General features: G+C 45.4%; 1 long non-coding RNA gene across 10 annotated transcripts; it reads left to right on the top strand.

The window, feature by feature from the left end:
• The first annotated feature begins 76,025 nt into the window (after positions 1-76,025).
• LOC145656964 (uncharacterized) lies at positions 76,026-127,561 on the top strand. 10 transcript variants are annotated; one of them, XR_014122684.1, is made up of 5 exons: positions 76,032-76,088; positions 82,070-82,172; positions 121,947-122,089; positions 122,183-122,438; positions 127,094-127,561. It is a non-coding gene; the product is annotated as an uncharacterized LOC145656964 (long non-coding RNA). The 10 variants fall into 10 exon arrangements; XR_014122692.1 differs by lacking the exon at positions 76,032-76,088 and adding an exon at positions 76,098-77,391; XR_014122689.1 differs by lacking the exon at positions 76,032-76,088 and adding an exon at positions 76,098-77,391 and having other exon boundaries at positions 80,404-82,172.
• Positions 127,562-144,179: the final 16,618 nt, after the last annotated feature.

The raw sequence follows: 144,179 nt of genomic DNA, 5'->3' as shown, positions 1-144,179 counted from the left end.
TTTGAAAACTCTTTCTCTGTCCTATTGATTTAAGGCTTTTAGTTATTCTAATTTCATTAAAAAGCATCATGTGACTTGAAAAACAAATCCTAGAAACGTGTGGTTTCTAAAGCATTTCCTTCCCTTAGTAATTAGCAGCCTATTTATTCAGATTAAAGATGTCCTTTCATCAGACACATAGGTGTCTGAAGCGTTGTCCACCGGTTGGAGCTGTAGATTAGAGGTAGCAAGTGTGCTGTGTACCTTTGTCAAGGAAGCTGAGTGCTTATTAGCCTTCTGAGGTGTGAGGGAGGGAGCATATTCTGAAAGGGAAATAAAATGGAGACCTCATCTTTCACCAGTTCAGCCCGCACCACTGTGATGCAAAATCTGCCATTTCCCGAAAAAGCTCGGGTGCATTTTGCTAGTGATAGTTATGCATCGGCTACAACATGGCCCAGTCACATCACTGAGCACTGTTTGAACCTAGTCCTGTACTCATATTTGAGAAAATGTTCCAATAACCTCAAAGTAACAACCCCTGTATTACGATGTATTTCTACACAGTGGCAATTTTCTACCATTCATATAACCATCATGTAACATTTTTCATTCCGCACCTCCAGGGCTGTCACTCATGTCACCGCTGCGGTCAGTTCACTTGTCAGAGTGCTGGGTGAGGTGGGAGTAAGCCTCCTGACAGATATGAGGCAGGCTGTGTGCTCCGTGCACCACAGAGGTGAAACTCTTGAAACCTGATGGAATGATTGTGAGAGAAGAGAAGAGAAGAGAAGAGAAGAGAAGAGAAGAGAAGAGAAGAGAAGAGAAGAGAAGAGAAGAGAAGGGATCAAAACTGCACTGTGGATTAAAATAAAAATTAGAATGCATATTTAAAGGAGAAGGGATTGATTGACTAATGGAGTATGGTTTTGTAGTATGGTCATGGAGTATGGTGTTGTATATGCTTGAGTGATTACTGGATCTTGGGCCATTGCACCATCATACACATAGTAAGTCAAAAGGTGAATACCATATGTATTAGATGTGTAATGACCACGTGTGTAAATATGTACTAGATGCATAATTACCACGTGTCCATATGTACTACATGAATAATGACATCTTGCATCCATATGTACTAGATGTGTAATGACCACGTGTGTGTCCATTTGTTCCAGATGCATGATGATCATGTGTGTCCATATGTACTAGGTGTGTAATGACCATTCTTGGCACATACATGTATGTGAATATTCAAAGCCCAGATGGCAAGTGCAGGCTTTGTTAAATCCAGATTAAGTGCTAATACCACGCATTCGTTATCACTGTCCACCACAGGCAAAACGTTATCTCTGCAGAGCTGGCCAGCCTACCATGCCCAGTCTGGTTCATATCCTGATGGGGAAGTAGCACTGGATTTAAAAGGCAGTTATAGTGATAGAGGTAGGGGCTTGAGTTTAAAACATGACTGAATTTTTGTGATAAGATTGCCAGGTTCTGCCACAGTTTACCTATTCAAGTGGATTTAATTTAATGATCTGTTATTTTAGCTGTAATCTGAGGGTTAGCCAAGTGCTCCACCAACTGATTAGGAGGTGGTTGGCTCTCATCTCAGAGGATGAGATTTTTCCCCACAGCAGTCCATGTTCATTAATGATCTAATGATATAGCTGTAACATTAAAACACTACAGCATGTGACTAGACTTTGTTTTCTAAATCATACAGGATAAGTGAAGGGGAAAATGGAATCTAAGGAGGGTGCAATAATCTAAAATCATTTTATTTATTACAGGCAGCCCTGTTCATCAGACCATAATCTGATCTGTGTTAAAAAAAGGTCATTAAAGAACATTGTGAAGACACAAACAAAAAACAAGTGAGTGAACGAATAAACAAAGATGTTGCTCCACAAACCACTGTCAAACAGAATAGCTCCAGCATTTTCAGATTTAAAATACAAAGTAACTGAATCAGATGGATTTACTGAATTAGTAAATGAATCAGAAAAGTTTCTGGTTGGCTGTAATGTGTCAGAGGTATAAATAACTCTTTCAATGCAGATATGTGGATATAAAATGGCCAGTGACTTTCCAGTATGGTACACTTCCAAGTCAGTGGCTAATGACTTATTATTGATTTCCAAATGTATTGTTTTACAGAAGAAAATTGCTTTCCTATTTGGGAGTTTGATAACCAAACCATTTTATCACCTGTAGCCTTACAAGTTGGAAATGAAACAGACATAATCTGAAATGTTGACAGATTTGTGCTTTAACACTTAGGTGACTTTGCTTTCCCGCTTCCCTATTTATGGGTGGAAAAATAAACCTGTACAAGGTTATGACAGTAATTAGTCAAATTATTAAACTAATCCAAACTGTATGCAAGGTATGGCTTTGCCTGTAGATCAGACCGGAAGGTTCTGAAGATGTCTCTGCTCAACTGGATTAGCAACTGTCTGTTGTGTCTATTGTAGTCTGTTCTAAATATGAGATTATAAGGCTCAGGCAAATGTACTTCTCCTGCAGCACATACCTTCACACAAAGGGTAAGGAAAGAAGCACCCATGCACTTTTTCCATGGACAACCGGATGGAGATGGTGCATAGATTGTGTCCACTGCACAAGTGCTCATAGATCAGATTATCAGACGTGCACCTATCATTTGCATTTTATGACTGAACCCACTCTAATGAGAACTGACAGCATGACTGAAGTCAATCTGCAGGTCAAAAGTGATAAGATATGCTAATTAATTACCATCTGTGCTGATCTGCAAATGTGAAGCGGAGCGAAAATCTGCTCATTCCGAAGCTAAGTTTGATGTGTCTTCATGGTTGTTTGCTACTTCCCAGAATCTTCTCTACTTTTAGACTGTATGCACTACCAGAAATATTTCTAGTCACTGACCAATCGGTTGTGAATAAGAACTAACTAATGCTGCTATATTAGTGGCACCTCTCCTTTGATAACCTTTCACAGTCCAAAACCATGATCTCCAACAGTCTGACTGCAACTTTGCTTTTGAGACTGTGAAACACATATTCAATATTCATGAGCCAGCTGGGAAGGTGGAGGTACAACTGTTCTATTTAATGGTTCCTTCCAATGCAATCAGTTATCATTTGGTTAAATTACATCCTTTGAGTATCTCTGTGCAGTTCTGACAGGGATGCCAGGAATATTACTAGTCATGGTCTACAGACCTCAAAAGTACAATGCATATTTTATTCATGAATTTACAGATATGCTATCTCTCATTTCCACTGATTTAGACTATTTTGTAATTGCTGGGGATTTTAACATGCACAATCACCACTTTAACAATACAAGAACGATTATGCCAAGGGTCTCTGTGCCATATTGGACTCTTTTGTGGCTGAGTGTACACACTGTCTTGATCACACTGTGTGTTTGGTCTCAAAAGGTCTCAACAACATTTGTCAGATCAGTACAGTGCGTTTTTTGATATGTGAACTCCAGTTAAAACTAAAACCACGAAAGGCACAGACTAGCTGTCTACTTGTACCCAAACCTCTAAATTCTAAAGAGCTAGCTTGGTACACTAATAGACTCTAATCTCAGTTTAAACAGTCACATCAAATCAGTTACTAAGTCAGAATTGTATCATCTTAAGAATATAAACAACATCAGAGAGTTCTTGAGTAAACCAGATTCAGAGAAACTCATCTGTTTTTATTTTTAGCAGGGTTGATTTGAAGGCATTATTACTGGTCTATAAATCACTTAATGGTGTAGGACCAGTGTATCTATCTGATATGCTGCAGAGTTATTGGCCAGGCAGAACTTTTATGTCATTAGATAGTGATCAGTTAGTCCTGTCTAAGATAAAAGTAAAGCATGGAGATGCAGCATTTAGCTACAATGCCTTTTCTAAATAGAACCATCTGTCAGAAGATATAAGAAGAGCTCACTAGATGTTTTTAAAAACATCTCTATTTGGCCAGGCTTTTGGACTCAGATTAGATATTGTTACTGCAGTTATGTGGCACTGCACATTTAAACACCACCAATTTTTTTTCTTTTATTCTTTCATTTTGTGAATATCCTTTTATGTTGTTCAATTTTGCCTTTTATATTTTTGCCTTAGTTCTCCTTTAGATTTTTATACTTTAACTATACTCTTGTAGTTTTATTTAAAGATTGATATCCTCTCAAGAAGAGAGGTAGAAGATTTATTTTCTCTCAGGCACGGAGAGAAGACTGTGTTCCAATAGCAGTTTGTACATGTTTGTGACCGGGTTATCCTCTCAGAGACTCAGAGAAGTTGGTGTTATCCTCTCATGGATTGAGAGAAGACTGGCATCCTCTCATGAATGAAGAGAACACTGTGTTATACTCTTAGTGATTGAAAGAAGACTGTGTTGCCCTCCCATGGATTGAGAGATGACTGGCTTTTACTAAGAGATTGAGAAAAGTCTGTTATCTTCTCAATGATAGACAGAAGACTGTGTTACCCTCTCAGAGAAAACTGAGAGAAAACTGTTTTCTTCCCATAGATTGAGAGAACACTGGCATCCTCTCAAGGACTGAGAGGAGACTGTGTTGATAGGACTGTGTCAGGGATTTAATTAATTTTCCTTGTTTTAATTTTATATCTTAATGCTTTTATTTTTATTTTTGTTTGAATTATTATTTTATTTCTATTCATTTTAACTGTATTTGTTTAATTTTTATTCTTCTACATCTGTTTCTATATATTTTTCTGTTCTCATGTAGAAGCACTTTGAATTGCCACTGTGTAGGAAAGGAACTATATGAATACACTGGCCTTGCCTTTCAGTGACAATAATTCTATTTAATAATTAAACAATTCTATTTCCTTATTAAACAAATTTCATTCATAACCCTTGAATTATAATCTTCTAAATTGCAGTATATTTATTAATGAACAATTTTAGACCAGGTACCAGAATGATCACTATATATGCATCTGATTTTGATAGAAACAATAATTCCTTTTGGACAATACTAGTAAAGATTGATTTCACTTTGCAAATAGGAAAAAAGAGCACCTGAGATGAACATGTTGTCTGTCCTCTGTAATGCGGCCATTGCTGCCAGACCACCAGTGCTTGGTGTGGCTCTGTGAGTATCACTCAGACAGCACTCAGACAGCCTCCAGACACTCCCACCTCAGGTACTCGGACCCATCCAGGAGACAGCCAAGAGCTTCCTGCAGCCCCCAACACCATCCACCCCAAGTGGGCAAAGCTGTTTGCTCTGACCTCTCCCTCTTAGTCTGTTTGCTCTGACCTCTCTGTGTCTGCATCCTACCACTGATATCTCCATTGGCTCCTCAGATGCAGGTGAGCGACTGGGCTCAGACCCTTCTCAGTGCTTCTGTTCATTTGGACAGAGCCGTCAACGTCAGAGGCGAAGGTGTACCCAAAGAAAGACAGAAGATCATTGTCAGTCTTTGATCATGTTGGAGAACCCCCACTCCCCATCTCCCTGGCTGCCGCAGGACAGGGATGGCGTGGCAGTAAAAGTGCTGTGCTCTCTTTGGAGAAGAAGGCTTTGATTTGCAATAATGACCAGCACTCACAGCTTCCAGCTACATGGAGAAAACTGTAATGCTCTTATGGGTTGACTCTGTTTATGCTGAACATACCCACATGGACCACCCAGCGACCCAGAGCCCCGAGCACTAGCTTTTGCCTGTGAAACACAATTCCCTTTTGATATGTCTGAATAGTAAATGTGTAAATAATAAGAAGAAGAAGAAGAAAAAGAAGAAGAAGAAGAAGAAGAAGAAGAAGAAGAAGAAGAAGAAGAAGAAGAAGAAGAAGAAGAAGAATATACATTTATATAGTGCCTTTAACAATCCCATGGTCACTTTACAAAACAAAGGCAAAAAAGAAAGACAGACTAAGGAGAAAAGGAGGACATTAAATGTTTTGAAAAAGAAAAAGTCTTTATGTCTGATTTGGAAGTAGGAAAAGAAGGGCTGTCATGGATTGTGGAAAATAATTCCATAGTTTGGGGGCCATAGCACTGAAGATTCCAGATGAGTGCATGATGTGTTCACTTTCACTGCCTCTGTACTCACTAGTGTCTTTTGCTGTGCTTTGCAGTGTTTTCTTTTTGTGATGGACTACCGCTACTGCCATTTATCAGTGTCTGGCTAAATGTGTAGCATAGCAGATCATGACTACTAAGGAAGACTTAATAAATACATACACAGATGAGAAGACCTTAGAAGTAAAGTCAGAGAAAAGACATCACAGATATCCCAGGAATAGTGAGGGAAGAGGATGAAGACAGTGAGTTTATATATAATACTTACAGCCTTTATTCTTGGATGAAGTGGATTGAAAAATCCATTGTCTGAGGCTATCAAAGGCATTTCCGCCCACCATGGTGCCTTTAAAATGAACAGGTGGTTTGCATGGCATGGCTCTCAGGAGTCTGACTAGTGTTGGTGCACTCTGTGTATTTGTGTTCTTAACACCACAGCTAGTTGTTTTCATGCATCTCCCTCCTAAAGCCACTTCAGATCCTCAACTGACCGTCATGCACTTAGATTAATTCTATTTAACAAGACAATAGACAAGAGGGATGTGTGAGAGATATTGGATAATAAATACGCTTGCATGACACTCACTCTTACTTCCAGTCCTTGGCTCCAAGGAGCTGGATGGAGATCAGCTGGACAGCTGTTTACCACCACTGCTGTCTGTGTCTGTGGAGAGGGATGGAAAGCCTTCTCTGCACTGCTGCTTCACTGTATTATGCACATGTTAAATGAGGTTCCTGTACACATGCTCCAGAAGACCCTTATGAAGCCCTTACCCTTCTTTAGAGTCTAGTTACAATTTAACACACCTGATCTTGCTAATCTTAACCGAAATGTAATTCTCAAGGATAGACTCCCACAGTGAAACTGGAGATACTTTATTTATAGAGAGAATGCAAACAGTGAAATGTAGTAGCAGCAGTTGCTCCTATGCTATATTTTCTACTGTGGTGTCATGATAATTCCTCCTGGAAGTGAAATGTCAAGCAGGTTTTATTCTGAACAATCCTTAGGATTATGGGTGAAAGGTCATCAATCCTACCGTAGTCTCAAAAGGTTTAGCAATGCTCCTGAAAAGCTTCTGTATCAGTCATCATGGCCTCAAGCTCCATGAAGCTCTGAAAAAAAACAAGCTATTCTGCCCAGTATTACAGACTACTGCAGCAATGAAATTGCATTGCGTTGACTTCTCCCTTCATTGACAATGCAGACATTGATGTCATCGCATACAAATTAGCAACAGCAAAAAAAAAAAAAAAAAATCACCAGACACTCCAGACGCTGCGAGCTGTCTGAGCGTCTGCAGCCATTGCAGGCTCTGTCTGAGCGCCATTAGCTTCTTCTGCTGCACACGCTCAGACTAGCACTCAACACAAGGGCTTTCGTGTTATGATTCACGCCCTGGCTGCCGCAGCCCTTGCCGCGCCTGCCGTTGCTTGGAAACCGGGGCCTGTGTGAACCAGGAGGAGAGGAAGAAATGCGTGATGAGCACTGTTTACCAGCCAGAGGCCCAGTTTGGCCTGCCTTTTTTTTAGAAAGCACAATGTAAACACACCTGTGTGTGTGCAACCTCTCCTGCTCCTGCTCAGGGGAGCAGGATCCTTTGCACCTTTTGGCAGCACACTGTGTGAGAGAACCGTGGTGGTTTTATTTCTTCTGCTGGCGGGCAGGATTTATTGAATATTTCTAAAACTAGAATGGGATAATAAATCTCTATTCGGAAGAAGCACAGCTTCTTCTTGTCCTAAATGTAACTTTTGTGTACACTTTCATTAAAAATTAGCAGGCTAAGATTTTTGATGGACGTTGGTACATTTAAAACATTTCAAAATACAAAGAGTACATATAATGAAAGACATGCTTTCTGTAGAGAGGTAGTGGTAGGCAATGTAATAATCTAATAGCATTCAAAAGGCACATCTGTCCCAGTGCAGGGTTAAATTAATTAGGCCTGTTTTAACACTGATTTGCAAGTGTGTACACAATAAACCTGTCAGAGATTATGACCACAGTGGGACGTCCTAGTGAGACTATTTGATCGATGCACAGTAAACCTGGTGATGCACTGTTACCAGGAGACCTCCACTGTTACCACTTAGAATTCCTCAGCTGTCTTAGTGCTGGGCTTAAGAACATATTGATTTTGGCTGTTATTCCATGACAAGGTATGTTTGAGTCAAATATTATCCTGAAAAGGCCAGGATTTGATATAATCCCTACTTCATCAGACAAGCTCCCATATTTGTCGTGCAATAATTTTCCCTTGTTGGGGAGCTACAATTCCAAGGAACCCATAGTAGATCCAGTCCATAAAGCTACTTCAGGATTGTTGATGCATGTTCCAGAGTGATTGTGGTAACTTATTCCAGAACCATGGAAACAGAGAGTCATGTCAATGGAAGTTCAAAGTTCTTGGAAGTCACATGATTCACATAAACCTCAAATAGTTCCAGGACGTTATTGGCAGGTGGTTCTAACCTGTAAACACAGAAAGACAACTATAGTTTCTAGTAGTTTGTGGACAAAAAGTGCATTGATTTGATGTGTATGTAGTGATATCCAATTTTTTTCTGTTTTTTGTAGGATCACCAAAACATTATCGAGAAAGTTCTTTAAATATACTTTGTTTTTATGTAGCCATGGACCTAGTTTTTTATTTGGGTTACCCTATTAGAGTATTTACTACTACTATTATTATTATTATTATTATTATTATTATTATTATTATTACATGCAGTCAATTCGATTGCTACCTCTAGTGGCCATATAGATAGCTGGATGGCTTTTCTGCCAGACATCTGGCCTTCTGTTTGTTCTTCAAACTTCATAATGGATTGTTCATGATTCCTTTGATTGCATTCATCCACTTCCTTTTCTTGTTTAAACTGTTTCATGTGTAACTTTCTTTTCCAATGAATGGGTTCCTTTCCTAATGTCCAAAATAACATTAGCTTGTAAATATACATTTCAAGATCAGGTGTAAAGCTGGCATCATTTTTTTTTCTTAGCTAACTACCTAGCATAGCTAGTTGAATCACTTTTTTTACCCACTGTTATGTACCCACAACCAGAGAGGACTAACTTGACTAGCTAGCTATTTAAAAAAAAAAAAAAAAAAAAAAAATTAAACAAAAATAAGCAAGTAGCAATCAATACCCTAAATAATATGTGCTTTTAGCTAGCTGAACTAAATCAATGAACTTCTAGCTAACCATGTATCTAACCAGCTTATATAAAGAAAGTCAGTCACAGTGGCTACTCTTATCCCTTAGTTGGTGATAAGCAACTAACATACCTTATTGCACATGCTTATTTGGTTCAGGTGTGTTACAATCTAATTCTTTAGATATTTTATCCTTCTGTTCTGTAGTAACTCCACTGTTCTACCAGTATTCGATGCTAACTTCCAGGCAGTGGCAATTCTAGAATCTGTTGGGGCAAAAATACACAGGGGCCCCTCTAAGCAGCATTCATAGCCATTATGTTATAAATAAAATGACACCAAAAAAATAAAAAATAGCAAAATATAAAATGTTATTTCAAAAATTAGCAGTACTATTATTTAAAAATATAAATAACATTTTAAACATTTGTGTACTACAGCTATGGAAAATACAATAAAATACACAAACAACATTGCAGATATACCACAATAATGCATACCAAAAGACTAGTAATTTATAGTACACTTTTCCAAATTTCTTTTAATCTAAATTTCGGAACTTACCATTCATAACTTGTTTCGACACAGCTGTCATCAGTTAGCTACAGAAAAACGAATGTGCAAGTTAGCTAAATTTCCTCTCCAAATCATTCCATGTGTCTTATAAAACAACGGATGCATACGGCTGTATTTGTTTCAACAATGCCCAAGATCAAGATGACTGATTATGAATTATTGTAACTGCTAACTTCTACGTTATGATGTCAGCCTGCTGGGCTAGCTACGCTAAACATGTTGACTGCAGGTCCTGACTGATTACGTCATGGCCAGCAAAACTGGGCACACTAGGATGCGTTGCTAGCTAGATTAACTAATGTGAAACATTAAAGTAAACAAAAGAAATAATGTAATTCTAGTGGAAGTTATTTTATAAAGATGTATCTCCCCCAGAAGCTAGACTAGCAGCACTTTCTTTAGCATTACATTTCTTTAGCATTACTAGCCCTGGACCCCAAGCAGTTGCCAGGTTTGCCTGGTGGCAAGCATCACCTCTTTCTCCACGCACTATTGAGATGCTGCACAATCAGCTCTTACTTTAAAAAAAAACAAAAAAACAAAAAAAAGGCCATTGGAGTGAAAGGAAAGGATACAGCTACCTATACATGCTGATTCTGTGAGGTACCATCACTGGTGTTTTTAGCAAATTCAACCTAGGATGACAAAGGGGTAGTGTGATGTTCCATTTGGGGGAGCAGAGATTAACAGACAAATTTACATTTCAGACTTAATTTCCTGCATTTTCCTGCTGATATTTATGCATGTGAATTACATGATGAGACAGCATAAAATTAATGTTTATGTTGAAAATGTAGTCCTATCGGAGGTAATATTCACACATTCAATAAAGACAATTTTTATTATTATTTATTTATTTGTCCAAATATTTTTTATTATGTCTTGCTATTGTCCCCAGGGTTCAACTTTTTTTCCCAACTTGCCTGTTTGGGCAAGCGACAGGAAAGTTCACTGTCTCAAACCAAATTTCTACTGTCCTGAACAAATCTTTCATTTTATAGTGTTATTCACATATAAATAAGCACACACGAACTAATATTCTTAAAATAAGTGCACATTCTCACAATATACTTTTATTATCTTCTTTTTGTTGTAAACAAACATTTTATAACAAAGTTTCACAAAGGTTTCATAACAAACGCAAAATTCTTTGGTAACATCACTGAACTATTTTTGCATTTTAATTAATCACTTTCATTAATTTGAAGGTCTAGCTCATGTGGTATCGGAATTGGCTTGGAATCGGCTTCACTGTTCATCCGTCAAATGCACATGTTCAGTGGTACAGACATGCTAGTGGCTTTTTTAGCTGCTATATACACTTAATTTGAAAGAGAGATTTGTCATGACACCCAAGGGAAATTTGTATTTCCGACAAAAAAGAGCCTTGTTAGGATATTCCCTAGAAACCTTGCAGAACATCTTGGGTACAGAGGGCTCAAAGTTGACCCATGGAAATAGAGTTTTCCATGATAGAATGTACTGCAGAGTCGCTTTTACATTCGTTGACATTTCTCTGCATGCCTCGCTCTGAAGTAGTTTGTCAACAGATAATATAATTGGTTTCTTTTGACTGGATGCGCGTATCCATTATTGAGCGGTTAAATATTCAAGTGAATTGAGTTTGGCCTCAAACACGTTGTTCTGTTAACACATTGTCACCGCCCCCCCCCCCCCCCCCACCTCAACATGACCAAGCCAGGATATTTTGTGCTGCGGTCCCAACGTCACATTTTACTTGCCCATGCATTTGGACAGTTGTTATTGTTGATTTGAAGTCTGTATAATCACAAGAAAATACAAAACTATACATCACAGTAAAAATAAACTATATAAGTCACAGATATACATATTCAATAATATGTACACAAGAAAAAGAAATGCATTGTATACAAGTATGTAGAACAATAACAATCCTCCCTCTCATCCCCTCTACATCTCACCACCCCTCCCATACATGCAAATAAAGCATTGAATTGCATATATTTCTAACATCATATTTACATTTTCACCACATGTACAAATACACAGCTTCCGTCCAATCTCTAAGCCAATTTAGTTGAGAGCCTGTATTCCCTTCATTATGTAACAACTGGACTTTGAGAATTTTTTCTCCATCTCACCAATCATGGAGTCTATGTTAGGAAGGAATGTTTTCAAGCTAAAAGCATCTTGTGTTCTCTGTCCAGGTTTTCAACTGCTTTGGACAGAGATCTCTTTTTGGTGATGAGCATGTCAGATAAACTTTGCAACCTAGGACATTTCTGAATACTGCAAGTAGCCCTTTGAAATTCAAATCAATTTGACATGGTAGCCTTCATGCCTCTAGAGCTCTGTTGGGAATGGACTCTTCTGAAATTTCTTACAGCACTCTTATTGCACCAGACAACCATAAGGTTTCGACATGTAATGGAGCAGCAGTGTCATCAAGTTTTTGTAGTTCCCACAGTGGACCACTGAACAATTCTCTTTGTATTTCAAGGTACCATTGGTAGACATTTGAGCATAACATAGATACATACAAATTTTTCAGCAAAGGGAAAAAGCATCCAGTTTCAGGGACCTTTTTCACACAGTCCACAACAACATTCACCCTGTGTGCATTGCAGTGGATATAGAATGCATATTTGGCCACTTGTTTTACTAAACTCATGACTGTAGTGCCATCGCATGCTTCATCCACTGAAATGCTTGTTGGATTTTACATCATTTAGAATTTCCTCCTGCACCATTTCTGCCAAAGAATCTAAGGTTTCAATTTGAATGCTTTTACACTTGTGACAATCTTTTTAAATGGATTGTTTGGGTTTGCCCACTAAACTTAAAGTCTCATGGAAATTCCTTCTGTTCTTTGATGTTTCAGTTTCCTGATTTCCACACTGTGCAATATTCTGAGAGCAGCAAAACCTCACAGCCAAGGTTTTGATGTCATTTTGATTTTCAATGACTTGTTAGTCATTTTCATCACGCAGGACAAATGTACTGTTTTGGACCATTCTTTTCACCCCATGAAATCATTGTATGTACATGCATCTCTGACTTGGCATGTACATTAAACCCACCATCTTTGCAGTGGCCTTTTCCCAATTTGAATGTCGACTTTCTGATACATAAACACAGCGGCATTTGAGAAGGCAAAGCGTCTTCATGCGAAGCAGTCTGCTACGTACTTGGACTGTGAATATTCTAGCCGTGGATGATCTTTATACCACTCACTGTAATGAGTTGGAAAATGCCTTTAGATGTGTTCGCACCAGTCTCTGAGTTTGTAATTTTGATATATCCAATAGCACCCTCATAGCACTAATAACCTAGTGTGATAGCTGTTGCATTAATTTCAACATAGTGTGCCTAATTCAAACACATTTCGCTGTACATGTATCAACTAAATAACATATAGCTTACTAGCCCATATATTGGAACATGAATGTCATATTGTTACATTGAAATTTGTAAAAACAGTGGTCTAACATACCATGAGGTACAGATGGATTTGTAATATGTATTTGAACCCCACTGCTTCTATTTGTCTGTCCATCAGTCTTCCTCTCTCCATTATTGTCTTGATCTGTCCCTCTTTCTGAAACTCTTTCTTCTCTCCCTCAATGGCTCCATCTCTCATGTTTTGATCTTCACACCCCTCACTAAACTCTTCATTACCCATTTCTACCTCCGCTTTCTCCCTCCTTCTCTCTTCTCTTCTGACAGCTCCTGTGCCCCAGGCTCTGGTCTTCACCTTTGTCCAACTCTACTTTGTTCTTTTTTTGCTTTTTTTAGGAAAAAGCCGCCTATGCCTACAGCTTTTCATTTTTTCCTCCAAAATATCTGCTGCTCTGAACTATAATATACAAGATGAAAAATAATTTATAGGTAAATCAGCAGTGAAACTATTTGTTCTAGGCCTTTAATTCAGGCTATAAACAAAAAAAAAAACAAAGCTTCACAGATCATATATGTAAACAAGAAAAATTGTACAATTTACAAATAAAGCACCGAATTGCATATATTTCTAACATCATATTTACATTTTCACCACATGTCCAAAGACACAGGGTCCCTCCAATCTCTAAGCCAATTTAAGGCAGCAGTTGTTATGCTGTCCAGCAAAGCATTTAACAAAATTGTCTAAGCCCAGTGACGCTTCCTCTCAGTGATGAGCACTGAGTGATTTTCAACATACTTCAAGGTTGAGAACAAAAATGAAAGCCATTTGTTCCATTTCCTTCAAAAATAAAAAAAGAGGCTGAACAGATGTATCAAACATCATCTACATTGTCATTCTACAACGCTACATGATCAGACTAAAAAAAAGCAAATTATGTCTTTTCTAACACTAACGTTTTTTAAATTGTTGTTTGCATGCAACATGTAAAAGGACTGAGTTGAGGAACATGTGGTCATTAACAAAATAGCCCTGCATGCATGCAAAAGTCAATGTATATTAAAAATGTTTAGCTTTTTTAAATTGTAAAATTAGAGCAGAGTGATGCATCTTTAAACAACAAGAGTTAGGCTAATTACATAAATTCCACAAATTATACAGCACTCACTCTATCAACATCAAGGACAATTCTATAAAAGCATTAGTCTAAAAAGCATTAAATCCTAACCAGAAATAAATAATTCTTTCATTTATATATAAAAACAATCAAAACAAATGAATGGTGTGTAAATGTAAATTCTTTATATGTAACTTTTCACTTAAAGCCCATCTTGAAAAAGCCAAAGCTTATATCTTTGTTATAATGTTTTGCATCTACAGCTGCTGCCATTTTGAATTCAGAAAACCTGTGAGCCTTAATAGCTACCTAATGTAGGCTGCTGCCGTGTTCGCAGTATGATATATCAGCCTTCCAGAAGGTATAATATTGTTCTTTTCTCTCTCAAAATTAATCATACCCACTGCATATTTAAATGTGATTGTTTGATTCCACTGTAACTTTATAGTTTTTGGTTACATGGACTGTTAAGACCTCAAACCAGAACTTGAAGGCCCTATCAAAATATTGTGATACATATCGTGGTATACTATTTTTGACATCTTGCTCACTTCTATTTAGCAATCAGTTGGTAGGAATGAAAATATATTTGAGTTTTTTAGGACCCCTTCTTGACCCAGCACTTTTGCCATCTGGAGCCCACTTACACCACAGCCACGAATTTGCAAGATCTTGTGCGGCTTATCTGACATGACCTTAGTGGACTCAAAATTTGGACCTGTTCCTCATGGTTGTTTTCTCCTATATCAGTGTCCACCAATAGTAACAGAAGAAATAAGTAAGTTTACTAATGCTTATTCCTACAGCTTCCTTTAAATGGCTATAAATTGGAACAACATTTCTACATTTTGTTCCAAATTATCATCATTTTATAATTTGGAGAGTTTATCAGTATCTAATTATTTGTCCAGTGTCATTGAGAAGAACACAAGGGGCCAGTCAGAGAGTACATTTTGGAAGCAGTTGTGTCAGCCATGATTGACCTCCAGCAGATCTGAGTAAGTATGTATTGTACAAGGGGGAGTCATTTAGTTCTAAAAGGGGTGACATCTGCCATGAAGAGGGGTATTGACCTTGAGTCAGAGATTTTGCAGCAGTATAATGACTTGTGTAGTCTAAATGTGACACCTTCTGGATTTGTTATTCAGCCTGGTTTATCCCACCTTGGTGCCAGAAGTATAGTGACTTGTGTAGTGTAAATGTGTCAGCTTATGAATTTGTTATACCGCTTGGTTCATCGTACTTTGGTGTCAGCAGTATAGTGACTTGTGTAACGTATAGTATAATAGATAGTAGATTTGTTATTCAGCCTGGTTTATCCCACCTTGGTGCCAGAAGTATAGTGACTTGTGTAATGTATAGTATAACATATTGTGGATTTGTTATACAGTCTGGTTCACCTTACCTTGGTGCCTGTCCTGATGCAAAGGTACATGATATGATCCTGTTGCCAATCCTTCATCTGGGATTGCTGAAGTCAAAAGGCTAAATATTGACAGCACAATGGATGCCACGTACATCACGTTCATTGATGGTCAGGTCAAACTGAAAAGGAGCCACAAATACCTTTGGCAGGTCCAAAGCCATTTGGCCATAAATGGTTTGTCCTGGAGTGATATTATTACATCTACCAAAAGTAACCTCAGAGTTGAGAGAGTTTGGCGAGATGACTTCGTGCTCAGGGAGATGCAGGGGAAGTTTGACCTGTTCTTCTTAAACACGTATATGACCCCCACTGATGTGGGGGGGGGGGCAATGTTCAAAGTTTGCAATGACAAAATGAGACCTGAATTCCTTAAGTGGGCCCCGTGAATTTTTGCCTAGGGATCCAAAAGACTTTCGAATCACCACTGTATGCAGTATACAATATGTAGTAGGTTATTTCCAACAGTGCCCTTGTAAAAACATGTATAACCATGCAGCCCTGCTTGTGATATCATCCTTTCTTCAACTAATTGTGGCATGGCCACAACTTAACAAGATCCTAACACATAGAAACAAATTAATAAGTCATGGGAATGAGATAAATAAGGCAATGGAATGACTTAGTAAATCATGGAAACAATCAAGGTGTTTGAAATAAGGTTTTTGTGATTATATGCAGCAAAGTTAACAGTTAGGTTTTTGTGGAAAATAAAGTGTGATTCTATTTTGCTATGTATTCATGGTATCATGGTGTGTGTGTGTGTGTATATATATATATATATATATATATATATATATATATATATATATATACAGCTCCAGAAAAAAATAAGAGACCACCACAAAATTATTTAGTTTTGTTTTATTCTATAAACTACTGGCAACATTTGTTCCAAATCCCAGATAAAAATATTGTATTTTAGAGCATGTTTTTACATGAAAATAACTAATGGTCAAAATAACAAAACAGTTACAGAAATTTCAGATGACATATAATGCAAAGAAAACAAGCTCATATTCATTTATAAACAACACAGTACTAATATTTCAACTTAAGATGAGTTGAGAAATCAATATTTGGTGGAATAACCCTGATTTTTAATCACATCTTTCATGCGTCTTGGCATGCTTTCCACCAGTCCTTCATATTGTTGTTGGGTAACTTTACGCCACTCCTGGCACAGAAATTCCAGCAACTCGGCTTTGTTTAATGGATGTGACCATTCATCTTCCTCTTAATCACATTGCAGAGGTTTTTAATGGAGTTCAGGTGTGGAAATTGGGCTGGCCATGATGGGGTCTTGATCTGGTGGTCCCTCATCCACAGTTTGATTGACCTGGCTGTGTGATACAGAGCATTGTCCTGTTGAAAAAAAAACATCAACGTTGGGGAACATTCTCAGAGCAGAAGGAAGCAAGTTTTCTTCCAGCACAGTTTTGTAAGTGGCTTGATTCATGTGTCCTTCACAAAGACAAATCTGCCCGATTCCAGCCTTGCCGAATTACCTCCAGATCATCACCTATCCTGTACCAAATTTCACAGTGGGTGCGAGACACTCTGGCTTGTAGGCCTCTCCAGTTCTCTGTCTAACCATTACATGACCAGGTGTTGGACAAAGCTGAAAATTGCACTCATCAGAGAAGATCCAGTCCTCTATGGTCCAGTCCTTATGGTCTTTTGCAAACTTCAGTCTGGCTCTTCATTGCTTCTCAGTGATGAAGGGCTTTTTTCTAGCTTTGCATGACTTCAACCCTGCCTCCAGAAGCCTGTTTCGAACTGTTCTCGCTGTGCAATTCACCCCAGCTGCTGCATGTAAACAGGTTTGGTAGAAGTAACTGGTTTCTTCATCCATTTAATGGAAGCGCACTAGGGGATAAATGTCAAGTTATCCAAGAACACTGGATAACCCAGGAAGTTACAGGAGTGACCCAGCATTACTACTACTATTACTACTACTACTACTATTAATTACACTGCAAATGGAAATTAATATTTAGGTATAGTTGTAATCTAGTGTTTTCCAATTATATAATAACACATTAAAAACACTGCTTGTTTCAGATTTTTTATTATTGATTATTGACTTTTTTATTATTGAGTTAGCCCACCACTCTGTTTATTGCTGTTTAGATTGTGTAGAATACAGACTCTGTGTCACGGTATGGCCCCTCCTCCCAAACGTCTCCCTGTGTGTGCATGTGTGTATGTTTGTGTGTGTGTTGGTTAATCCGTATGGCCACGCCTTCCCAGTGTTTCACACCTGCTCACATGGTCAATGTGCGTTGTGTTTCACACCTGCTCCTCATTTTGCATCGTCAGTGTGTGTGTATATAAGTCTCTCGTTTAATTGTGGATGTGTCGGTGTTTAACCTTGTGATAGCCTCAGTGCTGCGTTGTCATTGTGTTTATCAATAAACATGGTTGTGTGTCACATGGCTTTCCTGTGCATCCTGCCAAGCCTCCCAATGTTACACTCTGCAACTGCACTCGCATCTTATTCCCCCGCCGCCACCGTCAAAGCAATCTTTTGTTTTGAAGTAAAATTAGCATTATTCTTAGTAAAACCAATCTGTAGTACATAATCAGAGCTCTGTAATATCAACACATTTTAACACATTAAAAAAAATCAAAAATCCAATTAAACCTCAATATTGGAATAATTATGTAGTTCAAATGCCTCGATGATCCTGTTTCCACAAGTTCCACAATTCCTAGCCTTAGGTTGTTTCCTAGCCTTGCTCATCTCATTCCCACATCTTAATCTTTTTCCTACGCCTTAGGATCTCATTCTAACACCTTAATAAGTCGTGGCCATGCATTCATTTTATTAAGAAGGGATTTCACCAGCAGGGCTCTGCATTAAAACAGCATGACGATAAAGGAATAAAAACACCTTAACCATCACTTCTCAGAAGAAAATGTATCGCATACTAGAGGAATTACTCTGAGAACCAACATAGAATATTACCGGCACCTGCTTATAGGTTGATATTAGGTCCTTAAGAGCTGACACATTTGCACTCCACACCAGTTTTGTAGTTGACTTAGCTTTATTTACTGACTTAGCTTTATGTGAGATGTTTCTTGATGTCACACAGCCGAACTCCACTGACCACACATCAGACTAACACCTCCCAGCTTCCCATGCTTCGCTTCACAAGATCCTCATCACTGGACTGATACATTTGCTTCTCATCATCCTGGCTCTGTTTAACCATGCCGTTGTCAGTCTCTCTTTGCCATTAATTATTGCCATTCTCTCAGTGTGTGGAGAGAGGACGGAGGGAAGGACTACAGTTTAGTGGAATTAGTGGAGTAGTGGAGGGATAATAGTGGAATGATAGATGATAGAGGGATGGATAGAGAGATGATGGATGGATAGACAGATGAAAGAGGGATGGACTAGTTTCCGTGTGTTTGGTGTACAGCAGATTGTGAAGGTGTGTATTATTGTGAAGGTGAAAGAAAAACCTAAATATGGCTCAAAAGTAAGAGAGGGGTCATAGGTTATGTCAGGATTATACTGGCATCTGGCAGGATTTGACAACCTGTCCATCAACTGTACTGGAAGGGTCAGTGCACCTTGGAACAACTGAGTAAAACTTCAGTCTCATCAGTGTTAAGTCAAAGTCATGAGAAGAGAGTGAAAAAGACAACATGGAGTCTGCCTAATATAACTGCTAAGCATAACACACACACAAAATGAAGACAGGCAAGTGTCAAATAAGCTATTAAACATTTGCATGTTAAAAGAAAAAAAGAGCACAAAGACTTAAGAGGAAATATTCCAACAAATATAAGTGACTGAATACATCATTTTCAAATATGAGGTATTCTGGATACTATAATGTTTCATGTCTACTAATTCATAATGTCTAATAATGTCTGATGGCTAGACTTTCCCAGTCCGCAGTGCATTTAAGGACTAGTTGTTGAGGAGCACGTCTGTCCGTGTGTGTGTGTGTGTGTTGCATATAATGAAAGTTCAGAGGTTTAGCAGATTTAACATCTCTAATTAGATGGGCAGCAAATTGTTACCTCATGCCAGCAGCACTATGGCTGTGACATCTGATTTAGTTCGTTTACATTTTATTATCTCTGTGTTACAGTGATTACTCATCTGATTTCCTCCATTTACATTTTATTATCTCTGTGTTACAGTGATTTTAGCCAGGCATATCTGATTTCATTGTTCATTTTTCTTCTGCACAAATACCCATCCCTAATTAAGTCTTAATTCTTCGGCTTTGCACAGATCGGTTTGTTCTCACGTACAAATTAAGATGTTTTCAGCAGCACATGAGGATGCATCTGATGTTGTAGCATGGGACCAACCTATTGACAAGGGAGTATAAGTCTGTATTTGATATACAGATTCAACAGTTGAGCTTATTCTAATCAAACAATAAGATCTCAAGCTGACATGAAATCATTAATCCCATGCAAGACTGTGCCCTTCTCAAGGAGACAGAAGGTAGACGTAATGGGTATCGACTGGTTTGTTGCTCATTCACATTTTGGCTGACCCATACCATCAGCTGCTACATGCTGGATGATCAATGAGGAGAAAGCATACACAGAAAGGACTCCATTCCCTTCCTTTGTTATTCTGGGTCTATTATTCTGACTGTTCTTCAGTATTTGCAGAATATATACAACATAGTAATCAGCTCAGCTCAGCTCTGTAGGAGTAAAACAGGGTGCTTTTCTGTCGACAGTCAGATGTTATTCAGATGTTCAGATATTATTTTTGACTCTTGCCTACAGGCTGTTCTAGGATTCATTCTTTTTCCATATGATAGCCTGAAGCTTGACAGACCAGTTACTGCTAACAATCACACTAAATGACACACCACATAATAGAGTCCACGGTTGTGCTAATATATGTTATTTGATGATTTTGAATGCCTAGCCAACTTGTTCTGTACATGTAACTTCTCAGAAAACCTTGATTAAAATGATTTAGAGCAAGTGATTGCTTTGTATCTGTCAGTATCCTGTCAGCACAACCAAATGTATTATCTAAGAACACTAACATGAGACCCTAAAGATTACGAAAGGCTTCTCTAATTGTATTACATTTGACAGATGATAAAAAAAGGCCTGTGATTTGGCTTGTGTCCTTTAAATATTGGTATTTCTGATTTTCTCTTTTTAATCTTTTTTAATTTTCTGCCTCTTCTAATTAGTAATCTCTCTATATAAAAGGGCCCATTTTAATATTTTTTTTTCTTGCATTTGATTTTTTCCCAAATCACACAATGCTTGTTTCTTTTACTGTCAGAAATTATCTGGTGAAATATGACACACTACCCACAACAAACTTCGGTTGTGGGCTAGTCAGGGGAAGCATAGAGAGGCATAATGAGGACTCCCATAATACCTTGCACCTCTCTGGAGGTTGATTTGTGCGTACATGTTTTGGTTTAGTTTAGTTTTGCCTTCTTCAGTTTAGTGGTTAGGAGTATATCTTCCATCTTTGCGTTGTTTGTGTCTTTTGGTTATCCTCCAGAGAGCTAGTTATCTCATGACAGTTAAAAATTGCAATCAAATAAGGTTGACAGAGGCAAACATTAGAGATGCTAATCTGAAAGTGGTTCACCATTTGAAAAAGAATTTCTCACCTCTCAAAGAAACACGAATTGATCTATGTACCGTAAAATCTGTTATCACTGAGACCATAATGAGGCTTTTGTGTACTAGGCCCACCTGTGAAACGAGCTTCCTGTTCTTAAGAAAAATTTAAATGATTCTTTCTTTTGTTTTTTTTTAGTGTAATTTTATCCTTATTTCTTATTTCTCTTATGACTTATTATTTTTAATCTTTTTAATCTAATTGCATATTTATTGGGTTTAATCATCTCATTGTTCTTTTATTTTGCTTTATTTTCTCCTTGTATATCATTTTATTTTTTATTTGTTTTGTTTTCCCAATTAATTTGTACTTTATTTTTTTAACTATTAATGTGGCACTGTTAAAGCATGCTATATAAATGTATTAACGTTGCTTTGCTTTGTTGACCTAGGGTATGCGTGTGTGTGAATGATTGTGTCTGCATGCCCAGTGGTGGAGGGTGCTCTGTCCTGGCTGTTGTCATCTCGCCCCTCCCTGCACCTGATTCAGTCTCCCAGGCTGCTGAGGTTTCTGCTTGAGAGACGCTGTGCACAGCTGGCTGCTGCTTCTCACCGGCTTGTGATTGGATGTAAAAGCTGTGTGTGTTAATTTGTAAAGTGACCTTGGGTTCCTTGAAAAGCACTATATAAATATAACTTCATACATTCATTCATTGTTATCACTTCGGTATTAATACGCAGACTAATCTGCTGTAGGCTGTACTGTTATGGGTGTTGTGACGTCAGTGTTGTGGTGAACTGAAACTGGGCAGTGTTTGCATATTCCCCTATCTGGTTTTCCAGTTTCCACGACACAGTTTTCATTTCTTTCCTGTCTCCGCCCCACTTCATTTTATACTCTCTGCCCTTTTCACCTGTGCCTTGTTTGACTTATGTTAGCCAGTTGATTTTAACTTCAGGTTTCCATGTCTTTTGTTGGGTGTTGTTTTCAGTTTCTTAATTTTCCACTTCCTAGTCTGATCTTTTGTGATTCCCATTTAATCATGTTAATCACATTTATGATCTCCTGCTATGTTGATCCTGGTGTTTTGTCTGCATTGACCTCAACTATGTAATTGAACATATCTTAAGTTCCCCTACGCATTTGTGTGCTGGCTTGTCTAGCAGCTCACAGATCAGATGTTACTGCACTGTTGGATAGATTTGGGCTGCTGGTATATGAATAACACATTAAAAACAAGGTGTCCAGGTGAATATTTAATATATTCGTGGGGGGGGGGGTGTTTATGTGCAGACACTTGTTCATTTCCACACCATCTGCTACATTCTGCTGTTCATATAACATGAGATTCGAGCTCAGAAAGCAAAGACAAGGTAGATCTTTTGCAATATGCACAGGAAGCTCGCTGGAAACAGCACTGGGGACAGGCATACCACAAAGCAGTTTCTGCTCCTAAAACACTTAAAATGCCAGACTCATAGTACCTGTCTGATAAGCTCACCCTTCTAGGCTGAATCCCACCAAAGCCCTTGCTGTGTGCAGTTTCTTTATTGAAACTGCCCTCATTTAGTTTAGCACCCTTTTCTGCCTTGCTCATGTTCATTCTCCCTCAACCCTTTGTTTGTTTTTTTTGTTTGTTTGTTTTTTAGAAAAGTGGTTGATTTGTGCACCAGTTGAACCCTTTTTAGCCTATTTAGTATATGAGGTCGGCTAGGGGTGGGGGAATCAATTTCTTCACAAATGAGATGCTGTAAAAGTACTCCCAGCTGAACGCTCTGAATCCTCTGTGGCTCTGTGGCAGCCTGATTGCAGATTTTTTGCTTCTTTGTGGTATCTTCAGAAAAAAAAACCCTGAAACATCTCAGTAAATTTCTGTGCTGATGTTGTGATGTGCAGGTGTCATAATTGGCCACTCCCTAGCATCTCTGTCTCCATGGTTTCCCTGTCTGGCATCTCTGTTTTGCTTCAGTGTTTTCCCTGCCAGGTAATTGTAACATGTGTGTCTTGTTTAAAGCTCTTAGCCCATGTATTTAAGCCCTGTGTTAGTTAAGTCTTGTGACTGGTCATTGTGAGTCCATGTTGCTGTGGTGCTTGTTGTTCATATTTACCAGTGCAAACCTCTGTAAGTCTTTTCCTCCACTTGTGTAAGTTGTGTTCCTTTTTGTTGCCTGCTTTCTCTTTTTCTGTCATTGTGTGTGCTGTTTTCTTTTGGTTCACTATGTATTCCTGGACTCTACATGTTGACTCTATGACCCTGGCCTGTTCAAACAATTACGACTCTGGATTTGCCTATAATAAATCTCATTCTTCTGCACATGTATCCACCTCCTAACCTCTCACTGTTACAGCAAGGTTCTAATGGGTTGTGCTGATATGTGATGTGTACTGATATGTACAAGATTCTGCTGGTTTGTTCTGACACTTTGTGCAGGTTTCTGCTTAAAATGAATTCACTCTTTTGGCAAACAAGCAAAGTAATATGAACATGTTTTACCTCCGCACTGTTCCATGTTTGCCCTCTGCTCATTTTCGATACCACCACTCTCATGTCTCACATGATGTGTAGGGTCACATTTTGTGCCATCACATCCTGCGTTTGGGCTGTTTCATGCATTTTGTCTGTATTGTGTTCATACATCAAATGAACCAGCACCAGAGTTTGTTTGGAAGTGATTCAAGACCAACCTGCTCAGGTGGTCTCTGTCCACTTATCTGAGCTACAACAGAATTCAAAAGACTGCGTTCTTACTTGCTCAAACAAACCATACTAACAGAGTAATTTCATCAGGGTTTGTTTTAATCATACCAAAGCTAACATGTCTAAGCGCACACTTAATTAAGAATTGTAGATTTGTCTTAAACATACCTCAGCTTGAGTAAAGAAAGTTCAGAACAGCTATGTTTGAGTAAAGGGGTTGCACATGAGACAGAGATAGCATTAGCTAGCCAGCTTATAGGTAAATGTTTGACTTGTGCAACAAGCTCAATAGCTAGTAATATTTGCTAAAAGGCATGCATGCATTTGATTGGATATGTTAGGGTAAAAGAAGTGAAGACTATAAATGTAGATGTTGATACTGTACTGATATTTTCATGTAGTCCTTTTTTCTGAGGAAAATTAGAGAGACTGCAACAGCTTTCATTGTCAAGAAGCAACTCTTTAGGAAGCAGGAGTTTTTAAATTCCACAGGATATCTCAACACAACTGATGAGAAGAATTGCATGAAAATATCAGTGGGTCCATCTTAAGCCAGTGGTCTGTTCAATCACCTGGGGACTCCCTTCACAGAAGTGATTTGCTAGGAGACCACCCAATTTGCAAATATCTCAAATGTGTTACATGAAAAAATAATCACAAAATCTGTAACCCAAAATCACTGTTTGTAAATATGCTTCATGAGATTGCATCATGCATTGTTTACATATTTATATCTAGAGGATGTCGGAGCACAGAAAGAAAAGATAGAAGAGAAAATTAAAGAACATTTTCTTCGGGCTAAGAGTGCTGAAATAATCACCAGGCTGCATATAGCAAACACTAGATTAAACATTAGTTTAATATCTGATCATTTTCTTGATACCGGTTACATCCGAAACTGCCCATAGCCTGGGCATAACGATTGACCACCAGTTGTCGTTCTCAACCCATGTTTCAAATCTAACCCAGTCTTGCAGATTTCTCCTTTGTAACATATGAAGGATTTGGCCCTTCTCTCACAGGAAGCTGCCCAGGTGCTTGTGCAGTCTCTTGTAATCTCAAAGCTAGACTACTGCAAGTCGCTACTTGCTGGTCTTCCTCTAAGAGCCATCAAACCTCTACAACTTGTCCAGAATGCAGCAGCATGACTGGTCTTCAATCTTCTGTAGTTCACACATGACTCGGCTGCTGCGCTCCTACAAAGCCAAAAATGGACCAGCCCCTTTATACATAAGGTCAATGGTGAAAGCCTGATCCATACCTTGAGTACTTCAAACCTCAAATATGGCTCAGCTTGAAAATACTGTGCTTCAGGTCTCATGGAAGATGAGCATCGATACTATTTTCTGGTCTGGCTCCAAGATGGTGGAATGAACTCTCACTCGCTGTCCGGACAGCAGAGTCCCTTGGAGTCTTCAAACACAGACTGAAGACCCATCTATTCATGGAACATTTAAATCACAACTGACCCTGCTCCTATATTGACCGACTAATTTACTACTTATTTTAGGGTATTGTTTATTACACTGATGTTGTCTAACAAACTCTAGTACTTACTGTTTATTACACTTATCATTGTTTAAGATAGACCTTATGTATTTTCTGCTTCTAGGCATCAGCAGTGATCCCTGTATTTCTGCAGTATTCTAGATCACTGGTATATTGGACTCTAACCTGCTGTATTGGTTAGGATGTATTCTATGAGTAAATGACAAAACACTTTTGTAAGTCGCTCTGGATAAGAGCGTCTGCTAAACGCAATAAATGTAAATATAAATTGTTCCAGTTATCACACAGATGCATTTCCATTCCTCTCCAGATGGAGCAACCATAGTTTTGATTGTAGCTCTGTACTTACATTTGTGGTAGGCTAAATTTGTTTACTCAACCTCCAGCTTGCATATGAATCATGTTCCTGTCTCTGTGCTTAATAAATTACCTTTGAGACTGGCCATATGTGGCCAGCTTTTAGTTATTAAATAACCAAGCTTTTTTTTTTATTTGAATGAATGAATGAAGTTGCACTTATATAGCACCTGCACAATCAACACACACAACATTTGTTTTATTTTTCATAAAAGAGAGAATTTCCAAGAATATATCTATGGGCCTACAGGGCTACTGAAAGCCTTTTTCTTTTACACTGCTAACAGTACCCTTTCAGTAATCTTCAATAACAGCTTATTTTCATTCTTGCGCACCAGCCACTTGACCTAGGGACCCGTGTCCCGGCATGCATGGACTAGGCCCTAGGGAGATGGCTTTAAAGGATCAGTCTTTAGATCAAAAGACTGGCATGCCCCACCCCTTTAAATTTGCTAATATCCTTCTCATTTAGGTACCATTTTGCTAACAGTAATAATTTTTTTTAATTATGTTGAATGAGGTCTATATAATAGAAATGTCTAGAGTATTGACTAGGTTTCTTCAGTTTCAGTGTCTGCATCAGTGAGGTAGTCCCATTAGGCATGGAAAACCAAATGTTGATACCTATATATGTGTCTGTGACAATTACACCTATCATGACATATATTGGCTAAAATACAGCACAGAAGCACAGTGCTTTGGTGCTTGATGCTCTTCCAAATTCCAGAAATTGTCAACATGGCACATGTGGGTTTGGAGTATGTAGCATCCATAGTAACACATATAAATTAGTTTAGCAAATTAATACAATCTCAGTTTCAGTAGAACATATGGATAGGCAATCATAAGTCATGGAAATATTTTTGATTAGTCGTCATTCCAAAGTGAAAGAAATGTATTTTATTTCTTCCATTAAGCAATTGATATTATAGGTGTCCTTATTTGGCTAACCCTAACAAGAATAGTTTCTTTGTCACTTACAAGTATTCTGACCTGTCTACTGGACATTCATTCCCATTAAGACCAAGGTGAGATGACAAAGGACATTTCTCTATTCTTTATACATATTAGCTTGGCTAGTTCGGCAAAAGAAATTATCTTAATTTTCCAGAAAACAAGTAGACAAATGCTATTCAGGTGTGAAACGGTCACATAAAATGAGGAAATATTTTCGTATTACCGTCACATAACATGTGGAAAGCACTGTTACAGTGATATTTCCCAAAAGCAAAAACCCCCATAATACTGTTGTAAAGGTATGCGCTGGTGGCCTTGTCTCTGATGACTGTTCTCTTTGTCCCTGCTCCCTTACTGGTAACCCACCCACCCTCATCATCAAACACCTGCACCTTGTTACACATATCATTTGTGTATGTAGGCTATTTAAAGCCTGGATTCGTAGCGTCAGTTGTTGGTCATTGTTCACGTGTACATTCGTGTTCATTGTTCACTGATCTTGTTCGTCGATCCTGTTATTGCTCGTGCTTATATTTCTGGGTTTATCATTCACCGTTTATATCACACTGCACTGTTTGTTCTGTGTGAGTGCCGTTACATTCGTTTTTTTCTCTGTGTTTCATCTCGTGTAAATAAATGTCTGTCTACTTCGAAAGAAGCGTCTGCATCCTGTTCCTTGCGCTGCGACACTCGGGCCGTCAAATTGTCACATAATATAACAGAGATATAAAGCCTATATAATTTATATTTGCTACAAGAACAGACTGATGTTTGTGTGTATTTTAAAAACAACTGAAATAAAATAACTATAAAAGAGTAAATCAAAAACACTCCACATTCAGCAAACCAATACCAGATATTAAATACATTTGACTTAATCATTACGAATGGATTGTTGCCATGTTGCCATCAGCATCAAATCGGAACACATTATAATATAGCTGTGAGTCATAGGTCTGCCATGCATGTCGGAATCTGACACAAAAGGGCATGTATATACTGACACCAAAGGGTTCTGCTTCAAGCTTCAACATATGATGAGTTAGGAATGAGAATGAGGTATCAGTAATTAATGCCATTTCCATATGCCTTCATCAGCTGTCTTTTGCGGTCTGTGAATGTCCTAATTTTATTCGATTTTATTTCTGGGATTGTACATTTTTGCTAGGAGAAGCCATTATAGCTTCTGTGCCTCAGAGGTACTGTCAAAGTGAAGGTGTAGGCAATATATGTCACGGTACGGCCCCTCCCCCCTCAAATGTGTGCGTGTGCGTGCCTGTGCATGTGTGTGTATGTGTGTGCGTGTGCGTGCGTGTCTGTGTGTGTCCGTATTGCCACGCCCTCTTGTGTTGTGCACCCGATCCTTGTTGTGTGTAATTGTCATGAGTGTCGTAAGTGTCGTAAAGTCTCGTGTCGTATCATCAAGGTTGTCTGTGTTTGACCCATGTAGTGTGTTTGAGTGTGTTGAGTGCTTATGATTAAAACGTATGTTCTGTTTAACGTGCCTTGACCCCACATCCTCCTTAACCCGTTTAACGTCACAATAGCTTTAGAGCTCTCCATTCTGGACTGTGGTGTCTGTGCTATGGCAGATAAACAGTAAATTCGAAAGGAATTGAATAATATTAATTGAGTGCTTGCTGGCCAGGCAGTGAATGCATGCTCAGCACACTATGCCGTTATTGGCTACAGCTGTATTAAAAACGCCTTGAAGGTCTCTACTCACACATCACAAAATTCCTTATATATAACATGAGACATAGGCTATAGTAAGAACCTGCTGAGATCTTAAATCCATTGATAGCCAATCCAAACACTAGATTCAGCATAGACCACTAGAGTCAGCATAGACCAGTGTAGACCACTAGAATAAGCATAGACCATGTCCCTGTGACATGCTTGCAACAATTTGTCTGCTCTATCTCTAGATATGTACATGAACTAGAACACTACCTTCCCCATTTTTACTGTACCATATAGAAAGAGTTTGGCCGCATTCTTACTGTCATACCTCACTGTAACATAAACTTCCATGATTTATAACCCAAAACCTCTCTTATACTCTCTAAATCTCTGCGTATATATTATCTACAATCCTCAAACAAGAGAACAGTGTTGTTCTCATTAAAAGAGGGTGAACATATTACAATGTCTTCAAGTGTAGAGAAAGGAGGAATGTTTATGGGGCCTTGAGTTGTAACGGTTTATGCAGTGAGAGGTTGTTGCTAAGGGACTGATTAATGCTTCTACCCATCAGCCAACCAACACCCACATGTAAAGAAAGCAGTGGGTCATGTTGCTTTAACAACACTGTAGCACAGCAGGACATTACAGTACACAACAGGACACTACAGGACACAGCAGGACACTACTGCATGGCCACCACTTTGCACACTTTAGTTTTTCTCTCTTGAATGGTTTAATACTTAATGGTTTAGTAGAGTACGAGTCACTTAATTGTCTTTGCAGGCCAGCATTTTATAGGTCGATCTGATTTTTCATTTCAAGCGAATGTCACAAGGATCACTAAAATTGATCGAACTTGTTCAGTTCTTCTCATCTTCCTTAAAAGAATGGGGTAGTGTAGGCAGTCTTTCCTCAAATGCACCTGTGCAGGACCTTTTGAAACTAATGAGTGAATGCTTATTCAAAAGCTTTCTAAAATTCAAATTTCTAAATGCAAAGCAACAGAAAAAAGTGTCTTTTTAATCTTTTAAACTGTCTTTGGACACAAAACACCCATACATACACACTCAGTACCACCAGAAAAACTCATAGCACTTGTAGTCCCTGCTTATGTGATGCTTTTCATATAATTGCAATGGCATAGTTAATAGTCTCTTGTACATTAACGTGTCACATCTTCTGAATCAGATGCCATGGTTACATTCCATGAGGGCATCTCATACTCACATCTGACACAGAGCAGCACCATATGCTTCACGGCCCACTGATTTTTCCGAAACACTGGAAGAACTTGACGCCAAGTCTCTAGCTTCGATGACAAAGCGATAGAGACCTAGCTGATCTCTTAGTGTGCCAGTGGGTGGAATGAGCCAGAGTAGGTCATGAGGTGTGACCTAGAGGTTTTGTGTTTCACCAGCGGTCATCCGTTAATCAAGAAATGAAAGCATCGCTTGGTGTCTTGCTGACATGCGAATGTGGATGCAGAGACAAAAGGAACTAGTCAAGGTCCACAAACGCGATGTGGTTTTGATCTGGCGTACGCAACGTACATAAAAATGTCTTCAGGCACATACACCGGACAACCATACTGTTCTGCTAGAAGATTCACTTAGAGAGCAAGAGTTCTGTACAGAGAAGGGCGAGGCAGAGTGAGCCATCTGAGAAGGGAGATATGCGGCTCTCCTTTGAGCACGACACGCAGCGAAACTGTGGCTGGCGCTTTGGTGTTACAAACAGCATCTTGGGGAGATCCAGGGTGCTGGCAAACTCGAGCTTCATCTCTTCATATGAGAAAGCCCCAAGGGGAGATATGACAGGGGTACGGCAGCATGTGGACATGAGCCGATCTGAGACAGCTTAGGAGTGCAGGAGACAAAGAGATGAATGGATACTGATAAAGTTGAGTTGAGGCGAACACAATAAAATATGCCTTAAACTTTAGAGTGGATGGGAGTGTAAGTTTGAGCAGTTTAGAGGCGGACACGTGCCGAGAAGAGTGAGATTTACTATAGGCAAATCCAGAATCATAATTGTTTAAACAGTCCAGGATCAGAGAACCAATACGCAGAGTCCGAGAATACATGATTAACAAAGAGCAAACAAAACAAATCATGAAAAAGGGAAAGCAGGCTATAAAAATACCCAAAATCAATGATAAGAACAAATAACAGACTAGAGATAACAAACAGGCAGTGAAACTGCGAGGCTTGGAAATTAACAAAGGCTAGGAATCACAAAAATAGTGGCTAGGATTTAACACACAAGCTAGGATTAACACAGACAGTGGCTAGGACATAACACAATGACCAGCCAAAACACACAGGCAACAAGGCAGGGTTTAAATACATGTACTAAGAAGATTTAAATAGACAAACATGCAACTAATGAGGGGCGGAGAAAATGAAACTAAGGAACGGAACCACAACAGAGAAGTAAAACAAAATAAAGACACGAGACCGGGAAACCATAGAGACAAGGATGCTAGGAGAGGCCAACCATGACAGGGAGAACATGAGACACATAACGTAGACCGTGGAAGATTCTCCGCATGCATGCCAGCATAACATTTTTATTCATATAGTTTTGTTTTTGTTTTGTTTTTTACAACAGTCATCACAAAAATTACCCACATCGGGTTTCACAGCAAGAAGTACCATAGCTGTACTGTAATTTAGCTACACATAGTGAAGCTATTAGTTTAATTACATTTTCCAGATGGTAACACTGCTTTTTAAATCAAGTAGCTTGTAAGTAATTCACAATCACATTCACAGTCACATTTTTAATTCTTCAAGTATTGTGCAGGTTTGGTGTCAGCTGGGTAAAAATAGTATATGTGACAGCTACAAAATAAATTGCCTGGCAGCTTTCTGTTGACTACTGTTTGTTTTTAGCACAAGAGGTTCTGGCTTATATGGATCTGAGACTTTCAATCACCCAAGTCCCACAATGTGTATCAACCTACTGTGATGTTGATACGGCAAATTTATTTGTGTAGCACTTTTCATACACAGTGGCAGTTCAAAGTGCTTCACATGAGGCGAAGAATAATAAAGAATCATAATAAAGAAAAGGAGATCTATCATGTCAGGAAGGTTTTTGCCAAAATTAAAAATATTACAAATGAAATTTATTGAAATAAAGTTAAATGTAGCTGATTTAAATAGAAAACAAATTTTAAATAATTTAAAGAAATAAGATGAAAATGGATACAATAAAAAAAGATTATCAAAAGAAGTAATGAAATCATAATATTAATTATCAATGTGTATGTATAAAAAAGGATTAAAAGTGCATTGTAGTTCTTAAAAGTGTAGCACTACATGATCTGAGGGAATAGTGTTTAACCTGAGCTGTAAGGATGTTTTAAAAACATCTAGTGTCAGGACTCTTCTAAAATCCTATGACATCTGGTTCCATTTACTAATCAGTATGATAGCTAAATGTTGCCTCTCAGTACATAGTCTTTAGCTTATGCAGGAGCAACTGACTAGATCCTAATCATCTGAGGGTTCTGCCCAGCTCATAATGTTGCAGCAAATCAGACATTGGTGCTACACCATTGAGCAATTTATAGACCAGTAATAATAGATTAAAGTCAACTCTGTGGTATACTAGAAGCCACTTAAGGTTGGCTGTGATGTCGTCTCATCTTTCACTCCTAGTAAGAGTACAATTTTACTCTTATGGCAGCAGCATTTTGAATTAACTGAAGCTTTATTGTTTTTCCTTATTTGTTTGTTTTTTGGGGGGAGGGTCCCATTAAGAGTCCATTACCATAAATAACCTGCATGAACGACTTTCTCTATATCTGGATTGGTGAGGAAACCACAGATCTTGTTGGTGTTCTTAAGGTGATAAAATGCTGATTTAGTAACTAATTTGACATGACTGCTAAAGGTTACGAGCTAGCTCTTTAGATTTTAGGATATTTGAGTCCAAAAAGGCAAATCTGTGTCTCTCATTGCTGTTGCCAAACATAATAATCTCTGTTTTACTTTTATTCATTTGCAGAAAGTTTTGGCCCATTCAGTTAGTGATGTGCTCAAAGTCTTTTTTTAAAAAGAGTCAAGGGGAGAGGAGAGGGATAACTAAATATTTTTGTCTGCATAGCTGTGGTAAGATATCCCAAAAGATTTGGCCAAGAGGAAGCATATATATGTTAAAAAAGAGCAGCCCCAGAATGAAACCCTGGGGGACACCGCAGGATACCAACACTCTTTCAAAATCATTGTTGTTCCTGCATTGCAGGCATGAACTGAATCATTTTAGGACTGTTCCTGAGAGTCCAACCCACTTCTCAAATCATGCTGCATTGAGGTTCAACTGTACTAAAATTGATACCTTCTCGGAGACTGTAGTTAATCAAAAGTCATTAATTAGAGAAGTCTTATATTTATGAGTAGGCTGAAATCCTGATTGAAATTTGTCTAGACAGCTATTAAGGATAGAAAACTAGTAAGTTGTTTGAAAAAATTTTCTCATTGATTTTCCCAATAACCTCAAATAAGTTTCTTCCAGATTTTTATTTTTAATAGAGGCTTCACATCTGAAGTTTTTATTGGGTTCAGAAAAATGCACAATAAGTGTGAGGTGTTTACTATCTAAAGTATGTTGGTTGCTTGTGACATTTCAGAAAAATCCAGATGCTTGCAGATAGAGTGAGGCTTAGTTTTAATCAGAAAAGGATAATCCAGCACTGTAGTCAAAGCACAGGCAAGGGTCAGAGTCAGAATTATGAGATAAACAGAGCCAGGGAGCATCACAAACAGAGAGTAAATACAGCCCAGCTCGAAATCCAGAGAGACAATATCCGGGCAGACAAATCCAAATGGGTCAGGCAAGAACAGAAGTAAGCAATCTGAAAAAGTTCAGAATAACAGCAAGTCAATCAGAAATAACACTCAGTATGCACTGACAATACAAGTGGCAATACTTTGTGTCAGTGGTAATGGCAGGTAAAAATAGGCAGAATAAATGAGTAGCAGGTACAGTTAATAGTCCGGTGATGATGAACGTGTGAAGGTTTAATGATTGGTTGGATGTTCTTCTGAAATCAGAATGATGGGTATTGTATTTCTGTATTGTATTGTATTTGTGTTTTTCTGTATAAACGAATTGGGATTGTTAAATACTTAGTTATGTAACTGGTATGCAGTAGATGAATTACATAGGCGGCAATAAAATGTGACTGAAACAGATGAAAGGCCCTGTAATGCTCATGTGGGGTACTTTGAAAATAAATTTTTAACACAATAATATCATTTATCAGGATAATTCGGCAGATGATAATCGTTTGCCTAAATTTACATTATTGCCGAAGCCTATTGTCATTGCACTCTCCCCTTCCCATTGTTCACGTGGTACGGTCCGCCGCGTGTAGTGGGAGTTCCCAGACAGTCTTGTTTGTAACCATGCCTGTTAGCACACAGCTGCACCTGGTTTACTGTTGATATGCTTGTATGTATTTAAACCCCTGTTGGTGTGTTCCTCTTTGACGGTCTTTGGTTCTGTTTGTGACATTGGTCGTGTTCACCGTGTTTGTTCCAGTGTTTATCGTTTGTGTCTTGTTCAATAAATCTTCGCCGAGAGAGGTCTGTACGTCCTGCTCCTTGCCCTGCAGCACTCGGGCCGTTACACTATATACAGTTAATAGAGTTGCAGCACTGCATTCATTTAACCATGTTTCAATTAAATGCATAAAATCAAGCCCATAGGCTATAATAAAACCATTAATTAAATAAGATTTGTTTGTGAGTGATCTAATTTTGAGAAGAGCTAATTCAGTAACCTGTGAGCTTTGCTCCAAAAGCTGTGACTAACATTTTACACACCGTAGGTTTGATACATTTATAATATCTGATATATACTCCTGTAACGTGTGTGGCCCAACGCACAGGCTCCAGCGACGTGGAGGAACATTTTATTGTTACATGAAGACAGCGGCACTCTGCTATAACACAAGAAATTAACATGAACATGGAACAACGACGACGCTACATCACCAATGACCAACACATTGACACGGGTTTAAATACACAGACAAGACGGGGTGCAGGTGTGTGCCACAAAGATACTCCCACTGCGCTTGGTGGACCAAACCACGTGACTTGCGGGAGGCGCGCGTTCCGTGACAACTCCCTGTATTTTCTGTTTCTGATTAGCACCGGAATTGGAGAGATTACAGGCCCAAGCTTCTTTTGAAAACATGTACTGCCGACATCATCACTGTAGCAGCAGGGGAGATGAGGGTGGAGGAGGGTCTGGGCTGATTTTACGTTGTACCTGAGAGCTGGCTGCAGGGAAAGTAACAATTTTGTCCCAGCTAACACCAGCTTCTCCACTGTTTCAAGGAGGTTCCAGGCCACTGTTGATGGAATGGAGATGGAGGTTAGTGTAGAGTCCTCATGGGTTTGTGGTGTCCCCAGTAGCTAATAAGCTTGGTTATCATCACGGCAACACAGACACTCGATGATGATGATGATGATAATAATAATAATAATAATCAAATAGCACAAGCTATTCCTACATTTCATCACATTATCATATATAAACTGCACTGCCATTGTCATGCATAAGGAAAAAAAGAAAAACAAATCCCATGCCTAAAGATAAGAGAATTTCATTCCTTTAAAAAAAACTTATTAATGTTTGCAATAATGAGTACAATTGCAAAAGCTAGTTAGGGTCAGATTTCATTATGCAAATCAGATCTTGCAGATAAAAATAGATCTCCTCTAGCTCTATATACTGTTAGCCATGTTGTCATTTTGTGGTGCGAGCACTTGTCTGCATTCATTTCCACACCTAATTCCCTAGTATCCCTGGAGTCCACACATCCAATCCTCTTTTATTACACTGAACAGAATCTCCTCCCAGTATTGGTGTCCCCTTTCCATAAATACATGCATAATGACTTTGGTCCTGAATCAGTTTTAAGGAGAAGATCTCAGGTCAAAGAGAAGGTGTGTAGAAATGAAGAACAGGCAGGTGTTGAGTGTTCAGGGCAGGTTTGTGAGCATTATGCGATCTGATTCTCAATGCCCTAGATGAGAGCCATTGATTATAATCAGACTTTGATCCCCACATTAGCCTCGCTAGTGTGGACGCCACTCAAAAAGACTGCAGATCTTCTACCACCTTTCCATTAGACTGCCTAAGGTTACTCCCTAGCATACCTATACCAGGTAATCAGTTGATGAGACAATGTGACTAGATATTTAGGAAGCATGAAGGCATTGAGATGGTAGATTTATTATTTGTTTTTTCTTGCCTTTCACGTCCTAACAGGTATGGAGAGGGGTGCAGTCATCCAAGATTGGCACACCCAATGAAAGTTTCCCTCAACTTAGCTAATGAAATGAGAATCAGTGGGGATTTCAATAATAATGAAAAGGTCAATGACAAAGGAAGGATAATTATGGGGTGTGCTTATAGAAACGGAAGAATTTCACTATAACTGTTGGTATGTATACAGGGTGGTGGGTTTAATGTGAATTAATTGAAAATAAACTATAGCTTATAACAACTCTGAAGAACAAGAATAAGAAAAGGAGCATAGAAGCGTAAAGGTGCCCGTCTTGATGTCCAGATGAACACCACTTCTGTCATTATAAGAAAGCGGTTCAGTGATTCTACACCCGAGTACTGTAAGGTATAAGCAGTGTGTTTTGTTGCTATATAACATTTATATGGTGTCATTTCTAGTTTCAGCTTCTTGCTTGAGTAAAAATGTAACTACTTAGAAAGCAGGAAATACCACATAATGTTCTTCTGTATACATGGAGCCTACAAACATCCATTTCTCATGAACTGTAAAAAGTTTATCCTTCACAGTATTAATTATTTTATCAATAAAGCAAGTAGGTAGTAGCTGTGTTTGGCATACACAGCCTTTACTTTTCTGAATTGCTTTAGCATATCTAAAGTGGAGTCTGAGAGAACCTGTGCAATTTTCCTTTCCATTCCTTTATTAGTGTAGACTGTTCTGCCTGAGGTGTTGCATTAGACTTTTCTTTGCATTTAGATTCACATTCACATTTACATTCACATCCATATTTATATTTACATTCATATTCACATTCATATTTACATTTACATTTACATTTACATTCATTTTCATATTCAGATTCACGTTCATGTTCATGTTCATGTTCACATTCACATTTAGATTCATATTAAAATTCATATTCATATTTACATTCTTATTCACATTCATGTTCATATTTACATTTACATTTGCAGCATTTGAAAGTTGCTCCAATTAAGACTGACTTCTCTGTTCATTATTATGGAATTTTGTGTGCTGTCTTGGCCTTGCTCTTTCAGAGGAGCATGCATGCCAGAGCTAAAGTTTGCAATAGAATATGTACGTCTGCTGGCCTTTCTGAAATCTCAGACGATTGTGCTAATGTTAAATGTTCCAGCTTTATAAGAGGTCTATCTTATTTCCAAGCTTAATGAAATGTTAAAAAATGAAAGAGTACACAGTCTAGAGTTTTAGGGCAGTTTATCAATTGTGGTCAAGGAGAAGCATTAATCTAATATGTTTATCTAAACTTTTTCAGATGAAATCTGACCCTTTACAGATACAGTTCTAAACACAACTGTACTTGAGAATGTAATTGTATTAATTTGCTCTATTCTACTTATTTTTAAGACATTTCATAATAAGCAAACCATTTGTTCTTCTCACCACCGCTCCTCTGGCGTGATTAACTTGTTTGCTCAGAAGGTCAGACACATGGTGGGGCAGTTCAGAACAAAACACAAACCTCCAAACATACTGCACCCTCCTCAGCAGCGTCTGACCAGCAGTGAGGTATGAGGGTCAGCAGTGAGGTATGAGAGTGAGCAGTGAGGCATGAAGTCCAGCTATGAGGTATGAGGGTCAGGAGTGAGGTATGAGTGCCAGCAATGAGGACTGACAGCCAGTAGTGAGGTATGAGGGCCAGCAATGAGGACTGACAGCCAGTAGTGAGGTATGAGGGCCAGCAATGAGGACTGACAGCCAGTAGTGAGGTATGAGGGCCAGCAATGAGGACTGACAGCCAGTAGTGAGGTATGAGGGCCAGCAATGAGGACTGACAAACCAGTAGTGAGGTATGAGGGCCAGTAAGAACTGTTGGAAGCTTTGGCTACGCTGTCATGCCTTGAAAAGTCTGTTTGAGGAGAGGTTAACTGACACTCCTCCTTTAGTGACTACAAAGACACCAGGAAAGCATATTTATTTCCACTGAAGCATGAAGCCATATTGTTTAAATAGACAAGAAATGCTAATTTTCATCTATTGCTGCTTCCTGTTTATTAACCCTCCCTCCTTGCTTGTTGGACACCGTGCAAAGAACCTCCTACTGTTCTGAAAAAACATTAAAAGCTCTGAAGTTCTTTCTGAACAATTGTTATAAACATTTCTGACAAAGCATAAACCAGCCTTTAGGCAGAAGCTCCTAAACCACGGGGTACATGGAAAAAGTCTGCTGAGTGAAGTCATTCAATACAAGTGCCCTACAACCACTGTACCGCAATTCCAGTCGGAAACCATCATTGGACAAACTGCACAACCGCACAGATACGGAATAAAAAATGAGCGACCTGTGCCCGCACCTGAAGCACAAAATGACCACACAGTGTCTTTGAACGATAGCAGGCATGCATCCACTGACTGCAAAAAAAAAAAAAACACAACACACAGGAAAAAGGTAAGTCTCTTTCTTTATCGTTTTTTATTCCTGATGACATAATGCAGAATGGCGTATGTGTCAGTCCATGCCTGCAATTCATATTTCCAGGGTCCCTTAATAATAGTGTATTGTTGTACATATTTAATCAGGACCCAAAATACAATGAGGCTTCACCAAAAGAAACTAAAAAAAGGGGGGAAAAAAGCCAAAAGGGAAGATCCAGTGTAGCCAGTCATAGCAAATGACATTATGACAGTTAAGTTGGATTTCTTTCATTTTTGCTTTTCCACATTATTGGTTTTCCTTTGTTTTCATTAAACCTCTTCAGTCAGAAACGCACACTTGCTTCTCCCTTTTTTGCACGTTTTTTGTCCGTGAGGGACGTTACTTAAGAGTTATTCCCCGTTTTGCATGATCTGTTACACCTATATCTCCTCAGGTCCATCAGTGTCAATGAAGCATCTAATTACTATAGAAACCTTAAAGTCTCAAATGTCAGCCATAAAGGGGTGCTAAAAAGAAAAGGCTATTAAATATACAACACTAGCCATTAGTGTCAAATGCCAAACACTAAAACCCTTTAACCTCCCCGAGGCTTTAATCAAATCTGACTCGATAAGCGTCATCCAGCACCTTCCCCCCTCCTGTGGGGGAAATCAGAAAGTACTTTTCTGCTCACATGATCACATGACAGGCAAGAGGGGGAGCAGATACATAAAATACTTTTCTACTGACTGACAGCAGGAATATCAGAGAAATTAACATATAGAGACCATTAGGGGGTTAGTCCTTTTCAGTCCAATATAGTTAAAAATGCTAATGGTATTAACATATGCATCATCAATATTCACAACATTCATTAAAATATCCTACTTTTTTTCTTTTCCTCTTCATATTTGTACTTTGTACACACCTGAGCCTCACATAACCATTTCAATGTACAACTGTCTGACACTCTATGTACATGACAAATCAATTTGAAACTTGAGAAGCTGTGAATGTATAATGTATTTAATGGTGCAACGTTGAGTGGTTAGGAGGCGGACGCATGTGCTGAGAGGAGCGAGATTTAATAGGGGCAAATCCAAAATCAGGGTCATTAAGGCAGTCCAGGGTCACTAGCCGACACGCAGAGTACGAGGAAACAAAAACTAGAAACGAGGGACAGGTGTACATAATCAATGTGAGGACAAAACGAAACTATGGAATGGAACAAAACCCAAGACATGGAAAACACGGAACATGGAAGGGACTGATCGGGACAAATGGCTTTAATGTTTTTTTAAACTTGGAGGCAGACTAGCAGATTAAAAACATACTGTTTACTCTTTTGTGGTCTTGTCACTGAGGGTTTTTCATGGCCTCAGTTTTTCATGTTAATGGCCAACTGGGAAAGGGATGTGCACAATTTGAAAATTATTAATTCATAATTTAGCATAATGAATAATTTAGATATGAGGAAGTTGCTTAGGAATGGGGTTCACTGCCAGCTTTTATTTGGCGAAATAATGTTTTTATAAAATGATTTAGTTCTTGAGAGTCATCTCTTCAGCACACCTGCTGGGATTCTGTGGGTATGTGTCTGCTCTTTACTGATGACCACCAACACACGCTGAAAGCTTTTTTTTCTTTTAAACTGCTTCAGAGCACCCACATTACTTCAGAGACTGAACACACATTACTTAAGAGCATATAAATTATATAAATGTTAAGTATGCTAAGACCTTAAGGCTTTAGAAGAGTTTCGTCATACACACATACACAAAGAGTGGGATGGAGAGGGGTGGAACCAGGTGGAGATGGGTAGGTGCTATTAGATGTCGGTCTTCTCCAGCGTCACTCATTCAGATGGGTTCTTCAGCTCTTATTTGTTCTGCTCACTTTGTGTGTGGTTTAAATCCATGTTAGCAACGAGAGGGTTTAGACCTGCTGCTAGAGTCACTTGTGCCAAAGGACAACAAATGAGCATCTTGGTGCCAGATGCAGCATAACTCAGCATTTATCTCCTTTAACTCCAAACCCTGGGAATAGGTAGTCAGAAACCTTAGTCATCACTACATTCAGAAGATTATCATGTACTTCAGAGTCTTCCAATCCACCAGCATGCACTCTGATCCATCACTGGGAAGCAAAACATTTGGTTGAAAGGACAGACGGCCTGACCAGGCTTTGTGGCGTGAGTGTCCAGTGTGGGGAGGGGCTAGCGAATAACAGTGCAGACAGTGTCTCTCGGGGAGAGTGTCGCTAGCCCGAAAGCCCTCATGAGGCTACATGTGATGTGACATGATTTGAGCAGATTTGAGCAATTCTGTGCCATGTTGAAAGTGATGCCAGTTCTCGCAGGTATGAGGTATTTGTAATGACGAAGGACATTAGGGGAATGTGATGAATGACACTGCTCTCATGAGCACTATTCCGCTGAAATGACATGTAAGCTATTATTATGTATTATACATGTGTTATCACAGTAAAAACATTCTGTCAGTACACTATATCATAGATAGAGGATACTGTTTGTTCACCTTAATGAGTTTGTGTAAAGTGATTATTTATAATTTACTAATAAAATATCAGGCCACACCTATCATCTGTCCTAATTTGTATTTAATTGTATTTATTTATATACGTAAATGTATTTATATATTTACATTTTTACATTGAAAAAGGCCTTTACAAATGAGCCAACAGATCAGTCAGAGCATTCACCTTTGCGTGTAGACAGAGAAGTAGTGGACTCAGGTTGTCCCAGAACACCACAGCTAAGGTGTCGGCTTGGTTCTTGGTCTGGCTGGTTTCTTCTTCTTTTTCCTTTGACTTTCTAAAAGAGCAAGACATGTTATGCAACACCACTTTACAGTTCCCTTCAGGTCATGGGCGAGATCGAGTATACCCCAACAATGCAATCAGCAAAACTGAAAAGCAACCATTGCATAAGCATATAAATTGACTGATTCCTCACATGTCCTTTCAACTGTTTCCCAAATATCCCTCTCTTTCAGTCTGTGCAGATCCACTACCTTGTCTGTTTGTGTCTGAGCTCCACTACGTAGCCCTGATCTCTGACAGAGTTAAAGATTCTATTACACCCACATTCTGCCTTCAGGCTGCTGTCAGTTTGATCAATAGCAGAAACATTCCTTCATTGGCTAATTTTACGAAGTCATTAAACAGTAATGTGCCACGTGTCCACTGACCATTTCTCATGGACACACACACACACACACACACACACACACACACTCACCATGCAATTGTAGTGTGCACCCACAAGGTCACTTTCACTTCACCTCTGATGACCTTAAAAGAGAAATCAATGTCGCTCGACTCGCTGTGTTTCCACCATATGTAGCTCACAGTTGCTGAATTGGTTCAGTATTGATTTTACAGTAGTCGTAATATATTATCTGCTCAGAGAGGCCAGCCACTGACATATTCATGATCTTGCGGTGCAGTGTCACCCTCTTGCTTTAAGGACTCCCAAACCCCCACCTAGAATATAGAATAGAGCATTTGGAAATGATGGTGGTGGAGCTTTTGAGACCAGGTATTGAAGAGCTTAGCTTGTCATAAGACTGTAGGCTCCGGGTTTAGCCTGCCAAATGGCAAGTAATACCACACTATACCACTCTAATTATCCTCTATTAAAATAACCTATTGAACATCTGAAGCAGTAGCATGCCTTTAGACATAGAATGACATTAGAGCTCATATTTATTAGCCTTTTGGAATTTAACTGCTAGCTATATTTGAAGTTCTCCAATGAAATTTAAACCTAAACAGTTTAACGCGATCAATGATGAAACAGCCTGGAAAATTGCCATTGATTTAGATATTGGACCAGCTGGTCACTGTAGCAGTGATCCAAGATGAGTTTCAATTCAAAGACTTATACGGAATGATATTATCTGTCCACAACTATACCCTCCTGTCTATTGTGGTGAGTTCTTTGAAACCCTGATTGTTTTCTGGGATTCTCATACCATCACAGATGTAGTTGAATGTTCTTGACTCTAAATGCTGTAACTTTTAACATGACCTTGGACTTTCAGGTTATTCTGAAGTACTGTTGAACTTTCAGGTTATTATGAAGAGAAATAGGTAATTCAAAGGAAAGAGAAACCGTAGCTCTGTTGTGAAACCACCTCTTGCTCTCAGACCCATGTTTTCTTCCTGCGAGTCTTGAGTGCATGCTGGGCCCCTCTCCTCCTGTATCAGGCTGCCACCTGCTGGTAACCACCTGTAGTCACAAGCTTCCATTGTGGAAAAACAGAGGCACTGGATGTTTCATGGCTAGCTGTTGGTGTGCTTGATCCTACATTTATTCAGGTAAATGACTTCACTCTCAGTGCTGTTACACTTCATCTGCCAGTTTGACTTCATCTGTTTTCTCTGGTTCCTCTCATCTTCGTCCTATCCTCTCTCTGGTCTTTAAGTAATAAACACACACATACTTGTGCAAACACACACACACACACACACACACACACACACACACACACACACACACACACACACACAGAGCCCTCCATTGGTACAGTTTCCTTTGTGATACTGTAATGCTGGCTCTTTTGACACCTCATAAGTAGGCAGGACAAAGGCTAGCATTGTGCTCCTGTGATTTACTGCTCACACCTCTGGCTCTGCACACTCCCAATATGGCTGATAAGGGGACAATAACTCCAAATCACACACACACACACACACACACACACACACACACACACACACACACACACTCACTCACACACATATCAATTTCACTCAACTCTTTGCAGGTGCTACCTGTAGAAATGGCTGGAAATGGCTCTGGACTCTTCCCCTACACACAGAACACAGTGAACATGCCCCTTCCCTGCCATGTGTCACAGTCTCACCCCCCACAGATCACAACTGACCACCCCGCCAACCCGCCCCACCCCCCATCCAGACTTCAGTTAACCAGGAAAGTGTTGGTGGTATCATTCTCCGGATCTCACTTGTTATTCATAAATGAGTGTGTTGTTGTCATTTGTAATTTGAGTCAAAGTGAGGGCTTGGCTGGTTGCTGTTGCAGTGTCTCATTCAAAACAGAAGAACAAAGCCAGGAATGTATTGCTGTTTGTGTGTGTGTGTGTGTGTGTGTGCGTGTGTGTGTGCGCGTGTGTGTGTGTGTGTGTGTGCGTGTGTGTGTGTGTGTGTGTGTGTATCTGTGACAGTGTGTGCATGCATGTGTGTCTAGTTTTTGGGAAATGTGTGTGTGTGTGTGTGTGTGTGCGCATGTGCATATGTGTGTTTGTGTGCATGTGTCTGAGTGTGTGTTGCAGTGGGGGCAGAGTGGAGGGTGTCTGGAGCTGGAGAGGTGTGTAATGCCCCTGTAATGTAAGGATTACCTTGGCTTAGCTCAGTGTGGTGCCGCTCTCAGGACAAGATGGCCATTGTTGTGAGTTCTACCTGAACTCTGCTCAGGTGAGAATACGCTGGCACGGGGCAAAGCACTTCATGCCATGCTGCTTTCCAGAAAGTTCTGCTTTTATATCAACTAGGATGATGACTTGAATGTCTGGCACATGGTGACAAGCTGGCCGAACAACCCTTATCATGCTTTCTGGGTTCTGTGTACTTTGGAAAATGTGGAAAAATTTCTGGTGTTCAGAAATACGGCGGCCATAAACTTGGGGCTGGCCAGCAGTCTGTGTGGCACAGTGGTTGTCACGACAGAGCCATGGGGTTTCCGCAGATGCGCGGAAACCCCCCACGACCTGCCCCAATTTCCCCAGCAAGCGAGCCTTTCGTAAAATCTTCAAACGCCTCCCTTGGCAGGCCTGAGGTTTGCACTTGTTCTCCTCAGGTTAGCAAATAAAAAGAGAATCAGAGTGAGGATGAAGAATGTGGCTCATTCTTTTGTAGCGGGCCAGATGGGAGACATTAAAACAAGTGTGTGAGATCGAATAATGGCTGCCTCCACGCAGCTAAGGGAATCGGCGTGGCTAACGTGGCCAGCTGGTGGTTGGCACTCCTCTTGTGAACAGGACAGCTGAGGGATCCGGGACCTGCTGTTCCAGGGAAGGCAGTCCTTCTCTCGGCCTGCACATCTGTGAGGTGTGTGTCAGGGCCAGCTCTTCCGGGGTTTCGGTGAAATGAATAGGGCGATTGAGTGGGCCGGAAGCGTGCGGAATGTGCCGGAAACCACCCTCCAGATGTTGTCCTACCACCGGGGGAGGAGAAGGGAGGGGCGGCCCAGGGTCGTTGGAACAGTGAGATTGTCCACATATTCTGGCTTTGGCTAGTGCCTCCCCTGTCTCCCTCCATGGTTTGTTACTCTTTTGCTCTCCATTCTTCCTCCTCCTCCTCCTCCTCTTCTCTCTGGGTCTGTACGCTATGTGTGCACATCTTTCTGCCCCCCATAAGCCCCTTCCTCTGCACCCAGACTCTGGTACGCAGTCTGGACCCGCCGCCACAGCATCTGAAGTGCGTTAGCAGACGCTGGAGGCCCAGAAGTCCAGCAGGTGCAGACCTCCTCCCACAGGCGGCAACGCTTTTTGATGTGGGATGGCTGTCGAGGGGATGGGGGGGAGTAACCGGGGGCGAACTGAGGGTAGAAGCAGGGGAGGGCGTCTCCTCCTGCCTCCCCCAATACACACACACACATGAAAGAGCTCTGGGAGTTCTGGCGGCGTGAGCGAAACATTGTATCCTGAGAAGCAGGGCTAGAGGCTGAACTCATCCAGCTCTGTGACCGTACGATTCCCAATCTTCCCCCGGTCTTCCAACTGTTTCCACAGACTAGACTGACACCAACAGTTAAGTCTCACAGCCTCCCAGGTGCCCTGAGTCTCATTTCACAAAATGGAAGTGTATTAGGCTGAACTGTGGTCAAAACTTTATCCAAACTCCCTGCTAATGTACAATAAAAGCTACTTGAAATTTGGGGGAATCCATGCTCCCTACATATGTACTTCAGGAAAGACCAAACTTTTCTATTATACCAGTAAGGGCAAAAGAGGTCGAAATGGTCCTTTCATTCAATTTTGCGCACACTCTGTCTGAGCAGATTCAATTGAGTGTTTTCACAGCACTTCTATCAGTGGGAAAAAGAGCAAGCAAAAGACAAGCTGACAGTGAGCTTCTCTGCACAGTTAGCTGGCCAGTCAGGTGTCTAAGGCATCAGAGTGTGAAATGTTCTTTGCTAGGAAACAGTCTACCAGAAAGGATTCAAATGTCTTCTATCGAGGAGTGAAGGCGAACTGCCACATACGTGGGAGTTTGTGTTTGCACAACAAATGGGGTCTTGTGTGCGGCTCTGTATCGTATTGGAGTTATTAAAGTCAACAAGAAAGGAGTCTTTGTCACCGGGACCGTCTAAGATGGGTCACATGGTACCTCAAGTGCCAAAAAACCAAACTCGTTTTTTACCACAGCATTCCTGGGCTGTTTGGTACACCCAGAGGGGTCTGGGGCCCCTCCCACCCTGAAGTCCCCTCCTACCCTGGGGTCCCCTCCCATCGTTTCACTGGGTTTTCATTTTCAGATGGACCCTGGTGGGAACAGCTGTTTCCTTTAGCCTATCAACCCAGATTACTTCAAACAAGTGTGGACCCTGGCTGAGACAAACACACGCACGCACGCACACACACACACACACACACACACACACACACACACACACACACACACACACACACACACACACACACACACACTGTGGTCATGCTGAACAGGGCAGTTTGAGTGTCTCCCTCACTTTCTCATCTAGATAACAGATTCTGAGCTGGTAACATTTCCCAGGTGTGCTATCCCTGTCCACATCAAATAAACCAGTGTTTGGTTCGATGGGCGCCTCGGTCTCCGAGAAAACCGATCCGAGTGTTTAGACATTCCTCTGCTGCAAGAGCCCATTTATGGTTTGGCCTATGGTTTGTTTCTCTCTCTGTGTCCTGATGTAAGCAGATAAGGAGGAGGATGTTTGAACCCCCTATCCATGAAACAATGGTCTCTATTCACACGGCCGTTGTTAAGGCCAGGGAACTGGCTGATGGAGCCCATCCATCTGTCCATGACCAGAGACTGCTGGGCTTCCACACTGCTGTGCTGCAGTAGATGTGGTCACATATGGTCTCACCTTCCCAGGTCTCACTTTCACGGGTCGCACTTTCACAGGTCTCACCTTCGTGGGTCTCACCTTCATGGGTCTCACCTTCACAGGTCTCACATTCCTGGTCTCACCTTCCTGGGTCTCACCTTTCCAGGTCTCACTTTCATGGGTCTCCCCTTCACTGTGTGCTTTGTGGGGTTCTAAACCAGGCTACACACTAGAACTCTAACAGACTGTGATCTCCAAAAGCTTTTGCTCCTCATTTGTGTCTGAAATGCTTATTTCTTTCTCTTTCTTTCTTTCTTTCTTTCTTTCTTTCTTTCTTTCTGTTTGATTGGCAGTATCTAAACATCGGCTTGTCAATGACTCATGCCTCATCTGTCTATTTTTAGGCTCACACTCGGAGGTATTTGTCTGCTCTGACTGTGGTTTGAGCAGGTCTGGACAGGTACAGTTATTTCCCTGCCCTGCCCCCAGGAGTCACCCATCTGTTCTGCCTTCAGAAAGTCTATATAGAGAATTTAAGACCGAGAGGAAGAGATTGGACTGCTTTATTATGCTTCCCCTTTCTCTCTTTCTTGGTTCTCTCACTCTCACTCCTATCTTTCAGTTCTCTCTTTCTCGTTCAGTTCACATCAGATTTGTTTTATGGGCATTACAGGTAAAACCGATGTTGCTTGTTTTCTCTCCCTCTCTCGCTCTCTGTGTCTTTCTCTTGCACCATCTCTCCACATGGAGAAGGGTGGATCCAATTCAGTCTCTCACCGGTCTACCATTGTCTATTGCATGTGATTGTTAGACAGTGACACAAACCTGCCAATTTGATGCAGGGCTCCTCTGGCCCCTCTGACCCCCAACATGTCTGGCATTTCAGACATATCTCACCAGCCAAAGAACTAGCAGGTCTCTCCAGCCAAATAGCTAACAGGTCTCTCCAGCCAAAGGACTGGCATGTCTCTCCAGCCAAAGGACTGGCATGTCTCTCCGGCCAAATTGCTGCCATGTCTCTCCAGTCAAAGATCTGGCGTGTCTCTCCAGCCAAAGGGCTAGTGTGTCTCTCCAACCAAAAGGACTGGCATGTCTCTCCAGCCAAAGGACTGGCATGTCTCTCCAGCCAAAGGACTGGCATGTCTCTCCAGCCAAAGAACTGGCATGTCTCTCCGGCCAAATTGCTGCCATGTCTCTCCAGTCAAAGATCTGGCGTGTCTCTCCAGCCAAAGGGCTAGTGTGTCTCTCCAACCAAAAGGGCTAGTGTGTCTCTCCAGCCCTAGGACTGGCGTGTCTCTCCAGCTATAGGACTGGCGTGTCTTTCCAGCAAAAGTGCTGGCATAACTCTCCAGCTGTAGGACTGACACAGCTCCCTCACGGATGGCCACACTTCGAATTGCTCAGCAGAATCTAACACTTCTCTCAGATGTTTCCGAAATGTCTCGTTCAAATGAGAATGTGGCGGTTGGTGGCAGTGAGGTCAGGCCATTTTTTTTTTTCGGCAGCTGATCTTAGTTCATTTTTGTCCAGTGTGATCAACATGGGTTACTGCAGGTTGAGTGGAACTCTGTAGAGCACAGCTCTGTGCTGGCAGATCTCTGGAGTGCAGCGCTCTGTCAAGTTGCCTGTGCTGTCAGTGCTCTCTTTCAGCTTGTGGTTTCCGCTGATGCCTTCAGAGGCTTCAGCCTCTCTCTCACTCTCTCTCTCTTTCTCACTCTTTCCCCTGCTGCTCGTTTCTGGCTCACCAATCTCACCGTCCTAGCACGCCCTGTGTGGTCTTTCTTGAACCCTCTCCCACATGTCTCATGCTTTCATGTTGCCACATTAGCTTCCTCCAGCCATCTCTCACTTCCCTTTCTGACAGAGATGGCTGGGTAGTGCAGAAGGCCTGGCTATTTTGAGCGTCTGTCGAGGGGGGGGGGGGGGGGGGGGTTCTGTTCCAGTGCAGGTGCGTCATGAAAGGGACGTTGTAAAAGGGTTCCTGTACAACAGCGTGGAGGGACCAGTTTCCGGTTACAACTTTTATAGTGTGGGCTTCACCAGAGAAAGTGGTTTCGCCTGAAACATTTGGTGGAAATCTTTCCAGGATGTACAACTGGCATAGTCCCCAAATCTGGCAGAGAAAAAAAAATGTGGAAAAACTGCAGAATGGAAACTAGCTTGACCAAAAGTCAAAGCTGTTCAGGATTTTTTTTCATCCCGTACAGTAGTGGCCGTGGTGTAATAAAGGCCGCATTGTGCAGGACTTGGATACGGGACTGGTGCAGCACAGAGAGGCACAGTTCCTACAGGTGCTGCTAGCATGGCCCATAATGCACCTGTTTGTGAGGTTAGCGCAAAGCACTATAGTGTCATTCATACCGTGGCTAGTATGGGGGCCCTTTTTGGGACGTGTCCGGGCGCACACATACATCGTAAGCATTAGGATGCTCCAAAGGACATTGATAAGAGCAGAGCGGTCTGCATTGCGTACTTAGATACACAAGCCTGCTCAGAAGATCACTGGTAACTTTGTCCACCAAGCAGGGTGGTCCACTGATGGAGGCATCTCTAGCTCATGCGTCTGTGTTCCGTCCGAGTGCCCTCACAGTTCAGAGCAAGGCAGTGTTGGTGTGCAACTGTACCCACTGTCTCTGGATGAGAAAACATTCAATCTAAATGTTATTCTTCTGGGCTCTCAAAGGGGACATTGTGTGGAGAACCAGAAGGACATACCAGCCCAGTGAAAGAGACGCTTTCTCTGCCCGCTGGCCTCCTCCCAGTCTCCCCACACACGGCCGTCTCTCTCTCTCTGTCTCTCTCTCTCTCTCTCTCTCTCTCTCTCTCTCTCTCTGTCTCTCTCTCTCTCTCTCTCTTTCTCCCTCCATCTCTCTGCTTCTCTGCTCTTTCTCTTTCTCTCCATGCCTCTCCCTCTCTCCCCCTCCCTCTTTTTCTCTCACTCTTTCTCCCCCTCTCCCTCTCTCCTTTTCTCCCCTCTCTCCTCCTTCATCCTCTCTCTTTCTCCATCTCTTTCCCTCTCCCTCTCTGCCTCTCTCCCTTTACATTTCTCCCTCTCCCTTTCTCTCTTTTCCCCTCTGTCTCTCACTCACTCTCTCTCTCTCTCTCTGGGAACAGCTGCTCTTTGCCCGTGGAGGTCTGTTCAGAGCAGGCATCTGTAGGCCTTGTGGGTCTGCCTCCTGCCACTCCCTCACCGAAGCCTTCAGTCTGGGCTGCACAAAGGCTCCGATTCATGGCCCTTCTCCTCGCCCGACATGGCTAAGAGGTCGTCTCCAGTCCGCACTCCTTCTCTTAACCTCTCCCCTCCCCCAACACCGCGGCTGTCTTCTCGTCTCCCACCCTAACGGCACCGTGCAGGTGGGATGGCCCCGGCACTTGTTGTGCTGTGTGTGTAGGTGCACACGAGTGTGCCCAGTATCGGTGTGTTTGGACGCACTTAACTGTCCTTGGTTGTCTGCTTGGCATGTGAAAAAGACAGAAAGATCTATTGTGTTGTAAAGAGGCACCATATGTGCGTATGAATGCTCTGTTGTTCTCAGAGGCCGGCGTGGGTCCCTCCTGCTAAGGCCGAGGGGTTCACCGTATGCATTCCTGGCTGTGTGTGTCCATCTGCGCTTACACATATGCGTGCGAGTGTGTGTTTTGCCTCCTGGTCCTGAGAACATTCTGTGCACGCAGCATCCCTGTGAGGAGACTCTGCAGTTAACTTCACAAAGGGAGAGCATGATGTCAGTTCAGGCGAAGCCGCCATCCTTCTGTACTGACCTGAAAGTGGTCAGCAAGGGTTGACGAACATCACAAATTTGCCATCGATAACAAGGGTGGGGGGAGTAGGTGAAGAAAGAGAAGGAGAGAGGAAATGAGAGACAAAAGGAAAGAGCAAGAGAAAGCGTGAGAATGAGAGGGAGGAGAAGAAGCCAAGCTCCACTGGTGCAAAAGAGGGAGCTGAGGTTGTGGGTGTGAATGTAACTGTAGTGAGTGACCGTAACCGTAGAGACTGTACCCATAGTACAGAGTAGGAGTAGGAGTGAGAAAGGATGCTCTCTTGCTCTCTCTCTCTCTCTCTCTCTCTCTCTCTCTCTCTCTCTCTCTCTCTCTCTCATCTGCTAGCGTGAAAGGCTTACTAGATTCTCTCAGGACATTCCTCAGTCTCTTCAGGCATTATGCTTCATGCTATGATTATATTTAATGTAGGTCTGTATTTGGTGTGACTGATTTGGTCTGAGTGGTCTGGTGTGACTGATTTGGTCTGTGTGGTTTGGTGTTACTGGTCTGGTCTGATTTGTTTGGTGTTACTGGTCTAGTGTGAGTGGTTTGGTGTTGTTGTTACTGGTCTGGTGTGAGTGGTTTGGTGTTACTGGTCTGGTATGAGTGGTTTGGTGTTGGTGTTACTGGTCTGGTGTGAGTGGTTTGGTGTTACTGGTTTGGTGTGAGTGGTTTGGTGTTGGTGTTACTGGTCTGGTGTGAGTGGTTTGGTGTTACTGGTTTGGTGTTATTCTAGCTACCGCTTTGGCTCACTGAACTCAGACAATGCATTGGACTTACTGTGAGAATTTACAACACAGCTGTATTCCCGTTTTTGCTGTATTCAATTTAGATGATTCGTAGCCTGGAAACTGGATGCTGTTCTCAGTGAGACAAAGCACCCTAGAGTCTGTGCAAGCTCCCACCATTTCACTGAGTGACGGTGCAGTGCTGCAGCTGACCTGGGGGTGGCGCCACTGCTGAGGTTGCAGAGTCAGCGCTTAGCGTGCCTGGCTTCAGCCTGCATGCAAGGCAGCTCAACTGGAACTGTTTATATTGGATGACACCAGATCCCATAGCGTGAGAACATCTCTCTGTGGATCCAGGTGCTAGAGGCCCATATCTACACACACACACACACACACACACACACACACACTCATTCAGATGCGCAGTCATAAAACTGCTCAAGCATACGTGTTTTATAAACACAAATGATGCAGTCCTGTTCCTAAATGGATCTTGATCCATGAACCACAGTTCTTTCCCGCATGGTGTGTGGGACAAGGTGTTAATCTTATCTCACCACTAACAGGAAGACCAGAGCCTAAACTGGGCTCATCTGTATGAGAACCTTTTCTTTCTGCACGAGCATGTAAGCTCATCTGCTTCTGATTAAGCCCAAGCAGCTCGTGCCAAATGGCAGATATGTATCTGATTCCTGGGCAGACAAAGCCTCATTCATTAGCAGCAGTGCACCACATGGGATTACGATTCCCAAGGCTTGGCCCGGGTTGTTTCGGCTGGCCCAGCTCTCGGGCTGTCCTCGACCTGGGGGGGGGGGGGGGGGGGGGTGTTCTGTGCGCTTGGCTTGGCATAGCCTCAGGCGGAGTTTGGCCCTGCCATCCTTCCCTTGCCAAGTCAACTCAGGGGGTTGTTGGAAATGGAGTTCCCAGGTGAAAGGGGTGCTTCTAGGTGCAGGATAAGACTATGAAGTTGAGGAAACAAAGCATAATAAAGCCTTACATACCTCTCAAATTATGATGAAAAAATGCTTATAAGAAATATAGAACACATAGAAACATATCCATACAGGTTCACACAGTAACCCTGCAATGATGGCAGGTAAGGATGACTCAGCTGTAATGATGTGGAGAACTTTGACCTTTTGGCCACTATACACACTCAAAATCCACTCACGTGCAACCATGTGTGTGCAAGTGTGGACGAGAGCGGAACAGCTCACTCTTGGATCAAATTTATTACACGGCCCTTTTGTAACCAGTGTTGGAACAGAGCAGTATTACAGAAATCTGCTTTGCCAAGAATCACCATGTCCATGTCCCTAACAAACAGGCTAAAGGTATCAGTCTGCAAGGGAAAGCTCCAGAAAAGCTAGAGGAAGAAACCTTGAGAGGAATATCTCAGAATGAGAACCCATCTTCCCCTGACAATATTAGTTTGGATGGCAAAGTGATAGTCTGACTGATACTGACGATCTTAGGAATGCATGGCACATTCTTCTGGGTGAGAGAGGGTGGGCTAGCAAAGCTAATGAAGACCCCTCATTAGAGGCACTAACGGAGCTAATGAAGATAACAACAATCAACAATCATGTCAGCAAAGCAAAAGAAATGGAGATTAATCTGAAATACTGAAAAAGGCTTCTGCTTGGGTCAATGGAGGTGATGGGCCACTGGAGGTTCTTGAGGGGTCTCAATCTCTAATGATCTTGCTTGGATTAATCATGAAACTGACGCATATCCGCACCATTGTTTTCCCAAAGACATTTGGAATGCTCAAGTTCGTAACGCCTTAACGGAGCGTGCTTGGAATAGCAGAAGTCATTATCAGGAGGGACCTGCCAACAAGAGTAACAGAGCTCCAGAATGTGGTTTGGACGGAGCTCTGCACGTTCTTTCACAGAGGCCATGGGTAAAAGAATATCAGCAGGTCATAGCTCCCACGCTGCCTTTCCCATAATATCCCCACGGAGACAAAGGTCATGGGTGGATTTATGAGGAAAGGAGGGTACAAGAGGAGTGTGAATATGAGTGCGTGTGTGTGTGGGGGGGGTGACTGTGAGAATGTATGACAATTTGTGTGTATAGAAGTAGGACTGTGTGAGTATGAGTTAGAGTGTGATTGCCTGAGTGTGAGTATGAGCATGTGTGTGTGCATGTATGTGTGTGTATGTATATGTAGGAGTCTGTATATAGGAATGTGTGTGTGTGTGTGTGTGTGTGTGTGTTAAACCATGTCTCTCAACCATTCTCCTCTATACACACATCTACATGCACATTCCCACTGTCATCACTGGTAGCGGTGACACCCTAATCGACATGAACAAGCAAGCGCTGCAGGGCTGTTCTACCCGTCCCTGGCCCCGCCCACACCCACCGCCCCGCCCCCCTACCACACTGGGGCCGCCTTCATTTGAAAGGCGCTGCTTGTTAAGGCTTTAGCGGTTAGTAAGTGCTTCCTTTGTGTGAGGTTTTGCTTGTGGTGAAGGGGGGAGGGGGGGTTAATATCTCCTGGGGAGTGCACACAAAGAGAGCTTTCAGCTTCCCTGGCCGGAGAGGGCCGCCAGGGAGGAAGACAGGGGCAAAAGGTGCTTACACGGCCAGGAGATGGTGAAGGAGGCGGGGGCCCAGGACTGCGTGGCCCAGGGTGCGATGGAGCCCGGCCTGGAGAGATGATAGAGACGTAAGGGGAGAGTGGTGGGGAAGAGACTGGAGGAAAGAGAGATGCATTATGAACAAGCTGATGGTTGTGTTGATGGTGATGATGATGATGATGATGATGATGATGATGATGATGATGTGTAATTAGGTTAGTATAGATGTTATAGCAGGGATAACAAGGGAGCAATTAACTGTGCTAAAAGGCTTGGGTTTCCCAGATTAATAGGGTGGTTTTCTGCTTTTTGGCACAGAGGTGACAAGTATTGTACATCATTCCTTCTGTACATCATTCCTTCTGAATTCTGCTCGTGTGTGTGTGTATATGTGTATGAGTGTGTGTGTGTGTGTGTGTGTGTGTGTGTGTGAGAGACAGAGAGATTTCCCCCACCTGCACGCTGCTATGGGTGAAGCTGTGTGCTGGTTCCACAGTCAACCCCTTCACGACATGTGATAACAATCAAAACAGTGTTAGAGCCATTCACACCAAACCTGCCTGCACAGAGAGGGGCGGAGGGTGAGAACTGTACACTCTCTCTGTCTCTCTGACACACACACACACACACAAACACACTCACACACACACACACACACACACTCACACACACACACACACACACACACACACTCACACACACACACACACACACACACACACACACACTCACACACACACTCACACACACACACACACACACACACACACACACACTCACACACACACACACACACACACTCACACACACACACACTCACACACACACACACACACACTCACACACACACACACTCACACACACACACACACACACACACTCACACACTCACACACACACACACACACACACACACACACACACACACACACACACACACACTCACACACACACACACACACACACACACACACACACACACACTCACACACACACTCACACACACACACACACAGAAGGCCCGCTGTCTCCTTGCTCTTCTTTTCCCCTCTTCTTCCCTGTCCAGTTTCTGTCGTCCTTTTCACCCTCCCTTCTGTAGTCTCTCTCTCTCTTTTCCCATCTCATCGCTCGATCACGCTCTCCCACACACGCTCTCTGTGGGAGTCAGAGGAGTCCCTCTCACTAGTTCCCACATGAGTGCTGTGTGTGTGGGGTGTGTGTGTGTGTGTTTGGAGTGAACAAACTTTCCCAGCACAGTGGGCTGGTACTGCAAGACAAGGAACAATGGGATATTTGTACTAAATCTGGACCAGATCTCTGCTTTTACTTTGGCAGATTTCGTCTGGGTGAGTGTGTGTGGTAGGTGATCTGCTGTACATGACTGCTAAGAAGACAGAAAGACTTAATTCTCAAGAGATGCTTAACCTCTGCAACGGAAGTGATTGTTTACTAAGTGCTGGTGGGTTTCAGACAGAACTGGCAGAGATGTGACTGGGCTGTGATGCGTTCGGAAAACAGCAGAGCTTGATTCAGACTGCTCCGCTTTCCCACACCCTAGACACACTACTCAATACAGAATACTCATCCCACACTACCCACACAATAATCAGCACGGTACTCATCCCATAATATACACATGATACTCCATACAGCACTCACCCCATTATAAACCTTCATTAAATTCTCAGCACAGAACTCATTATGCACTAGCCACACAATATTCAGCACAGTGTTCATCCCAGAACCTCAAAATAATAATAATAATAATATTCACAGTACACATTCCACAACTCCCAGACAATACTCAACACAGTACTCATCCCACCTCCTAAACACAGCACTCAATGTAATACTCCACACAGTACATTTACCACAGCCTTCAGACAATACTGGTGCCAGCGACAGGGAGATGCAGGGAGTAGCAAACTGCTGCTTCTACAAATCCTGCTGAAACAAGTCCTGTATGTGATGACCATTACAGTTTATTGAGTCTGCGTCATTACAAAGTCCCGTATGTGATGACCATTACAGGTTATTGAATCTGAGTCATTACAAAGTCCCGTATGTGATGACCATTACAGGCTATTGAGTCTGAGTCATTACAAAGTCCTGTATGTGATGACCATTACAGTTTATTGAGTCTGAGTCATTACAAAGTCCCATATGTGATGACCGTTACAGGCTATTGAGTCTGAGTCATTACAAAGTCCCGTATGTGATGACCGTTACAGGCTATTGAGTCTGAGTCATTACAAAGTCCCGTATGTGATGACCATTACAGTTTATTGAGTCTGAGTCATTACAAAGTCCCGTATGTGATGACCATTACAGGCTATTGAGTCTGAGTCATTACAAAGTCCTGTATGTGATGACCATTACAGTTTATTGAGTCTGAGTCATTACAAAGTCCCATATGTGATGACCGTTACAGGCTATTGAGTCTGAGTCATTACAAAGTCCCGTATGTGATGACCATTAGAGTTTATTGAGTCTGAGTCATTACAAAGTCCTGTATGTGATGACCATTACAGGTTATTGAGTCTGAGTCATTACAAAGTGGATTTCATAATAGTGTCATTCAACAGTCACTTGAACAGTACTTGTATCTGTGTCCTTCAGCCTGGAAGTTGTTACTCAGTTCTGAGTAACAGACTTTTGTAGAGAAGAAGGCTTTAGGCATAGGACTAATTAGAAATATATCAATAACACAATCCCTACCAAAACACACTTAGGAATGAGAGATTCTCATTTTATTTGCAAATCATGGATGGTGTTGTTGAAAAAGCAATGTTCCATCTATCGTCCAGTGCAACTGTAAGTTAATGACGCAGAAAGCTTCACAACTAGGCTTTCTCCAGGATCTCGTTGCTGAGCCCTTTCTGTGTCACGTGACGTGGGGATTTGGCAGCTCACGGGCAGCTGAGCAGTGGTAGTCTGACGAGGGCTCAATCAACATGGGATTAACACACCCCATGATGTTTAGACAACCAGAGATTAATAATTGATACATCAGTGCCGAGAGTGAGCGCTCAACCAGAACATGGAGGTTTTAGCCACAGTCTGTATCTGTGCTATTGTTTCTCTTCTCTTCTCTTCTTTTCTCTTCTCTTCTCTATTGAATGTTGTATTGTGATGCTGCTCCTTGCGCAACTCTCTCTCAAACGTATGCCACACATGCATGATACTCTTCTTTGGGCACCTGCACTGCTGGCTGGTGATCAAATATTTTCTTTCTCTATTCTCTTCCCTCTCCCCCTCTGTCTGTCTGTCTCTCTCACTCCGTGTCTCATTCCTGGATGTCCTCAGGGTGTCTGACGTGCTCGGGCGTGGACAAGTAAGTGGTCATAAATTCTTGGGTGAGGTTTAGCCACTCTGAACACCATTCGTCATCGTGGGTGATGTAATTGGCACTTCACTGTCTGTGAATATTTGCACCAGGCTTTAACAAACACTGTAGATAACTAATTCACTTAAATGGAAGGTGATTCATTAATATTTTGGTGACAGCAACTTTTTGGCCATCGTGCGTTATCAAATATTTATCATCCAAATGCAATTTTCCCCCAGTTCAGTGCAGAAAGGCAACACAAGGCAACGCAAGCTTCTTATAACGTTCATGAAATCTGACCCTAAGTGTAATACGTCTGACCTAGATAGCTGATGACATCACCCACCTGTTCTGAGGCGCTTCACTTTGATGCCGTATGTGAAAGCTCACATGGGGGTGGATAGGGAAAATAGTAACTCTCACATTGGGAAGAAAAACTCTAAATTTTTAAATGCTAAATGTTAAATTCCACTGAATCTGCCAATTCGGTCATCTGATCTGTAAGCCAAGAGGTCTATTGTTTATTTCATTGTGCCAGAAATGCCTGAGGCCAAAATGGTTCTGTTGGGCAACAAATGAGTGGGATGTATGCTAGCTGTAGGCTATCTAGATGGATTTGCCATGAGTCTCAGCATGCTGTGTGGGGGTGAGCTAGTAGAACCATTCCAGGTAGAACTGTACTTGGGTTCTTCAGTTTGGCTTTACTGGAAGCCCATGATTCAGCCCCCTGTTCTCCCACTTATTGACGTAATCAATTGGTGTAGGTCTTGAGAAAGGCCCCCAGTACACTGCCATGGACTGGCTCAAGGAGGAGTCAAGTGATCCAAAACATGTGATTGGTTAGAAGACACCAAACCTGTCAAGGAAAAACCAAAGTATCAGATACTCCCATAACATATGTGTGTTTCTTTTGACACCGTGTGTAAAGCTATGTGTGACACCGGGGCCCTTCACACCCATCGTCATTGCCTCTGAAACCCAAACCTCTGGCTGCAGGCAGTTGGCAGCTGCGGTGACACACGGAGAGTCTCTCAGCATGAGTTCTCTCTTTCTCTCTCTCTCTCTCTCTCTCTCTCTCTCTCTCTCTCTCTCTCTCTCTGAGTCAGGAAGTGGCGTGAAGGTCTCCCCTCGTAGTTATCAGCGGCTGCACATAATCACTGTCCACTCCTCCTTAACTGTCACCACATCCTAAATTTGAGCAAATGCACACACACATGCACGCATACGTGCACACACACATACGCGCACACACATGCTCATGCACATGCATGCACATGCATGCACATGCGCGCCCCTGCACACAAATGCACACACATGAATGCATGTACACGTATACACATACACACAAATGCACATGCACACATACACACATGCATGCATGCACACATACACACACACACGAACACACCCAAACGCACCCATACATACACACACACAGGCACACACAAGCACACACACACACATACATGCATGTATGCATACACACACACAGACACAAAGGCACGTGCACAGACACACACACGCACACAAACACACACACATGCACACAGAAACGGCTAACCACTGCTTCATTAAGGGGACGATGAACAGGCTACACAACAAATAAATAAAGGATGTGGTAGAGGCAGACCGAGGGGGTGCGGAGTCTTAGGAGCTGTGGCTGAGGGCTGATGTAAGCAGTGAATGGACAAAGCAAATTTAATAGCACTGTCGTATAGCAAAATATAACAACATGTAACCAAAGTATTTTATCTTCACAAATCCATTAAGTCTTTTTTAGTGAAAACTATTTATTGTGGCATGTCACTCTCGACAACTGGCAATTGATTTGTTTCCCTTCATGAGCTATGTTTTGACATAATAAATCTGCACCAGCTGGTTAGCATTTGAGGGTCTCGGCAAAGTGTCGGTCGTGCTGTATAGTAATACCGTCTCGCATACAAGCCTTTTGTTTTGTTCTGGTTTTGTTTTTTTTATTGTGGAGACACAAATCGCCTTTAAACAGTACCTGTGTCAGGCCTTCTCAAAACAATTGTAAGTGGGGAGTGGAGAACCTCCTATGAAGATATTTGGGGAGTTAAGAGGTAAGGGGGTGAGAGAGAGGGAGAAGGAGAAGTAGAGAGAGGGAGAAAAGGAGTAATACACTGAGAGAGGGAGAAAGATAAGGAGAGAGACAAGGAGAGAAAGGGAGAGGGAAACAGGGAGAAAAAGGGTAAGAGGGTAAATAATGAGATGGGGAAGTAACAGAGAAAGTGAGGGATAAAGAAGAAGAGAGGGGGAAAGGAGAGAGGGAGAGCGAGAGAATGAGAGAGGGACAGAAATGAAGAGAGAGAAGAGCGTGGTGTGAGAGAGCAAGAGAGAGAGAGCGAGAGAGAGAGTGAGACAGCTGACAGGCGCTCTTGAACTCTGTTGTGAGAGCCGACTGCTCCAGCTAAGCAAATATTTCTTTGTTTGGTATGATATAGGAAAATATGTTCATTAAAAACTCCAAGATCAGTGAGGTCATTTCCTTCACAGCCAAATGGAATGGGCTCAGCATGGCCTGTTCTTGCTCTCCCCCTGACACTTACGTTAGCTCGTTCCACAAGGTCATGCAAAACACATTCACACGCTAACACGTGTGTCGAGGTCTGAACCACACAACCACACAAAGCAGTCACTTTAAGGAATTATACCAAACAGTCAAATGGTTGGAGTCAGTCACAAAGGTTCATTCCACATTTTTATCTAGAGAAAATAGAGACTTTTAATGTGCCCGAACTGTGTAGTGTAGCTGTAATGGATCGAGTGAACGACTACACAAAGCTCACATTGTGCTTTTTTCTGGTAAGGTGGCATGGCCCTGGCATCTTGCCAAGTCATAGGTTTGGAAATAAAACTTAAATGAAACTTAAATGAGCTTAATATTCTGACTGGAGATGCTTCTCCACCCCGTATAAATGGCAACCATGCAGGATTAAAGTGTACGTGTACGGTGTATGCTCTATGGGTCTGCAATAACCTCAGCTTCCATTACTTCCTCCTCCTGTCGGCTCCTACTCTGGCCAGGCTCCCTGTCAAGACCCGACTGACCCATCTGTTTTCTGTCCACCCTGATCCATGTTTCTGCCATCTCCGATGCCCTTGTACGCTACCGTGAGCCCTCATTTGTCTGCTCTGTCCTCTCACCCAGCCTCTCTGTGCTCTCCTCTTCTACGTCCTGCTGCACCCTCCTTCCTGCCACCTCAAACCCCATGTCGTCTTCTCTGTGCTGGCAAAGGAAGCCGCAGAGGGTTCCACGACCGGCTCCATCACCTCCCCACCGTTCGGCTATGCGCTAGTCCTCTGGCAACAAGCTGATCGTCGTGGACCTTTCTGCACCTTGTGGCGCTTCTGAGCCCTCTATCAACAGCCTCAGGCCGGGTTCTGACTTCTCCCTCTTCTACAACCATGCCATCTCTCTCGTTAAGCTCGCGGTGCGAAGGGTGTGGCTCTCCAAGGCCCTTCCCTCTCCCTCTTACTGGACTTCCTCACCATCAACCTCCTCTCCCTTAAAGTCTATCTAACTGTTGTTAACTTCATCAACAAACTCATCACCGGAGTTCCGTCGTTATCTGCCAGCCAGCCACAGATTCAGCGAATTGAAGCAAACCACACTTACCACCTCACCACTTTCACCACAAGGTGTCCTGCCACACTGCCTCCATCTTCTCCACCCAGGCCACTTCACCAGAAACCTCAAATACTCCTGAAGCACTCTTCCTGCTTGCACTCTTTTGTTTTCTTCATTGCTAAGAATTCACCTCCATTCTATTTCTTCTGGCCTGAGTCCCCTCTCTGTCCACAGGATCTCTTGGTACACCATATCCAACTCAGAACTACTCAAAACACCCTGCTAACTGATCCTTTCTTCATTTCTGAAAAAGGCTTCCTCATTATTGGACACTGGCTTCATCATCATCTTCATCAAGTCCTCTCCCTGATTGATTACCCGCCTGATCAGTTCCCTGACCACTCTTTAAAGATAGGTCCGAACATAACCTGCAGATTTTGGGAGTGGCTTCTCCCACCTATGAAGGCTGCTCAGAACTCCAGGCCAAAGTTCTCCCGAGACCCTCCCCACTCCTACAGCCTAACAATCACTGATATTCCTGCCTTCATGGATGGTGTGGTCTGGACTCACAAAATGGAGTTATGGAATAACTGAAATTTTGAAGTAAGATCATACCTGAAACTCTTATTTATCCATTTTTAAGGTCCCTAACTTCTCTATTTTCTCCATGAAATATCTCACTCCCTTCCTGATAATGGCCATAATCTCACACCTGATTCCTCCCTGGTTCCAGTATGTCTCTCTCTCAATCTCTAGTTGGGGGAGGCTGGCTTCTCCCACCTCTGAAGGGCATCCAAAACTCCAGCCCAAAGTTCTTCTGAGTCACGCACCCGCACCCCGCAACCCAACCCCCCAAGCTCACAGTCCCTGAATATTCCAGCCCTCATGGAACGTGTGGTCAGGACTCCCAAATAGGTGATCAGTTAATTTGTCTAGGAGAAAATACCATAAAGAGAAAATACCATAAAGAGGTGGATCTTCAGCAAGCACCTCCCTTTTTCACTCTCTCTCTCACACACTCGTGCACTCTCTGTGTCTCCCTCTCCTTCGCTCTCACTCCAACTGGATTGTGGCGTGAAGTCTTTCCGTGACTAGCTGTCATTAATCTTGTTTCTCCAGGGGCAGAATCTTGGCAAGGCCCCAGCAAGTGCCAGTGCATGGAGAGAGAGAGAGAGAGAGAGAGAGAGAGAGAGAGAGAGAGAGAGAGAGAGAGAGAGAGAGAGAGAGAGAGAGAGAGAGAGAGAGAGAGAGAGAGAGAGAGAGAGAGAGAGAGAGAGAGAGAGAGAGACACACACTTTTTGTTTGGGAGCAAAGCATTGTTTCCAGAAGGCTTCTTTACAAAAGTGTTTCTCTGGCTGCGTCATACCCACAACCACAACACACTGACATCACACACACACGCACACAATGAACAGGTTTATTATGCCGTGTGGAGCTGAGGTGCATGGGCAGTACGGCAGCTGCTCACATACCTCTCATGTCCCCTGCATTGATCCAGTAAGGGAATTGGACATTCCCTCATAAGCCATGTTCAGGTCATTTAGCATTCAGACAGGTTCGAAGGTTGTAATGCAATGACTTAACATGCATCTCTGCAGTTCACGCCTCATATATATGAACAGAACACTGCCATGTAAATCCATCTTTAGCTTAATTGCTTTCACAGTTCATTACCTGTTTAGTTTAATGATTTTTCTTAAAACAAGGAAAACAAGGTTTGCACAAATTTGGGTTGTAAATTTCTGAAAACCATTTCTGACAGGTTAATCACAGGCTAGTCTCTGCAGCACCTGTAGTCAGATGCTTGGAATTCTTTTTCCCATTGGGTCTCATACACTTCACGGGTCAGTATGCATTATGGAAAGCAAATGTCATACAGACTTTCTTTCTTTCTTTCTTTCTTTCCTGTGGGTCTTTCTTTCACTCCAGGGTCCTGTGGCTTGAATCTTTCTCCTGCAGACATGGCGCTGGAGTTCGATCCACCAGTGCTCTTTAACCTCGCTCGAAGGCTCCACATCACACTTCGCATCACAGCTCTCCCGTTGGCAGTAGACTCTGGACTTTGTCATCATCCCCCAAGCCGCCCTGTTCTCCCCCGTCCGGGCAAGCTCTCCGGGGGCCGGTCTCAAATGGAGCAAACGGCCCCTGCTGTCTCATAAACCGAGAGGCTTGGTAACGGCCATAAATGTTAGACGCCTGGAGAATAGAGCCTGTTGAAGGGCTGGCCTGGTGCCGTCAGAGAGTCACCTACAGCGGAGCTCCTAGGTTGATGGTGGAGAAGAGACCTGATCTGGGCTAAAGCTTCTCCCTTAGTCTCTCTCTCATCTTCTTTCTTCTTCTTTGTTCAGCCACTCTGCCAGCTTTGTTTGAGTGAAAATGATCAGATGTTCTTACACACACACGCGGTCCTTTGGAGGGGGCACCAGCATGGCTCAGGACCTGCAGGACCCCACTGAAACACACACACACACATACGCATGCACACATTCCTTATCAGACCACCATGTTTCTGCACACTGAGTGGTCTTTTCCTCTTTAAATAATATAACAACATCACAGTGAAGCGAACATGAACAACATTTCCTTTTAAATAAACACAACACTGATAGAAATCTCCAGACCCCTCTAAGTCTCAAGGTTCTGTTATATTTTGGGGTCCAATTACCCTTTAAAGCAAAGACCGTTACCTTAAGAGTTTTAAATGTTCTGTATTTTGCAGATTAATTTAACCAGCTACATGTAAGTGTTCCAGATCCTCTTGATTAAATTTTAACTCAATTTGGTTGCGTGAGAGAGTGAGTGAGAGAGAGAGAGAGAGAGAGAGAGAGAGAGAGAGAGAGAGAGAGAATTTTGCCAATAAATTATTGTTAATATTTTGATAATCCTTGTGTACTTCCCTGTGGTATGTTTGTAAATGTTAAACAAACAAACATAAAACAGTTCTCATCTACAGGAGAGAAAAGCATGCATTAAGTAAGGCTAGACCAGCTGTAGACGAGGGTGTAGTGTGAGCGCGCGATGCTGTTAGCTTAGCAGTAGGGATCATGCAGACTGTTAGTGGGAAAGGGGTCCACGGAAAAAGGCAGGAACTGGGGGAGGAATCTGAGACTGACGGAACACGTCTCTTCCTCTAGCACCACAGCAACAGCACTGAGCTGTAAGGAATCGCTGACCTAAACCGGCCACAAAACTACACCTTTACTTTTCACACAGAGAGTTTCTCTGAGCAACATGTGATAACATCGAATGTACACAACAATTATGTACCCAGTACAGCGTTACTAGATGACCAGTGGTGTTCTGCAGAGGGGTAACCTTGTTTCTAGAAGTCAGTGAATCTTTTGCTACTCTAAAAGGCCTTGTTGGCAGAAGCTTTTTTTTTGTCTTTTTTTTTTTCAAATAAATGTGTGTGTGTATAAGTATGGCTTTATTTAGGGGGCTATATATTGAGAAACACTGATCTCTTAATCAGCCTTTAACCATAACAGCATAGCAATTTTTCATACTCTTAATATTTTACAGAATGTTTTCTTTTTATTTAGTCATTCTGTATATAGAGCTGTTAATTTAAGTCCAAGATAAAAACACAACAGTTAAAATAGATAAATAAAATTAATATAAAACCATTACAAGTATTTTACACTAATATGTTCCATTCTATAAAGAAAGACTCTCTGAAGACCATTATAAATAGCTGGTTTCATGTACTTTGTGTTGCCAGGGTTGTCTCTTTATATCATGCACTTAATATCTACATATATCATAATTGCCATTCAAGACACTCTACACCTTAAGTGGAGCTTGTGAGTGTGTTTTTCCGGCATGCCTAAAGGCAGAGCAGTGTGTGTGAAGTGAACATAATTTCCTTACAAGAGAGCTGCAAATTAATTCACGGCAAAATAGAATTAAGGGGCATCTTCTTGGTGGATAAATTACAGTGCACACAAAGCTTAAAAGAAGATGAATCACCAATAATGTCATATCTTAGTCCCTCATAAATGCAAGGCTTCCAGTAGACCTGTCTAGTCTATAACAGAAGCGAGTCAAAAAGAACTATCAGCAATCAGTTCTTTCAGAAGCCTGAAGTGGTTCACTCTGTCCTCCCTGTGAACGAATAGAAAGCCCTGACATCCCATTATCCTCCATTCCTCAGGGAGCTTGCAGTGGCGTTAGATTCGCTTTTATTGTACACATGTCCAGAAACAATCACCGTACTCTCACCTGCAGCCAGGGCAGATCACCGTGCAGAACTGAGACGGCCTGTTCGACCCAAACAGTCAGCCCTGACCCTTGCGAGTCTAGTGGCCTTACTCACGGAGAATGTAAACCCGGTGTTTGGAGAGGAACTTTGAAGTCTGAGCTTCCGTTTATCCTCATGCCTGGGATGCAGCGTGCATGCCTACACTTGGCAAGCTGATGACACAGGTTGGCACAGGGATGAAAGTTTCAGTTCCCTTCAGCTATGTGCTTCACAATAATGAACTGTCCTCTGAAGTCCGACAAACTCCACTGAAAGCAGCTATGTGGCCTTGTCTTCGATACGCTGCTTGACAACGATGGTGGTATTTAGGCGTCTGCTGGTCTCCATATGCCATCCCCAGTCTAGGGACAAAGGCTGCAAACTGCATAACGGCCCCGTTTTGTTTTTTGTTTTTGTTTGTTTTTTTAAACAGCCAGAAAGGCATGAGGAGGTGGCTTTCACAGCCTCCAGTCATCTACTGTCAGATTTATTGGCATTCATGATTAACAGCACAAATCAGATCCACTTGAATGGACTCCAAGTCAAAGAAAGGACACTACCTGTAGAACACCTTGGAAATCTTGAATGAACTGGAATCATGGCCAACATCAGTGAAGCAATCAATTTCACTTGTACATTGATACTGGTCACATTTTAATTAACTTTCTGCTGATGTGACTGCTGTACATAGAATAATATGCTTTTACAAGTCAGTAAAAGCATGACTAACACACTAACGTCTTGTGATGTACTAACGTTAAAAAACAGAATTTTTGTTCTCGGATTATGTCTGCTTTCTTTTGCTCTACAACCATGCGTTGCATAGTACTGCAGATGATAGATATCACTTTCATTGCAGTATGATTTGTTTAAGACCTGTATAGTTTTAATTTGGTTGCATGATTGAAACAGTGTGTGTCTCGGACGGCTCATGCCTCTTCAAAGAGATTAAGTCTCCGATTCCTGCTCCGCTTCCATGTGCATTTTCACAGCCCTGGGGAAGCCGTTTTCATTTCAAAGGTCCCAGGCTGGAGGGGCTGGTCTGCTCCCTGCTGGTTCTCCAAGTGCCGGGACCATGGCAGGTCTCCCACGCTGGCCCCGGTGTCGTCAGGGGCAAATACGGAGCCTCATTGTTTACAAACACGGGGAACTCCAGCATCCAAGAGCCCCTCTCTCCTTCAACATGCTGGGAAAAGCTCAGTGAGTGAGGTGCCCGGGCCCATCTGCAGGACTCAGAAAGTGAGCTTGCAGTCAGTGAGGTAGGGAAGAGTGATATTACACATCCAATATGTGCTTCTGTTGTTGGAATTTTAAAGAGCGATGGATAAAGTGGAGATGACCTGCCAAATTCCCAGGAACATGCAGAACAAAGCGCGAAATGTAGAGGGCTAGGGAAATCATTCTTGTCCGTGGTCTGTATTGTGAGATTAGGTTGCAGTAAAGGTGTTAGGCAGTCCAAGACTATGCAGGCCAAGCCTAACTGGCCACTTGTAACAGAAACAATGGATTTTCTGTACCATTTAACATGTTTCAAGGCTTATGTCTTTGGACTCTGTAGCTGGCTATCAGAGAATTTGGCCAATTTTGATGTGTTCTGTTTTGCAAGATTGTGCAGACACACAGACTAAGACCTATCTTAGAGTAGCAGAATGGCAAACTGAAAAGCACCTTGTATTTTAATACTGGACAATGGGGTCTATTCAGACTTGTGGCCCTAACTGGTGTGTCATGCCATTGGTTGGATGGACAATAAGCATTGTTCTTGGTGCTCTATGATTTCACACTGAGACAGAGAGAGAGAGAGAGATAGAGAGAGAGAGAGAGAGAGAGAGAGAGAGAGAGAGAGAGAGATTGACTATTAATCCCATGTAGAGCAAGCGGATAATAAAAATGCCAAGCCTGAATAAACTTTATTTTCTCTCACCAATCACTTCACATTCTCAATCAAACGACTCCATTGTCTCGGCCTTTGGGCTGAGGGTACACAGACTATCCGCAAGGCACACAGACTATCCGCAGACAGTTACGCTGTCTGAATGGCTTCCCTAGACCAGCAAGAGGATGGCCAAACAATAGTTATCTTGTAAATGAAACATACATAATATTCATTGGGCATCGTTTCATACTGGCAGATCCTTGGTTCACCTCGTACTTGTAATTCCAGAAGTGGCTATTCCCTGAGACATAGCATCTACTCTATGTTTGCTTCCCAGGGCTATGTAGGCAAAGAAGAGAACAGTAAAGAGATTGCAGTGACTGATCCAAACAAATTGCTAATATTTACCCTAAATGCAGCAATATGTGAAAAATATGATACATAAACATGCAACTGGAGTAAATTCTGCAGACCCAGGAAGATTCACTTCAAAGCAAAACAAAGTTAGCATACCAACAAGCTCTCACGAGTCTGGTCAGTGTGCTGCATGTTGAGTGAATAGACCTCCTTGTGTTTTTGTAAAGCCTGGCAGGCTTAGCAAATGTGCTTCTTATCTACTGAACACTGGAAAGAAAGAAGAGTAACATCTCCTGCATGACGTTTTGTTTTGAAACATTGTCTGCATGCTCATCCCCCTGCTAACTTCTGTTTTGAAACTTTCTCCCAACTCATTTTTTTTTTCAATTTTCAAAAATGGCCTTATAAAATTGATTTCTTCAGGAGATACACCCCTTATGTTACCATGCAAATTACCATTCACAGGAAGTAACCTAGGTTACTCTACAGTAGACCTAAAATAGCTACTAACCTGAAGGATGATAGCATGTTCAACCAATGAGTGTTTTACTAATTAGCACATATGATCCATTCATACAAAAGTCATTACTGCACTGCAGAGCATCTTAAAAACAGTCAATCTTTGTCAAACATATTACACTGCATGGCTACAGGCAAACAAACACTAGAATTACTACTGATTTGACTGTGATATGTGCCAAAATGGAAACGCATCTTGGAGAAATACAGTCTAGATCTCTTAGATGTTCTGGAGATGCTTCGAATACTTTATGCGTCTTGCTGAGATGGAGGAACCTCCTGCCTAGGTGAGAGTAGCCAGCGCTACGTGCCACTGACACTTCCTGGCTTGGTGTCAACGTCTGACTGAAAATAAAATTTCGTTTGCTCACCTGCAGCACGGCACTTTGCACTGACGTCCAGCAATAAAAGCTGTGGTGCAGGCTGGTAATGGTAATGCTGTAGGGCTGGTGCTATAGCATGGTGCCAAGGCAGTGTCAGAAACACAGATCCTTCCGTGTGTTTCAAGTAGGATGCTGCGTTAGGTGCAGAATCCTAATTAAATGTGGCTGTGTGAAGAGAAAACTGAAAAATCATATAGACTCTCAAGTGATGTGCTGCTATGTTAACCAATTGGAAGAAGAATGGGCAGGAACAAGCTGATGAACACTCAAGATGGAGAAGAGGCCAATCAGCACCATGTTCAGCACCATGTCCTGCTCATACAGACTCGTGTGTCTCTGTATGCAGCTAGCCAGGTTGTCAGCACAGATGCAGTTTGAAAATTATTGACCTCATATTTTAGCTAGCTAGGTTAGCCAGCTCATACACTTTACTTGACTGACCAGTCTGACCTGTTGACCTCAATGATGAAATTCATCATGGTGTTGCCTTAACAAATGAATGACATGAATCCATGGCTGTGACTTCTTTGCCTTCATGTTTGTGCTCACCTTAGATCTGGATATGGCTATCACCAATGGTTTGTGATTCTGATCAGTGTTTACACATTTCCAGTTCAATGTCGAACTGTAGAAACTCCACCTCCGGAATGGTGTACGCGCCTTCTAGACGAACAAGACGTGAATACGTTTCTGTCTATTGCTCCGCCAATGTGCAGTCTGGTGTGCATTCTTCCCCGTTCCATCATGGTGAAAGACCAAAACCACATGTGAGTGCTGGTAAAATAGGGCCATCTGTTTCTGAAGTATGATGGCTCTGGACTTAATCGCCATTTGATACCACAAAACTCCACTTTTAGTACTGTGTCACCTTCCAACATAGGTCGTTTTCACACGGCAGAGCAGATTCTGGAAGAACGGCCAAAAGACAACATTTCTACTCAAGGAAAATCACTTTATTGCCGGAACGATGACTGACCTCAACTCTAACGCTAACTGTCACTACAACAGTGACTACAACTCTAATACTCTAACTGTCACTTACAACTCTCACAGCAATCTAGAAAAGGAACATGACCACGTTAACTAAATTAATATATACATTAAAATTAAATGAGAAATGCTGGCAAGAAAATTGGCACGTCATCTCCTCATGGAGCCTCTCCTCCAGGTAGAGGTGAATTCCACTCTCTCAGAAGATGAGTTCCCCTCTCTCAGCATGTTCAGGAAGAGCCTTTTCGAGTACTGGGTATGTCTGCCCAACCACCGTGCTCAGTTCAGCTTCCAACACCCTTATCCATTCTCCCAGCAACCTCCAGTGCCAGACACAGCTGCATCCTGGTGATAGCCTTGGTCCAGCCATCATGTTGAGCCATTACTTGCAGCTGTGCATAGCATGGCTCCGGGAGTTCTTATCGCTGTAGCGTGGAAGGTGGATGCGCGCTGCCTCTGCCACGTAGGCATCTGTCTCTCGCCTGCTGCCAGCCGCGCTCCGGCATATTAATCTCTACCCAGCCTTCCTCAGCCAGCCACCTGACTCTCAGCTGTCTGGACCTGTCAGGCTGGGGGCAGGCATAAAGCTCCATACCCACTTCTTCCAAGCTTTGTCTTCGCTGCCCACCTTTGACTTTGTTGATGCATCTCTCAGTCACTTCAAGCTCAGAAGTGGTGTCCCTCTTCAGAAGTAGAGTATGTGACGACATCTCAGAAAAGTCAAGTCAAATTTATTTATATAGCGCTTTTTACAACAGTTGTCACAAAGCAGCTTTACACATGTCCAAGCCCCCAGTGAGCAAGACAAGGGCGACAGTGGCAAGGAAAAACTCCCTAAAACATGAGGAAGAAACCTGGAGATGAACCAAGACTCAAAGGAGGGGCCATCCTCCTCTGGCCAACAACAGTCATCACAATGGTAACAATATAAACAATAAGGAGCAGAATAAGTAATGAGAGAGAAAAATAAATAAATCATAATAAAATGAAAAAAGAAGCAATTAATGTCAAAATGGTGTAGGAGAATATTAGCCATGTGGGAACACTGCTGTATGATGTAAGCACTCCCCGACACCACAATTTACTGATTTAAAAATAATTCTTCAAGGAATTGTAGGAGAATATTTCACCACAATTTACAAAATACACTTATAGCACTTTATTTGCCAGTGATGTTCAAGGCAGTCTTGCTGGTTGACTTGAGCACATGACCAGAACTTCTATCCTGAATTGCTAGAATGCAAAACCAATTGATGAGTAAACTATAGTAAATAACTAATATGATTGAAAGTAAATAAAAATAACATCCCAACCACACATCGCCTATAAACACCGAGTATAAACACCGCCTATAAACACCAACTATTCGCTCCGTTCCTCAGTATGGTAAAAAAAAAAAAAAAAGGGGGTATTTTTTTGCAGTTTATGTACAGATCTTGTTAGAATCTTCTTTGTTGTGTGAATGTAATGCTTGGATCTCAATTTATTTAAGCTTATATGACTCAAAGGCTCTGAACCTCGTGGAAATGATTAGATGATATAGTCCAGTAGAATAATAGGAGTGGGACTCCTGGCTGGGCCTGATGGAGGCTGGATGACAGGTAAAGCAGTAGTTGATCTGAAGAAGTCACTTAGACATGACGCACGTTAAGGTACTTAATGGTGAGAAATGTGTGTGGTGGAGATTAGGAAGCACCTTTTTAACCTGAGACTGGGTGTGAAAGGGTTGTCACTAGAGAACAGGAATGAGTTTGCATGTGCACAGACACCCACAGACAAGTAGAATTTGTTATCCTTCCATTCTCAACTTGTTATTTTGCCATGTTAAACGCATTCGTACTACTTTGTTTACTGAAATAAGAAAGTTTATACCATGAAATTGCAGAGGTGTAAGAGACTGTGTCCATGAATATTACTCTCCCATACTGATCTGACATTATTTTTTATTATCATCATTATTATTTTACAGTTTAGACGGTGGGCAGTGGAAGCTGGTCTTAGATCAGCTGGATCGAGCAGCTCCTTGCACGCTTGGACTGGCTCAGCAGGGGTGCGGGCTAAGCCTTCCACGGGCGCTGAGTCAGAGCGGAGGAGAACGCGAAGGGTGCGATAGTAGCACGAGCTATGTAGAGAAGGAGGGGGGCGGAGACTCTCCGGGGATTGCGTGCGGACATCAAATGTTTACCTGAAACAAAACGAGAGGAGAAGGTGAGGCTGGGGAAGAGGGAGGGAAAAAAAGCTGTGGTTTACAGGAGTGGGCGGGGACCCAAAACCAAAAGCATGAGCTTCGCACGCAACTTAACAATACAACCTTTATGAACGCCGTATTGCGTTAGCGGGCGAGCACATACACTCACACTCACGCACACACACTTACGCACTTGCAGGAAGAAAGCCAGTATTTCATTGTCAATGGAATTCAGTGGTTGAATTTCCTTATCTCAAGCAATAGGTCACAGCGTGAAACCAGTCGATTATTATTACTCTTGGTTGAACACGCTTTGAAACAGACACTAACACTATACATTGTATACTCATAAATAAAATAACTATGCTTACAAAGGATAAATAAAATCTATAGATAACAATACAGAATTGTAAAATCTTCAGTGTTCTTAAATAGTTTGGATTTTTTAAAACTTCTATCTCCCATTATGACCCTGTGTACATCAAATTCTGATCATTTCAGCACGGATTAATCGCTAAGGCTAGTCTTAAATCCTAAGTCCTAAGACTATTGACAGTATAATTTTGAGAGTGTAATTCCATGTCTGGGATAAGATTGCATGTCAATGGAGAAGAGAATCCATTTTTTCTAATAGGAAAGAATCAGCAAGCAGGGGTCATAAACTTTGTCTTGGCTGTATTTCCTGGCTGTGATGTGGCACATAACTAACTACAGCATTGCGTGTTAAGAACAGATCCTCCTCCATGACCTGAGGTGTTCATGGCCAGATCAGATCAAGCTTAATATATGTTGTGTGTGTGTGTGTGTGTGTGTGTGTGTGAGAGAGAGAGAGAGAGAGAGAGAGAGAGAGTAAGTGTGAGTGTTTTGGTTTGTAGGTACATGCCTTTGCGTGAGTGGTGTGTGTGTGTGTGTGTGTGTGTGTGTGTGTGTGTGCGTGCGTGTAAGGCTCTGATACACTCGCACACGGCCCTGACTCTCCTCCTCTGCAGAGTGTCGGCTGTATGAGTGCAGGCACAATGGGAGGCATTGTTCTGAAGGCAGGCCCCTGCATGTTCTCCCTCCCTCCTCTACCTGCACACACAGACAGGTGTATTCCTCCTAGTCACGCATAGCCACAGTGCCAACACTCCAACGCAGCCTGGGCTTCCGTGTCAAACAAGAGGCTGATCTGGAATCAGCTTCCCTCTCTTCATATTCATTTTTATGTTCATTTACCCAGTGATGACATCTGATCCTATATCAGCATGTTACAGCTGTATTCTGCTACTGAACTATGTGTTGGGAATGCTCTTGTTGAAAAATGGCTGAAAGTAAGCATGCAGGCCAATAACCTGAGCTTTTTCCTGATGGGTGGGCATTAAAGAATATTTTAACCAACACTGCCAAAAATACATAGCAATACATATATCTATAAATACTTTCATTATATCAGCATTTTTGTTATAAATCATACCTTTTAAGCAATATATAGTACATTAAATAGACATATTTGCACAAAGTCCTTCTTTACATTTTATTCGCAAATATTTACAGTAAGAATCTAATAAACTAGAACTATTAGACTACAAATATGATACTCTCAAATATAATAATGTAAATATTTAAGAAATTGTCTTGCAATACAAATATATATATATAATGTTTGTTTTACAGGACAATGTATTTTTTGATACTGAAGAAAATCTAAAATTTCTTCTATAGAGCAGCTGTACTGATGCATGCTTCTCTTGGTCTTGTTCAGGTTTACTAAACCTACTGGATTCATCAGTGGCAGGTTTCACAATGAAATTTGGGTTCATTTCTGATATACTGTACAATCTGATTGGTTGCACATACCTTCCATTACATAAACCCCATATTGTCATGTCTTTGCAGTTTTTTTGCTTCACTAGAAGAAAGGTGCTGACATGGACCTAAAATACACTCTTTTCTGGATTCCAAATCCAGTCTTGTATCTTGCTAACAGGTTATGTGTAGCTTGGAATTCAGGGCAAACCATAAATGGGGTGTGAATGTACTGTTTTTGTGACCTTTTAACAGTCTGGAGAGGAGGAAACTATTAAGCTTCAAATGTGTGGTCTGGTTAGTGAAAGCATAAGCACTGGGCAGAGGTTATTAATAAAAGTGTTTCACTGCTCATAGCAGGCTAGCACTCAGAGAAGTCCTCTACAGCCATAAGTCCTCTACATCCATGAGTCCTCTACAGTCATAAGTCCTCTACAGCCATGAGTCCTCTACAGTCATGAGTCCTCTACAGCCATGAGTCCTCTACAGCCATGAGTCCTCTACAGCCATGAGTCCTCTACAGCCATGAGTCCTCTACATCCATGGGGTCCTCTACAGCCGAGTCCTCTACAGCCATAAGTCCTCTATAGCCATGAGTCCTCTACATCCATGAGTCCTCTACATCCATGAGTGCTCTACAGCTATGAGTCCTCTACAGCCATGAGTCCTCTACAGCCATGAGTCCTCTACATCCATGGGGTCCTCTACAGCCGAGTCCTCTACAGCCATAAGTCCTCTACATCCATGAGTCCTCTACAGTCATAAGTCCTCTACAGCCATGAGTCCTCTACAGTCATGAGTCCTCTACAGCCATGAGTCCTCTACAGCCATGAGTCCTCTACAGCCGAGTCCTCTACAGCCATAAGTCCTCTATAGCCATGAGTCCTCTACAGCCATGAGTCCTCTACAGCCATGAGTCCTCTACATCCATGGGGTCCTCTACAGCCGAGTCCTCTACAGCCATAAGTCCTCTATAGCCATGAGTCCTCTACATTCATGAGTCTTCTACATTCATGAGTCCTCTACATCCATGAGTCTTTTACAGTCATGAGTCCTCTACATCCATGAGCTCCAAATCCAGAGTCTGAAACACAAACATAAACAGGAAATGTTGCATGTGTGAACCCAGCTGCAGCCTTAGGTTTCAATCTACTTAACAACTGGGAAGAGAAAACATGACTGATGGAAGGGGGAAACAGAAAACCTTCCAACTCAGCTGATAAAGGGATAAAGGGCTCCATGTGCACCCAGGCCTTGGTGTTCTCACACATGGTGTCTGCTCCACTTTCCAGCCTTGTGGCTTCCATAGCTTTTGGTTGGGATCCTGTAAACATGTAGTAATGCAGTACAAGCCTGCCTGCTCCTGCTCAAGCATCTGAATCTGCATCCAGAACTCACATACGGAAACGCTTGTGTCCAGTGGAACTGTTTTAGAGATAATGTTGCACCATGGTGACATCTGAAGAGACGTGTAAATGGTGGGCCCAAAACCCCTCTGTGCACAGACGCTGCATTGAGCATGGCACAACCCTTATTCTGTGCTCTCTCACTCTCATCTGAGTGCCATTCTGATGTGCTGGCAGATCCTAGCTTTGATCCTACCCTGTTTATTGTCCTCCAGTGTTGGACTGGAGTCATTACCACCATGGACAGTGTCTGCTCAATTGTGATGCCAAGCTCACCCAGATGTGTTGGGTCTGCTCATGCTCCACTTACTGTGTTCATCTGGGTGTGTCGAGAAGCTTGTGAAGCTGGCTCTATGGAAGTCATTTTTTTCTTCTCCAAGTGGACTCTGTTACAGCTGCCCTGCTTGATGCATTCTTCGGCTGACTTCTTGCTCTTTATGTGTTAGTGAGCACCAACTCAGAAGGGCTTTCTGGTTATGATTATTGCACCCCCCCACTGCAGTCTGGAAAGCATTTGTGTGAATACTGGCACTCCCACACTTTCACACATGCCTAAATCATATTAAATGCCTGTACAGGTTGGAGCCACAGACATGCAAATAGCATAATGCTTTTGCAGGTGTTAAACATCCTCCAATAATTCACCCTCGCTTTCTCTTTCTCTCTCTCTCTCTCTCTCTCTCTCTCTCTCATACACACACACACACACACACACACACACACACGCACACTGTAATTTAAGAGCTATGCAACAGTAGAAAGGGATACATAGTTAAAGAATGAAGCCAGGCATATATTCATTGATCTTAGAGGTATTGACTTAACTATTTTAACATGTATTAACATAAACATGTCAAATTGGAGATTATACTTTGATCCTCTGATAATTTACGATGATATTTAACATAGAAACAATATTTGACAATATATGACAATATGCATATGCTATATATATATATATATATATAGTTTAGTATATAATACACATTTGTATTCAACATAACTAAATGCTAATTAATGGAATATGCAAAAAAAAACAACAAAAAAAAAAACATTCTTTAATTAATCATGACTTGGTTTAATATCGCCTGACCTACAATAATAAGACCTACAATAATAAACGCAACAAAACATGCAAAACGTATCACTTTCTTTCACAAAAGAAGAGGGAAAAACCCCTTTGCAGCAGTGGAGCCTGTGGAATGCAAGCTAGGAATGCTGTTCAGTTACCATAAAGGGGGTTTGATCGCTGGAAACAATGTCTTTGTGTTTTCGTCTTGGGCCCTAGTCACGCAACGTTATGTGCGGAAACCTCCGACAACTTTTCAACGTGGGCACACAAGAAAGCGATCAAGTACCTGCAATTGACAGAATCGCGTGCAATTCAGGTACCCCTGGATTGCACTGGAAAAGTGCCAGAAAAGGTGACTGGTAAAACAAGCAGCGGATCACGGAATGGAGGAACATCCAGGCCTTGTTGAACGACGGAAGGACACAGTAAAGATGATTTCAAAATAGTTCAAATGTGTAGTTATGTTATTAATTGCTTAATTAATTAGACCCCGCATTCGTCAAACAACGAGATTGTGAATGTCACTTTTTTTTACAGTAACTCAGCGATCACACTATGCCATAAACCAGTATTTCCCCAAACAGGTGCTTGAGCACCTCAACTGCACTTCGATTTTACAATATACGCGTCTCTGCTCAGCTGACTGATGGTATGTGATGGTATATGATGGGTGCATTAGAACAAGGAAAACACTAAACTGTAGGTTTATTGCTCCTTTCCCCATGTCTGCTCCTACCCTTGAAATGCACAGTTAAGTACATTTACCGCAAAATGCCGCAAATGTACTAAACTGTGCTTTTCGAGGGTGCTATTTGAGGTATAGCTACTCGAATATACTTTATGCCACGCTTTCTAATTGCATATCCCCCCCTTTTATTTAATTTGCATGTGGTGCAATATAGCTTTAAAGCACCGTGACTTCTCAACGAACCCATTCCATAATCCACTCTTGGTTTTCTCACACTGAGGTTGGGCAGCGCTCAAACCTCTGATTCCAGAAATAAAAGCGAGCCTGGAGGTGGTGAGACGAGTGCAGTACGAGAAACAAGTAAAGCATTCATGGGAAGGTGATTCAAAGCACCGACACCCTTCTGTCTCTCTCTTACGACAGCAGATCATTATCTTACTCACGCTGTTTAGGCGAGGAGCTCACACGCTATACCCCGGCAGCACGAGGTTGCGCGTGGAGGATTTCTCATCGTTATTATTATTTTTTAATCTGGCTAATACGTATATTAAAATACATTTAGGAATTTAGCATGTCAGGAGCATGATTGAAGTATGAAAAACTGTTAATAACTTCATAAAAAAATATTTTTGACAAATCTGAGCCTAAAATTAATTGCGTATTTTGATCGGTTTTTTTTGTTTGTTTCGTTGTAGAAGGCATGTGCGATACGTAGCCTATAAATTAATAGCAGACTACTGCTTGATAACCTACATCACAATCTACAACACATGCTCACAAATTAATTTGTGCATATGCATCTCTTACGATATTTCTCCCATTGTATTGTGGGGAAGTAATTACCTCGTTTGTTTGCTTGTGTACAACAACAATTTCACCTGAAATGTAAATCTTAGGTGACTACACCAGCTTTTTTTCGGTACGTAAAAAGTTGGTGTAAAAGTTTGACAAGCAGCGAAGAGACTTCAATGCCCACCGTCCTTTGCGCGTGAGTCAGGTGAAGCTCGCGGATGGCTTCGCGTGCAGCTCCTCACATTCTAATGAGTGGGATTTCCTGCATTCGACCGCTGGAGTCACGAGCGCGAGAAGCGAGCTGCGTTCGCATCTGTCACTTTGAAACTGGGACATTTACTACCAAAGCCGCCGTTGGATCGGGATACATTCTACACTATTTTTTGAGTTTTTGCAAGATTTTTGAGTGTTTTTATGAGCAGGAATTCAATGGATATTGTTCTGGAGAGTTTTACTTAATGGAGGTATACACGTGGAGGAAATAATGCTGTTTTTGCGAAGTATTTCATTTATGTCATGGAGACATTTTTGGGGGATTTTAGCATAATGAGCGCCTTTATGAAGTATTCTGGCTTGGCACACTGTGCACTGTCCATATTCTTCCAAACGTCTACGGGACCGTCCTGGCAAAGGGGTTCCAGCGATCTGTTAGACCCTCGGTTCGCCGTGCACTGGACCGCTCATTATGTGGAATACTCTGGATCTCTCAGGATTAAAGCGTCGCTTCCTTCTCGGAATTTGTGGGTCACGCTTTTGGAATTCACCCGAGGGATGGATGGTACCTTTCTAACTTCAGTGACGATGTCCGCAGAATGGACGCGCCTTTGAGGGGAACCGCTAATGGAGTAAACGGTACTGGATGCGCAGCCGAACACTTATCAAAACGCCAGGTAATGTCGCGTCCTCTGCTTTTGCAGTTGATGAGAAGTGAATGGACTGTATACTACTTAATAAACCCTTAGTGTGGCTGCGAGGAGCCCACCACGGCCTGAAATAACCAGAGGCAGCAGGGAAAACTGAAGTGCACTTTACTTTGTCTTAGACGCAGATTCACCTGTCTGACAAAGCCCGCTCTCATACCGTTACTCCGACTTCGGTGTAGCTTAGTGAAACAGCGCCAACCAAGGGTGTTTCTTGCACACTTTGCTTACATTAGCTCAGTGCATTGAACTGACACCAGTTTTGCGTTTTGGTACATTTTCCATGAGACGGTGGATGGGCGAATGCCTTTCCTGCCTGCGCCTCCCTTTCCCCAGTGCAGACACAGCAAGCGAGCAGGTGCACTGGATTGACAGCTCTACAGACATCACTTGTCACAGGCCCGCCACGCTGAGCCCAGTCTGCTTGAAACACCCTTTGCAAAGTGTTTGACAGAGGGTTGCCAATGTAAGCGCTATCCTGCTAGATCTGGGCTGTGTACATATAGGTCCTGTGAAGGCTTATTCAAGGTCAATGAGGCCTGGAATCTCTTCTGCGATGTCATCACTCAGGTGTGACTGAAGTAACACTCTGTGGTTTCTGTTGATAGCCGGTGGAAGGCAAACCACAAGGTGGCTGTTCATAGCGCCCGCAGATTGGAGAGTGGATGGAGACCTGTAAAAGTTGCTCTGCGCCGGCGCTAAAGGCCTACCGCTGTTGCCCTCACAGCGATGGCTCTGTAGGCAGCATGGGAGATTTATCACAGCCACAGTGTTTCAGCGCCGGCGTGTGCTATGCGTTTATGAATTACAGAGACAATGATGTAGCTGTTTTTCTGGGCCACACAGCTGCTATTGGTGGATAGTGACAGCTCCCATAAGAGCAAGCCCTGTACGAGCACTCCGCGCTGAAGTCACACCCCCCACTCTACAGAGCTCTTAAGTATCCACTATTACACCTCTTTCCTTCAGCTTAAGGGGATTTAGGTCTTGAGCGATGGGAAGGGCCCACTATCTCCTAGCATAAGGCAACAGAGTATTCTCCTGAAGAGAGGCAAGCTGTCATGTGGGAAGCCCACTCCCTGTGTGTGGGTGTGTTCATGCCCAGGGGTGTGTGTGTGTGTGTGTGTGTGTGTGTGTGTGTGTGTGTGTGTGTGCGCGTGTGTGCGTGCACGTGTGTACAGCACACTTCTTGGACAACTCTGCTCATATACACAGTCTTTCGGACATTTCTGTAACGTTTAATAAAGATCACACACTGATGGTGACACGGGGGATATGAGTGTGTTGGCTCAGACAGGATTTCACCTGCAGGTCCTCAGTATCATTCGTGCATCCTAACACCTTGAACGTCTTTAGACCAAATGTTCCTTAGAGCCTGACCGGGTTTTCCAGGGACCTGACCTTAGCTTCTCTGGGTCAGGATGAATGATGCATCTAGTCACGTCGAGACAGGGAGTGGACGGTTGCTGGCCAGGCAGAGAAGCGAGAAGGAGCGCGCAGGGTGTGGAGGTGAGGCAAAGAAGAGAGAGGCACGTCTTAAAGATCCGGCTTGGAGTCCTGCTTCCTGCAGCTCCTCAGGGGGAAAGAATTCCCTCTATTGTCAAGGCCGTGGACAGAGACCCCACTATGTGCCTGAGTGTAGCATAGGGCTATCTGGCCCCCCCTATGTACACCCCCCCACCATTAAAATCCGCTCTGAACAAGACCCCCTTTCTCTGCTGAAGAGGGACCCTCTGTCTAACGCCAAGTGACTCTCATGGCGGGTATTGACAGTGGGACACTTGCTTGCACAAAAGGAGCTGAAGTGTCAAATAAACTCAGTTGGAGCCCCCCGAGTCAGAAGAATTCCTTTATCTGCCGCCCTGGGGGTGAGACAAAGACAGACTTTGTGTCCGCAAGTGAGCCTTGATACAATACCAAGGCTTTTTTTGGAGGGGTACATGCCCCCTCCACCCGCTACGTAGCTCCGCATGGTCCTCGTCATCTGGTGTCGCTTTAGGAGGAGTGAGAAGTGTCTGTGAGGCTGGAACATCTGTCGCACCGGATTCCGTGTGGAGTTGCCCGCTGGGTTCTGCATAGCGGTCTGTGCGTGGCTCCACATGGGGTTGTGTGGTTCTGTGTGAGGTTGTGTGGTTCCTGTGGGGTTGTGCTGTGGGTTCCGCATGGAGGTGTGTGGTGAGTTCTGTGTGGAGGTGTGTGGTGGGCTCTGTATGGGGTTGTGCGGTGGGTTCTGTGTGGGGTTGTGCGGTGGGCTCCGTATAGGGTTGTGCAGTGGGTTCTGTGTTGGCTCAGTTTCCCATTACAAGCCTGCAGTACCCTGCACTCGCAGAAAAACATTTCCGGAAATGTGATTTTTCAGGGCGGTTTGGGTGGTTAAGAGGCCCGTAAAGGTCTGAAAGGGGCCTTGTGGTGGGCAGAGCGGGTGGTGCGGGCCAGACCGGGGGAGTCAGCCGCTGTGTTATCCGATACGCCTGTGGTAAGCCACAGCCGAGTTCTCCTAGGCCACTGGGATTACCTATGAGTCAGTCACCCAGCAGATGCTGGACCTATCCGGAAAACCATTCCAAAGCATAGCCCATCATGTTCAATTAACTTTTATTGTTGTGGAGATATAGTTCACATGTATTTCAGAGAACCTCTTTGAATGTTATGTAAATAAAATGAGAAGCTTGGCAGCACGTTTCATAACAAACTGCAGCAAATGTGCAGGCAAATTTCTGATCCATGTTCGGATGCAGTGAAGATTCTTTTTCTGCTACGCTGGTTCTACTACTACACATTTATAGCCATGACAGTCTGGACCATCTCATTTTGACCCCAGCCCTGACCATCTCATTATAAACCCAGCTCTGTCCTTGTGGCCCTTAAGGTTCAGTGACCAGACGTCATGGACCTCTGACCCCCGCCCCCCATCCCTGGAGGCTGGTGAAGAGGAAGGTATCATGTAGCAGAGGTGATGGAGTGTTAACTGTGTGTTTACAGACTCCGTGTGAAGTGCTGATTTGACGTGCTTCTCACCTACCCTGAGTGGGTGGGAGTACGAGGCGGACTCGGGTGGGGGAGTGTCATGCCTGAAAACGACCGCAGGGAGCCTTGGACCCTTGGCATCCAGGAGCAGGGCTGGATCGGAAACTTTGAACCCAGTGAAGCGCTGCTGTTTTTACTGGCTCATCCTGCCTTTCTCAGGAGGAGCACAGTAGTGTCCTTTATGCTTTATTTGTTGGCGGGGGGGGGGGGCGTCATTTCTATTCCCAGCAGTTCTTAGAATGCTACTGTGAACAACCAGCTTGTTGAGTCCAGCGTATGGAAGAAGCAAGACCACCAAATGATCCATTTATCTGTCCAGTCCCTGCGCTGTTTGCTTTCTTTCTCTCCCTTGCCCTCTCCCCTGCTCCTCTTTTCTTCTTTCTTTCTCCCTTCCTCGTCGGGATGTTTGGAAAGGGCCTAAAGTTTGTTCGAACAGCAGAGTTGTCGTTTATTAGTGGTGTAGGAACAAAGGAGAGCTTGTCTCCAGGGTGGTGGAGGCCCGGGAGGGGGTGGATGGGGGCTGGTGGGTGGGGGGCTGAAGTGACCGTGCCTGTGGAGGATGGCCTGAGATTGGGCAGCCTCCGTCCAAGAACAGGCGGCTGTCTGACGGAGGAACTACTGACCCTTCCCAAGGAAAAGGGCACCTTTGTTCAGGGTTGTATGTGTTTGTGCTAGTGTATGGGAATGTGTGTGTGTAGAGGCAGGAGTGCCTGGAGAGTTAGGAAAATTGTTTTTTTGGCTTTGGTTTGTTTGTGTAATTCTATTAAATAAGGACTGTGGCTTCATTTGCAGGAACTCACACACACCTCATCAAGGGGATTCTGTCTAGCCCCCCTCACGCAGCAAATGGGTCAAAAATGCCAAAGAAGGAAAGCATCTCTGACCTTAATTAATCATCTTGGTTCCTTCCCCCGAGCATGCTGGGATAGTGTTGATGTCACCGCTCCTCTCCAAACCACTCACTCATATGTAGTCATGTCTGAATGTAATACCACACTATGGTTCAAAGCGAGCGCCAAATTCTGCGAATGTAAATGTCACATGAAATTTGTCCGCGTGCGTGCGTGTACATCATATTACCCCCACCTCCCCCGTCTCCGCCCCGCTGGAGCACACGGTGGAGTGCAGGTAAAGCACGGCTGAGTGGAGGAGAAGCAGCCGGAGTGTCACCGTCTCTGCCGGAGGGCCTGCGTGCATCGCTTTCCCCAGTCTCCCTCCACGTCACAGGCAGCGTTACGAGCTGACGTTACGGTCAGCTTGTTCAGTGGCCGACAATTACGACTAAACACCTCGATCCAAAACCATTCCCAGACTTTGACATAAGGACACGTTCAAGCTAAGTTTGGTGTGTAGATCAAAGCCCCGTTGCTATGGCAAGCGCTCTCCCTCACTCCCTCCCCTCTTTTGCTCTCACTTTCTCTTTCTCACATGCTTTCTCTTCCTCCTTTCTGTGTCACTCCTTCTCTCCCACACCCACGCACTTTCGCAGCGAGCGCAGCAGGATCCGGTGCTCTCGATCTGGGGTTGAAACAGGCCAGCTTTTCTCTGCACCGCTATTGAGCCTTCCCACGCCCTCTCACCCATGACCTCTCACCTTCGACCCTCTCACCTTCTGCGGCAGGTGGGGGTCGCCCATCGTCCGTGCCGTGCTTGGCAGCCTCGCAATGGAAGCCGCGTGTTGGCAGCACCGGATAAGCCGTCCTGTGGTTACCCATAGCGACAAGGTAGGCAGCACAGATCGAACTTGCGATTGAGTGCCTCGTGCACTGATCCTGGGTCAGGGCAGCGCTGGTCATATTTAACACTGAGTCTTTGTGCGCTGATCCTGAGTCAGACATGGTGTCTCTTTTATCTGATCTGTATGTGTGCATGCATGCTGATGGTCTGCCCTGCACTATGATATGTGCCACACCTGCCTTGAAAGAACAGGAAACTTTAAATTAATACCTCACCAAAACTTTTACCAGCTTTCTGGAAGCACAGGCTAATTATGTGGTCCTTGCTGCCACCTTGTGGACAATGCTAGTATCTGCAGCTGGAATACAGGGATACCACTAGGAGTCGCTGTTTCGTGATTTGAGATTTACAATCTTGAATGTCGTACGAAGCATCGGACTTGTTGCAAACTCATTTGGATACAATTAGCCAGTTCTGTATGAACATGGCGCGTCAGAGCTGTGGATTACGTCCCTGGGAGCAGCTGTAACCCCCTATCCACAAAGGTCAACAAATCACTCTATTTCCTCAAACACTAGACAGGTGCTGGACTGATCCTCTTGAATTTCAGAAGGATGTGGATTACTTTTGAAGTCTATGTTAAATTTGTTTTGGGATGTCCCAGCTCACTGGGCAGGAAATATATTTCAGATATTCCAGTTTTTCCAAAACGTTCTGACCTGATTACTTTTATTACTTTTATTGTCTTTATAATTAATAATAATAATAATAATAATAATAATATAAATAATATGTAGATATATTACAGATTTCTATGTAATAGGTTTATATAGCACCTTTCACAAAAACCCAAGGTCACTTTACAAGCATTTTTACAAGAAAAGTGGTAGGCTTTGAGCTGAGTTTATGTACATCATCTACTTTTGATATTATCAAATCATCAAATTTCATCTGTAAAAAATATTGCTTTTAACTATTTCTTTTTCATCAATATAAGGTATAATCACCTTACCTGTTATTGAAGTGCATTTCCCTCTAGGCAAAAATTAATATTGGACATTTGCCAACAAATCAATGCTATTTGGTGTCTGCCTGTTGGGTGTTATTTATTATTTAATGCTGTTTAGTGTTTGGCTGTAAGGTGTTCTTTGTCACTTTTATATTTCTTTAGATACAGTACGACTGATATACTGCCCAACTGATATACCGAATGACTGACAGTTTCAATAACATCTCAAGCTGCACCTTGACTGATCCAGTGGTCCATAGATTCATATATCCATGTCTATTCATATATCGGTATCTTATTTAATGTTGGTATTCCTGCAATATTGTATATATTTTGTTTTCTGATGCTTCATGCATTGTGTTTTTGTAATTGTAAGTGTCTGGGTTCTTGAAAAGTGCTATATAAATTCCATGTATAATGTATATTTCAGGTAGTAACTGTAGAATGCTATCATTAAAATAGTAAAACTAGTCAGAGTTTCACAAGGTTTCCAAAGAAACAGGACGTTTCAGACAGAGGTCCTTCATCAGCTGTGCAAGCAAAGTACCTCCTGTATAGTTAACTCACTTCTCTTATACTTGTTGTCTTTTTAAACACTTTTTGTACAGTAGCGAACACTAGTGAGACAGTAGCAAACACTAGTGAGTCAGTAGTGAACAGGCCTTCTGACACTGGTTGGTGCCCTGACGGAGGGAACACTGGGGTGCTTAGGACTCACATTACATTGGACACACATTGTTTGCTGGTTTACATTTTAATCACCATGTTGACAATCCTGCTTGATGCTGACTGATTTAACAAAACTGATTTGAATTAGATAAGAAAGACATTAGTCTTAAAATAAACAAACACAAAACATTTAAACTTGAACATGGGGCTGTTTCTGGTCAGGAAGCGTAACACAAGCTCACTTCCTCTCATGTCTCGGTGTGGGAATATTCTAGATAGGGAATGTTTGATTAAACTCTAGAAAATGTCTATGGGCAGTTGACTACTGAAGTAGTGGAGTATTTGAGACATACGCTTGGTGTAGGGGAAGATTTAGCTCCCTCTTCTGGTGGCTTGCGGACAAAAGAACTTCTCAGCTGTTACAGTAGTAACTGTGGGGAATGTAATAACTCAACAGGGTATCTGCTTTGGTCACTCGTGTGGTTGTCTAGCAAATGCAGTCCTCAGAGCTGGTATATTTCTCTGTGTTTGGCTGTCTCACATTCCCACAGTAGAACTTCTCTAATCTGGGATGCTGTAATTCTCCACTCTTGTAATGGGACCACGCGTGTTTGAACAGGGAGAGGAGGTGATCTGTAGAGGACTATGGTTTCCCTATGCTGGACATGACACGGAAAACACTGCTGGGACTGACTCCCTGTGTGGAGCATATCCTACCCCTGTCCCCTAACCTAACCCTGTGTTGTCTTGTCCTGCGCATGTTCCACTGGGGCTGGTAGTGTTAGTTTTTGTTTGCAGAATGTGACTGGTTTACTGTATGAATAATCCCATCATTTGCTGAATTTTTCTTGAAACATTCCTCTTTGACAACCGCACTGTAATACGGATGCGGTTGGCGACTTTTCCTGTCATTTCTGTTCCATTTCCTGTCAGGCAGTTCTACTCAAAATTGGCATTGATACAGTTCTACATTTTTCAAATGTGTTGAATGCTGAGGTAATGAATGAAATCTAATCTTGTGTACTTTAATCACTGGTTGGGCTTAGTACTGGTTTGGTCATGGTGTTTGTGTGGAATAGGAACTACTGAGGCTATCAAATTAAACCAACGCGGCATTAACGAAATCAATCAATTCATAGATCATATCATTCAGTGATCTTTGGACCTTACGCCAAGTGCCAGTGGTGGTGATTTGGGGGAGAAGCAGAAAATGATGTCTCCTGGACTTCAGGACTGTAAAACAGGCATCAGGACTGATATTTCAGTCCCAGAACGAGACGTGAGAATAATGGCCGCTAACGGCCTGTTGCACTGGACTGTTGTTCATAGACTTCTTAGTAGCACTGAACTCTGGGTAAAGGCTACTGAACATGTAGTAGCAGGGATAGGATCGTTATATCATTAGCTGGTGTGTTTAATCTTTTGGGCACCCGCCTTCTCTGGTGCCGTCTACAAGCAAGCTCAGAGCGCACTTTACATTTTCCACCACAAGGTGGGGCTGTTCACCCTAGCTTCTTATTAGAGAGGCCCAGGCCGCAATCCGTTTCCCCTTGCCCCAGAAAGCCAACCTGTCGAGACACAGCAAATCGCTTTTGGGTGTGTAAGCCGCGCAGGAAAGCTCGTTCCTAATAAGGAGTTCAGATCGTTTTCACGGCTCTGCCCAGTTAAAACTTGCGTGGCAATGAAATCTCTTCCACGAAACCTGAACTTGCATCTCTAACGCAGAACATTAGATTCTTTCTGAATGAACGTTCCTGACACCTCACTCACAAATGCCCCGGTGTGGCCAACAACGGCGTTCATAGGAGTGTGACCTTCTGAACACGGCTCGACTTAGCCGACGCCGGCCCTCGCCCGCGAGCGACCACCAGGGGGCACTGCGCCTCCACGCACCCGGCTGCGCCCGCAAACGGCCGGGGCGTCCCGGACGGCGAACGCGACCCTGCTTGCGCTCTGTGGGGTAATGATCGGTAGATTGGGCCTATTATCTTTTTATTGCCCCATCACTGGAGCTCATCTGCCTTTGAAGATCAAAGCGGCCTGTCTGGCCCTTTTGAGCGCGGTCCGTGATAACCTTAACGTGAACTTCAATAAAGACGGCAGTTGTCGCTCGTCTGCTCAGCCGACCAGCGCCTCTCCAGAGCCGGCAGGGTCTGCTGCTACGCGGCCTCGTAGAAGGGCGTTCGTGTGCAAAGCGAATGTCATGCGCCATGTGGTTGTGCACCTGTGAAACTGCGACACGTTGCCAGTGGAGAAGTGTTTCTACTGCGCAGAACGTGTGAGGACTGGCACCGGGCCAAAAACAAGGCCAGACCTGGCAAGGGGTCCTTTCTTAAGGGTGTGTGTGTGTGTGTGTGTGTGTGTGTGTGTGTGTGTGTGTGTGTGTGTGTGTGTGTGTGTGTGTGTCCATAGCTTGTGCGTTTGTGTATATCAGTGTCTATGTATTTGTGTGAATGTGTGTCTGTTTACCGGCACATGTGTCACTGTTTGAGTGTGTGTGTGTGTGTGTGTGTGTGTGTGTGTGCGTGTGTGAAGCAGAAGACATGCGGAAACAAAGTGAGCAGCGGGGCTCTCGGTTGGTGTGCAGCCAGTTCTCGGGTGGAGGGGGCGGGGCTGGCGGCGCCAGAGTTGGCCAAGCAGGTGAGACGCTTTGCAATTGGGCGAGACTAAGAACTCAGACCTAAGCACTGTTCTGTGCTCACACAGGTGTGGTACTGGACTTTGCTGTGTGTGTGTGTGTGTGTGTGTGTGTATGTGTTAGAGGGAGATAGAGAGAGACTGCAAGCAGTGGTGGTTCGCACATGTCTGCCAGCGAGGCTCCTAATTGTGCCTATGCAAATGAGGTAAGTGGGCTGGAAGGCCTTGCTGGCTGAAGGGGAGGTGAGGCTGGAAGGTCTTGCATCCTGGCAGGCAGTGGAGCAGGTCATGAAAGGCCTCTTTAAGCTGGCCAAGGAGCAAAAGCCTCCCGCTGTTACACTCAGCACTCCTACCATCGCCGGCCTTTCAGCGCCAGCCTCGAGCGCAAAGAAATTATCTGTTTTGAATTGAAACTCTAACTAGAGCTATCATATAAATGTCTTTTGAGCAGGGGGTAAGAGAGAAGTGGGGTGTGGAAAGGGAGTGGAGCTCAGTTGAGTTTCAGGGGGCCACTGTAAGTAAGAACCACGTGCCCCTCAGAGCGTTACATACTTGAATGGCAACCAAATTTGCTTTCAACAAATCAGATCAGACGCTTAGTTATGCAGGTTCCTGCATTCGGGGATTATGGGACGGGGGGAGTTGAAAAAGAAGAGAGAGAGAGGCAGAGGCAGTAAGAGAGAAGGAGAGACTTGGAGAGAGAGAGGGAGGGAGGGAGGGAGAGGCAGTCACGGAGAAGGAGAGGCTTGGAGAGATAGAGCGAGAGAGGGAGAGGAAGCTCTCACATGTGGCTTACAGCAGGTGGGGACGCTATAACAGGGCCAAGTATCAGCAAGGGCATGGCAACAAAGTGTCCCAGGGGACCAATCACGGCTGAGAATTTATCATCCAGGTGGACTGCGGCCAATCAGGGCATGGCACACTCACATGTGAGGACAGTTGCCGAGCGGAATTCAGCCCCTCGCAGAGCCTGTGCCAGTGCAGCCGTCACCAGACACGTTTGTTAAATTCCTCCCAAATGAAAGCTTATCACTTAATTACTTGCCAATCTGAAGGCAAATACTTCATTCCAGGACAGGTGACATTGTTCTGTTCCTTTTGCACATTCTCCTTTTCTCCTGTGGTCCTGTCTTGCACTGCGGCTTGTTTTTGCCAAAGGAGAACGGGGCTATAAAATATCAGTGCACGCCTTCAGCTTAATGGAGAGATTAGCACTCATTAGACAGCTACAGGCCAGCTCTCAGCTTAACCATTAGCACACGTGATTCATGCTAGCCTGCTCGCACACCATGTACTGTGTGTCAGCAGCTGGTGATGCATAGGCTAGCACTTGAGTGAGGAATTCTGGGCCTAACTCTGGGCAAGTTGGTACAACTGCAGTAGGGGGGCACAGCCATAGGAGTGTGTGTGTGTGGGTGTTTGTGTGTCTGCATACGCGCAGGTGTGTGTGTGTGTGTGTGTGTGTGTGTGTGTGTGTGTTCAGGTGTGGCTGCAGTCTCTGTCTATCCCTCTGTTCTGGTTAATCATCACCCAGTTAGACGATAACGTTTGCAGCGGTCTTAAACTACTGTACTTTACAGCCCATATGATATGCGCTGTCACCCAAAACATTTTCCTGCTACGAGAGATCAGTGTAAGCAGGCCCATTGAGCTCTGTGTGCTGGCATGTGCTTCTAGAAGTTTCCATGGCTGCTCCTGCACATGCCCGCTTTAGCAAGTCAGGCCTGCTTCAAGTGCCAAAACAATACCCATGTAAGAGTTCTGTTACTGTCTTTGCCTGTTCTCTCTCTCTCTCTCTCTCTCTCTCTGTCTCTTTGTTGGTCTCTCTCTCTCTCACACACACACACACACACACACATTGCTCAGGTTAATGGAGCCCTGTCAGAAGCAGACACTTTTTATGGCAGTCTAGTGGCAGGCGCGGCTCTTGTTTCTGCTGTTGTAATGGGATAAGCCTTCCTCCAGCCACACACACACCAACACCAACCTGTTGCCTCCTACACAGGAAGCGTCACAAAAAAAGCTTTCCATTATTTAAGTTGGACCGAATGCCCAATGACTGTTGGTCCAACAACAGTCCAATTAAGGCCCAGTTGAGAACTGTAGGACCAATAACTGTTCAATTAAGACCCGGTAGAGGACTGCTGGTCCAATAACGGTGCAATTAAAGCCCAGTAGAGGACTGTTGGTCCAATAACGTGTTCTTCTTTCACTGTCTTCTAGAAGCTTGGCAGAGGAATTCCCAGCGTAAGGTGTAGCTTCTTATGAAAAGTGCTTTTGCAACAGGATGGCTGAGCCTAAGAACACTAGCACTCACTGATAAAGCCATGGAATCCCAGTACATGCCAATGAGTTGGCACTGGTGTCTAGCACCCAAGGAGAACCTTTCAGCTCTTGAACCTCTGTTTAGCCCAATCCATATCTCCATATCTCTGACTGTTTGGCTTGATGGCAAAAGCCTTTGCTGTGCGTGCTGACTCCAGTACTTGGAGGTACTGTGTGACAGCACTGGGGAGAAGCATCGGTGCCATGTGCGTGCCGTCTGTTGGGTCTCTAGCTCTGGCATGCTTTGCGTATGTGACTCTGGCATGTGCTGGGTCTCTGACTCTGAAAGAGACAGGCTACAGGTAGAGCTCGCAACCCGAGGTTGACACCGCTCCTGGGTCCATGGCTTCCCGGTTCTGGCCGGACTGGAGCCACCCACGTCCCAGCAGCCCATCCCATGTCCTGTCCAGGCCTGGACCTCAGATTGGCGGCGAGCACGTGGAAAAAGTGAGACGCCCGTCCGGGAATGCGTTCGGGCCACTTAGGCCTGTCGACTCTTTAACGACGCTAGTGAGCGATGGCCTGTCCCTAAACCCCACGGGTCTCTCCGTGCACATCAGCAAACGCCAAGACGGAAGAGAGGGGGAACGATGGGGCAGTGAAGTGCACATGGTTCTGATTGAGAGTGAGAGAGAGAGAGAGGGAGAGAGAGAGAGAGAGAGAGAGAGAGAGGGAGGGAGGTCGGGGGACCAGCCCAGCCTCACTTCAGCAGTAAAATACAGACTTTCCTGCCCTCTTCTCCTGCGTGGGGTTTGGGTGTGTGGTTTGCAACGGTACGGTTAAGGCCCAGAGCATCGACATGGAAACCGAATTCTAACCTCAGTCTTCACGGCTGCAGATTTCGGGGTGGGTCTCTTTGCTCCACACACATGCAGGCCTCGCCCCCACCTTTGTGGCTTCGCCCCCACCTCTGTGGCTCTGTGCAGTGCCCTGTGCGTTCCTGTAGACTAGCACAAACTCCGTCCCTGTTGCTTTCTTCTACCCGCTAGCGATGTGATTATTTGGGGAGTAGCAACCATTGGTGGTCTTGGACGGTTTCACCGATCGCTAAGCCTGGCTGAAGTGGATGTACATCATCAGGGGATGATGCATACACACATGCGTGTTCGTGTCGTCATGCGATTTGCAGCCCTGCGCAGCCACTTAATGCCACCTAGACGCGCTCGGACCATTCACACGTTGGCGAGAAGGAAAATCTGAAGTCACTGCTAATTAAGAGTCTCTGTTGTCATGACGAAGAAGCAAACAAGATTGGTGTTTGTCAAGGAATGAAATCTTTCTCATTATGACTGACTTAATAAAAACAACCCACACACACAGTGCCAAAGTTCAGATTGAAAGAGTACATCAAAATAGATTCTTTTTTCAAAGTACACACACAAGAACTGTTGAAGGGATAGATGTCAGGAGCTTCTCTAAAACTTGTTGAATGTGTAACTGTACCACATGGTTGTTATTGTTGAAGTTCTTGTGAAACCCAACAAAAAACACATGGGTCAAATCGGTGAAGGAGTTTAAAGTATCCATTAAGATTAGCTGGGGGTGGATTGGTACCATCCGTAGGTCTTTCCTGAGTCAGGGATATACCCAAAAGCCAAAAGTGAAAGTTGTTCATATTTCAGGCAGCAACACTTTTTGACTGTGTTCTTTCCTCTCTTGTACAGTATCATAAAACCTGACATTTGGCCCAAGCATAAAAGCTCAACAAAGCCATAAAACACCTTCTGGCCCCTGTAGCATGACCATTATATCATAAACCGTTGCATCGCTGTAGGGCCAATCAGACAAGGCGGTTGATCTCAGATGGTCTGGCGGCTGTGCATTCATAAACCTGCATGAAGGCTTCAGTGCTTATCCAGTACAACACTGCAGAATTCTCTGAATTCACACACACACACACACACACACACACACACACACACATATATATACACAGAGACAGTATTTGCTAAGGCCTCTGGTAACACCGGCTTGTTTTGTGGTATGAGTTTGACGTCACAAACGGTTCGCTTAGATTCTTTGAATAGTTAATGTGTTTCTTTCCTTTCTGTTTAGGATACTCTGTTTAGTTAGTGTTCTGGTTAGGACACTGTGTTGTTTCGTTAGCGTTCTGGTTAGGAGACACGTTTTGAAACGAGAGTAAATATCTATGAGGCCTTCTACCCTCAGCTTAGTCAAGAGTTAATAGGACTCTTGCATCATATTTCAGGAGTTTGGGTCTTTTTCTTCTTTCGGTCACGTACACCTGCTCTTTGTGCTGCATTTAAGCATGAAGTGTTCCTCTCAGCCTTCTTTTCACCTGTGAGCAGGAGTGCTTTCGGGCGCAGGGTCTCCTCGCACGTGAGGAGTCCCACCGAGGGACTCCCCTCGCACGACTACAGGATTAACTAAACAGCGGTTATGTCCATGTATCTGCGGTGGGACAAGGTGACGAATCCAGACTCAGACATGTTCATAAATAAACCTACTGCTGCCTCCACCCCTCAGCACTGGCTCCTGTGTTTACGTTCCAGGCCAGTGCTGACCCTCTGTCTATGTGTGCTCTCGCTCTCTCTCTCTCTCTCTCTCTGTGCATGTGTGTGTGTGTGTGTGTGTGTGTGTGTGTGTGTGTGTGTGTGGGGCGGGGGGGGCTGGCTTCCACAGTGGACTGTGAAACAAGGAGCCCCAGGCTGCTTCTCTGTTAAAGGGGTGAAGATACGGACACATAGTGCCCTCCTCCTCCTCCATCCTGTCTCCCCCTCATTCTCTCTCCCCTTTTCTCCTCCATCCTCCCCTCCTCCTCATCCATCCTGTCTTCTTCCCTTCCTTCACCTCCTCCTCCTCCTCCTCCATCCTGTCTCCCCCTCGTGCCCCATCCTCTCTCCCCTCCTCTCCTATGGCCCCTCCCCTGTGCACCACGGGATGAGCGCTTCCAAGAAAGGAAAGGAAGAGCATGACAGGGGTTTATTTGCTTTCTGTGGATGTGGTCTCCTTTCACACAGGAGCAAGGCCATTAGCCTGGACCTAATGAACACGGATCCTCAACGCAGAGTCGGATCCTCCGCCCCCATGCTAGAAAGAAAGGAAAAGAAGAAGCTCTGTTCTGTTTATTTGAATCCCGTCTGATTCCTTGCGCACCTTGGAGTTGTAAAATAAGCCAACCTTTACTGCTTTTGCTGTAAATACAATCAGACCCATGAGTGCCCTGTGGAGATCTTTCACAGGCTGTCCTACGGGTGGTCCTCATATTAACACTTTCGAGGAAAAAAAAGAACAAACGAAAAAATGTCATTTGTGTTTAAATGTCAATGGTCCACAAATGATCCTTGTGGAATTTAGCATTAAAATACTGTTCCCAGAGCCTTTGGAAACATTTGTCACAAGCCTCGTTTGTTTTGATGTTTAGCTTCCCAAAGTTCGTAAAAAGGATGCACTGGCCGGCACATCCTTTAGCCTTCGGTTGGAATAATGCATTCTGATTGGCTCTGATCGAGACATCTGCTGCACAAATGTGAAAAGAATAAAGGGGGCTTGGTCCCTCTGCTGACATTTGAAGTCGTCTGATGTTCTCTGATGTTAAACTTTCTCGACGTCCCTAATAAGGTGTTTTTATTTCTGAAGGAAGGCCAAGCCTTCAGCTCCTCTCGGCTCATAGAGGCAGTGGGAGGCTTTACTCGACCGGCTGATTCAGCGCTTCCCCTGTTTACACTGAGGCTAGCGCTAGCGAAACCCAACGCGGCTAGCGTAAACTAGCGCTGCTCTCCTGTGCCATTTCTCCATGTGTCACCCCAGATGAAGTCTTGCGCTGGCAGGCCAAAGCAGGTCTTCCAAAGCCTGCGAGGCGATATGCGATGTTTATAAATGCTGTGCTAATTCGGCTTTTTGAGGAGGCCGAGCTGTAAGCTTGGGCCTGGATCTGTGTGGACTTCTGTGGTAAAGTTAATTTTAATTTAGAATCATCACAAGGAGATTCAGTTTATCTCATATTAACAAGTTCGCTGGAAACCAGTTCTGACCTCGGTAAGAGAAATGCCTTAAGTAAACCCACAATGTGTTTGTACGCTGAACGGAGCTTTCGACCTTTCGAACTTGGGATTTCGAAAAACCAAGTTCTTTTGTGTCATACGTTCTTCTTCTGGTGGTTTCAGAAGGTTGTTTTGCCCTCGGACTCCAAACAGGTGCTGGATTGGCCCATAGTAAAGCGGACCCTGCTGTGCTGTGTCACTGGGGGGGGGGGGAGGCTTGCGGGGAAGGGGGTATTGTGCTGGGAAAGAGGGATCGTGAATGGCATATTAAAGTGTGTGTGCTCCCCCCGCAGGGCCTTTTGTATTACATAAGGTCTTCTGAACAGCTCTGTCATTGTTGGGAGAAGGAAAGGGCCCTTTCTTCTGATGCTGGCGGTTTTGAATATGATACGTGTGTACGGAAAGTGTGGTCAAATAAACGGTGTGTTGGGTTACTCTGTCTGTACCAATCTGTCAAAAAATGGATGGAGCTCAACTTTCATCTGCTCCCCTTATCCCCCTACTGGAATTTCCCTGGAATTGGAGTCGGCCATTCCTACTGTTTTAACCTAATTAGATATTTCCAGCCCCTTTCACCTTAATGGCACCTTTTGTTTAAGGCACACGACCCTTGTCTCGTCTTCCCCTGGGACTGTAGATGAAGAGAAAGGGATTGGACATATAGAGGACACTCGCCATGAAAGGGTGAGAGGCTGACCAGAAAAAGAGGAAGCATGTAAGAGTTAATTTGGTGGGAGAAGAGGGGCAGGGGACTGGTGGCGGAAGAGAAACTTTGCGTTCTGGGTTTCCGATTGCGAGTGATCCTTTTTGAGCACTTGTTCTCCAGGACGGTGTTGGATAGGAAGTGACTCTGCTCCTCTGCTGCTCTTCTTTGAGCTGTTCACACTGGTGCAGGTGAGGAAGGTGAAGGAAGAGCCTCAGGTTACAAATCGCGATCCTTTGTCAACTTTTGCTGGGGCCGGAAACTGTTATGCGCGACAGATCACGTCTCAGCAGTCCAGAAGGTCGTGCACGCCTTTTGTGTTGAACTCCAAACCCAGTGTCCACTGTGCTGAGTCAGCGTGTATAATCCTTGTTTCATGTGCATTTTGGGGTGTTCCAAATTCCAAAATGAGCTCATGCAGCTACCTTTATTTTTCTATGTTTATTTTGCACAGTGACTGGTACACTTTTGTAAGCAGCTGAGAAGGAATCCAGAACAGGGTGCTGAAACCAGCCTTTACTGCCATGCTGTCCATTGGGCTGTGTGTGTGTGTGGCTGTGTGTGTGTGTGTGTGTGTGTGTGTGTGTAGCTATAAATGGAGCTGGGTCAGTGGAGAAGGAAGTCAAGACTTTTCTCTGCAGGGTTCTTCCTGTGCTCAGACTCCTGGGAAACGTTCTCTGATAGTGCCAGATAAGGCAGGGTTTGTGTTGGAGTGGATTCAAAGGCTCTTTTCCTCTCCTCATCTGACATCAGAAGGTATATTTATGTCCAGATGACAGGAAGGTAGCTTGTCTGAGCTGTGTGAGCCGTCCAACACAATCTCAAGCCTTTTCCCGTTTAGATATTTTCTTTCTCTAGCTCTTTTCTTTTCATGGCCTCTAGGCTAAAGGTACTCCGTCCTTGTTCTTGGTTCACCTTGTAGCCAGGTGTGATGGTGCACTTGACATGTGAGTTAATTGATCAGGAGGTTTGGACTCTAGGGCCACAACCATGTTATCACTGCTGGTTGAATGTCTGTTGTGTATTAGTGCTTTGGAGGTCACAGAATCGTGAGTTTCTAAGACACAGCACAATGTATGGATTTACCTTTATGGCGTTTAGCTGAGGCTTTTATCCAAAGCGACTTACAATTATGACTTAATACGATTCGAGCGATTAAGGGGCTTGCTAAGGGGCCCAACAGTGGCAACTCAGCAGTGATTTGGCTCGAACTGGCAACTTTCCAATTATTAGACAGGTACCTGATCTATCACTACCACTGGATACTGTATATGCACCTAAATTATGAGTTATGAGTTCTGTTGGATCTTTGTGTAAGGTGTAAGAATCTTTTTTTTTCAGCAACTTCTCGAACATCATGCTGACCCACATGCCCTTATAGTAAAATGGTGTTTCCCAGTCCAGTCCTGACAAACCCTCGATCCAGTCCATATCTTTGCTCTTCCTCTGCTCACCACACAGTTGAACCAAGTCTTTAAGAACATTTACTAATCTGGTATAGTTGTGTTGGGAGATGGGATATACGGACTGTCTGGGAATCAAAGAGGGTTGGGTTAGGAAACTGGAAATACATTTACTAGATTGTCCCAGGTGGGGCCAAACCTGCTCAAGATCAAATAAGTGAATGCAGACCACTGACAGTAACCTTTGCTATTGCACCAATGTGCAGACCTTCGATCCATTTGTGACAGAACACACTGGGCTCATGCTTATGAAGATGGTTGGCCTTGATTTCGGTATAATCATGTCTTTAGTCTTTAGTCTGTTCTAAATCCGAAGAGATCCAGGGGACAACTTGGAGCCATCCCCTTGATGTGGAGCTGGAGAAAGCATTGTTTTAATTCTCCATGTGAAGCATTGTTTCAATCAGAGCACCCTAGCCTCCACCATGTGGCCGGGAGCGATGTGGAGCCTTTGGCTGTGCTGTCAGAAAGTCCTTGCTCTGACTTCTGGAATGAGGAGCAGGCCTGCGTTGCTCTGGATTTTTTGCCGGGTGAGCATGAAATGCTTTCTGTGTACAAAACAAATACGGGGAATGCTGGGAACAGGGCCTTCGGAGCACTGAGTACAGGCCCCATGCTGTTGCAAGAGGGAGGGGGGTAGTCGTCCAAGGAGGAGCCGTGTGGCAGGGAACGTAATTGGTGTATTAAGGAGAAGGAATTCAAAATAAAGTTAATCTCAGTCCACACCCCCCACCCCCCACCCCGCCGCCCCGCTTGGAGCCTTCCAGCAAGCCTGCTCTGTCTTGTTTAAAGATGCAACGCATTGAAATGTAGAGTGCTGCCAGGCTTCAGCACAACCTGCTTAGGGGTTAGTCTTTGCTTGGGGATCGGGTTGACTCTGGAGTTGAGAATTTGGCGTTCAGTTAAACTGAGTTAACCTTGAATCTAAATGCACAGTGCAGAGCATCAGTTGGAATGAGGTTTTTTCAAGAGGTCAGTGGTAGTGCCCTTATTTGGAAGATTTAATCATTGTTGGTTTCAGGAGCCATGTAATCTGTGCGCACTTTCTGAGAGTGCCACGTTCCTTCACCTTTCCCACCTCTCACCTCACCCCACCCGAGTTTTTACTTTTTCTGCAAGCGGTCAGGCAGATTTTGCACATTTTGGTTGACAAAAACATTTCCATTCATTCTTTCCCAGCCTTCTTGGGTGGAAAACACATAAAACCCAAACAGGCAAATATATTTCTGGTGGAGTGGTCCGGATTTGAGGGCATTCCGGATATGATCTACTTGCTGATCAGTGTACTTGCGAGTATTCAGGAGCAAGGTGATTTATGTTGTCCACTGGGTCATTCTCACCATGGGTTGAGAAGAGCTGGGTCAGAAGGCTGAACTGGACTGGGCAGGGCTGTGCAAGGATGAGGTTGGCTGGTTCAGTGAGTCCTGTACTGTGTCTACTAGCACTGAGACGATCAATGCGTTGCAGTGATCGAGATTTCATAATTACGTATTACAGCAGTCTAATTCTTCATTTAACTGATGCTTAGTCAAAGTCAGATTTCTTTATATAGCGCTTTTTGCAACAGCCGTTGTCACAAATCAGCTTTACAAATGTCCAAGTCCAAGCCCCCAGAGAGCAAGACAAGGGCGACAGTGGCAAGGAAAAACTCTCTAGTACATGAAGAAGAAACCTGGAGATGAACCAAGACTCAAAGGAGGGGCCATCCTCCTCTGGCTGACCACAGACACTGCAGTAGTAACAATATAAACAATAAAGAGCAGAATAAGTAGTGAAAGAGAAAAATAATAACAACAATAATAAAGAAATAAGCAATGAATGTGTATTCACTGGTTTTCTAGACGTCCTAGTCTGGTCCTGATGGTGTGCGTGTGTCTAAAACAGATCTTGGCTGTGGAGGTGTGGTGGGCTACAGCAGGGGGGCATCAGGGGGTGGTGGGAGGAGCCATGGCAGCTGATGTGTACACTGGAAAAGTGATGATTGCCGATGTTATGCTTTATTGATTATTGATTATTGATTCATTGATCCTTTAGTGATTAATCCTCCATTATCTCTTCAGTACATTATTTTAATCATGCATAAACAATACCTCTGGTAAATCTCTTCCGGTCAGATTCATTTTCTCATTGACTTTCTCAGATCTCCACAGAGCAAGTGATAATGGATATCTATCACTGAAAGCAGAGTGGCAGACTGAGTACTAGTCAGAAAATAAGGCCTCCTTGGTCCCATGCCCTGAGCAGTCACTCTGGGTTTGAATCAAGCTGATTGAACACCACTGCACAGTCCATGCCTGGCTAGTAACATGCAGGGACCCAGGGCCCAGTGGGCCTTCCTCTAGTAGAAATCTCTCTAAAATACCAGAGGCGTCAGGGCTGAGGGTTTCGGGGCAAGACTGTGCTCTGTGTCGTCTTGGGGAAGTGAACAGATCTCCTTTCTCCAGGAGTAGGAAGGAAGAATCGGAGGGTTCCTGCTGCCAGTCCTGCCTCACCTCCTGGTGTGACATGGGCCCAAATATGAAACATGTGTCCACACGCCAAGCTGGCTGAAGCCCCTGCCCGCTTCCAGTGGTGGCGGACGTGATCCGATTCTTCACTGCCTCCTCCAACCAGCTTCCCATGGCCTAATTGACAAGGTCTCTCCCATGTCCGGTCTCCAAAGACAGCTAGTACCTAGGAAGGGCCTTCGCATTGGGTTAAAGTAGAGGCTTGTGAGATTTGGGAAGTACAGTAGGCCACCTCCAAGGTCAAAGTTCATTTCCTGTTCTGAATTGCAAAAGGGCTTAGGCTAAGTCTGTGTCCCAGCTGGTTTGGAGCAGTCTTGTCTAATTTCCCTTTCTGATTTACTCTCATTTTCTCTTTCTCTCCTTCTCTCTCTCGTTCTCTCACTCTCTTTTCTGTTGCTCAAGACTTTGTGCCAGCACAAATTCAAAATGGTGCAAACCTATCAACTATAAACTTCAAATGAAGAGGCCACACTGCAGTATTGTAAAACCACATTTACGATTTAGACCTGACCTACATTGTGCAAGTATGCACACTGCAGTGCGCTTTCCTCATCCTCTCCCATTCAGAATGTCTGTCTAAATACCTGTACAAAGTTTGCCCTGCAAATCCAGGGTTTTAATGTTCAGACAACTATGACAAAAGGGGAGTGGCCTCGGATATCACACTGTTGGCTCTGTTGGCTCTGTGGCAGGTGATAAGGAACACTGGGTATTGGCTATAACAGTCGGGGAAAAGGGAAACCAATAATCATAACAATAACAATACATGATTGTTATAATTAGTATGCAGTTCTTCTTATCATTATTACTACTTTGTTTATTTTATTTTATTTTATTTATTTATTTATTTATTTCTGCAAAAATCTTCACTATTTAAAGAGGAACATCCGACTGGCGCTGTCAGACATTCTGGCATTGCTCCATATCAGGGCCCCTTTTACAAACTTTTTTTGGTCTGTTTTTGACTGGCAGGCGTCTGCCAAATTAAATGATGCTGTTAAATGGCTGAGGTGGGACCGTGCTGCTCCCTGAGGCGTCTTTGTGTAAATGAGTGTCAGCAGGTGAGGACTGAAGGTGCGGAGCTGGCAGGGACATGCTAGCCATCACTCTGCGCGCGCACACACACACACACTCTTACACACACACACACTCTTACACACGCACGCACGCGCACACGCGCGCGCACACACACACACACACACATACATACATACATACATACATACATACATACACACATACATACATACATATAGATACTGGCAGGGCTGCACATTTTCTTTAGTGTGCATTTATAGAAAATGCCCTGTGGAAGATTAGTCAGCCCTGTGGCTTCCCTCGGACCTTCGTCATCTGTTGTCTTGTCTTGATTTCTCTCCCTCCTCTCTCCCTGTACTCTCCCTCTGTCTCTCTCTCCCTCTGCCTCACTTTCTCTCCCTCCACTTTCCCTCTAATCTTCCTCTACCCTCCCTCTAATCTCCCTCTCTGTTTCTTTTTAGTTACTTTCAGAAGTATCCATACAGGCCCGGCAGGGACCACTAGCACTATGGCACAGCGTTAATGCTAAGTGCTGCCTCCTAACTTTCTTTATCTCGTTTTAGCCATTTTAGCACATGTGTATCTGGTATTATTTAGATTTTCTCTATCCCAAATGCAGTTGAATGAGGCAGGAATAGGAGATCAGCACAGTTGATCTGAGAAGCGTGTTAAATGTTAGTCTATCTGTCGGAGAGTTCGGAGCTAGTTTGTAGCGAGTATGTGAATGAGTGAACTTTTCAACAGTCAGTCCAAGGCCCTTTCAGAACATGAGCTAGGTGACCCGGGGCTCTGGGGCAGGTGACTTGGCAGAAAGAGCCATGACCCAACTCCAAACCCCCCCCCCCCCCCCCCCCCCCCAAATGGTCTCCATTCACCTATATGTGAAAAATCATCTCTTGTTAGTGTCTCAGCCACCTTTTGCACACCTGTGGGCCATCGCTGGAGGGTGTGTGTGTCTGTGTGTGTCTGTGTGTGCGCTGTAAGGGGGTGTTATGATTGTTGCTGCTTAATTGAGACGTGTTGACTAAATGGGGTAGGATTAAGCTCAGAGACAAGGCGTCTTTTCTTCTCGCCAAGTGCAGAGCAAGGTTGGAGGCTGGGGGGAGGCCTCAGCTGACATACCTATGTGCTTTGTTAGATCATGCCTCCACCTCCACCACCTCCACCACCCGGGTCCATGCATCATGACCGCACTCTGTGAGACAACTGAGCATTTTTTCCCATGATGCTCACCCATGCTCAAACCGCTATCAAAAGGAAGCAAGTCAGTCTTTGGACTGCTACGTGTTCTGCAGGATGGTACGAGGAAAGGAAAAAAAACCAACCAAAAACCCAAACAGAGGTAATTGCAGTGAGACTAAGCCGTTGTACCTGGGGCTGTCTGAGATTGCTGTCCCCCTGGGGGCAAACATGAGAGGCGGTTCTGACCTCGCCCTTCCTGTAGTCAGAATTCCCCCATTTACTGTCAGGCTGCCTTATGAGCAAGACTGAGTGTGCCATAAATAATGTGTGTGTGTGTGTATGTGTGTGTGTGTGCGTATGTGTGTGTGCATGCGCAAGGTGTGTGCTTGTGGCTGTTTGCATGTGTGTATATAAATACGTGTGTGTGTACATGTGTGGATGTGCATGTGTGTCTACATGTGTTTGTGTGTGTGTGTGTGTGTTTGCCAGCGTTTGCGCACAGACCTGCCGCTTGTTTATTGTTGTATATCTGAAGTATGAGGAGCCAGGTGGCTCAGCCCTGCTCCTGACGCTCCCCAGACCCCACACCCGCGCCCTCGCCCAGCCAAACGATGAGGTCATGGGTTGCATGGGGCCAGGAGCCTGAGGTGCCTACTCCAGAGGGTGCGCTGTCTCCGAGCACAGAAAGACAGCCAGCCAATGACAGCTTGCGGCTAAGAGAGCCAACCAATGACCGCTTGCGGCCCACTTAATCAACAGCACACTGTGACACCGCGGTGATCTCATGACCACATGGCCTTTAGTTAACACTGGATTTGCATCTCACCGCATTGTTTGTGTTCTTCTGGCCAGTCTCCTCAGGCTGTCTTGGTGACTCTGGCACACCACCTTTCTGTAGAGTCATAGCTTGCTTTGAGGATTCACCAGGATTTGGTGGTAGTCGGTTACGATGAAAATTTCATCATCCCTCTGCCCTGGGGATGTTTGGTTGAGTCGCTGTGTATGGGCCAGTTAGTCTTTGTACATGGGTCAGTCAGTGTCTGTACATGGGTCAGATTCTGAATGGGCTGGTCGGTCTCTGGACATGTGCCAGCCCATATTAGAGTGCTTGCCTCTCCATCCACGTGAGCGAGACCCTCCCCCTGTGTGTGGCAGACAGGACTCACTCCCTCCTTACCAGCATCCCCCCAGATCCCCCCCCAGATGAGGGTGTATCGGAGCGTGCGGGAAAACGGACATCATCTTAACTATGTTCAGACTGAAGTGTTTTGAACTTGAACACTGGCTGCATTTTCAGTAGAACTGTACCAGTGCTACTTTGGCCTCTGAGTTTTGTTGTTACCCATACTGCAGTGTCCCAGTCAAGGAAACAGTAGTGTACAAGGACGTGGAATTGTGACTTTTGCTTTGAGACAAGGCCTGACGTGAGGCCATAATTACATCTCTGTCTGTGTCTGAGAGAGGCAGACAAATGTTTGAGCTTCTGAGTCACTCAGCCAAAATGTCATGTACAGTAGGTTGACCTGAGGTATGAACGATGATTTCAGAAAAGAGCAAACACTGGAAGCACCTGAGTCTAATAGCCTCACCTGTGACTGCAAGACTGCTGGAACAAGTGAACACACACACATGAACACACATACACACACACACGTATACACATTTACAATACATACATATACTCATGCATGCACATTTACAATACACACACACACACACACACACACACATATATGAACATACATACACACACATGCATACACACGCATACACATTTACAATACATACACTCATACACATATGAACACATATACACACATGCATACACACTAAATTACATTAAGAAGGTGAGCTTAATTTCCTACAGTACAGAGGTGTCCTTCAGGAGTTTGTCTCTGAACAATAACTGTAGCCTCTCGGTGGATGGGCATGAAGAGCAGGAATACAGCAGAGGAGATCTGTGCTTGCCAGGCTCTGTGACCGCAGAACGCTCTGCCTTCTTGAATCTGCAGTGTACAAACAGGACTGCATGACTGATCCAGCCTTCTGAGAACTTGGAGGCTTGCAGGGGAAGTTTGAAGTACACACACACACACACACACACACACACAGGTATGCATGCACACACATATACATGCACACTTCTCTGCAATAACAGGTCTGTGCATGTTGCATAGAGGTTGAGGGTTGGATTAAAGGGATTTTGATTTGTGTCTATTAAAGGGGGGTGTTATCGCCCAGAAAATACATTATGGAGGTGTTTGTCTTGGCTGAAAAGCTTTGTTGGCCAAGTTAGCCTTATTTAGGCATTAAAAAAACCTGCCTTCTTAAATCTGCACTTTCTACATCTGTCTTTCTCTCTCTCACCCACATTTCTAGGCCTGTTGGAGCAGCACTGATGTATACTGTATATCTCATGTGCCACACTCAGGCAGGACAAACAAGCAAAAGAAAATGAGATGAAAATGAGAAGCAAGTGTGTATGTGTGTGTATGTGTGTGTGTGCAGGATGTGCACATCCCTGGGATTTTACTGTAGCAGTCAGTGGTGAGAGTGGCCACTTTTGCCTGGCCGGGTGCTGGGGACCCGATGTTCAGGATGTTTGGCCCTTCCAGGTGTATGGAGGGGTGTGTGTGTGTGCGCATGTGTTGGTGCTTGCGACCTAGATAGCAGGGGTGGCTCTGTGCCAGGCATAATGATAGACTACTGCAGGTGAAGACATGACTGTGCACTTGCCCTTGGTGCGCGCGCGTGCACACACACACACACACACACACACACACACACACACACACACACACACACACACAGATTATAGGGAGGATAGAGGTGTGGGCCAGAGAGAGCAGCGTTGGGGAGGTCTTGCTGAAGAGGTCATGCAGCTCTTGCCTTTGTTAAGCATTTTTTAAGACGAGCACTAATCTCCGGCCTGTCTGAGGCTGCCCTGCTTGGGTTAGCCTACAGAGTTCTGGCTCTTGCTGCTGGGGTCTTTTTCAGAAGGGTATCTAGTGCAGCCTGGCACTGGGACAGAGGGGTAAAATCCCAGTAACTTTCGGTTCAGGTCTTTGATGTGTTCCAAAGTTTAGTAATTGAAATTAACTGAAAGAATTGATTCACATGGCTTGAATCTTCATCACTTCTTTGTCTGAATCTTGTCTGCGTATTAGGGTGTGATAGCTGTTCTCACACACACACACACACACACACACACACACACACACACACACACACATGCCACAGGGTATTTGAGAGTGGCATAACAATGTGAGCCATTGTCTGGCCTACATGTACATCTCCTTGTGTCTCAGTGAAGAAGAACTGAGCTAGTGGTGAACCATTAACACACAATAAAAGTGTGAGCAGAGCTCTCTGGATCCCGCCGTGGCCTGACCACGCCAGCCACACTCGGCCACGCACTTCCCTATAGTGCTTCCATATCTCCCCCAACTCTTTCAGCCACTGCACAGACCGGTCATTGTCTTCTCGTCTCGTCTAGACTGTCCACGTCTCCTCCAGGAGATGCCTGAGATTGAACCCTGCTGCCCCGCCCCATAATTCGTCCCTTTCAGCTACCTTGGTCCACTCAGCCGCTTGCGTTTGTCCCCGAAGAACTCGGAGGGCCCGTTGGCTGATAAACACGTAGGCCACGCATGTACTGGCCCGCCTCTGAACCGCACGGGCAGACAGACGCCGCGTCTCTTCGCTGCTAGACTGTCCTACTGCTACCAGCTTCGCTCCCATTGTTGGACCAGGTATGAGGTCATTGTCATGGGATCTTGGTGAGGAAGGGGTCTCTTTCTCCCACTAGCCGCCACTGAATGGCGAGTGGGTCGAGGCATATGGCTTCAAAGGCAGGCGGGTGGGGGGTTTGGGGCCAGAGGGGCGTGTGGCACTGGGAAACAGCTGGGCGGTTGAAAGCCTGGATCACGGCCTCCCCCCCCCCCCCAGCTGACACGGCTGCGGCAGGTTTTGAAAGCTCTTCTACAGACAGCATGCATTAGTGCTGTCTGCTCTACAGGCATCTCAGAACAGCGTATCAGTGGGGCAGCTCTAATGCTAACAAAATTAGAAAGACTCTGAGAGCGTCCCTTTCACATTCTGTAAAATTCCCAGGGGGATTGACCAGTCTTTTCTTTAGTTGTTTACTAATTTCTATGCAATTTCAAGTCTTAGGCAGCGTGTAGTTCAAAGCATCCCTGGTTCTTGACCTGTTTGCAGGGCAGTTGAAGTGTCCCCCGCTTTGTGCTAGTTGTTACCCACAACAACAGCCATTGCAGTGACACAGTACCATTACCCCTAACTGGTTTGGCAAAGAAATGTCCCACAGAGACAGTTATTAAGAAGAGATTATGTAAGAACACACAAAGGTCTCTCCAGTCTGCCAGATAGGACTCAGTGAAACCTGCCAAACATACTGACCATTTAAAAGTGGACCTCAAATAGGAGACAAAATTTCCCAGGGATCACAGAGAGACGGATGTTAACTAGTGCTGTCCATCTCTAGGAGTGGGGTATTGCCCAGTACTGCCTGGATCCAGCTGATCAGCGCAGAGAAGACCCTGGGTATCGCGAGGAATCTTACCATGATGCCAACCCTGGAGTCCTCGCTGCAGACCCTCACCTGGATACCGCCCTGTAGACCTCCCTAGATACCACCCTGTAGTCCACCCTGGGTACCACACTGGAGCTTGCCTTTTGTACCACCATTTGGACCACCTTGGAGCCCACCCTGGGTACAACCCTAGGGACTGTCCTGGGGACCACCCTTGAGCCAGTAGACTGAATGTAGTGAATGTACCTTATATAAATAAACAGATCTGCCAATGGCAGTGATCCGCACCGTCTAGGACCATTTCTTAACTGTCAGACTTTACAACACCTAAAGATATAGATTTTTACTAGCAAGCCTTTTTCCAACAGTCCAGAATGCTTGAAAGGCTCAGAAGGAAGCATAGAATTTGAGTGATCTTCTGTGTCTCAGTTCCTAGAATCTCACTGTTCTAATCTGCTGCATGAAATGTTAGTCCAGGTAGTATGTTGCGTCTGTTGGTAATATCTGCTAAACCTTGCTTGATTATAAGCTGATGGACATGAAGTTCTTTTGAACTCTTGTGTATGTGCATTTATGCTGAGGTAGCCATATAAAGACCCTAAGGCCACCATTAAGACTTGAGATAAATGTAATGAAGGTTTTCCCCTGTATTAGCCTGAAGAGTCTGAGACATGATATATTAAAATGTGATTGATCTTTTATGTGCTTTAGCTAGCTATCTGGTTAGCGAATAAATACACCTGTTGGTTTTCAGATAACATGTCATGTTCACATGATTTTAGCAGCAAAAATAAATAAATAAATAAATACAATAATGAATAAAAAACATGGAATGTTTGTGTGGAACATGGGGAATAAAGTGGAATATGCTATAATAATAATAATTACAGTAATTCTCATCACCATTAACAATGACATGAACAAACCACATTACAGGCCATATGTCATTCTTAGATGCAATCCACCCACTTACTTAATTACTGGATTAATGCAAAAACAATGAGTATTCTTCACAGGAAACACAGTGTTTATTGTTGCCTTTGTGTGAACTTGACTATCTAGCAAGGACAGTTACAATGTCAAGACCATTCACGTTGACTCATTTTGTCAATCAGTCAGTCAATCAGTCTGTCAGTCAGGTCAGTCAGGCAGAAGGTTAGTCAGTCAATTTGTATGTCAGTCAGGCAATCTGGCAAAAACCACATACAACTCCCCACTCTAACTGCACATTTTACCTTGAATAATCGCCTGTGTGGGCAGCCTAGTCATGGTGATGGGATGCTGTTAGCTCTGGCTTATCAGTATATGTTCTTCTGGCCTTATTGCATTTTAAATCTACATTTAAATTTGTACATCTCAACACTCTTCGGTGGGAGTAGGACATGGCTCATGTTCTGTTATTTTCTGTTTAGTTTGAATTGTTAGTGAATCTGGCAGAAGCGGTGCTGTGTGTGCAGTAGGGGTCACCCTGCTTTGATTGACTGCCTGGTATTTTTAGATGTATGTAGTTTAGATTTATTAATTTAGATTTATTGCACTTATATATAGTGTGGCTGTAATGGAGAAAATGGCTTGCTTTTTGTGAGGGACCCATCCTCATCTCTCACACACACACGCACACACACGATTAAACAGTTCTCAAAATCTGGAATTTTACAGCCATTGTGATTTTCCACAAGGATCTGGTACAGTGTGTTCAGAATGTGACTGTGAAGGTATCACTCGGGCCTGTATCCTTCTGTAGAGATAACGCTGAACCACAGGAAAACACACTGTTACTAATGGGGCCTGAACTGGGGAATTTGGGACGTGTCTGCAGTATAGTTCACAGTGTTTTTCTTATTTGCTCATATATCTTCTATCTTCCATCTTCTCAGTTCACATCTCAGCTGAATCACAAACAAATGCATACAAAACTTTTAGCATGTTACACTGTCTGTTTTTAATTATTTGTTCTCATTTACAGTATTTGTGCAGTACTTCATAAGTAAGGCCTAAGGATTTATATAAGATGATAATAAAATGTATCACTCTAAGTACATAACTGACTGGCATGCATCATGGTGCTTGATGTCACTCTTTGTTCATTTGCCAGATAGCTGTGAGCGTGCACGTGTGAGCGTGCACGTGTGAGCCTGCTACTGTATGCAGCAACCCCCCCCAGAGGTGAGGGGCTCACGAATCCCGTACTCTCTGAAAGCGAGAGTGGCACGGCCGTTGGGAACTGGAAGGTGCGGTCGTGAGTGTGTGTTCCACACACAGGCTCTGGTTCCTCCTCCCCTAGGAGGGGTCGTCGTGGTGAAGGGGGCTGCCACACTCTGTCAGACACGCATCGCAAACCCACGACGGAAGAATTATTTCAAGATTGCAAACATCTATATGACCGGTCAAAGACTTTGGTGCGCGAGCCAAAAATGGCAGAAAACATAAAAAAAAAACAGGTTAAACCAACTAGGTAAAACGATCTTCCTGACAGAAAGAACAGCTTAAAATAGAAAGGGACAACTGAGGTCACTGTTTTTTTGTTTTTTTTTTCCTTTTTAAGAACCGAAGCAACCTCCTTAGGCGGAGTTTTCTTTGCCGGTGAACTTGCGTGCGTGTGCGCCGCGGTGTTTCTCGGGCGTGTCAGACTGCCTTGGCGCTTTGTCATACCGGCTCGCCGTCACGTGTGTGAGGCCCGGCCGGCCTTAAAGTTATGGCGCTTCTTTTCTCTCGGCTTTTATGAGGACGTACGGAACAATCCCCGCTCTGTCGCGTTCCTGGGCGCACGTGCCCTCCCTTTACCTTACAGAATGGAAGCTTTTGATTTTTGCTGAGAATATCCTGACATTTCCCATTAGAGCCTCACCTTAAAGCCTCTCTCTGCGTCACCGCTCCACTCCAAGCACTCCAACGGCAGGCGGTTTCAGAGGAATCGGTTGTGGGAAAGTCAGTCGGCTGACCTGCGCCTTTATGAAGAACCCCAGGCCAGGAATGGGCTTCTTATTTCTTAATAGTTTTTTTCATTACCTCCTTACATGGTGGCATTTCAGTACACACACAACTTCTCTGCTGAAGGGCTTATGGCATCTCATCAGTTTGGGAGTGAATAGAGTGTCTAGTCATGGGTGTTTGTGAGGACGACTCAAAAACACATATGTGTTCTTATAGCAATCCCAGTAGGAATGTGAAATGTTGGACTATGCTCTCTCTCTCTCTCTCTCTCTCTCTCTCTCTCTCTCTCTCTCTCTCTCTCTCTCTCTCTCTCTCTTGTTATATTTGCACGGATCAAAAGAACCTTAATGCACCCAGCCTTACATATCAAAGCTTAAATGAGCATGCCGTTGTTGTGATTTTTAGAGTCACAAAACATTGAAAGCATCCCTCTAATGACTTGATATATAAGTGCTCTACACGGACGTGCTCCTGGCTGCATGTTGGCAAAGATACCATCTATCTAATAATATGCCAAACGCACGCCCACCTGAAGCAGTATCTGGTAATGTTCAGTTCTCAGTATAAAAAAGCAGCGTCTTCTCTGTTGGAAACCCCACGGCCAGGCCTGCTGTTATGAACAGTCTCACTGTTTTGGTTCCGTCAACCTGCTGGATATTACGCCTGTGTGGAGAGGAGTTCTGAGCTTGCAAGGCCCAAACCGCATCGATCAGGATGCGAAATCGATCTGAGGTCAGCTTTCAGGCTCCCAGAGCTTCCGAATCCCCGTGCAAACGGTGCGTCATTGGAAGATTTTCAGAAGGAACTCACGTTTTCCCTGTGCCACCTCTCATTTCCCCATGGTGGGTGGTGGGGGCCGTTTGGCAGGTTTGAGAGTTTGACGGACAGGAGGAATGTTGCTCGGAAGAAGTTTTTCTCTTTTTTTGTCTCTGGGTTTTTTTTTTGCTTTGTTTAAGCCTGTCCACTCCTCTTTTCCGCTTAAGCAACCCCGAGAGCACCGTGTCCTGTTTTTACTGGTTTGCCACGGCACTGTTCAAACACTGCAGCCATGCCAGCCTGCAGCGAGAGCACAGCAGTCAGTCTGAGATCTCAGAGCATTGAGACGGAACTGTCGCAAGCAGATACACCAGGCCACAATTTCATCCTCAGTGAAGTCATATTTGCTCTGCTCTTTGGTGTGTGTGTGTGTGTGTGTGGGCGCGCGTTGGTGTAGTATAGTGTTGTGACTTCTTCCGCATTCACCACGGACTTTTGGTAACCTGTTGCGTTGAATGACTGGAAGCAGATCTCTCCTGGTAAACTACACCATTTCTTGACACTCACAGTGAACGCTTCCTGCAATAGGGAGTTTTTCCTTGCCAATGTCACCCTTAGTTTGCTCACTGGGGACGCAGACTTTTGTAAAGCTGCTTTGTGAAAACATCTGTTGTATATATATATATAATTATATATATTATTTGATTTGATTTGATTTTTGCATATGCTGGATGCCAGTGGGGACTAGACGGCTGATGGCATGGCGAAGCAAGCTGGTGAGGAAATCTAGAAGCCGTCTGACGGTCCAGTGCATGAACCCTGGTGCGCATGCTAATCAGCCCCACCCCCTTGCATGGAACTAAGCTTTGCTGCTCCCTGCCCTCATGTCCCATGGTCATCTGACATAGAGGAGGGCCAGGAGTGGACCACTTCATTATGTGCTGTTTTAACAAGTTTAGCACCACAAGCCCGGAAAATCTGCTGTTACAAAAATTGGGAGGTTCCTAAAAAGTTTTTCGGTTGCTCCAGCACGCTGAGCACATGGCATCTGAGTGGCATATCCGACACTTTAGACTGCGGATGCAAAACGTCGCGTCCAAGACCCCAGCTCTACTGCCCTTGGCCGTTATGCAAAGCACTTCGCTGCAGGTGTCCAGCTGATAAGGCACCTTCTCCCTCCTTTGGCATAATGTTCTACTGTTCTTCTCATTATTCTCATTGTCCTTCTCTTATTCGGTGGCAGACGTTGCCTGATGTTGAAGGTCAAGAGGAGGAGCCTTTGTTTTTGCTCGTTCTTTCATTTTTTTCGTCCTATTTCCTTTCTGTTCCACTTTCCAAGTCTGAGGCTACAAGTATGGCCTTGTTTAGTCTTGCCCGCCTACTGGAAACGGGCCGTAATCACCTACTGGCGCTCGGGAGAAGGGCTCGAGATCAACGTTTACCCTGACTGGGAATTTACCTTGTCTGCTGTTTCACTCCAGCCAGCTCGGCTTCCATCTAAAGCACCCGCAGCTCTCAATGGAGCTCAGAAATTCGGCAGCGCATCGAAAAACAGACGATCGCCCCGAGGCCCAGCGCAAAGAATGAAATCTTAGGGCTGTGCGAGAGCATTGGGATTATGTAAGAGGAGCTGAGCTGAGCTGACACAGATCGCAGGTGGCAGCGATTCCTGATCGCATTTGTAGCAGCAGATTCAGCTGTGTTGGGCAGTTAAATGCTCTCAGCAAGAATCTGGAGAGAGCGACAAAAGGTGAACAATCACTTCTATATCTTTTATGCCTTAACCTAGTTTTATACCTTGGATGTCATCCAAGCAGGACTCGTCTTGTCTCTGCCCAGATTTCACAATAAAGTGTTAACAGGAGAGGATCTGCCTGACCCTCAACAAGACAATATGAATCCCGTCAAACGGTTGGTGCAGAGGTTGGCTTAAAGTGTTGTAAATCTGTATCTTGGTGTCCAGTAACACAAGAGAGCACACCTGTGGAGTGTTCTGTCGCAACCTCCCCGCCCTCCCCGTGGCCCTGATCCAGTACTGAACAAGTCCCCTTAGGGGGTGGGGCCTCGAGCCAAAGGGGAGGGGCAAGAACGGAGTCGCTCCACTTGCTTAGAACAGCAACTCAAGTGTTCAGCACAAGCAGCACCTAACACAGCAGTGCAAGCTATGCCCTTTACATCAAACATAACCTAATCTGTAGCTATGATAACTGTAGCTAAACAACAGGTTATTTCAAATCTTATACAGATTTCATGTACATGCCAATTTTCTTATATGCCCGCACCCACTTATTGCTTTACATGCATATGTACTGTACTGAATAATCGTGATGATCTGCACCTACAGGGTTTGTGCAGATCACCCGATTTCTTGATTTCGTATTTTTAGAAGCGTCATGCATTATGCATTAGGTAAAAGTCTATGCTTGTCTGTTTCAAATCAGAGAAGAAAAGTCTTTGCATTGTGCTTCCTCCTGGAACCGGGAGCATGTGGTCCCGCCAACGCTCACAGCAGTTGGAACCGAGTTGAGCTTCGGTTCAGGATGTTCCGACGTTCCATGTGACCTGCCACGGACTGGGGGAGGGGGCGGTATTGTGGCCGGGCGCTGATCTGGGGACTACCTACGGGACAAAGAGCAGTCCAGGATGCAGAAAGTGCCGTGTCACCTTACAGAAATAATTCCTTTTGATTTCTCATTCAGTCTCAATTTTGCCTCGCATTTTTCACAAATTTGCTGAATTTAAATTGCAAGCAGAATTTAAATTGCAAGCAGAATTTTTTTTCAAGTTTGTGATATAATAATAGAATTTGTCTCTCTGTCTCTATCAGTTTCTTTCTCTCACCTTGTCCTTGTGTGTGAGGTTAAAACTTCGTACGGTTCATGGTGATTCCACGGTGAAGTGAAAAACACCACCTCCCCTGTTCACAGTAAGGGTGGTGCTGTGTACTCTTCTGTATACAGAGAGAGAGGGAAGTGATGAGAAAACCTTGGCACTGCTTGCCGTATTTACATATACTGATACTTGAAGTGTGTGTGTGTGTGTGTGTGTGTGTGTGGGCGCGCGTGTGTGTGTGCGTGCATGCATGCGTGCAATGTATAGATCATGTAGTCATTTCTGGGGGACTTCTCTGATTCCATGCTGAGCTTGCCACCACAAACACACACACACACACACACACAAAAAACACACACACACATAGACGCTCATCCGGCCCAATGCTCTCCCCCTCCTGTAGTTTACAGAACCAGCTCGGGAAGAAGAGCCAGCTCTCGGAGCACAGAGTGGAGGAATGCTGTCATCAGTGGCGTTCCGCCCGGCTTATCGCCAGCCCTGCCCTAACCCCACGCCCACCCCACCCCCCAGCAGTGTAATCCTTGACATCACCTGTGTTTATCACTCTGTTTTAGTTACATTTACACACAAGAGTAGGAACTCGCAGCCAGGATTTCAACTGTGGGTGTCCTTACCTCACACACAGGTGCTCTCTCTCTCTCTCACACACACACACACACACACACACACAATGTGAATGCACACCCATTACTCTTTCTAACAATAACAGTACATTGGCTTTCTTCATGGCCGATCATCCAAATCTCCAGCTCTGTGTATTTTCCCTCTCTTTGTGGCAGTATTAAGGGAAATGGCTCGGTTCAGTTGGGATTGGAGTTTCCTAATGAAATGACTCATTCCTGGACAGTGGCTGTGGCCAGATCGGGAGCGCTCTGCAGATCGCGCCGGAGGGCCCATTAAAGTATTGGTTTATGAGGTTAGCATTTCTTCAGGAGTGACGTGGGCCATACCACTGAGGTCGCGTGTGGGGGGAAATTGGGTGGAGGGTTTTGGGTATTGCGTCTTACTTCCGTTGCCAGCGTGTGAGGTCAGTGCATTATTTTAGGAAAGAAGCCCCTAAAATAGCAGGCTGGCATGCACAAGGAGCACCACCCTCACATATGATTGGACTCCACCTCTCCTTTTGCACGATGGCGACTGTCCTGTTCGGAAACAACAGCACGCGAGCTGTTTGTTTATCAGCGTATTTAGGCCTGAGCTGGAGCGCGATGTGAATACCCAGTTCTCACCGATACTTTTATGTCTGCCACAAGTGTTAAGAGTGGATTGGTTTGGTAACAGCATATCGGCGGGGCATATGCTGGCAGGGCCCTAGACGGCAACCAGGAGCAATTTGATGTTTCATTGTTAAGCAGTTCATTACTATATCAGCAAGGTTGCGTGGTGACTCAGAAGGCCTCACGTTGCACATTACCGTTGGTGATGGCTGATTGTTTCAGGGTAAAGATTCTCAAATTGCAGTTGAGCTCGGACTATGGAACTTCAAACCACTTTCCCACATCTTACACTGTGTTACAATGTGTACCGGATGCCCCAGAGAGCTCTGGTCCTTAGACCATACGGTATCTGCACTGGCGTAACCTGATACCACGAATGTGTTTTGGATTGGCCCTGTATTACTGAATAAACTGAGTGACATTATCTATCTATCTCTCTCTCTCTCTCTCTCTCTCTCTCTCTCTCTCTCTCAGCTGTGGAAGCTGGTTTCTGGGAAAAACAGATGCTCTTCGCATGCTTTATGTGTATTCTTGTGGCGAGGGCATATATGTTTCCAGGGGCTTTGAAAGAGCACTTGCGGTGTTCCAGTGTTGGAGCTCTAGCTCATAAACCTCCGTCGCGGCCTTCCTTAGAGGGACGCTTCACCCAATAAAAGGCCAGTGCTGCTCTAATGGCTTTACCTTGGGAGGGGACCGCTAACCGAAGCCCACTGAGCTCTATTTCGCTGTTGGCCGCATCAGCGTTCTCCTTCAGGGTTAGCTTTACAGAACTGGTTCAGCTAAGTGAATGCTTCTGGCTAATTTGCCCAACCTGTTGACTAATATGCTAATCATTCGGCTAATGCGCGACACCCGTTGGGTAACACTGGAAAGCAGCAGGCGAATGTGCGAGCCTTGTTCGGGTTTGCTCGTTTCTTTGCTTGTGTGCTGCTGCGCCTTGGACCAGCTCCCATCCTCTGTGTTCTAGCCCCGTAAGGCCAGGAGCGTTCGGTGTCCAAAGCGCTGGCAGCACGCTGGGCTCCAGGCCTGCTTGTTTATGGATGTTTATGGGCCAGGGAGTTATTAGCTGCCTAGCCTGTTTTTCTAAGTTGGGCTCAGCCAAGCCCGCTGGCCAAGCCAATTGCTTTTACTCGCAGGGAATCAGAGAAGGATTTTTTTGACAACTTGTTTTTGTGAAATTTACGGGATGAAAGTGTCCCGTAATTTCGAGCAGTTAAATATTCTGTAATAAATCCACCATGGTTCTTTCGAAACACATTTGATCTTTGACCTGAGCAGACAGAGGAGGCTCTGGCAGATACGCTGTCATGTGGCAGCATGAATTTTGTGTTGCACCTCCTCTGTGGTCGAAAAGTTTGCATATTTCAGAGAGAAGTTCCTGTGATAGACGGTGCTGCGCACTGGTGCTCGGTACTGGCCACTCGCGATGTTGGGAGAAGTTTGGGTGTAGCAGGCCTAATGAAGCAGTGTCTATTAAGGCGTGCATGCGTGTGTGTGTGTTTGTGTGTTTGTGTGTGTGTGTGTCTGTGTGTGTGTGTGTGTGTGAGACACGTCCTCTCCTCCGAGGGAGCTTCACGATTCAGATGCATCGTGGACTTGTGCGGTACCTCCTACTTCAGTCACCTGCAGTCACCTACACTCCCTGGATCCTTCTTTGAGGAATAAAAACATAGTTCTCCACACTTTTGAATCTCCTTCAGAGGTGGAACGGATTAGCCCGACGAGATGCAGGAAGCCCCACCCAGTCAACAAGCGCGGAGTGTCAGAGAGCCTGTTCACTCAGTCTCTGATGTGCCGGCGGCCTTTGATCTGTTTTATTAGGAATATCCTGTGTACAGTGGGGCATTACCTGATAAGATACAAATCAATAAAAACGTTGGTGGTGGTTTTTAGTGTGTGTTTGTGTGCATTCGCACTCCTGTGTACATGTGCGTGTTTGCATGTGGTGTGAGTGAGTACGTGTGTGCATTTTGTTCCCATAATTCTTTTTAGCTGAGGGCAGGTGTTTGCTTACCTGTCAGGTGGTTGTAGGTGAGTACACTTGCTGGGAATGCTATGAAGAGGATCTGTCAAACCTGAGTATTCTTTTGCTTATCCCTCTCTAAGCCCTGGCTACTGTGCTCAAAGACCTGTGTTGAAGGGGGTGTGTGCGTGTATGCGTGCACGTTTTTGTGCTCTTGCTCACATTTTTTGTGACTATATATGGCTAATACTTGTGCGTGTAAGGTGAAATCAATGTTAAGGACGTGCTATGCATGGTATCACACTGGCTTCAGAAACCATACTGAAACTATATCAAAACTGCAACTCAGAGCAAGCAGATGCCAAATTTGAAATTCCATACACATGTTCACATGAACCTATTTATTATACCATACAGCACTCTTGGTTAATGAACGTCATAGTTCCTGCCAAAGTGCGGGTCCACAGGCATGGTTCGCTAGTAATGGAGGCTGACCTGTTCGGCCCAGAAATAACAAACAAATAAGTTGCATGCCAACATCAGGGCAACACAGGCCTACTGACCACAATGCCATTGACCCAGCGTCATTTGCCAGTGTCTGACCAACCTAAACGACGCTGTTGTGCCAACGCCGGAACGCACACTTGCTTATCTGGATTTTTACTTGTGGAATTTGCAGCTTGTAGAGGAGTTGGAGAGAGAACGAATCTCCCATCAGCTACGTCACTCCGTCATGGTTTAAGGTTTGGCGGTTGACGGTGAGATGGTGCATGTTAGTGGTGGCTGACCGTGAAATAGTGTGTGTTAGTGACGGTTGGCGGTGAGATGGTGTGCGTTAGTGGCAGCTGACCATGAGATAGTGTGTGTTAGTGGGGGCTGACGGTGAGATAGTGTGTGTTAGTGGGGGCTGACGGTGAGATAGTGTGTGTTAGTGGGGGCTGACGGTGAGATAGTGTGTTAGTGGGGGCTGACGGTGAGATAGTGTGTGTTAGTGGGGGCTGACGGTGAGATAGTGTGTTAGTGGGGGCTGACGGTGAGATAGTGTGTGTTAGTGGGGGCTGACGGTGAGATAGTGTGTGTTAGTGGCAGCTGACCATGAGATAGTGTGTGTTAGTGGGGGCTGACGGTGAGATAGTGTGTGTTAGTGGGGGCTGACGGTGAGATAGTGTGTGTTAGTGGGGGCTGACGGTGAGATAGTGTGTGTTAGTGGGGGCTGACGGTGAGATAGTGTGTGTTAGTGGGGGCTGACGGTGAGATGGTGTGTGCTAGTGGGGGCTGACGGTGAGATGGTGTGTGCTAGTGGGGGCTGACGGTGAAATGGTGTGTGTTTAGTGGTGGCTGACGGTGAGATAGTGTGTGCTAGTGGTGGCTGACGGTGAGATGGTGTGTGCTAGTGGGGGCTGACGGTGAAATGGTGTGTGTTTAGTGGTGGCTGACGGTGAGATAGTGTGTGCTAGTGGTGGCTGACGGTGAGATAGTGTGTGCTAGTGGGGGCTGACGGTGAAATGGCGTGTGCTAGTGGGGGCTGACGGTGAGATGGCGTGTGCTAGTGGTGGCTGACGGTGAGATGGCGTGTGCTAGTGGGGGCTGACGGTGAGATGGCGTGTGTTAGTGGGGGCTGACGGTGAGATAGCGTGTGCTAGTGGGGGCTGACGGTGAGATAGCGTGTGCTAGTGGGGGCTGACGGTGAGATAGCGTGTGCTAGTGGTGGCTGACGGTGAGATAGCGTGTGTTAGTGGGGGCTGACGGTGAGATAGCCTGTGTTAGTGGGGGCTGACGGTGAGATAGCGTGTGTTAGTGGCGGCTGACCGTGAGATAGCGTGTGTTAGTGGGGGCTGACCGTGAGATAGCGTGTGTTAGTGGGGGCTGACGGTGAGATAGCGTGTGCTAGTGGGGGCTGACGGTGAGATAGTGTGTGCTAGTGGGGGCTGACGGTGAGATAGTGTGTGCTAGTGGGGGCTGACGGTGAGATAGTGTGTGCTAATGGTGGCTGACGGTGAGATAGTGTGTGCTAATGGTGGCTGACGGTGAGATAGTGTGTGCTAGTGGTGGCTGACGGTGAGATAGTGTGTGCTAGTGGGGGCTGACGGTGAGATAGTGTGTGCTAGTCTTTTCCAGGCTTTAGAAGGTGTGTTGAGAGAAATGCGGCTGAGAGAGTGTGGTATGGTGACCTGCCGTAGCCTGTGTAGGCCACAGGGGGAGGGTACTGCTGCTGAAATCAGCCTGCACAAATCTGATTTAGCTTTCAGCTTACTAGGTGGAGCGCTGGTGATTGGTGGGGTGGGGGGTCATGTGCAGTCAATATCTAACTAATTTACCTTTTTACGGAATGTCTGACATATTTTTAAAAGAGGGGAAAGGGGAGAGAGAGAGAGCGAGTCTGAAGACCGGCGTGTTTGTATGTGCCTGTGCATGCACTTGCAAGCGCGCGTGTGTGTGTGTACGTGTGTGTTTGCTGGCTGCTGGGTGCCACTGGCTGGGTGGTCCTCATGGCATGCCGCCCGTTAATCCTCGGCCGGTAACTCCGCGTCCAGCCCTGCGGGCGCCAGCGTGTGACCACCAGCACGAGGCCCGTCAGCCAAAAACCCCCCACCCTCCACCCCAGGGGCGGCCACTCCGCGAGCACTCCACTCGCCCCGGAAAAAAGCCCCATTCCTCAGCCCCGTCTCAGGGAATAAAGGCCCTGGAACACCAACCTTCTTGGTTCCCATGTACAGGAAGGTTTCCGCCAGCACAGTGCGAGTGGAGCGCTCTCGCATGTCCACCTAGCACCAGTGTACATTCGTCTTGTTTTTTGCACATGTGCACCGAGCTTTGTTTACGTAAGGCTGGAGATTAAAGCCAGGGGAAGCCAGGTACACCAAGCTCTCGGAGTAATCGCAGTGGCCAATTAAGGTGCTGATGATGAGGATGATGAAGCAGACCTCCCCCAGGTCCGCTTTAATCTTGACCGCTCGAGAAGTGCCTCATCCCTCGGTGCCACTGGCGTATAAAGCCATGACGCTGGCATCAGATTGTTTGGAATAATAACACTCAATTTTGGAGGGAAGTGGCAGAACAAACGCAGGAGTGCGGGAATACAAAAGAGGAAGGAGATGAAAGGCTGAGCGGATCGAGCTTTGGGTGGGTGGGGGGGAATATGTATGTGTGTGATCACGAACAAACGGTCTCGCACCGCGCGGCCCAGAGATGGCGCTTGCCCTGATTCCTGACCCAGCGGAAGACGCGGACAGAAAAGTGCAATTTGTTCCTTTGTGTGGCTGGATCACAGAGGGACAGCGGCTGTCTCGGTGTCTCACTGTGTCTCTCTCTGTCTCGCTCTCTCTCTCTCTCTCTCTCTCTCTCTCTCTCTCTCTCTTTCTCTCTCAGTGAGTGTAATTTAGTTGGAGGAGCAGGTGGTCCAGCCTGGTGTGACTTTTCTTTCTTTCCTGGCTGCTTTGTTTCTGTGCGGAGGCCCGCGGCCTTTTGCCGTTGGCTGGTGACATGCAGAGGCTTTCAGCCTGGATGGGGATTAGAGGAGGCACGGGGCCTGGGGCTGTCACCGGGGCTGTCACCGGGGCTGTGCACTGGGAGGTGGGAGGAGAGAAGCCCTGTCGTTGCGGTGCCTCCGGCCCCTGGACGCCGCTCCCCGCGTGGACTTTGCGTTGGCCTCCCCCGCCTTGCCCAGTGGCACGCCGTGCCTTATTAAAGAGAGCGAGGCAGGGCTGCCTCAGCTGTTTCTTGTCTCAGAGGGCCACACGGATAGAGAGAGAGAGAGAGAGAGAGAGAGTGTGTGAAGTGTGTGTAGAATGAGCTGGGCGTTTGTGTGCAGGGCTGCGTAGAGGTTGCGCCCTTTTGGGCTCACACAGTCGGACTCACCCGGCTGTACGACCCAAAGAAACCCCCTCTCCACCTCCACTGCTCATGACTTTGGGATGTGATCAAGCGCAGGGATTTCAGTTCCCACAAAGACGGCCGAAATGCTGCGTCTCCTTTTCTCCGGACACCTCTGTGTGGAGACCTTGTCAGAGGGTTAGCGCTCTCCTTTTAGCCTGGCTGCAGGTTACCGAAGTGAAACGTATTTATTTATTTGTTTGTTTGTTTATCAGTGAGGATACTTAGGGTGAGTTTTTAAACTTCAAGTTGTTAAAAGTCATGTGAAGTCTCAGAAGCCCTTAATATCTAATAGTAAATTTGACATTTTGATAATCAAACGAAATTGGTTGGTTGCTTTTTTTTTCAGAATCTCGAAATATCTGATCTGTGAGAGCCACCAGAGGGCACTGTAGAGCTTGCGTATGACGTATTGGTTGGAGGTTCTAATCTGTTTGGTCCATAAAGGAACCATGCAAAGACTCCCTGCAGCCAGCTGACATCACATGTAGCGCTTTTTTCCCAGCTGTCACTGCTTACGGAACGTCAGCTCAGAAATGGTCACCACAGTGCTGAAGACGGAGGTGATGTCGACATCGAGACGAGAAGAGCAGACTGCTTCTGGCTCGCAGCTTCCCATAGACTTCAGAGTTTGGGAGATTGAGGGATTTCTTTCATTAGGAAATGAATATAAAGGACCACGATTGGTCAAGTCAAATTGCAGATGGTAGATGTAGAAAGTCAGTAGCCTGCTTACACTAGCTAGCTGATCACGAGTATGCTGTGTTTTTTTTACATAAAGATAACACACACACACACATACACATATCCAGGCTAGGATCAAAGCCATTAGCACTGATGGAAGTGGAGTGTTTGGGAAGTGCAGGACTGTGTGAGGTGCTGTGGGGGAGACTGTGGGCACAGGTGGGGGTAAACAGTAGGAATTGGAAGCAGACGTGGGCGTGTGTCGGGGCGATCGCCTGGGGCCTCCGCACGCCCCTTCATGGCCACCTTCAGCCGTCTGTTTGCGTGTGCTGGCCACCTCCTCCTAATGCCTGCTGGGACGCAAGCCCCATGCTACTCACGTTACTGTTCACCATTGACCCTCCTTTGAAACTGATCAGAAGTCAGTTTGCTTGTGCCTTATATAATAGGGGAGAATGGGATTTGGGCTTGGGAAGCTAATCACAGTTCAGTGTTGGCCCTACCTGGATCTAGCGGTGACAGGTTTGAGGAGGTGGGGGGTAGATTTGACATGGATAGGAAACACCTGTTACCCTAAAACTGCCTTGTTTGTTGGGGTTTTGTTGTCATCTGTAGGGAAGCATGTGAGCGTGGTGGGGCTCAGTGACTTAAAATGGCAAAATCCCCTTTGGAAGAGTCTAATCAAAGCCACAGCATCGCCCTCGGGGGTAACCCAGGAGACGGGCGACTTAAGAGAGGTGGCGTCACCGTGGAGTGCAGGGGGGAATGGGGTACAGACATTCGGGTGGAAACGGGGGCGACGGCGTTCACCAGTGGCCAGGGGGTGGGGGGGTGTTGGGAGAACTCTTTGACCTCTGAAACCACAATGTCAGGATGCTTCCTGACCTCTGAACCCTCTGCTGTCAGCTACGATGGCTCTATCTCACACTCACATAACCCTCCGAGCATTCACTCGAGTCCCGTAGAGTATGTTAATACACCAGGCATTACTGCCCCCCCGCTTTCTGGCCAGTGTGGGTGCCAGATCACGATCGTACATTTCCTCTGGTGTGTCTGTGACCGGCTTTCCGCAGCTATGCTGTCAGCTAAGATTCCTTGTAAGAACGGAGATTCGATTTTCTAAATAACATGTTGACTTAATTAGATGCGCATCGACCCCGTTTGGCCTGAGGTCGGGCCGTTTGACCTTTCAGCGTTTCTTTCCGCAGATGATTTGGACATGAAGTCACTTCCGTCTTGGCTTGAGCCGAGAAGACATAATGCTTGTCTCCTGAGTGTGAACTCACCGTCTTCCGTGTCACTACATCCATATAGCCCGGAGAAGCCCATTAGTCCTGGAGTCTTTGTGTGCTGGCCACAGAGAGCATCCAGGGGCCTCTTTTAATTGGTATGTTGAGCTGGTTCCGATATGCTCTGCAGTGCGTGGCCCTTTCCAACGGCAGCGTCCTGTTCAGCCGTCCAGCTTGCACCATTGATTGTGGCCACGTACGCGCCTCAGACATTCAACAGAACGTTTTGTGTTCCGGAGCCCACGAGCAGGAACAAAAAGTGCTCTGGCCCGCCTCCCACTCAACTGATTCACCTGCTGTGTGTGTGTGTGTGTGTGTGTGTGTGCGTCTGTGCGTGTGTGTGTGTGTGTGTATACGCGCGCACATAATGCTTTACTGTAATACAAGAGGATGACTTCTCAGCAGAAAACAGAGGATCTAACAAACACATCCAGAGTGGAAAGAGGAAGGGTCCGTATGAGCTCCACCTTGAGTGGTGCTGTGTTTCTCTTACCGCAGACGCACTGGTGGAATTATAGAAGCACTAAACACTGGAGAGGTTTAGGGGTTGGGCCAAGCTGCACTTTGTCAAAAGAACTGTTTTGCAGGTTGCTTCAGGATGGTACCGTGCTGCTGAAGTGTATCTGCTGTCGCCATTAGCACAGCCCTACTCTTCCTCTCTCTTTCCGCTTCCTAGCGCAGCCATGCTCTTCCTCTCTCTCTCTCATCTTTCTTTTCTCCTGCTGCCTGTCCCTCATTTTCTCTTTCTCGTTTTCCAAATCCTGCTTTGAAGTGCTGCCACCTCCATACCTGTCCGACAATCCCTGAAAACCCAAATCCGCTCGGTTTCAACACCTCTTCATATCCCTGGGCTACCGGTTCCGGGCCGCTCTGTCATCGGGGGGTGGGCGCCCCTATGCCCCAGCACCCCATGCCTGCCTCTCCTCACCAGGCTACAGCCTCTATGCCTCCGCCCCACCACCCTGCAGCCCAGCATATGTCACCCAGGTCAGCTGCACCAGGAAGGAAACCCTTCACCAGGCCACCGCAGCGGGGCAAGAGACCCTCCCCAACCTCAACCCCAACCCCAACCCCCCCCCCCCCCCCTTGCCTCAGCTGCTCCACTCTGATCCCTCTGCCTTCCCACCACAATGGGAACCATGTGCTTGCGTCGGGTAGGGGAGGAGGCCACCGTGTAAGAGCCCGTTTGCCCCGGCGGCGCCTGGGGGCTGGAATGGGGGGTGGGGGGTGGATCTGGGGCTGTGAGCCACTGCCCTGCTGGAGGACGCAGGTTAGGGTGGATAACTGCTGTTAAGAATCAAAAACCGCTCCACTGGAACATCACAAAAGAGAAAGAATGACTGAGCAATGAGGCCAATCATGACTCAGTCCGTGATGTATTACATGGGGGTTACCTCCCCATCGCTGCCCGTGTAGACTGCTGGAGATTCGAGTTTCTTTTTAAAGGAATAGTGTACCCTGAGATGGTTCCGCACGACTGCCTCTGAATGGCAATGAGAGGCAGCTTATTAGCATGTCAGTAGTGTAAATGCTCTCTTCAGGGTTTCCTTTTGTGATTAGCAAAGTTAGCATTTTGGGGTGGAGAATTCCTTTAAGAGTGTTTTAATCTAGTGGTGTCCTGTTGAGCTTTCTGCACACTTTAGTGAGTAACCAAGTAACAGCCTGTAATCAATTACTGCTGTGAGTTTCTCCTCACACCAGTGGGCTGAGGAGGAGTGATCTCCTCACACTAGTGGACTGGGGGGGGAGTGATCTCCTCACACCTGGGGACCTCTTCTCAGGTAGGATGGAGGAGATAGAAAGACAAGACTCCCTCCGCCGTGTCCCACTCTGTGTGTAGCGGGCGGTCCTACCCACTCGGGCTCAGAGGGTGGCAGGGCCGTGTAAGGTTGCAGCCGTGTAATGCGCTCCAGATGGGGACATGTCCCTCTCCAGCCAGCCCCGTTGGCTCCGTGGCCGGAGCCCAAGGCTCTGCTCAATCTGCGCCAGATCAATGGCTTCCGTTGTCGCTCCAGTCCCGGTAAGGGGCCGGGAAATCCGTTCACTAGGTAACGGCCAGGGAAATCTGTGCGTCAGGAGCTTGGACGCACCGACGCGGTGCTTCTTGTTCAGCAATTCCACGCCCCAGTTCACTGGTGATCCATCCTTGTGTTCTGTTCACAGTGCGCAGACCCGCTGCCATGGCAACGGTCTCCTGATTCGTTGGCCTCGCCTTCCTTGGCTCGGTTCCTGCAGCTGACTGGAGACTCTCATCACTTCTCGGCTGCGGCCTGTAATGTGCTAGCCAATCAGGGAGTGACCTTCAGGTAGCTTGACTAATCTTCCATGAGTTGTCCGGACGTGAGTTGTCCTCGTTTTAATATTTTTTTTCAGTCCTTGCTTCAATCTCACTCTTTCAGCGCGCCGCAGTAACAGAGACGAACGGGGTTGACGGAGCGGTTCTGCTGCACCCTGCCCGTTGCACGGCCCTGTGAGCCCGGGCCTCACCCGGAAAACCCCCACCACAACCCAGACCGGCGGGGTGCCCCTGGGCCGCGTCTCTCCCATGTTGCCCCCTGCCCCAGAGTCACCAGCATGTCCACATCCTTTCCTGAAGGATGTGCCTGACCTCAGCGCTCGCCCCCTGACCCTGGAGTCACACCGCGGGAGTATCACGTCAGTCCTGTCAAATGACAAAGCAGCTCACCCGCCTGGTTTAGGTCGTCTTTCCAGCACAGAGGCCGTTTGAAGTGGCCATTAAAGCCATGCTTCTGATCTTCAGCTCCACTGAGCTACCTCTTTTCTGTACTGGGCGTGCAGCCAGATCACAGCGAAGAGGCATGTCAGTTTTCTTTTAATGGAGCCAGCTTTGACCCCAGCTCAAAAGGACCAGTGTAATTACGTCTTGCGATCACAGAAACGATCCTGGTGAATTTACAGACAAGTGGGAATGCGCGACGGAACATTACCAGTAGTCATGCAGGTGTCTCCGGTCAGACAGGTGGGCTTCCCACCTGTGGGCCTTCCAGTCTCGGTGCCCTCGGAAAGTCGTACATCCCGTTCTGCGTGTGCTGCAACCATCGAGCGCTAGCTGCATTCCCATTGGGCGCAGCATACGCCGAACGTGTTTTTCCGGGCCGATGTTATCTGACCGCGCTGAGTCACAGCGCTGTTTGCGGTTCGTGGTGTACTGACTGATTATGAGCGGGGGTTTTGTGGAAAGGCCTACAAGGCCACGGCCCTGACTGCCCGCCAGGCGGCTGGCTTTCATTAAGCCAGCTCCAGCCCGAAGCTCTCTTCCTCTCCAGGTTTGATGCTGCGACATCGCATGGTGTGGAACATTGTGTGTGTTATTGTGTGTGTGTGTGTGTGTGTGTGTGTGTGTGTGTGTGTGTGTGTGTGTGTTATTGTGTGTGTGTGTGTGTGTGTGTGTGTGTGTGTGTGTGTGTGTGTGTGTGTGTGTTATTGTGTGTGTGTGTGTGTGTGTTATTGTGTGTGTGTGTTATTGTGTGTGTGTGTGTGTGTTATTGTGTGTGTGTGTGTGTGTGTGTGTATGTGTGTGTCTGTCACCTGTGTGTAGTTGTGGTGTAATGACTTGTGACCGGCGGGTACCGCTGGTTACATGCATTTTCTCAGTGATGTTAGAGTTGAACAGAAGTCACTTTTCTGAGCTTTTCTGAGTTTCTGACAGACAGCAGATCTTAAAGCCATAGTGCTTGTAGTTCTGATTACTGCTGCGCAATTATAACAGAAACAGTAGCTACAACTATACGGGACATGGTGTGAACTCTTAACAAGGAAGCCTGCGATTGGTTAGCGGTCACTCACAGGGCACACAGCAAGACTCCTCACGAGTCGTGTGAGAACTTGCTTGGCGAGTAGTGGGCTTTGTCACTAGTGCCAGGTTGTGAGGGACTAGACCAGCAAACGAAAGGTGCTCATTCTGCTTTTTTGCAGTTAAGCACTTTTTCAGTGGGGACGGGGCTGGCACTGAAATTTTAATTACCGCACAATTAACTCTGCAGGCCTGCTGTTTAAAAGTGAGCTAGCTGTTTACCAACACGCTAGCTGAAAGAACACTCCCCTGAAGTTTCTGAGGGCTGTTTGCTGTTGTGGTTGAAAACACATACTGTTATCTAGGACAATCAGCATAGAGGCCTATAGGAAATAAACCCACTTCGGCCCAGTCGCGCATATCTGATAAAAGGGGGATCATATCCTGTTTACTCGCAAACATCTGACCAATCAATTACTCAGGACTCTGCTTCAGATCCAGAACTGCGATTAGATTATAGTCACAGGGGAAGATGCAGATGTGTGTAGCCTGTGGCTGTGAATAAAGGCCTGCCCCTGAGAGAGAAAGAGAGAGTGTGTGTGTGTGTGTGTGTGTGTGTGTGTGTGTGTGTGTGTGTGTGTGTGAGACCATGTGTCCATGTGTGTGGTGGGGGGAGGTTAAATCCAATTAGTCCTTTGGAACAGGAGTGTGTGTGGACGTGAGCTCACGGCTCTAATCTGATTTACAGGAGGGAATGGGTCATTTCACATGACTGGTTTAACACTAGACTGGCGCAGCGTTGTGCCAGTGTCCCTGAAGAGTGTGTGTGTGCGTGTGTGTGTGTGTGTGTGTGTGTGTGTGTGTGTGTGTGTGTGGTCATGAGTGTGTGTACTCACTGTTCATTAAATGGCTTTTCAAGAGACTTAACTGCCCAGGTGTATGCCAAATGTTACAGTATGTACACACCACACACGTTTGGTGCCTGATGCAGGTTGTGGCAGGTTTGTGTGGGAAGGGAAACACAGAGCAGTCATGAGTAACTGCTCACTGCAGTGCATCTGGGAGTGCTGGCCGAGTCCTGGCTCTGGCATGTCTGTTTATGCGGGGCTCATAACAGGAGTCTTATTTTAAAGTAATGGACCATCAGAAGTTGTATCGTGTAATTGCAGTCCTGACCAGACCCGCTTCCACAGAGACTTGGTCTCTGCCTAATTCTATACTGTTTCAGTGTTGTTTGTTGATGTTTGTCATGGTGTCAAGGCGCATGTGAATGTGAATATGTGCAAGTTTGTCTGTGTGTGAATGTGCGTGTGTATGTGTGTGTGTGTTGGAGAGAGAGAGAGCTTCTGTACATATGAGAGTGTGTGAGTGCGTGCGGCTCACAACTACCAAATGTTGGCTACCTCCTGGAGAATGTTGCTGTTACTTAGAGCAACTTAGTTCCTACCTACTGTGTTCAGTGATATAATCACCATTACTGAAGTGTTGGATCAGTCTGTCACCTTCTATCCAGGTAATTTAGCCTATCACCTCAAGATTTCTTACTTTCTACCTGGACTCAGTTCCTAAAAAGATTCAGCGATCGAACACCTCAAGGCTCACGTATGGCATTAGCCAGTGGGGCAACATGTCACGCGGTATCGTTTTGAAGCAATAGGGGTGGACCCGCAGTCATGAGCACCATAGTGATCTCACGGTGTTCCACGATGACGAGATGCCTCTGAAATGATGCACGCGGTGGGGGAAAGGCCAGGGGGGATGGCTTGGAGCTCACATACTCGCTCACGTTCATGTGATGATATAAATGTCCACTGGAACATTTCTCATTGGGCTCCTTACCTGTCTCGACTCGAGTGGAGATGTTTTGATAGTGGAGAGAGATAAAGAGGGAGAGAGAGAGAGAGAGAGAGAGAGAGAGAGAGAGAGAGATCTAATTTATGATCTGTCATTTAGTAGTTTAATTGCAGTGAAATTCAATATTGCCACGGGTTTGAACTGAGAGACGTTCTGGGTGATGTAGGCAGTGCTAGGGGACGTGGTCAGATTGGCACTAGAGCTCAGGTGCCTCCCATGGAAAGTGTGGAGGTGGCTCCGTGGGTTCGTGTAACCATGATGAGCGCATGGCAGCAAATGCCAGGGCGTAGAGATATCACTTCAAACGCTCTCACCAGCCTCAGATCCTGGTGGCGGATCATATGAAGATATGCTTTGATTGCCCACCTCAGAAAGATGGCCTCAGAAAGATGTGTGTTGTGTGTGTGTGTGTGTGTGTGTGTGTATGTGTGATTAAGGTGTGGCGGTGTGGTTGAAGTGTATGGTGTTGATTGAAGTACTGGTGTGTGTAGGCTGATATTAAATACAATTCTGGTTTGGTAGGTTATGAAATGGTGAAAATAACTCTTTCTGTGCATGCGTGTAGGCTTGTGCTTATGTGCTCTTATGTGTGTGTGTGTGTGTGTGTGTGTGTGTGTGTGTGTGTGTTGGGGCAGTGCTCAGAATAGCTTTAAGGTAATCTACTGAAATAAATTCCCATTATATTCATGTTTGCTTTCTATTTTAAGTCTGGCTGCTTTTACTGGCTTGTGTGTGGCCTTTTCTATGACATTCATTTTTGTGTGTGTGTGTGTTTTGCATAACAAAACAGACCAGGGAAGAGCTCCAGCAGGTATGTGTTGCTCCCTCTTTCCGTTCTCGTTTTTTGTCTAGTTTTCGCCCTCGTCTTCACATGCCCCGGGGTAGATGTGTGCAGTAGGGTGAGCTAACCCTTCTGCTGGGCCGGCAGCCAGCAGACTCAGAGGTGTGCTGATGGTGAGATAAAGCAGGCAGGTTGGGGCCTGGCAGGACAGGCTGTCTGCTGCTCCTGCCTATGCAGCGAGCTGGGCCCCAGGCTCCAGGCCCCAGGCTCCAGGCCCCAGGCACCAGGCTTGTGGAGGCCCCACCAGAACTGCAGGCAGACACCCTTCCTTCCCTGCAGTTCAGGGTCAGCCTTTCTCCCCTGGCTGCTAGCCCCGCCCCTATGATTGTAATTTAGCCAATGGGGCAGGCAGGACTGTGAGGCTATTGCCAGGCTATTGCTTTGTTTGTTTGTTGTTTTGTTTGTTTGAGGCTGTGAAGCAGGGAATCTGCCAGTAATAAACAAGGCCACCCAGCTGTGCTCCCTCTGACAATGTGTAGGTTGCTGCATGGCAGAAAGCTCTATGGGGGGGGCATAAAACACGAAGAGCAACTCACCAAAGCACCCAAGGAATCCGCACAGCTTCACCACGTTGTCTGTGGTCACGGCCCTGGGTCTGCAGTCACACTTGATCTGATTGGCCAGTACGTCACCCCATCAGTTGAGGAAGGTTGGATTCCAGTTGGGTGACGACGGAGATGAAAGGAGTTCTGATCGAATGCTAATCTCGCTACGCAACAGCAGATATGTTGTTAGCCCTGTACCAATGATTACAACATATAATCTAATGATACACAGTAGTCACGTGGCACGTCGTCTGTCTGAACAGGGGCCTTAACTCGACCCCCTCTGACCCTCTGTTTTTTTGTTTGTTTTTTGCAGGTGCAGGCTGAATCGCAGCCCTCACTCGGCTGGGCCTGCTAGGCACTCCGGAGCCACCTAACGGGCTGTGGGCAGAGGAGGACAGGTGCACTGCTGGTCTGTCTACCAGCCTGGCCAACAAGGCCAGGTCACCTGCTTCAACACGCTTCAGTCTCTCACCACCTGCTTGGGATCTGTCTGATGGGACACACCTGATAGGATTACCAAATCTGCTGTTTTCATGACATGACAGTCACAGAGGCAACAGGCTCCGGTTATTGTATGTTTCAATTTTGGGCCCTCTCTGAAATGTCGGACTGTGAGTGCCAATGTGATGAACTCCAAGCATGTTTGGAGTGTTGTGTTGTTTGTGGACCAAATGTTGCAGGTGGCCCGCGTGAGGTCACTGTCTCGTTGCTGTCTAAACCCGTCTGCCCTGCTGCCAGGGGAGATGAACCTCTCCTCATTAAATGCCACCTTCTCATTAAATACGGATCCGTGTGTTCTTGTCGGCTGTGTAGTTTTCCATGCCCCATAAATATAAAACATTACAGTACATGCCTCCCGAGCGTTGGTTTGCTGTTGTGTCTGAAACGCAGACATCCCGGCCGAGCACTGGTGGGTATTTCCACCTGGTCACCATTTCTAAAAGTGACCACGTCTGTATGCACAGCTTGAGTTGCAAACATTGACTAATTAGGTCGATCGCGCCGCCTTATCTGGTGTTGATTTACTATAGTCGATATGCAGCTGCGTGTGTGCGTGCTTGCATGCGTGCTTACATGCGTGTATGTGTGTGTGTGTGTGTGTGTGAGGAGAGGGTGAGGAAGCAGGTCTTGGACGGGTAGGACAGGTCCATCCAGCCCACATGCTGTCACCACGCCACTGTCGTGACCAGATTTATTGATAACGGCCTGGCACGGGTCCACTCCTCTATTGTCCTCCCGTCTGGAGTCTGAAGGCAGCTGAGGGAGCCGTGCCAGCGGGAGTGTGGGTGACACCAACACACCACACACAGCTGCCCGATGGCTTGTAAAAGTGAGTGTTTGCTTCTCTGATGTGCAGCTCACTTCCTCAGTATCTGGGCCAGGAGGAATTCTGGGAAGTCAACAGCTCTGTTTAGGTATTTTATGTTTCCGCGGTGAAGCAAGGTCCTTGACTTGCGACACCTGGTCTGGAAGGTTGTGATAGTTTTTTATTCGGCAGTATAAGCCAGATAACCACACGACTTAATTTGTCAAGCACTGTAAAGTCATGGATGAATTTCCACAATGGACCTTGATCTTCAACAGACAATAACCTGTAGCATATGTGACGGTCAAAACTGGGAAAGCAGCCGAAATACCTTTACTTCCGTTCGGACTCTTTCTGGCAACGGAGACGGCAGTACTGCGTATGAGATTTCGTGAGCCGATTCTGGGTGTAGTTTGGGCTCATTCTCCGTTGTTTTCAGAGTGACTCTTGATGTAATATAAGCATTCCAGTTTATAGTTGGCTTAGAAAACGCAAACAACCATCAATCATTCCCCATCAATCTACTGAGTCATAAAAGGGTTCTTTTTAATATATTTGCATGCTTTTATCTGCATCTGTGTGCATGTAAGAATGGGTGTGCACATGTGTGGGTGTGTGGGTGTGTGGGTGTGTGTGTGTGTGTGTGTATGTGTTTGCGCGCAAGCACGCATGCATGCGTGTCAGAGAGAGATCGATTGCATATTGTGCATTCTGTCAAATCTAATGGAGCCCCACCGTGGTAATTTCCTTTTCAAGGGCTGTTCACTGTCTGCCCCGAGGCCTGACTCAATAAAGGCTGGCTCGGGTGGAGGTACAGACCCAGTGGGGGTCTGGGTCTGGGGGCGGGGAGCGGGCCGGCTCAGAGAGAAAGAGCGAGCCTTTGGGGCGGGGCTGTGTGCACGAGGGCGCCGCCGTTCATTGCCCGGCCTGGGTTGGCGTCAGAACCCACGCCGGGCTCCGTCCCACAGCACCGCCCCTTCACCAGGCTCCGTGGGGCAACTTGGAGGCCCTTGTGGGCTTTATTAAAGATGGCCGGTGATTGCAGGCCTGAGGTGGCTCCTCCGTTCGCCTGACCTCAGGGCTTTCAGAGGTTGGGTTACATGACATCTTTATGACATCTTTACCTGACATCTACCTCTGCCTGACAACATTAGCATGACCACAGCACTGTTTCCTGACTGCTTGCCTTTTCTTTCTCTCTCTCTCTCTCTCTCTCTCTCTTTCTCTCACTCTCTCTGTTTCGCTTTCTCTCCTTCTTTTTTTCTCACACACATCACGGGGGAGAAAAAAAAAAAGACCCCTCTGCAGCTTTCAATTCACTGCCCTTCTATAGCACTCAATGGACCGGCTGAACAAAAGGTGACATAATTTTCTCAGGGTTTGATTGGCCCCCGGCGTGTCCTGGAATGACATCATGCTCACTCACCCCCTCAACCCTGGCTCCCCCCGTGTCGCTGGATGCTGGGTCGCCTGGGTAACGGTGGGCAAGAGTTGGCATGCACCCATTTGGCTGTTTATAATGAGCGCAGTCCGCGTTTGGCTGTTGTTTGTGGTAAACAGTCCTGGGAAACGAGGGGGGGTGGGGGTGGGGGTAACACCCTCCTCCCCAACTTCCCGTCCCGATGTTCACATGGACACAAGCTACCCGGAGACTTTCATATGCTACACTTGGCATTGTTGCTTGGCGTCCACCTACTAATAGTGACCTAGAAACATTAAGGCTTTCTTTGGAAAAGGTTAAGAGAAGCAAACAATCCTCTCTCTCGCGTTCTCTCTTTCTCTCTCTCTCTCTCTCTCTCTCTCTCTCTCTCTCTCTCTCTCTCTCTCTCTCTCTCTCTCCCCCTTTGTGTTGTTTTGTTGTTTTCTTTCTTCGTTGTTTTGAGCTTCAAGAAGGCAGGACGAGTGGCCTGGGAGCATGTGAAGTGATTGAGAGTCTAGTTCGCGTTTGGATGGCTCTGCCGTGATCCATTTTTCCTGCATTAATTAGCGGAGCTTTGAACTAAAGGGGATTTTGTCTCTCCTCCTCTTTCTCTTCCTCCTCCTTTTGTGGTTCCTTGTGACTCCGTCCAATTGCACGACGGCCCTTAGGAGCTCGGGGTCACGTCAGCAAACCCTCACATGCTCTCTCGGTTTGTACTCTTTTCAAACGCCGGAGAGGGGGTTCCCTCCCTCCCTTCCTTATTTGTTCATCTTTTCTTTAGTGGAAAAAAAATCCATCAACAAACAGAGAAAGGAAAGCGCTGGTCTGGTTTCTCTCGAGCGACTGAGCTGAGACAAATGCAAAAATTAGCAGACAGTTGAGAAATGATTTGAATTTAAGATCCTGTACTCTGGTTGTGTAAGAGGATGTGTATTATGTGTGCTATGATGTGCTATTTGTTGCTGCCTCTGTGCCAGGTGACGTCAGTGTTTAAACACTGGGCTTTCCTACTGGAGCCCTTCTAGAACGTTCTTTAGGTTTCCAACTGTTCTTTAGGTTTCCAACTGTGACCTCTGACCCCGCGAAATGCGCTTTTCATCGCTGGCCACCTTCGGGAACCTGAAACGGCCTCGTGGACACAAGCGTCTCATGCAGGCGAATGGCAGTTTCCCCCTCACGGGAGCCGTTAATGAGGATCATTTCGGGTCCCAGAGCTCCAGCTCGGGCTGGCGGCCAAACCCAGTTTGGCCCGAAAGGCATACGGCGTGCCCTGGATGTGTTCCAAACCGTTTCCGCACGTCGTCCCGCCTCCCGGAGGAGAGGGGCAAAAAAACGCCGCAATTACTCCGCGGCTTGCGGCGTGGACCGAGAGCACCGAGCGTTGGAGGAAATGGCTTCTGCTTCCTGGGCCCCTCAAGCCAAGTGCACACCCAAAGTCGACACACGGCGAGCCCGTGTAGCGCGTCGCGCCATTCATAACCTCCCAGGCGTCCGCCTGATATCCAAAGCAAAGCAAATTACGGACAGAGCTAGGCTCAGTCTCACCGTGCCCCGGAGACGCCTGGGTCGCCACTGTGTGTTCTCCTGTTAGGCCTGTCAGTTCATTTCACTTAATGGGCTTTTTTTAAATAGACCTCACTATGACCATCAGTGAGGCCCGGGGAAGGGTACACTGGTTCCTGCTAGCTGCGAGAGCGTGGAGCCAGCGTGCCCCTGGGCGGGCACAGGCTGCGAAGCAATTGGCTGGGGGCCCTGAAAGGGGCCGTGCGATTGGCGATTGGCCTGGTGTGTATTGGCTAATGGCTGGCAGGGGCAGCGGTTGCGCGGGTGCAGGGAGCGTGACATACTTCTCTGCCAAGCTAGACCGGAGTCCCGCGTCCCAGAAACCTGCCGACCTCCACCTCCTCCACCTCCTCCATCTCTCTGTCTAACTCGCTCTGTCTTGTACTCCCTCTCTATTTCTTTTTCTCTCTCTTTTCTCGTTCTTTCTATTTTCTGGGCGTGGGAACACTTTCCAAAGCTCTGCTCTAATCTGTTCTGACCTTTTCTAAGGGTTTTTAAGGGCTTTCTCCTCTTTCCAGAAGGATGACTAATATCGTTTATTTTTAACCTGCGGACTAAGTTCATCTCGTTTAATGTGGAGCAGAAGTGCTTCATTGTTGCTGCCTGATAGTGACGTCACGGCGGAGGCGTCGGCCCGGGCCGTAATCGGGGATTTCCTTTCGTCCCTTTATTGCTGCAGTATGAAGGCACCGGGTGCAGCTCTCGAGTGCTGGTGGAGAATAGGTGGAGGCCCATCCACCCTGTGTGTGTGTGTGTGTGTGTGTGTGTGTTTGTGTGTGTGTGTGTTTGAGAGTGAAGAGTAATGACGTGACCATTTTTTTTGTCAGTGGCATTATTAATTCAGCCAATTAATGGGCCCCTCTGTCAGACTACTGCTAATTCAATATGGAGGACATTAGCCAGCATTACCCCAGGCAACCAGTACCTGGCAGAAGTCATCTAGTCATCATGTGATTTGGTTACTGTGGGACAGTAGTTCATTATCAATACTGTTGAATCAGGGTCTTACTTCAGAAACCCATCAGATTTCTATATGCAAAAGACACCGGACAAGCACAGATCGTCCATCTGATTTCTGTTTGTCTCACCTGTCTCTCTCCCGACTTTCTGACCGATCCTGTGTGATGCCCAGTCTGTTGGGATCGGACCCGGAATGTGCTGTCATCGCTGGTGCTTTGACTGCCATGCACCTCCCAGTCTCACCCTGCTCCCGCCCTGCCCCGCCCCATCCCACGCCACTCCTCCTCATCCCAGTTCCTGTTCCACCCCACTCCCACTTTGGCCCGCACCCGTCCCACCCCACTTCTGCTCTTCTCCGCCCCTACTCCAACCCACTCCCACTTCGCTCTGTCCCTGCCCCACCCCCTCACTTTGCTCCGCCCCCTGCTCCATCACAGCACCTCTCACTTAACTACTGCTACGCGTTAAACTGAATTTAAAACTGAATAGTGAATAGTTCATGAATGGGAGACAAAAGCTTGTTGCGCTGTAAAATGCTAGGCCTGCGTTTCTTGTTTATATCCGTTTATTTTCCATAGAATTTCATCCCTGGCTTTGGTGCTTGTAGCTCACTTTGTGAACCCGCCTCTCCTTTCACTTTCCAGAACCAGTCAGAGCTATCACCCCACTTACTTGAGCCCGACCCTGCACGGGGAGACTTTCAACAGTCCATTCAGTATCCCTCCAGTTTGGAAGTTTAATCTCTGTAGTGGGGTCGGGATGGGGCTGGGCTTGAAGGCCTGAGGCCTGTCAGTCAGAGGCCTATCAGCGCGCAGCCCTGACTGTGGGGACAGTACCTCTGAGCACGTCCCCTTGAACCGCCCACGGCGTCTGCCCATACCTGTACCCCTGCTGTCAGTGGGGCATTAGCGCGCACACACAGCCAAACGTTACAAACCATTTCCTCCGAGTTTATGTAATGCTCATGACCCGTGAGCCGCACTCGGGCTGTAAAGAGATCCGCGTATGTGACTGGGAACTGGTTTTGTATTATCATCCCCCCCCCACACACACACACAATATGCTGGTATGGACCTGATTCTGATCTTCAGTCATTATCTATTTGAAGTCTTTGAGCTTTGGAAGTGAAAGGACTTGATTCTTGGTATTTGTGTGAGTATTTGTCTGTGTGTGTGTGTGTGTATGTGCGTGTGTACGTGTCTGTGTGCAGGTTTCAGGTCCCTGACACTGTGCAGAGTCCTGACTCTCCTGCGCTTAGCGAACACACTGCCCTGATCGCCCTTTTGTTTTCTTCCTTTTTACATGTAACACTCGAATTTCGTTGGCTCGTATGCTGCACTCCCGCCGCACCCCCCAGAGGTCACGGAGATGCTCTCCGACTCCCACGGTAGCTCCACGGACTGAGATAACGGGTGTCAGGGCTTCGGGCCGGCTGGTCGATCGCCTTCTCCTTATCAGCGCTGCAGAAGCGCTCTCCTGTGTTTGCGCAGGATGGACGGGCTGACAGCTCCACGCCGTCTGATTGAGCTGTTTTTCCTCTCGGTTCTCACGGGGCGGTCGGTGAACGGCCCGGGCCGCTCGATGGTGTTTGCACATGCCAGCGATGTACCTGGGGAGAAAGACGTCAATCCCCTACCCCGCCCCCCAGCACAGCTGCCTTCCCTCTGCTGCAGATCCTGCATTGCCTGGGCACGGGTCCCACGTCTACGTCTGCCGTTTGGGTTGCTTCCTTGCGCCCAGTGGTGGTTACAGAACTCCTGTGTCCCCCACTCGCTTGGGCTGCGTCCTCTGCTCCGAGGCACTTGGTTCAGCTCAGCGGTTCGTCGTCACGTGCATTGTCTCACTAAACTGCACAGTGCAAAGTTTCTGCGGTCTGTAAAGTGACTGAGATATGAAATGACACACAGTACGGTGGAAAAGCTTCATTCCCCTTTGATATAACAGTCGGATTATGATCATTACGACAGTGATTATTATGGCAACAGCAGGAAGACGGTAAAGAAGGTGATGGTTTTGGAATGGATTATTATTATTATTATTTTTTTTAATTCATTAATTTATTTTTTATGCATGCTGAGTGTATCTTGCTGGTTGGGCAACAGAAGCCCAGGCCACATGCCAGGAGCTTCTCTATCCAGGAGAGGAGCCTGATTAAAATAACGACGACTCAGGAGTTTACTCTTCCCCCACCCTGCCCCTTCCCACACCCCCCTCCTGCATGCACTCAAAGAGATCTTTGTCCTCCAGTACAACCTACTTGAAATGTGGCCGGGAAAACCGATGCCATGTGATTGTTATCGGCAGGCCCCGAAAATCGCCCTTTTCGGGCCGCCTTTCCATCTCCAAATCACAGATGCTTGTTTATTTTCTAATCTGAGATGCACTGAATGTTTAATAATAATCGGGAAGCAGCCGAGGTCAGTTTCCCCTTAGCCCCAGGCTTTTTTTTTTTTTTAATAAAAAGTATCATTTAAAGTCTCCCTCGTCCCTTTGAGATTCGTCCCAGCTAAATGGCGTTGAAATAGCTGGATGAAATGGATATCGCCATCCTGACAGGTAATTACAATGATGGGCATCACAGAGTGGGTCTTTGTGACAGTGCGGGGCTGCCACGGTGCAGTGCTTCTCCAACACCCTGCAGTGTCAACAGCGCCGGGGCGAGAGATCGCCTCTCGGCCATCGTATGAATCTGTCTGTGGACTGTGTTCGCCTACGACTGGTACAATTTGGCGAATATCCACGCTTCTGTCTGCAGAAGTGCTGTGAACAGAACTGAAAAAGAGACATGAAAGCGTACGTAATATCTGAATTGGCTGTTTGTTTCCTTTGCAATCAGGCTTTGCTTTTCTGGTGTATCAAAGAACAGGAAGGAATATTAGAATCTAATCACCATTTGAATACCCTTAGATTGCATGTTTGTGTTCCACTGCGTGACTTTTTTTTTTTAACTTGTACTTTTCACGCACATGTACTGCACGTTGAATTATCCGAATCACAAATCTGTGCATGGCTGTGAAATTCTCCAGGCTAACACCAGTTGAATTCTTTCTGTTTGCATCTGCACAGAATACTGCTTCACCAGCCCGGTAGTTTAATGAAGTAAAGTCTTTCTCTTTTGGACAAACGTGCAGCAAGCTGCTGACAACAGGGGCACCATGGGATTGAAGACCGAAGTGGGTACCTTTTCAGATTCCTGTCAAACTACTCTGTTTGTACACAGAGCCAGCTATTGAAGGGAAAGAATTTATGTATCAAATTAGGGTTTTGCACAAATGTGGCACGTCCACGGAACATAACCTGCGCAGGCTAATTTTGTGAAACTCCAAATTATGATTCATTTTCAGAGCCGCCCCATTAACATAATGCCAGGTTTGTGCTGGACATGGGGAAACTGGACAGGTCTCAGTGAGTCCATTTGCTAAAACAACACGGTAATTGCGCTAACCTGCTCCCTGGGGTGCGTTCGCGATGTGTGCGCACACAAATGTGCATTCGTCTTTGCGGTGAATTTGATTTGGGCAGGGGAGATGCACTGGCGTGGATGCCGTCCAGACGATGACGGGCATGCCGGCTCGGAGGGCTGGCAACGCCCAGGCCGCAGTAAGGTGCGATGCGCCGTGGCAGGATCGCGAGCCAAACGGACAGGAAGCGTCACAGAACACGGCCGTCGCGCCAGGTCAGCTGAAAAAGTGCTCCTCTGAAACAAAGTCTTCATTCACCCAGAGGACTGCTTGTATGAATATGAATGCTTTTTTAAATAAATTCGGTCAGTATGCGCCCGCACGTTCTGATTGGGGAGCGGGGGCAGTATGAACACACTTTAAATGGTGACATTAAGTGTTTGAGCAAGGTGGGTGACTGAAATGACTCGCTGCAAGATTTTCCATACAGCAGGGCTGCATATTCAGTCCCCTGAGACTTGTTGTCTTTAGTAGAGGTGTGTGTAAGAAATGTGTATGCATTTGTGTGTGTGTGTGTGTGTGTGTGTGTGTGTCCCCATTACACAAGAGCTCAGCTGACCACTACTCTAGCAGAACACATTGCACGAAACCTGCTCTGTTAGGCTAGAATCACACTGTTCTGTAGATCCAGTCCAGCACCAGCTATAGCACAGAACCTTCCTCAGTGCTGTTTGAGTGTATGGGTGGGAATATTAGGGATTTAATGGACCGTTTATGAAGGAAGGCTCTTGTGCTGATGCCTACCTGGTCCGGGGGGAGGGGGGGGGGGTGGTTGAGCAGGATTTGGCATATAGATAATCAGAATTTGACACTTGTGCTGATTAGTGTTTAATTCATTTGGGAATGTGTTGTTGTAGTGATGGCCACTGGAGATGCTTTAGAGAACATTCTAGAGAATGAATCTGAGTCTTGCCTGAATGAAAAGTCCAATTGTCTGGAAATCCTTCAGGCTGCTTCCTGTCTGTTTCTTTTCATTCGTTACCATTAATTACTGGCAACAGTTGCATCATGGGGTTGAGGGAGGCCATTAGTCCAGGGTATAGGTGTAGGTGTACTCGAAGAGCTTTGAGTTGCTTCCTGTTGGCACTTGGTGCGGCGCGTGCAGAAACGCAGTCATGGTCCCCCTCTCCAACTAAAGTCTCAACCTTCCACATGAGCCACCCGGTCTGCTCTGTTCCGTGCAGATCGCCTTTCCTTTTTGAATTCGGTCAGGGAAGTGGGCGGGGGAAAGTCCCAGGAGGGGACGGGGGCGGGGGGGATCTTGTAGAAGTTCTGGGCCCTGTCCGAGCAGTCTGAAAGGGAGAAGTGATAGTGAGCTGCGGTGGAGCCTGGAGGATGTCTAGACGGGCGGCGAGCAAGCGAGTGCATCGGCGAATGTCTGCGGTGAGGGAGAAGTGATATCGGTCCAGGGCGTAGCGGCCTGGGGCGTAGCAGGTCAGGGCGTAGCCGTCTGGAGCGTTGCGGGTTAGGGGACGTAGCCGTCTGGCTCTGACTGGCGAGCGCGCTGGACATCTGCTGGCAGGTCGCGTCTCACCCTCCCTCCTGCACGGGGGATCTGGGCTCCAGCTCGCCGCGACGTTATCGTTAGCACTCGGCTAACGAGCGCAGTGACAGAGCTAGGGGTCATGGAGAGGTCGCCTTTGGCACAGTGAGCCACGCTCATTTAATTATTAGCAGGCGACGCAGAAGTGTGAGACTGTTTGGAATGAGATCAGGTTGCATGGGTTCAGTGCAACCCCCAACTGGTGCTTACTCAACAGGCAGCATAGAGGTGATATCTTAATAAATTTGAGATACTTGTCTCCACTGTGTGTGGGACTTTAGTGGATGGCTCAGTTGCATGTGTGTGTGTGTGTGTGTGTGTGTGCGTGTGTGTGTGTCCACAGGTACGATGTCGTATACAGTGGGTGGGTGAGTCAGGGAGATCTGATTGCATCTCTGGCTTTCTCATTCTGGCCCTTTGCTGAGGAGACATCTGGCTCCAGTAGCTGGGGTCTCATGAGGGTGAGGAGATCAGTGGTTTGTAAGGCGCTTTGTGTGAATTTGTTGCGGGATGGGTGGGGGTTGAAGTAAAGGGCTCAGAGCTGTGTGGAGGAGTTGCTTGGAGGAGCTCCAGATGGACCTGCACCAGGAGACTCCAGCTGCTCCAGGACCCAGGCCTGGACATCTCACCCTGCCTGCGCTCCGTCAGTTAACCCTTCACCTGCCGTGATAACCCAGGTCGCACTTCCCTGTCCTTAAGTGCCCATCGCTCAAGACGTGTTCCACCAAACATTCTTTGCTAAAATGATTATTCCCAGTGTGTGTTTGTCCTGGTACATTAATCATGAATCTGTCAATTTCCTCTAAGTGAGAATAGCAGAGACACTCATGTTCATGGGGCATTCTGTAAACAAGTGTTTACAAACATCCACAGTCTAGCTGTAGTAAATGCTAGCCCTGCTTTTTAACAGCCCTGCATGGCCTGCAGTTGTGGTTTTTAGGATTAAGTGGGCTCCAAACGCCCATCTCACTAATGCTAATCTCACTACTAGGCGAACATCACCTTCTTTAGAAATGTGTTGTAGTGTTTGGACGTATTTACCCTCTCGGTTCTTCTATTTTGTCTTCGTTTCATCTTTTTCTGATCTCGATTTGAGAAATAATATTGGATGTTACTCAGCTGAAGGTTACAGAGCTAGAACTACCACTGTGGTGAGCATGGTCAGAGTTAATGAACTCTTATTTTGTCTCCTTTCTTTTTTCAGGACTCTGAATTCAGCAGTTGTATCTGGCAGGACAGAAACCTAAGCCTCTGAATGCAGGGGGTCTTTTGTTTTGCATGTGTGTGTGTGTTTTAACTAGGCAGGAGAGTACGTTTAGCTCGGGCTGGGCACATGCTGTGTTACTCTGGTGCTGGCATTTAATTGGTTGCAGGTGGAAGTGAGCGAAGACAGAGCAGCTGAAGACGCCAAGGCTGCAGCTCACACACACACACACACACACACACACTCACACACACACACACACATACACACACACACTCTTACACAGTAGTACAAGCACAGATACATATGCACTAAGCACACCCTGCACTGCTCATCTCGCACAGAGCACTCTTGACACCCACCCATGCCCGACTTCCACAAGGCCCCCATACCCACCCGCTGCCCAGATGCTGAACACCTCCGACTGGTGCAGGAGACTCACCTGGCTGGACCCGGATGTGCTCGCGCCTGTGGCTGCCAGTGGGGCTGGTTAGTGGTGGTTAGAGGAGACAAGCCAAAGATGGGACTCGCTTTTCGGGTTCGATCTCATTCTCCCGCTGTCACTTGATCCCTGGAGAAGACACTCAACCTCCTACTGCTGCACCGTGCTAAACAATCACAGACACACACACACATGCACGCACATCCAAACACACACCCACACCAATACATGCACACACACACACACACACACACACACACACACACACACACCAATACATACACACACACACACACACACACACACACACACATACACACACACACACACCAATACACACACACACGCACACACACTGCCTTGTATCATCCAGTTCCATTTACAAGTGCACTATTTTAGCAGTTTCTTTCTCCAAATAAAAGCTTCTTTTAAAACTGCAAAATGTCACATTATAAATTCTATGTTTGTCTATTATAATTGGGAGCCACACACACACACACACGGCTGTATAACATTACTCATCAGCCCTCATCTGCCCTCCTCCTCTGTACTGAAACGAGTTTTTGGAGTTCTTGTCACATTTCATCAACATCACCGTGTGGTTTCACTGCACATAAGCGGAAAAAATGTCTCAGATTGTGCAGATTGTGATGAGCCATAATCTTGTCCATCTACAAACCAGATAAATGAAGCTGTCAGGTGCGTGTCTCCAGTGTCTACATGTAGAAGTGTTGGGGGCGTTGGACACACACACACACGCTCTTGCTCCAAGTCATTGACTTCTCCGTGTTTTACGTTGAGTTCGGTGCAGCCGGCTTGTGCATCGCCACAGCAGTTTGAGATCCTGCTCTCCTTGGCCACTCATACCATGTGAAGATCTTCAGCCATGATGTCATCCACGTGTACCCACAAGCCTCTTGTCTCCATGCGGGCTTCCAGGTCCAAGAGAGCGGTAGCAGATAAACGGCGCTACAGTAGGCAGAGGTGAGGTCATTGAGGGCATCTACACCTACGATCAGGATGACTTCATGCAGACCTCACCAGACATGAACTCACACTGTTGCTACGGCTGGGGATGTACCTTCCGTCCATGAGACGAATCTCTCCGTCCGATCAGGTGTTTTTTTGCAATGCGCAGATAAGCGTCTGTCAGGTACCTGGGACTCTGCCGCTGCATGTATGCCTTGGCTGTGGATCAGACGCCACGGTGATGCACGTACGTGGCTCATAGCGGCACACGGTGCAGCTTAGTGATGGTGGGACCCCGGCGACGGAACGCTGTCAGTCCATCGGCAGGGGCCGGAGATGACGGTGGGCGACGGTGGTCAGCATTTTGATTTACAGTGCGGAAAGCGCACTGTGGTCCGGTTCCCGACGTGTGAGCAGACCGGCTTTGCCATGAGTTTTCAGACGGCTGCCAAGGCAGCGGGGCATGTCTGAACAGAGCAGTGCGCACCGCCCTCCAGCTCCTTCCACGAGTTTTGAGAATGAGCGGACGGGCGCTACTATTCACAGGCGTTATTCCCAGATAATCGCACCCCAAAGCTGCAAAGGCTTGTGGGTAAGAACGGCGATAGCAGCAATGGAAACAAGGATGTCACTAGGTAGGGGGTGGTCTGGAGTTGCTGGCTTGGGTTTGAGTATGGGGAGATAAGGGAGCAGATAAGGAAGGGTGAGATTGGTGGGGTGGATGTTGTATGTGGGGGGGATTTTTGGGTGGAGAGAGGTGGGGTGGGGCCTCTTCACTCCATTTCTGGAGTGCACTTGTGCAGAACCGTGTGTGACAGGCAGGCGTGAAGCGTGGGACTGTGGGAGTGTTGGGGAACTGCAGGGCCCCTGAGGGTCCTCCCCTTGCAGACGTCCTGGAGACACATACCTGCTTCCTCTCATTGCCCCTACTCACTCACTGCACTGAGCCCCTTCCTCACTACTCCTCAGCGAGCACGTAGCCACCTGGCGGGGGTCTCACCTACCCGCCCCGTACAGCCACACTTTCCACAGCCTGGCTGGCAGTCATCCAACCATCCAGCATGGCCCGGGTGCCCATTGGCCCAGCAATAAACACACACACACACTTGCATTCTAATTTTTCATTTGGTTGCATATTAGAAGAATCAAGGACCTTACAGTTAAGTTGGCTGCTGGCCAAATGAGAGGATATACATCAACTGAATCTCTCTGCTCCCAGTGGAGAACTTCAGTGTTTCAGTGGATCTTCTCCAGGCTTCTGAGACCATGGCCTCAGATGTGGTCACAGTAACCTTGTGCAAGAGCAAGACAATGTAGCACTTGCTGGGAATTTTCTAGAACGGGAGCACCAACGCTCTGAAACCTGAACTGATCCAACTATTAGTTTATTTACTCTTAGAACCTAGAGGCCTTGAAACGAATTCATGTCATTTATATATTTATTTTACAAGGTACAGAAGAACCCTTTTCATTGTATGAGTCATTAAAACAACTGTATGGGATAATTGATTCGCCACTGACTGCATCCAAGCACGACACACCTGGGATTATTTTTCATACTCCTCAATCACTGTACAGAATATCTGTGTGGTGGCAAAGTGGTTTCACCACTCTTCCTCGGACGATGCTGTCATCACCCATCCGTCATACATGTCTTTCCACACAAGAACTTACTTCCAACAGCAATCTGATCTCTGGCCCTTTGATATATTTAGGTGGAGGTGAATCTCATCAGAATCAGAAAACGGTGATCAAGAGCTTCAGAAAGCTGGCTTGGTTTCATGACTGGATCTCTGCCCTTAATCTTCTGTTTACTGTCCAACCGGTTGGCAGGGAACGTTGTGCAATTTTTCTTTGTGTAAAGCTTACAGTCAGTGAGAACAAACAGCCTAGCTCTACCTCCCCTCCCTCTCGATGGTGGAACGGTCATGAGCCTTGATCTCCTGGAGCTCTTGTGGGGTGGATCTGAGAAAGCCACAACTGGAAGTTCTGGATGGTTTCGATGGCTCGGTAAAAAAAAAAAAAAAAAAAGAGGGGGGGGGGGCTGTGGTTTTGGGGGTGAAACCCGAGGCCGGGGTGCCTAGGTGGGCCTGCGGTTTACGGCCTGGGCCGGAGCGCCGGCTGTGGCTTAGCGTGCTAGGCCACTGCGGTCGGCTACATCAGCTGGACGGGGCTCAGTGTGGTGTAAGCAGGCTCGAGCAAGGCCACAGCTGTCTCGTAAAACTCACCAACCCACACACACACTGTCGTATTGCACTTCTCAAAAGGTAGCAATAAAAATCGCTGTCGGCTTCTTCAGGAAAAATCCTTGTTCTCATCTAGCTTTGTAGTGTTGGATGTCTCATGGCAAGAAGCACCCAGCAGCTAGTCCTGGGAGGCCAGTGTCGGAACTGTCTCCACACATCTTCCCGTCAGAGGGCCAGCACAATGACTGAAATCCAGTGAAGCCTTATGCACACAAGGTTAGGCTAACTTTATTTCAGCTTTCTTTTAACTTTGTCTCAGGATATTTGGATGGATTTGCATTTTAAAGTGTCTGAAAATCTCTAGCTCGTCATCATTCATCATGATGGACATGGAAAATGGCTCCCACACATGTGGCACGTCCGTCGGGGGGGACAATCTTCATCCCCATTCATCCGTTTCTTAGTCCACTGTTCCTGGCTGGAAGGCCACTCTGCTTTCCAGTACTGTCACACCCCACCCCCTCCCCGTCTCTCTGCTTCAGGGAGGCCTGCAAGGCGAAGCCTGTCTGGTGCTGCGCCTTTACGCCGAGGAGCCCCGTGCTCCTCAGAAGGAGCTTTAAGTGGAGAAGACGTACTCATTTCTTGCTTCAAGATTTTAACCCCCAAAATGCTTCGTTGCCAACGAAGGCTAGGAGGGCCAGATAGCTTTACGAGACGCCGTAAGCTTGCGATCGCGCTTAGCCCCATCAGCACGGGAGACGTGGCAGGGACACGGCTGCAGGAGATTCCTGCCCCGTGATTCTTACACAACATGCTATGCCTTATGTGGGGGTGGGGGAGGTGGTGTCAAAAAAGAAAGATCATTTGGATTGGGTTCAAAGGGAAGTACATTTAGTGCCATTGACGCACTGCACAAAGGCAAGCAAACATCCTTACATCCTTGCTGTGCATATATACACATACATATACGCACGAGTGATCCGCACTTTACTATAGCCGTCAGTCAAGAGACTTCGACTCTCAGCAGCCGAAGAGCTGACAGTGTTTTGGTAGGTTTTTTTTTTAGGGCTTTAGGCTTTTTTTCTGGTGTTTTAATTCATTATTTTCAGAAATGAAAAACAAGACTTCCTGCATTAAAGGGTGTCATGTTTCTGTCTTAAACAAACAGCTCCTTGTCCCGCGCACTGCAGTTTACCTGTCCCGGAGCCACGGCGACAGCTCCGCCCCCTCTGTGATTTGCCAGCTCAGAGATCGCAGTTCAAATGGAGGACAGCGTTTCTGTGAATGTTGCCCTGGCGATATCCAAGCAGCCCACCTGTCGAGCGTCCCGTATTATCGGATGCCGATGCTCCAGAAGGTTGTTGTTGTTGTTTTATTTTTCTTCACCCCAGCACTCCCCTTCTCCTGTTTTCTCTCTCTCTCTCTCTCTCTCTCTCTCTCTCTCTCTCTCTCTCTCTCTCTCTCTCTCTTTCAATCTCTCTCTCTCTCTCGCTCTCTCTCTCTCTCTCTCTCTCTCTCTTTCAATCTCTCTCTCTCGCTCTCTCTCTCTCTCTGAGATAAACACATTCATGGCATCTTGAGTTTCAGGCGACTGTGCCCACGGCCTGCAGGTGTGTGTGTTTGGGTGTGTGTTTTTGTGTGTGAGAGTTCTCTGCACGGAGGTCTTCCCCTCTGCACATGCCCCCGCCAGGCGTCCAGGATACGAGATGAACCGACTGTCCCCCGCCCTCGGCGGACGGTGGAAGGGGCCGTGGTGCCAACTGCAGTCGTCGAGGTCCTTCCAAGGGCAGCCTGTCAAAGAATGAGCACCACATTAATGAAGGATGTCATTCTTAATCACTTACACGCTTACAGTAGTATGATATCATCATCACATAAAAAGTGTGAAAAGTTACTCGGAGTGTGAGCGACAGGATGGCTGATTGGTGATAGTGATACTCTGTGTTTGTCCTTAGTCACGATCAACGACTTGCTACTATTACAGGCTCGCCGTAATTTGTGCCTGGGTGGGAAATAAGATGCAGAGCAGGGAGCCGGCTGTTTTTCTGTCCTGACTGAGCGCCACCGTGCCGGGCACCCGCAGGGCACATCCCCCCCGCCCACAGCAAGCCAATACCTGCCATGCCCAGAGCCCCCGGGCGACATGTGCTGAGAGGCGTTCCATCGAAACGTTGCTGAGACATGTTCGGCCTCCTCCGCTTTTGGCATCCTGTCTCTCCCGGGTTTTGTTTGTTCATCTCCAGTCATGGGTGTATGCGCTGCGCTTGTCACTCGAAGATGCTTCCGTGTGTGTGTTCTCGAACATGTGTGCACAGTCGTGTGTGCGCGTGGGTATGAGATGTATT

The sequence above is a fragment of the Electrophorus electricus genome, chromosome 3 (assembly GCF_041902795.1).
Source record: "Electrophorus electricus isolate QZ-2024a chromosome 3, ASM4190279v1, whole genome shotgun sequence".
Classification (NCBI taxonomy): Eukaryota; Metazoa; Chordata; class Actinopteri; order Gymnotiformes; family Gymnotidae; genus Electrophorus; species Electrophorus electricus.
This window is presented reverse-complemented; position numbering and strand designations above follow the sequence as displayed.